General features: G+C 41.8%; 5 protein-coding genes across 17 annotated transcripts; 4 read left to right on the forward strand and 1 right to left on the reverse strand.

Annotated features, from left to right (window-relative positions):
- The first annotated feature begins 1,946 nt into the window (after positions 1-1,946).
- On the forward strand, positions 1,947-52,117 carry pde9a (phosphodiesterase 9A). 5 transcript variants are annotated; one of them, XR_005641062.1, is made up of 19 exons: positions 1,948-2,236; positions 16,249-16,319; positions 18,576-18,653; positions 26,007-26,050; positions 27,723-27,777; positions 29,281-29,351; positions 36,774-36,858; positions 39,146-39,206; positions 39,988-40,062; positions 42,204-42,290; positions 42,631-42,735; positions 44,375-44,457; positions 45,614-45,770; positions 46,575-46,688; positions 49,498-49,602; positions 50,218-50,346; positions 51,417-51,512; positions 51,583-51,662; positions 51,764-52,117. XR_005641062.1 is itself a non-coding variant. In XM_039818764.1 (19 exons), the coding sequence occupies exons 1-18, from the start codon at positions 2,174-2,176 to the stop codon at positions 51,646-51,648; spliced, it is 1,530 nt and encodes a 509-aa protein (XP_039674698.1). In that variant the 5' UTR covers positions 1,949-2,173; the 3' UTR covers positions 51,649-51,662; positions 51,764-52,117. The 5 variants fall into 5 exon arrangements, 4 of the variants coding, with proteins under 4 accessions (XP_039674699.1, XP_039674698.1, XP_039674696.1 ...); XM_039818764.1 differs by lacking the exon at positions 39,988-40,062 and adding an exon at positions 39,769-39,843 and having other exon boundaries at positions 1,949-2,236; positions 51,598-51,662; XM_039818762.1 differs by having other exon boundaries at positions 1,950-2,236; positions 51,598-51,662.
- A 2,707-nt stretch (positions 52,118-54,824) lies between these two features.
- Positions 54,825-74,410, reverse strand: wdr4 (WD repeat domain 4). Its single transcript, XM_039817733.1, has 11 exons — positions 74,265-74,410; positions 72,940-73,005; positions 72,433-72,579; positions 72,060-72,216; positions 69,870-69,982; positions 69,355-69,415; positions 66,222-66,317; positions 61,973-62,037; positions 59,214-59,400; positions 58,285-58,354; positions 54,825-55,208 (listed from the first exon to the last, which is right to left on the reverse strand). Exons 1-11 carry the CDS (start codon positions 74,345-74,347, stop codon positions 55,018-55,020), a joined length of 1,236 nt encoding a protein of 411 aa, XP_039673667.1. The 5' UTR covers positions 74,348-74,410; the 3' UTR covers positions 54,825-55,017.
- A 563-nt stretch (positions 74,411-74,973) lies between these two features.
- si:ch211-140m22.7 (uncharacterized protein LOC570370 homolog) lies at positions 74,974-91,041 on the forward strand. 2 transcript variants are annotated; one of them, XM_039817735.1, is made up of 8 exons: positions 74,974-75,106; positions 75,341-75,402; positions 81,310-81,415; positions 82,839-83,089; positions 83,144-84,023; positions 85,356-85,419; positions 88,512-88,636; positions 90,734-91,041. In XM_039817735.1, the coding sequence occupies exons 2-8, from the start codon at positions 75,355-75,357 to the stop codon at positions 90,763-90,765; spliced, it is 1,506 nt and encodes a 501-aa protein (XP_039673669.1). In that variant the 5' UTR covers positions 74,974-75,106; positions 75,341-75,354; the 3' UTR covers positions 90,766-91,041. The 2 variants fall into 2 exon arrangements, with proteins under 2 accessions (XP_039673669.1, XP_039673668.1); XM_039817734.1 differs by having other exon boundaries at positions 82,839-84,023.
- Positions 91,042-95,596: 4,555 nt separating this feature from the next.
- ndufv3 (NADH:ubiquinone oxidoreductase subunit V3) lies at positions 95,597-104,638 on the forward strand. Of its 3 annotated transcripts, none has more exons than XM_039817736.1 (5): positions 95,597-95,761; positions 95,936-96,014; positions 98,148-98,259; positions 100,983-102,449; positions 104,328-104,638. In XM_039817736.1, exons 2-5 carry the CDS (start codon positions 95,970-95,972, stop codon positions 104,483-104,485), a joined length of 1,782 nt encoding a protein of 593 aa, XP_039673670.1. In that variant the 5' UTR covers positions 95,597-95,761; positions 95,936-95,969; the 3' UTR covers positions 104,486-104,638. The 3 variants fall into 3 exon arrangements, with proteins under 3 accessions (XP_039673670.1, XP_039673671.1, XP_039673672.1); XM_039817737.1 differs by having other exon boundaries at positions 95,597-95,751; XM_039817738.1 differs by having other exon boundaries at positions 95,598-95,761; positions 100,986-102,449.
- A 486-nt stretch (positions 104,639-105,124) lies between these two features.
- Positions 105,125-115,433, forward strand: pknox1.1 (pbx/knotted 1 homeobox 1.1). 6 transcript variants are annotated; one of them, XM_039818156.1, is made up of 11 exons: positions 105,125-105,192; positions 106,833-106,945; positions 108,321-108,457; positions 108,990-109,161; positions 110,310-110,519; positions 111,341-111,458; positions 111,679-111,776; positions 111,974-112,102; positions 112,579-112,655; positions 113,069-113,235; positions 114,670-115,433. In XM_039818156.1, the coding sequence occupies exons 2-11, from the start codon at positions 106,895-106,897 to the stop codon at positions 114,849-114,851; spliced, it is 1,341 nt and encodes a 446-aa protein (XP_039674090.1). In that variant the 5' UTR covers positions 105,125-105,192; positions 106,833-106,894; the 3' UTR covers positions 114,852-115,433. The 6 variants fall into 6 exon arrangements, with proteins under 6 accessions (XP_039674090.1, XP_039674091.1, XP_039674092.1 ...); XM_039818157.1 differs by having other exon boundaries at positions 110,310-110,510; XM_039818158.1 differs by having other exon boundaries at positions 111,341-111,491; positions 114,670-115,432.
- The last annotated feature ends 1,205 nt before the right edge of the window (positions 115,434-116,638 follow it).

Consider the following 116,638-nt stretch of genomic DNA (forward strand, 5'->3'; position numbering starts at 1 on the left):
AGCTCAACAAAGGTCAGTTTAAAAGATTTTCGTCAGATTTTGAGAGACTCTAGTCACCTCATTCCGCTCCCCATTTCCGGGTGAGTCCCGACTGCCCTGCCTCCGACTGAACATGTCAGGTCGGCCAAAATGAACGCCGACAGACCCTCAGACTGACGACGGCACGGGACACACCAAACAGATTCGCGTCACTGACCTCGCCAGACTGTCAGACGGCCGATAATCGGCTAAGTGTGTCAGCACCTTTAGCCTCAGAATCTCCCCATAGGAGGTACGCTTTCCGGATGCTCGCTTACCCCCTTGATAACGACAGGTCATTTTATTTCCCTAAATATATTGAGGCTGAACGGGCTATACTTGCAAATTGGGGGCCCCTAGTGGCTGTGGGGGCCCTATGCATCCGCATTAAAGCTACTCTCCACTCCGTCTGCGATGTCACCCGCTCTAGCTGTGAACATTCCATTCCAATCGGGCTTTCATACTACTCGCTACGGCGCAAATTGACACGCAATCACAAGGTAACGTAAGTCAATGGAGGCCAAACGGCGTTGATAAACACGCTAAAAAGCGATTATGCGTCTATCACACGCCAAAATGGCACACGAATTGGCGGGCCATACATACGCCACTTATCGAGATCAGTCTGTTTCTCATCCAGCCCAGCCAAATTGGAATGGAATTAGATGAATCCCTTTGTTTGTTTGTTTGAGTATAATGAGTGCAAACACACACACAACCTCAGTCTGGTCTTCTTATCTCAATAAGTGAACGTTTCAACTTCCTTTTGGCTCAGCTGCAGGATTTAATGTGGGTTTATTGCAGCAGTTGTCCTTTGGGTGTTGCAGTGACTATAAACATAGCACAACAGGTTTTGCGCCCCTTTTGGACTCTTCTCGTGGCCTTCATAGATGGATCATCCACTAATGCCTGTTAAATGCCTGCTTAATTCAACTAGGGACATCCCCACTTTTCCACACTAAAGCTTTTTTTTTCTCCGTTAACTGTTTTTCCACTGATTTACAGTATGTCAGTGAGGTATGAGAATGTGTTTTTTTGTTAGATGATTTTCACACTGTGCAGTATATTTCAAATAATTGTACTCATAGAAAGACCAGTATTTGTGGGTGCGTGAGTGTACAGTAGGCTATGTGTGTAGGGGGCTTGGCCCCAAGGACAGAACACATACAGTACAAAAGCAGAAACTTAAAAAAATTAGCTCCAAATCCAGGAATCCTTTAAGTATCCAAATAAACAAAAAGGGAAAAGAGAATGTAGCTGAGAGAAATGCAGACATGTGGATACCACTTTCTAAGGCATCCTTTTTAAAAGGGTTGTCAATTGTAACAAATGGATGTATTAATGATTAATAAATATTTTACAAATGATCAGTTATAAGCCATTAATAGGAACACATTTGGGATGTTAGGTTTTTCCTCAACCAATTCCTTTGGCTGGTGTATATTTTCCATTAGATCTGTTTCAAGCAACGAGAAAGAGGGACTTTTCATACCACTACACTGTCTTACACTGTACCATTACACATCAAAAACACACGTGTTTTTTTCCCCCTTTAAAATTAACATAAATCTGAGTGACTCAGTCATTGGTGTGAAACCAAGCCAAGCAATCCAGCATGAGGGGGCTGGGTGACATCACTCCAAGTTGCCTCTGATTGGTGGAAAATTACAACTGTTCTCCCCCAGGCATTGCACACAAAACAAACACAGTATCTGTGTAATCTACCTGTACAACTCTGTGTGTGTGAGTGTGTGAGTGTGTGTGTGTGAGTGTGTGAGTGTGTGTGTGTGAGTGTGTGAGAGAGAGGGAGAGAGGGAGTGAGAGAGAGAGAGAGAGAGAGCGCATGCCTGTAGATGAGCGCGCGCAGACCCAGGAGGTCTGTGGCGGGGACGCGCGTGGCCAGGCTTTATGAGATGATAGCGAAGTGACAGAGCGGAGAGAAGCCGGGGGAGAAAGAGTTAGAAAAGGAGAGGGAGTTTGTATCGGTGTTTATGACAGACAGACAGGCTGACAGGCTAGTGGGATGTCGTTGGACCGCTGACTCCACTTTCACCACCCTCGCTTTGTAACGGCGGTGCGAGTGGGACCGGTGACACGGAGCCCGGAGCAGAACCCGCACAGCGACGCACCGACGCCGGGGAGAGGTGAGGGGACCATGGGCTCCGCTTCGTCCTCCTACCGCGTCATTTACCTGGACGTGGACGGTAGGATTCAGAAGGTAGGATACATACAGGCTACTATATATGTATTATGTAGTATGTCAACACTGTTAGCAGAACCTTCATAGAAACCCCGCTTAATTAGTTATGGAACTCCAGAACGGCCACTATTAAATACATGTAATTTTAATTTTAAATTTTTTAATTAAATACATGTAATTTTATAAGAAGAAGCTGGGGCTATGGGATTACATAAACAAAACACAAACAGGAAAAGGCCTAATGAATGTTTCAAAACGTAACATTTTAAAATAACCGTAGCTCATTACTATAATGACAAAACAACTAGCCTATATTTAGTGGAAATTAATTGTTTGATTTATATTATTATTTTAATTTTTATTTCTAATTATCAATATCGCCATTGCTATTATTGGCATTGTAAGCCATTTATATATTTTCTTTAGTTATTCATTATATATGATATTCATTTTATAATGGATTATTACTTAATTAATTTAATATTGCCAATCATTGAGTTCAATAGTCTAGTGACAACAAGAGGTAAAAAAGCATGATAATGCCATTGTATATTAGCATAACTAGGCCTATACAGCAGTTGTTACAGCCTATAGGTCAAATAACTTTAAATATTGTGATGTGATCACTAAATATTTACAGTAATATCTGTAGGCTATAGAAAAAAAATCTAAAGTAGTTTAATGACATTTAAATTGTAATGAGTACCACAGAGTATAGAAATGTTACTGGGATGTATTGGGGGAATAAACAAATGTCCGGGATCCTCACAGGGAGCATCAGGTCTGCTTTAAGTGCTACGTGCTGTGTATGATTTACTGTAAATGAGGTCAATTGGTGGCAGGCCTACAGTCTAAATGTCATGTCTGTTTATCACAGAGAATGGAATGATACTGAACCCTCATTGGCTAAAAATAGTGTGCTTAAGTAGAGAGTCCATAGTTATGATGATGTGTATGAATCATCACTATCCACTGGCCTACTGTAACCGTCATCATCCTCTGTGTGTGTATGTATCTGGGGGCTTGTTAAACTATATTCGTGGGGTCCAAAAACCGGGAGTCCAGTATACTTGTGGGGTCCCGACCAAAATGCTGGACCCCACAAGTTTAAAGGGCTGTTTGAGGGTTAAGACTTGGTTGTAGGATTAGGGATATAATTAGGTTATGGTTAGGGTGAGGGTAAGGGTTAAGGTTAGGCATTTAGTTGTGATGGTTAAGGTTAGGGTAAGGGGCTAGGGAATGCATTATGTCAATGATGGGTCCCCACAAAGATAGTACCACAGACGTGTGTGTGTGTGTGTGTGTGTGTGTGTGTGTGTGTGTGTGTGTGTGTGTGTGTGTGTGTGTGTGTGTGTGTGTGTGTGTGTGTGTGTGTGCATGACTATTTACAGTCCATGCAGCAGGCGGAATAATCTCACAGGTTAGTTTGGATGTTAAATAAATCGGAGCGTGAGAGCTGCAGAGCTGTGAGGTTGAAGAGTAACCCAGGCTCTGCCCTCTGAATACACTCAGGCATGCAACTTATTCATCCAACAACAGGCACGAGATTCCCACACTGGAACTTTCACGTCAATCTCTTACCAACCTTACAGCTATTGTTTTCACAGCTTTGTGTTGGATGGTAATGGGTTTATAATAAATCTTGCAAATATTGAATGAAACACACAGAAATGTTGCTGTAATGAAACCAAATGTATGCAAACCACACCTGTGCCAGCTCCTGATGGCCTCTGTGTCACTGGCTGCAGTTTAGAGTCCTGCAGATTGGGCACGACTGGGAAACACTGATCAACTGACAGCATTATGTGACAATTAATCTGAACTAAACTTCATCAAGAGCGTGGGCGATTTTAGACCCTTTCTATAGGGGGGCTCAAGCCATCTCAGCCCCCCTAAAAAAAATCTTTTTTAATCAATTTTGGTGTTTCAAGTGAAGAGTTTGCGAACTTGTCTGTTAGTGACAGAGGACAAACAATTACAGGTTCAAAGAAACAGGTTTAATATCCTGTGTCGCTGTCGCCAATGCTATGCACCTGTAACCCAGTAGTAGAAGCAGTATGTTCCCTGTGTACAGCAGTAGTAGTAGTATGTTCCCTGTGTACAGCAGTAGTAACCCAGTCAAGGAAAGGGTTAACAGAAACATAGTGTTGGCCAATCAGAGGAGGTTGTGCCTTTGGCTGAGTCTCTCTATCTATCTCAGAGGGAGAGCAGGAGACGGTTGTGAAGTTGATCATTGGTAGTTCCCAGAGAAGAAGAAGTTCAGAACACATTAGAACCCAAATTAAAACGTAAGCAACTAAAATTGCTGAATGTTTTTGTCAAATTTTGTCAAACTGGTCTGATCCTAGAATCGCCCCCTGCTCAAGAGTTTGTCCCATGTTAGATTAGGACCAAAACAGAAAGGAAATCTAAACTAAAACATGCAAAATTGCATTTCTTTCCCTTTAATAATTCTCGCCATTGGAGACCTTTGATCTGACTTCATTCATCCTTTCATTTATCCATCCATCGATCCAGTCTGTTTATCCTGCTCAGGGTCACAGAGTTTACTCAGTTCAGATGAAAGGAAAACCTAAATCCCTCTCAGCATCAACCACAAGAACCAAAATCCCACCCCACCCATCAATCCAGATTGATTGCGATGTGAACCATTCCGATTCCGCTACAGTTGAATTAAAAACATGAATCGTTCCCCTAATAGGAGACACCGTTACTTCCTCAGTTTCAATGAGAAAAAGCAACAAGAAAAAAACAGTCAAAAATCCAATCCAATCCAGCGCTGTTGGGCAGTCATTATGACTCCTAGACAGTGAAGGGCAGTGTCAATTTCAGACGATTTGTCCCATTATTGTTAACGGAGAAGGCAGAGAGCTCAGCCACAGCTCTGTTTACATTGGCAAACCAATGGAGAAGGAACAGCAGCTCATAAAAGGCCATATAATGAGGTTTATGCCTCACCGGCACTTTGCATTTATTGTCTTCTTTATAGAGTTCACACAGAGTGTGTACAGTATATGTGTGTGTGTGTGTGTGCTGCACATAACCATGACATTTCCTCATGCAGACACTTGCATCATGCAACAGGGTGGGAGGAGTTGCTCTTGTTTAAAAGGGTTAATGCAGCTTAATGTGTTTCAAGCATCAGGCAGGGAAATGTTGAGTTTGTTGTGGAAAATAAAATGGAAAAGGAGAAAGATTAAATGACATTACATTACAATTTGATTACATTTCCTATTTAACATGTTTATTGACAGCAGTGTTCAGTGCTATCAGCTACAGATAAATAGAGACAACATCTCAATTTTCCCTCAGGGCTTCTTTGTTTTTTTGAATGGTGACATTTCGGAATGTTGTGGTCTGTGTGTGTGTGTGTGTGTGTGTGTGTGTGTGTGTGTGTGTGTGTGTGTGTGTGTGTGTGTGTGTGCGTACAGTATATATCCTGCAGCTTTGTTTGTATTTGATGGCTCACCACCAGCCAAATCTTCTGCATTGCCCGTCGAAGATATTGAGCTGTTTGTTCAGAGGATCGGTGGTCACCTGTTGCTAGGCTGGAAATGTCAGACGAGTCCCCGTACAAGCTGTGTAACACAGACACGACCACTTAGATTTGGATTTAGGTTTTAATATTAGATTAGTTTCAGCTGAAGTTCTCTGATTCCAGCTTGTTAAATGTGAATATTGTTCTAGTGTCTTCTCTCCTCTGTGACAGTAAACTGAATGTGTTTGAGTTGGGGACAAAACGAGACATTTGAGGACGTCATCTTGCTTTGGGAAAACCCTGATCGGCATTTTTCACCATTTTCTGACATTTTATAGACCAAATACTCGAGAAATTAATCGACAATGAAAATATCCGTTAGTTGAAGCCCTAAATTCAACTCATATTCTTCTCATATCCTTTTCTTCTATGTGTTTTAAATTACAAAAAAAACCTTGTTTTCTGTGTTCTGTGTCTCCTTTTGTTATCTCACGTCCTTATTCAGGCTAATCAGATTCTGGTTAGCGTGTCCTGTTTGCGTGATGATCTGGTTTGAGTATCTTTTTTTCGTTTTTTTTTTGCATAACAGTGGACGCGGCTGGCCTATGGTGTGGGATCATCATCCTGGGTGCATTCAGCAGCAGGGGACACATTATTATAACGTGGGGTTTGTTATTGAAATCAGTCGCAGCATCTTAAAACAAGAACATGAATTTGTTCAGCGGTAGGTCATACTAATGACAGAACAATTGAAATACATGATCTGCTCTTAGACATCCTAAGGAGTATTTGACTAATCACATGAATTAATGTAGTGCAAAAACACAGACTCAAAGTGCTGCTGTACGGCCAAGAAGAACACGTTCGGCTTTTTTCATTAGTAAAAGAGCATTAGAGTTGCTGTCATCTTATCCACAGGGTACTTTACTGCTGCACGCTCATTTACATTCAGCGGAGGCTTTGCTTGTCATTAGGTAAATTTACGTCTTTGGTTCCTTTTAAGCTCACGTTGTTTTTCTTTAAAAGAGAGGGCCAAATTAGCAGTTATTATCTCTCTCTTCCTTCTGTTCTTTATCAGTGAAGTTCAGCATTGTTTTTTTTCCCTGAAATGGACAGTAAATGATGACAATTCAAATGCATGCATACTTGATGCAGGAGGACAGCAAAGGGAAGCACCGTATTTACACCGCAGCATTAGGCAGGTTTGATAAGCAACTATGAGCACATGTTCAAATATAAATAAATGAAACAGTGGCAGTCAAATGAAATATGCATATACTGCATCTATCTAATAAAGCGGGACGCCTCTGTATGTCTGTGTTTATGTGTGTGTGTGTGTGTGTATGTGTGTCTGTCTTTTGGGGGAAGGTAACCTGCACGTCACAGGCAGATGCCACACGCAGAACGCTTTACAGCAGCGGGGGGAGGGGGGGGGGGCACGCAGAACGCTTTACAGCAGTAGGGGAAGGGGTGGGGGGGGATAGCATACAGGAACATCGCAACTGTTGTGTAAATTGCTTCTAAACTTTCACCACATAACTTATTACGCTAATACCGCCGTTTAAAAAAATCTAATCCTACGCCTATTACTAGAGCTGGGCAATATATCGATATTATAACGATATTGTGATATGAGACTAGATATAGTCTTAGATTTTGGATATCGTAATATGACATAAGTGTTGTTTTTTCCTGGTTTTAAAGGCTGCATTACAGTAAAGTGATGTCAATTTCTGAACTTACCAGGCTGTTGTAACTATTCTATTATTTGCCTTTATACACTTAGTCATTATATCCACATTACTGATGATTATTTATCAAAAATCTCATTGTGTAAATATTTTGTGAAAGCACCAATAGTCAACACTACAATATCGTTGCGGTATCGATATTGAGCTATTTGGTCAAAAATATCGTGATATTTGATTTTCTCCATATCGCCCAGCCCTACCCATTACTGTAACATTATGCCTATAATGTATATTTCCCTCACAAAAATCTGGCCAATATATTTATTACAGCCAATAGATTACTACAACAAAGTACTCGACGGGGGAACAAACCCCCTAGGTTGACTGCAGCAATTTCTTTTTTGTAAATGTTGACGACGCTCTGTACAGCATCGGAGGGAGGTTCAACGGCTTTGACTTTGACTGTTTTGCGTTAACATGATTACTGGATATAACGTTAACAACCAAACTTTCCTTCGCTTTCCCGGAGCCACTGTGGATTGCTTACATGGACGTCACCCGAGAGACGAGACAACGTCACTAAACTGTGGTGATATCATGCAATATCGTTAACAAAAAAGACAACACTACAATGTTCTCTCTCTCTCTCTCTCTCTCTCTCTCTCTCTCTCTCTCTCTCTCTCACACAATCTCAATCTCATATTGCTTTATTGGCATGACAAAAAATACATCTGTGTTGCCAAAGCATAGGAACAAACATACATACAATACATACAGGGTATATCATATAAACAACAACAAGGAGTAAATACATCTGATATAATAATACAAGTGAACAGGATAATTATGATATAATTGCAGATACTAAACAAATTATGTGCATGTCCCTCAAAGGGTATGTTGAAACAATAATATAAAAAATAAAACAATAAAAAAAGAATAGAAAAATAAAAATGATAATGGTAATATATACAATTTTATTTTTATTTTGCCTTGTAATGTGGCAGGAGAAGAAGACATGTTTTTATCTTCCCTAATAAAATGCCATGTTTCGAAATTTCTCTGAAAATTATTTTCCATAATTCTTAAGTTTTTAAATATTAGGTTCTTGGTCATATTTGGGACATGTACATAGGAAATGTAATTCTGTTTCGATATCCTGGTGGCAGTGTGTACAGACACGTTCCTCTCTTGGTCTCCACACTTTTAAATGTCGACCTCTTTCAATTTCCAGCTCATGGTCACTGACTCTGGATTTTGTTAAAATTTGTTTTTCTTTTGGATTTGTTGTTAGTTTCAGATCTTTTGATTGAAGACTGAGGATTGTGTCTGTGGCGGCTCTGAGGCTCCGTGTACCTGTCTCTCTCTACCTGTCTGTCTACTACTGACTGTGATGTTTAACTCCGTGTACCTGTCTCTCTCTCTACCTGTCTGTCTACTACTGACTGTGGTGTTTAGCTCCGTGTTCCTCCGAGCCAGCTGGTCCAGGGAGGTGGACATGTGAAAACTGCTGGTTGCTCAGGAGAGCTTTGCATGCAATGGAATTTTTATCTGCTTGATTTAAATGCTGCTAAAATGTAACTGACCTTTTTGGGATTTGAATTTTCAGAGGGAATATACCGAGTTCTATTCTGCATGCATTGTTTGGGGTGTTTGGGCGAACTTTTAGAATAATTTTACAGAATTCCAATTGTAATTTTTCAGTGGGAGTTTTATCCCAGTTTTAAAATTTTGGTTTCGGAATCGGGCCCCAGACTTCGCTTCCGTAAAGCATTATTGGTGTTATCAAATTATTTTTAGATTTTCAGACAAATTCATGCGTGGTTATTTGTTTTTCAAAATTTGTATTTGATTGCATACAAAGCTCCCGAGCTTTATTACATAGTGTTTTTATGGCCAGGTTGAAACTCTAAGTAATTTTATGAACCCTTTTTGTTCTAGTCTGGTGTTGCCCAAAGTGAAGTTGTAACTCTGTCTATTTCCCTGAGATCTGGCCCTCCTTTGAAATACCATAACACTGGTCTTTTTCAGATGGACTGTCAGTGCCCATTTCTGACAGTACTGCTCTAGGGCGGACAGGCTCTGTTGTAAACCCTCTTCTGTTGGGGACAACAGAACTAGATCATCGGCATAGAGCAGGAACTTGATGTTGGTATCATGAAGTGTGAGACCTGGGGCTACAGATTGTTCCAACATCGCTGCTAGTTCATTGATGTAAATGCTAAACAGTGTTGGATTCTAACTGCATCCCTGTCTCACTCCACGCCCTTGTTTAAAACTTTTTGTTCTTTTTGAGCCAATTTTTACTGCACATTTATTTTCCGTGTACAGTGATTTAATCGCATAAACTTTACCCCGTATACCCCTTTGAATAAGTTTATAAAAAAGCCCATCATGCCATATTGAGTCAAATGCTTTTTAAAAGTTTTTAAAGTAAATATTTTTAATTTTGGTGTAGTTTTTAATAAGGGTGTGCAGACTGTAAATGTGGTCTGACGTACGATATTTCGGTAAAAAGTCCGGTTCTGGTGGTTGATTAATGCAGATATGTGCTGATTAGCTCTCATAACGGGCCGGATGGGCACTGCCATGAGTCCATGAGGCTAATGTCTGATTACTCCACATTTTTTTGGGTATTTTGTGATTCAATTCTTAATCTGCCACGTTCTCTATCAGGTAAATGTAGTATGTCTTCCTCTGATGTAGAAGTAGCTTACACTGTAAGTCGGTAGTAGGCTATACAGTGGAGTTGCATATTACGTGGTTTGGGGTCCTTCTGTAAGTAATTTTGGTGTACAATTTGGTTTTGGAGAATTCTACAAGCAGCAATACAACAGGCCAAGCAATCAGCCCGTTCCAAACAGGCACATTTTCAACGGGCACTGCACTAGTTATCTTAAAATGAGAACTGGGGCCAGAAAAGTCCCCCAAAGACAAGGGTTTATGGGTAGCATAATAAAGGATGTTGATATCTGATGGGGACAGTATCTGTTCTGCATTCATACGCATAACGCTTAGTAGAGCTGCAAAGATTTATCAATTAGTCGATTAGTTGTCAACTATTATGATTATGATAATCGATGTCAGCTTGTTAAATGTGAATATTTTCTAGTTTCTTCTCTTCTTTGTGACAGTAAACTGAGTTGTGGACACAACAAGACATTTGAGGATGTCATCTTGGGGCTTTTGGGAAACAATGATGGACAAAGAAATTGACAGAATCATCGGCAATGAAAATAATCGTTAGTAATGCTTAGCAAAAGTTAGAGGAGACAGTGACAGATTTGTTGTGGCTTTTACAACCATGACAATTTCAAATCCTATATGAGGAAATATGAGTCCAGGACTGAATTACCTGTAATTGTGCAGTAATAAAAAAGTCTTTTCCATTGTGTTTCAGAGCAGGAATAAGAAGAAGCTGTAGATGTGCTGTTTCTGAAGTGCTGCTGTGTGTCCGCTGCCGTCCACCTGTCCCTGTCTCTTCCACCTGTGACAGGCTGCCACTGCCAGACTGCTCAAGTGCACTTTGACCTCTCTCCTACGGTGGCCGACAGGGGCAAACGAACTGCAACTTTATGAAACACATGCAAGTAGACAAAACACAAGCAAATTAAGAAAACATCTTCATTCATTTGACAACACATGGGCAGCATTTAGCAAACACGCTGCATATACACACAACACAACTAAATACACAAACGCGCTGCAAATACAGAAACGATGCAAAAAGAAAAGCACACAATCATCAAAATCAGATGCACCAGAAAAACCCTGCATCCAGTTTACACAACGGAAGTTCTCCAGGCCTCTAGGGGAGCGCTAAGTGGAACAGCGCTCCCGGGGGGGGAGAGCGGGAGAGAGCGCTCTGCCTTTTTATTACCACGAGTTTACAGACACATCTCTGCTGATTGAGTATCATCTGTGACCTGAGCCAATAAACTAGAGACACACCCACCAAACGAGAGAAAACATATCTCAAATGTAGACTTAATATTTACAGTCTATGATCATTAAGCAGTTGCACACCGTTACCCAACGGTGCACACTGTTCTGAGATTGAACCATAGACAGTATATATAAATGGACCAATAGATTCCGTGTCTCTGGATGGAGACCAGTGAAGGATATTAGAAGTGTCTTTTTCCGGTGCTGGCTGAGCGTTACTGCGCAGCCTCCAACTGAGCTTGAAGACGTAGATGTGACGTGAGCAACCTGTCTGAAAGTGTGAAGTCTTCTGGTAGCTGTGCCGAGAGAAATCTCAATCATTCCCAATCTTACAGAGACGGAGAGCGTAGGTATATGTAAGGAGATAACATAGGCACAGGCTAATTATTGATCACTAAAATGCAGAGGTGTATAGTCCAGGTGCCAGAAAGTAGAAATCCTGTCCAGCAGCTGTCCCAACCATCACTAAACCAGCTCCTCTACCAGGTAGATGAGCTCGTTAGTGAAAACACCTGTTCTAGATGTAGAGGCAGATCCAAAAACATGGCAGGATTTTTACTTTCTGGCACCTGGACTATACACCTCTGCTAAAATGCTAGTTAACATTAGTCATTAAACTTAAACAGCTAATGTAAGTCGAAACTGCCTGTGAGCTTCTCCTGTACTATACGGTAATTCCTCTACTGTGCGACAGTAAGTCGCGTGGTTATGACACAATCGTTAGCCTATTTTTATAAAAGCGTCTGCTACGGAGCCATAACGTGAGGTACAAGGTAATGGAGCCTTTTATACGTTGTCGTGTTTCTTTAGAAATAAACATTGGACAAATAAGAGTCTTTAAACGTTTCAGATGTAAAGTTATTCGCTGTCAAAGTGACGCCAAAATGAATGGCAGTCAATGGAATGCTAATGGCGGGTGAGTGCTTGTTAGCATCAAAATGGCGCCATAGGAGGTATGATCTGTGAAGGCAGCGATATTTTTTTCCCCACTATGGCCACGCCAAGAACCGCCCTTCCATAGCATTCACACACTATTACAGGTCCTATCCCCTGACCAATCCCCTAACCATAACCACTCGAGGTGAAATGCCTGATCCCAACCAATCGAGCTGCTTCGTAGGGCGGGTCTTGGCATGGCCATAGTGGGATTTGTAATTTTGCGTGAAGGCAGGTTACCCCCTTGGCTTGAACGTGCCCCGGCTCTCTCTCACACTCTCTCTCTCTCTCTCTCTGGGGTAAAAAATCAGGCTGTTCCACTTACGATCCCCTAGAGGCCTGGAGAACTTCCGTTGTATAAACTGGATGTAGCGTTTTTTTTGTTGCATTTGTTTTCGGGGTTTGTGTGCTTTTCTTTTTGCATCGTTTCTGTTTTCGGAGTTTGTGTGATTTTCTTTTAGCATCGTTTCTGTATTTGCAGCACGTTTGTGTATTTGGTTGTGTTGTGTGTATATGCAGCACATTTGCTAAATGCTGCCCATGTGTTGTCAAATGAATGAAGATGTTTTCATAATTTGCTTGTGTTTTGTCTATTTGCGTGTGTTTCATTAAGTTGCAGTGCGTTTGCCCCTGTCGGCCGCCGTACTCTCCTTCTCCCCAATCATCTCTCGGTTGGCCCCTCCTGACAGCACTCATTAAACCAGCCCTCCCACCCCCCACCCCTTGTCTCCCCTAACAGTGCCGGGCCTCCCCGTGTCATCTCTTGCTGTGATGTTTTTGTGTGAGTTTGTTGGTCTTCGATGCCACACATCACACGCAAACAAGCTCCTTCATGTATGTGGGTCATCCCTCTGTGTATGCTGCGGAGTGACACAAATCATTTGTCATGTTCAGTGACAGTGCTTGGCCACAGTATTAAGCTGTGGGAGCAGCTTAATAAACAAAAGGGATGAAAAAGTTGAAATATTTACTGCTGCTGTGCTGCAACATGCACGTTCTTTAATCAAAAGAAGAGCCTTGAGCTTGGGAAGCCTGCACGTTCAGACTCAAGAGATTTCCCCCAGTGGTTGATTGCTCCACATAACTGTAGTCAGAGGAAGAAGAAGAACCGTGATATCCTGCTGCAGGAGGACTGTTTAGAAATTAGAAAAACATGTAAACATCTACATAAGAAGAAGAAAGTAGCTGTTTCAAAATGTACTACAAATTAAATGTGTTGTGTTCAACAGAAGTATTCTGCCATGTGGAAATGGCCTACATCAGCACCCCCAACCTTTTTTGCGCCACGGACCGGTTTCATGTAAGACATAGGTCAAGGTGTGGCGGATAAACACGACACAATAAAATGATACGACCAGCATGAAAACAAATGTCTAATAATGTATATCATATGAAAACAAATGTAAAATGCATGAAAAACACAATTTACCTTAACGCTGTATCAGTGGGAGCCCTGCGCTTGTTTCTGTGCAACCAAACGGTCCCATCTGGGGGTAATGGGAGACAGTGACACCCCCGAAGTGTGTTCCTTATGTCCACTTTATTCCGTGATTTTGTTTTGATTGCTGTCACGGCAGAAGATCGGGGTGCTTGTTCTCCATATGCCAAATAAGTTTTGAAGGCTTCATTGCCTCATTTGCTAGCTTGTCGCCACATATTATGCAATAGCGATAAATCCGTATTTTAAGTAGGACTCCTGGTATTGTCTGTGAAATTTCTTTTTCTTTGAAGTTGGGTGCTCCTCTTCTGTCTCCTCAGGAGCCTTTTCCCCTGAGCAAAAAAGCTCTGCAAAGACGTTTGTTTACTTATTTTTTAGCAAGTTTGTGGGCTTCATGGAGCGGTATATATCACCTGACGTGTGTCAACAGGAAGAGACACGCGAGAGACGGGAGAGAATCCGGTCATTTTTCTAAATTAAACATCTTTCGGACTCTGATAATCAATAAAAGGATATGTTAGCCCAATATGGGCCCTTTTGCGAATCGTCGCGGCTGTCTGAACGTAGCATAGGTTACACGGGCGTGCTGTCAGCGCTGGCGTGTCCGTTTTTATTTTGGCTCCTATGGTAACAGGTTAGAGCGTGCACACTGCCTGCGTGACACCCACGTCTCAGGCGCAGCTCGAGCCGCGCCGAAAACGCGTGCCTGCTAGAAATAGAACCGACCCTTATTTTTCACGCGACACGCAAGCGTGTTGGAAGCGTTTCCAGACAAAATAGAATAGGAAAAGATGTTTATATGTCATTTTGACACAAATACATTTAATGAATGACATTTTCATGTTTGAAAGTCTCTAGGTTTTGACATAAATGCAGATATAAATGTAATTTAAAAAAATTATAATAAATAATTATCGATTTTCAAATATTGCACCTGTCAATAAAGAACAAAATATTCTGGAGCCTAGTTTGCCGTCAATACTGCCGACGTTGTCTTTGCTGTAATCAGATCAGTATATATTTATGGTTATGTTTATGGGAAACATACTGTACATGTGTCCAGACAAGGCTAGCAGCAGCAGCGCTGCGTCAGACACTTTTCTGGTGTGCAAAGACATAGAAAACGCCACGCAGCCGCCACGCAACAGAAACGCCACGCTCACGCCACGCAACCAGTGTGCAGGAGGCCTAAAGCAATTGTGCTGCAGAGCTCTGTGAGTGGATCCCATCTGGAGTCATTATTTCAGCGTCTTGTCTACTTTTTCTGCGAGCTGCAAGCAAATCTTGCAAGAAAACAAACAAATAATAAATAATCTATTAGAAATGTCATAGAAGACATATTAAATGATGTGATTCTGATAAATGATCAAACATGCATCCCCTGCTTCCTGCCCCTCTCACTGCTGTTCTCCTAGAGTTTCAAGTCCTCCGATTTTTACACCATGAAATATCAAAACCTGCCCATCCACTATATATATATTATTTTTTTTTTTAGAAATAGCCTCTCACTGCTTTGTGCTGTTTGTGGTTATTTTTTGTTGTTGTGTTTTTGTAATGTACCACACATTTGTCAGCTGTGTTTAAACAGAGAGCAAGAGGCGGGCATGCAGCTGGCATCAAGGTTATAATAGTTTGGAATTTTCAATTTCATTGTGAAGTGTCCCATGTGAAGCAAGTGCGGGACAGCGCCATCTCCTGGAATGTCAATGTCCAGTCCGTTTAGCTTCTGTAAAAACCTAAAACTGAAATGATTTGCTCTCATTTTTATTTTATTTTTTATTAGTTTCCTTTTAACTTGGCAGTGTACACGCACACACACACACACACACACACACACACACACACACACACACACACACACACACTAGAGATTAGCTCTATGTGTAATTAGAAAAGAAAACAGCAGAGAAGCAAAAACGCTTGATGATTGATTGATTGATTGATTAGTTGATTCATTGCTTGATTGATTGATTGATTGGTATTTCCAATGAAGGAGAATAAAATCCCTTACATGCTGCACCGACAAGTGCATGTTAAATTGTAGCAGCATGTAAAATCTGCTGTCCTCCATTCTAGAAATAATCATGGGGCTTAAGATGTATTCTGTCAGCTTCAGCTTTACTTTATCATCTTTATCTATACTTAGCCTCAGCTGGGCTTTGAACTGAATACTACATTATATATATATATATATATATATATATATATATATATATATATATATATATATATAATGTTTATAATACATTTGTTACCACTACCGGTAATAACATCCTAACGTTAAGTTTGCATTCTAACGTTGGCAGGTTAGCATGCAGTGTAATAATAAGACATAGATAGCTGATTTGAAGCTGGTTACTAAGTAATTATTTGTGCATGTATAGGACTTGTGCATGTGTGTGTATTGCAGGCCTGTGTGTAATGTGTGTTCTAACAACAGAGTGAACACATTGTAATTTCCCAGGTTCGTGTGGATTTCAATGTGGTCATGGATTATAAATCCTGCCCTTATCATGTGGGATTGTGTGTTGTTCTCCCCCAGGTGGTGTTCAGTAGATTCTGCACCCCACGGGACATTAAGGAGCTGTTCTGCACGGCCCTGGGTGTGCCAAGGTAACACACGCACATACACACACACACACACACACACACACACACACACACACACACACACACACACACACACACACACAGTACTGTTCCTGTTTGACTTGACATTTAATGCCCTCTGATACCAGCGATGCATATGATTAATACAGTGCTGCTATATATTTTATAATGTTTTCACACAGTAGCCATTACCTGAGTCATAACGTTAGTGCGGATTACAGCCAGATACTCCTCTGCTGTTTGTTTTAGAGTTCAGGTAGGCATGACTCCTGTTTAGTGATGATTTATATCGGTGTGTAATCTGGATAATCCTTCATTTACAAGCAGGGAGATAAAGTGGTATAGTTGCAAATGTTCAACTTTATTTAATTTATATAGCACTTTAAAAAGGAAAGACGACAAAAAAGTATATGTATACAAGCATAAAACACACATAAATATACATATATACATAAATGTGGTGAAAATATATAACAGGATTTAAAAAGAAACAAGTTGAAACAAATTAAATTCCATGAAATCAGATAAAAGAAATGATACACCTGAAAATCCAGAGAATTAAAGTGCATCTTAAGGTGCATCTTTAAAGGCATCCACAGTTACAAACCTTAACCCTAATGGCCTTAAATATAGAACAATTGAATCAAAAGTTAAAAATCTCTGTGTGTACAGTTATAACCAGCTACAATACCATTAGTTATAATGTTTGGTCCACCTAAGGAAGAAAAGACTTTCTTTTTTCTGTGAATTATGCAAGTATATTTCCTGTTTTATTGCTCATTACATAAAGAAAATGTTTGGCCATAAAAGTCCAAATTTGGTGCCCATATTCCAGCATACACACTGATCTTAATTATTACATATTTTAATGAGTTTGCCTCCCCGATTGTAGGCATGAAGGGAAATTAGAAGAATTAGGCTTATTGTGTGTTTTAGCCCACACAGTCTGTAAATAGCTATTCATATTTAATGCTATAGTGCACAACTATTTTATAATAATGAACATCCATTACATTTAAGCCATTGCCAAATGAGTTGACACAAAGGTAACTAAGCTCCACACAACTCTCTCTGTATTTCTCAGTATGGCTATGTTTACAAAATGGTGTAGTAATCGATTTGTTGTTGAGATGTACATGATTCCTAAAAAAAAAAAGCATCCCGAAAAACGTGTGATGTTTTGAATATGCAGAAAGTTTTTAACAATACAGGAGGAGTAATTCATAATTATAATAATAATGAAATAATAATAATTTCCTTTACATAAATAACGACATTTGCACCATAAATTGTTGCATCAAAATTCACCAGAATGCAGGAAATGAAGTGTTTGATGCTCAACGCCCAGCAGCACAGCTGCTCTCCGCACAGAGCCGACGCAGAGGATTTTCACCGCTGACCGCGTGTAGTATCTAGCATCCAGCATCAAAAGTCAACTGCAAGTAGAGCTGTTCTGAGTATTGATTTCATGAATTCATTTGAATTCACGGTTTACGGCGATGGTTAAAAATGAAAATCCATTTAGACTTGAACTGGAGTCTTTTGGTTCTCCTAAATTTCTTTACCACCCTTCTACTCATTAGCAGTGGCAGCATTATGTCCATCCTTTTTAGATTTTATGAGACAAACTGTATTTATAGTTAAGACTTTACTTAAGAGAAACGTAGAAAAAAAGATTGCTTACAATTAGAGCCCGACCAATAAAGGATTTTTAAGGCTGATATCTATACAAATATTTTGTGATTTAAAAATCCGATATATCGGCAGATATATATATATATATTTTTTTTATCCAGAAATGCGTAACAAAACATAAACAGATTAGTTATTTGTAGTTATTTATGAGTCCTCACTAAAATAATATGATAATACAGTTTAAAAATAATTTTTTATTGTCACAACATCAAACTACATTAAAGTTCTGATAAATAAAACGTATCAAAATACAAACTTAAGATATGGAACTTAAAGGGTTAAACCCTAGTGTTGCCAACCGGGGCGTTGTAGAGCGCCCTCTGGTGGACAGACTATGCAACGCCAACACTCAGAACATGGTCGAAGGGGGTTTCGTCTGTTTTTATTTTATTTTTTAAATATTAATTTATCACCCATTATAAATGCCGATACCGATATTTTGGAAAATGCCTAATATCGGCCTATAATATCGGCCCGCCGATGTATCGGTTGGGCTCTACTTCTAATCATGCAGCCTTACATGTGACTTGCAGTAAAATGTCCGTGTGTTTTGTCTTCATGCAGAAACACTAATCTGTCCCTGCTGGATTCATCTGGAGCCATGGTGTCCATTGACCCCACCATGCCACACAACACAGAGAGGTATTGGAAAACCTGCATCCCGCTGATGTCTTTATTGATAAATTGATTTTCGACAGAACATTTGTTGCTGGCTGTTTGATTGAAAGACTTTCGCTGATTGACTGTAAATCCCAGTGTCCCCTGCACCTTCCTTCTTGGCTGTTAGCATATTGCTACAATGAGCTGTCATGAAATGTGATTTGTAGGTTTGCATTAGCTTAGTTAACTGAGTTTACCCGAAGCCCTTTAATTCACAAGACATCAGAATAACAATAGAAGTGGTCCATTTTTCTGAATCATGGTGGCTGCAGGGGTTTACTCTGATTAAACTGTTGCTTCTTCAGAAAGCTTGTCAGTAAAGCACTAATGCTGCCAACACTTGATTGGCCCATCCCTTCCAGAAGTTATCCTGTGGTATAGAGTGGAGGATGGTTCGGACAGATATTTAGAAATGATGTTGGGGTTCTGGTCGGGCTCGGTCACATCAGCACGATAAGGGATAGAACATTTTAAATTTAAAACAGCTTATTATGTAGGTAGCCAATGGGCCTGTTTCACTTGATGCAAAGGTTCGTTTTTGTGATTAAAATAAATTTAAAATAATACCCTAACATTCTCTTCCTGTGTGCGGAAATTTGTTCATGTAGCTGCGACAACGAAACACGTGCATATTAGGCTACACGTACATGTGGCATTAGTATGAGAAAAAAATGAGATTTTAACTGCCTCGGGCTCGGTATATATCAATGCCTGTCGGGCTCGGGTCGGGTTCGGTTACTGAGAGAGCTCAACAGTGTGGTTCCAGAAGTTAAAGAAATCCCATTCTTTTTATCCATAAGGATTTTGATTATCAGTCATAATGTCTAAACCATCCAAGGTAGACTGACCACGAGCTAGGAGATTGTGTAACGGTGGCTTATGCTCCTGCATACAGAAGTCTATATGACATCAAATGTTAAGGGCAGATTCATCTCAAAGCTGGTTGGCTTGGTCCAAGGCTTAGAAGTCTTTATATAAGCATTTAATGAATTCTCAATAGAGTCAAATCACTTCCGGACCCAGAGCCGTTCAAAAAGTGGGCGCTCACTGTTGAGCTCTATTGTGCTTTTAGGAATGCTTCCTTCTTATTACTTACTTTAGAGGATGTGAACAGGACAGGACAGTTCATTCCAACATTTCATTGCTGCTCATGCAAAATGCAAATTCAGCGATCAACAAACTGTATTCTCAAAAAGATTAAGTTTCCCACAGAGAGAATTCCTGGCAATGTGCTCATATCTGATTTCCTGCTAGTGTTTTATGGATGAGTGTATTTAAATATTGTAGGGTGTCACCTGTGTCTGATACCACTGTCAGCAGTGTCACAAGCAAGATAGAGCAGAGAACCGGGAATAGAAACTTTGATTCTCCTGCATGTTTCTAACAGGAGATACAGAATGTGCCAGTCCCGGGGAAGATGACGTGCATGTCTACAAATACCATTTAACACTAAACATTTACCATGTGCTTTACTTTGAGAAGTGCAGCTTGTCACAGTTAGCCGATGTATTTGCAGAGCAGCAGAGGCACTAATGTAGACCCACACTGGACAGTAAGATAAACACATGTTTTAGTAGTAGGATTTTAAATTGAATAAACAATATGTGATAGCCTATATTAAATAAGTAATAGTTTTGCAATAAGTAACCCAAGATATAATGACTCTGTTAAGACAGAAAGTATTATTTTGAAATAAGAGCAGCTTATTTCTATAAAGAGAGGCCTGGTTCTCCTTCTAAAACAAATTAATGTACACTACACCCTCATAAAGGGCGCTACCCTCATCATCTTGCAACTAAGTGGTGTCATGAAAGAGCTTTGTATACACCTTGAGTTATCAGAACATTAATTGTGTCACTTAAAATGTGATATAAATTTCAAAAGTATAGTTCTGCTTGTCATGCCAATTAATTCTGATATCAGATTGAAAGGAAATTCGTAAGATTTAGACTAAAAAATATTGATTTAAAAACAATTTTATTGATTTAAAAATGATTTTATTGATTTAAAAACAATTGTATTGCTTACGCTAAAGAAAATAGCCTGTTTCGTCTCTACAGTTGGAACACTGCGTCCATAGCAACGCAAACTCTGTAGCATATTTAGTGTTATAATTCACATTAAACTGAACATTTCCATTGATGGTGAAGTGAAAAAACATGACTTCCTTGGGAATATTTATGTTAACGTTTCTGTACTCCATTCTTGCCCAGACGCGGCAGTTGACACATCTGGAAACAAAGGTTATGCTGTTATAACTCTAGTTCTATAAGCACAGGTGGAGCCCTCTACTGGACTCTATGGCTAATACTTTTTAGGAATACTCTCCAATCCCGAGCATGCGTTTGCCCACTGAACTTTGCATAAATGTAGTCGGCCAATCAGGATGGGCCTACCTAGAACCGTACAGCAGCACAGCATAAAAGGCGGCGTCCCTGCAGTCTCACATCCTACACCCTCTTTAGCGACGGCATAGGAGTCTCCATGGGTACAGTGGGTGGAGCCTGATGTATAAAACGCCCTGTGCCGACATAACACCGATGCAACTACACTGATCCTGGCCGACTAAAGGCTAGTCGCCGTAGCCCGCCTACTTCTGCCGCCAACACTGCCGCACTGCGTGTGAGGTGTGCACAGATCACAGTGGGAGAGTCTCTTCCAGCCTGACGGAGGCTGCAGAGATGCACTCGCAAAGCCATCGTGTGAGGCGCTTTTTGCACAGGGCCCTACTGACCACACCATCCCCCAAGCACACAAACAGCTGTTCAGTGTGTCTGATAGGGGCGTTCCGCATAACATGCCAACACATAAGCTGGGCAGAGCAGATGCAATTTTACCTCCCTGACCCCCATCATGGGGTGGAGGACTAAAGCATCCAACTGGATAACTCTCGACCTGAACGGAGGCTGCGCTGCGCTCACCGTTGAGCAACAGGGGCGCAGGTGACAGCTAAAAGGCTGTGACATCCTATCTAGGCACGCTCTGCTGCTAGACCCTCCATAAAAAGAAGACTGGTCCATTGGGGGGGGACACATGGAAAGGGCCGAGTTGGTGATGAGGTCCGTGACACATCATCGCCGGCTCTTTTTTCTTCTGAGAGGGAAACTACCTCCTGCTGGGAGGACAGATTCACCTCCTTGATGCCCACAAATGGAGGAGGAACACTGCAACGCTGTAGAGCAGTGGTTCTCAAACTTTTTTCAATAATGTAGCCCTTTTGAATTGTTTCTTTAAGCCAAGTACCCCCTGACCAGCGCTAATCATTTTTGGTTGAAAAAACACTATATAAAAAGGAACAGTACAGCGCTGTCAGCGATAGATTTACTAAACAACAGCCTTGGACCTGGAAAACATTTAAATGCTGATGAGAAAAAAAAGACAAAATCTTGGAAAAAGACGGTAGGAAGGAAGGAAGGAAGGAAGGAAGGAAGGAAGGAAGGAAGGAAGGAAGGCAAGAATGGGTTCCAAAGAAGGCAACACCAATGTCACATTTTTGTTGGGGAAAAAACATTCTACATGAAGAGGAACAATGTTCTGGACAACAGCCTTGTAACTATTAAACATTTTGTTAACTCACGTACCCCCCCTGCAGTCCTCCAAAGTACCCCTAGGGGTACACGTACCCCCATTTGAGAAACACTGCTGTAGAGAATAGCCCAGTCTCAGTGTCCTGTCCATCCATACTGTTAACACACAGTTGCGCCGCCACTCACCATAAAACGAGCTGGCAGCCGGAGGGCGTCAGCTAGAAAGCAGTGACATCCTATTTCGGCCCTCTCCGCCGCCTGACCCTCCACGAAAGGAGGAATGGCCCGTGGGAGGCCGCGATGGTAAGAGCGGACCTGGTGGTGAGGCCCGTGAACGCGTCATCGCCAGCTCGCTTGTGAGTTGTGGTGACGCGATATCAGCTGCTACATGTTCTTTTTTTCATTCTCAGCCACAGAGTCCTCAGGCTGAAAGACGTATACCAGCTGGAGAGAGAAACCCTCCGAGATACCTGAAAGACTGATATTGGATACTAGTTTAGCTGAATAGAATTCATAAAAAGTTGAGTTACAGTAATAATCAGCTGAACAGGAAAAACATTAGGAGGAAGTCTCTTCTGTTGAAAATGTTATATTGATTGTTTGCTTAAGTTGAAAGAAGGTAATAGTAAAATTACTTTTGAGATTTTATAGATAAGATTTGATAATTAAAAAAAAGGAATTGAGAGGAAATGTGAGAATGTAAAGTAAAACAAAAGATAGTTATTTGACTGTACAGTACACAGAAAGGGGGAACTAGTGTTATTAGAGTTGTGTTGTTAGTGCCCTTTATTTATGTGTTGTGTTACGTCACTGCCGCCTAGTGGACAGATATGGATAGTATTCTGTAATAGGGTTAAAGGATTAACATAACAATAGTAACATAATATAACATAACATACCATACAGTGACTTAATATAACATACGATAACATGACATAAGTAAGGGATAATGTAGAGCGAGCCCTTCATTATGCGAACCAGAACCCAGACAAGGTGATGCAGGTTTAATTCACAATAATGACCGGCTCACTCTACATTATTACCCGACTACTCAGTCCTTCCGGAAAAACGCAGAGTTTTTTTTTGATTGTTGCGGGCAAAAATCCTTGATTATGCGGCACGTTTTCTGAAAAAATGCGATAGAATATGCGGGATATTTATGCAATTTTATGCGATGAAATTGCGGGAACTTGCAAAAATTGCGAGAACTTGCAAAAATTGCAGGAACTTGCAAAAACTGCGGTTTGATGAAAAAGAGAAGAAAAAGTGATTCCCCCCAACACCCTGCTTTTTTTAAACTTAATTTCCAAAAATTGTTTACAGACATTCAGTCATTGCAATAAGTAAACAAATAAGATACAAAAATATATACAAATAATATAATATTAAAGTAAAAATGAAAGTAATAGTCTAAACAGAGGGAAATAAAAGATACAAAAGAGACAGACTTTCAAAAATCGTTAATAATATAGACAGCAGGAGCACTCAAACAAAGACATGTGAGTAGACCTCAGATATTAAGATAGCTTTCTTATTGGATACCAACTTAAGAGACTCAAATATTAGCTATCTGCCCCACTACAAAGTCCACGTCAAATTCAACCTCCAACACCTGCTTTTCGATGATGTTCACGTCGCGAAATTACGTCACTTCATAACGTTCCCATGGCAACAGGGGAAAATGGCTGCTCTTGTGTGAAGTAAACGCAACATTTTTTCAAATTTCTGCTAAGATATATGTGACTTTTTTGCAACGAAAATGCGGGGGATTATGAAATCATGCAAGCACCGCATATTTTTCGCGGAAATCGGCAATTTATGCGGCGAAAGTGCGGCATATTTCAAAAAATGCGGCCCCCGCATGAAAATGCGGACTTTGGCTGATTATGCATTGAATTATGCGATCGCATAATCGCGTTTTTCTGGAGGGACTGACTACTCATACAGAGGTTAAGAGGTAAGGGAGCTAACCATGGAGCTAACTAACTATAAATTGGGTATCGTTTTTACGAGTCCGATGCCGAACCGGTACTTTTAAAACGATTCCGATTCCTAAACCGATTCTTGAAAAACTGAAAAATGACATCAAAGAAAGGCTCTTTTATAGAGTTTTTTTTAAATGGAAAATGATTTAAATTTAACAATATATTAACGTTTTAAAGTACTTAAATATATAATAAGTATAGTATATTTTACAACCGTTTTGGTGAGCCCAGAGGGAAAATATGACATTTTAAAAGTAGCCTACATTTACAGTAGGTAGCTAACGGTAGAAAGGGTGATATTTTTACGTCCATTTCGGAGCGACAGAGGAAAAATATTTCAGTCGACACATTAAGTGGAACCGAAATGAGCAACTGGAATTTGCGTCCTAATCCGGTCCGATTCTTACCGGTTCCATAGTGGAACCGGGTTTCGGTACCCAACCCTATAACTAACACTGTTGCCATTAGCGCTGTTAGCGATCCCCGTTTCCTCGACTCTCTCCCCCTTTGTGATCCGCTGATCAGCGGTGTGAGCTTCATATGAGCACAAATATTGATTCAAAAATAGGCGGCCAGAGTCTATGATCAGACTCCTACCATGGCAACAGTCGGTTATACTTAGCAACTGTTTGTTGTACAGAAATAACAAACCGTGAAACACTGTGATTGACCAATCAGGATCAAGTATTCAAGCCATGTAATAAAATACAGTAACATAATATAACATACACTGACATGACTTAACATACAGTAACATCACATAAAGTAACATAATATGACATAAAATAACTAACAGTAACATAATATAACATAACTTGTTTTCATTGTAAGCCTTTAGCTGCTCAGCTAATCTGTTAGACTAAGAACAGTTGTTGCACCAAGTGGCTGACGCATGTTATGCTGATCAATTTCTCACGTTCAAAAACAACTTGCATGCCAGAATAAGATCCCAGAACTGGACAGGTTAAGGACAGACGTCTGTACGTCAAACATACCATAGCATTCATTTTCAAATATGAAGTGTTGCTAGTGAGGGCTACATTAATTTCTTTTAAAGAGCAATGTTTAGCACCTAGAGATCATGAATCATCTCTAGAAGCTACTTCAATAAACAGCACATGACATGATCATGTTTACCACAGGAGAGGACAACAACAGCACGTTTAGTCATTCATTGTAAAACAGGTGTGTTTTTGTCCATTGAAATCTTAAGTTTTAATGCAGTAACTGCACCTTTGATTCATGTATTGTATCCAAAGATGACACTGTCTTGTTTTTGGAATGGAATTTTCCAAAGCTGCTGTTTGGTTTGTCACAATGACCTGCAGAAACAGAGGCTACAGCAGTCCAGTGTTATCCCAATTTTTGACCAGAGCACAAAGGTGGACTGTCTAGCAATTCCTCCCAGTGTTACTCAAAACATGCAATCTGATGACCTGTCAATGGAATGTAACAGGATGGCCCTTTAACCTAAATGATGACAATTGCCCTGGTCCCGTTAGACAAAACACTTGATACGCTCCAGTCTCAAGGTTAAAGACACACGCACTTACACACATACACACAGGGACACACTGATAAGGGACGACACTTTAATAGGTCTCTGTGTGTGTGTGTGTGTGTGTGTGTGTGTGTGTGTGTGTGTGTGTGTGTGTGTGTGTGTGTACAGCTGTGTGCATGTTTGCTATCTTATCTCAGGGTAAAATCTGGAAAAAAATTGTATTTGACAAACACGTGGAGCGTGAACCTCCTTGTAAAGTTGATTTCAGCTTCACGCCCCCTCTGCTCTCAGACTAACCTGTGCGTGTCCTGTTGTGTTGCAGGTCACTGTACCGAGTGGTGCCTACGACTGGAGGTCAGCTTGCTGGTGAGTTTCAGGGACTACACGCCATGGATGTATTATAAGACCTGGATAGGGCATTCATGGCAGAGCCCCGTTCATTCCTAGAGTTGGTCAGTGGAGCATCCGCCAAAAAAGCTTCCGGGCTTACTTCCGTGAAATGTGGCCCACTGATTATGCGCAGTAGTGTTTCTCCCGCTGGCCACCCCCTTGTGAGTTCCCGCTTGGCCCATAGACTTTACATTGTGGTGATGCCACGGGTTTTTAAATCACTTTTCCTGGCTCGAGGGAAGTTTTTAAAATATTAAAATTCCATTGATTAAAAATTCAGAAATAGAAATATTCATAAATGACCTTGTTTACCTTGTTTTTTTTCGAGGTTGTCCTGGCAGCAGCTTTACAGGCGTCTCTTTTACAATAGTGGCCTATGGGGGAAATCTTTTATAGGTCGCAGAGGGATTTTTCCGCTGTAATACTGCGAGTGGCCACTGGAAGAAATTGGCGGAAAGGCTGAGTGCTGTTCCTGGGGGCTGCTACACAAACACACACACACACACACACACACACACACAGACTAATAGTCCTTCCTGCAGATCCAAGATGATTGTGATTGGTTTAAGAAATTGCAAACAATCCCGAGTGTTTATTTCTCCTATCCCAGAAAATATATGTAGTGAAGCGAGACCTTACTCCACGGTGCTGTGAAGATAGATCTGGCAATGCGAGACTTAGTCAGCGTCAACCTACTAGGCTCAAACCCACCTCAGATAATGTTAGAACATCCTAATTTTGAACCAGTACTCATTAAACGTGTTATTTTTGGGACAATTTCAAACAAGCTTGTTAACTGAAATAATTTAGCATGTTATATTTGTTGTTTGAGAGTGGCGATCCAGTCTGCTTAGTCACTCTAGCTGAACCGACTTAATTAATCACAGAGAGGAATTTTTGAACAGCCAGCATTGACCTGTGATCCTCGCGTGAAACGTGGAATGTGAGTGACACAATGTACAAACTTCTTGCTGTCAATATATATATATTTTTTTACAAGTTCTCATAGCTGTTAGTTTATTGGCCCGTGGTGTTGAACTTTGCCCACAACAGTACAGTTTTAAGCCAATGGCAGGGCTTTGTTTGTGTGCACAGTCTGTTATCACAAAGAGCGGGGATGTGAGATCCAATCACAAGTGTTCTGTCGAGACGCATTCTAATGGTAGGTGTGAACTGACGTACTTAGAGCTGTCCACTTGTGATCGAAGAACCCCCGACGCATGGGAATGCTAGGTGTGAACAGGGCCAGTGTGTAGGAAGATGAATCAGAAGTGGCTTGTTAACACATCAAGCTGTCAGCCGGTTCTGTTGGTCACTGATGGTGAGACCAGAGGGAAGGGGCATCTTTTCTCTTCTCACTCTTCTGGCTCTGCCATCTGTTGCTTTGGCAATCTGAAGCTCTCTGATTGACTTACATAATCTCTGTAGGAATTTGTGTGTGTGTGTGTGTGTGTGTGTTTAACAGGACTGTTGATGCACAATTCTTCTAGCTGTTGTTGTATTTATAATTAAATATTCTGCCTCAGTGGATTCAAGCTGTTAACCCTAGACTCTGTGTGTGCGTGCATGCGTGTGTGTGTGCGTGTGCGTGTGCTGGTGGGTGGGTGTGTGTATATGTAACACAGCTCTATGCTTGCTCTCTCCTCAGATAAAGAGGAACTCTTTCAGAATGTACTGACGCAAGTAGCAGAGCAGTTTTCAAGGTAAGCAGCTGGCTGAACATGTTCACACGGTAGCAGATTGTCTCTGTTAACTCGTTATACTGCAGCAACTATTGTGAAGATATTACATCTGCATATTTTCTCAGTTTTGTATATATATATATATATATATATATATATACAAATGCATATATTCATTACTGTAAATGTCTAGCTTCTAATACTCTTTTTTGGATGTATTGGTCTTTTAATCAGATTGCTAATTAATTATTATGAGTGAAAACCTTGCATCTCCAAAACCTAAGACAGACCTAAAACAACCATGTTTTGTAGCTTGATGATAATGTACCTTTTTCATTTATGCAACTCTTTTTTGGTGGTGCTGCTGTCCTTTCATTCTGATCTGCCTCTGGCTTTGTTGTTTCACTTCTCACTAATCTACTCCACTGACTCCAGTCTTCATTTCACTGCTCCTTCTCTGCTTCAGCTCTCCTGTCATGTTTGTTTTTCTCCAATCATGCATCGTGTACGGGGACTTTTACTGGGTGTATCTCAGAGTGAGACTGTGCATACTGTAGGGGCAGATGTGCACAGGACAGGACACAGGAGTCCACTGGTGCAAAGGGAACGATGCAGCGGGACATTAGACTGCTGTTGCTAATCGTGTGTCAAATACAGTGCAGCCACAGATTGTTATTATATAATATTCCCTAATTTCTATAAACTGTGCAAAACAACAGATGTGTCCTCTTATCAAAAGTAACACTGAGATTGTATTTTATCCTAAATAACAAAAAATTAAATACAGAATTAATAATAAAAGATTTTTAAGCAAATCCCACATTAATACATAGAAAAAAATCTCTTCAAATATATAAACTAAGAAGACGTATTGACATCTGAAGTCAAACAAGTGAAATCAAAGGTAGATTACGCCCTAGGCCGTTTAACAATTACATTTTTAATTCTTAAAAAAAAAAAAAATACATACATACTTCATACATTTATATAGATTTTTAACCGATTCACTATGCATCGTTACATCCCTATTAATGACTAATCAACTGATTCTTTCTTTTTCAATTTCGTATTGTATGTGAACAACAATAAAAACAACAACAGAATGAATTGAGTTTGAGATATAGATTGGAGATCCTGGAACCTACAAATACTTTAACTTCTATTTCATAAATGACCTAAAACGGTTAGTTGTTGACTTTCAGCTGATAGACTATAATGAATTCATCTGCTAACCACTGCAGTTCTGTTGTATATTACAGTATGTTTGGTTTGTAGGTTTTGCAGATATGTTGAATATACAGGTTAACATGCAAACGCTACCGTGCAGGGATGGATGGAAGTATTCTATAAAGCAGTTAATACTTTATTAAATGCAGTTGTAATTATCCACCTGCAGCAGAAAAGTGTAAATATACACAACGGTTTATTGTTGTCACAGAGACAAAGTCTCTGTTACAGACCCCTACTCTTTCTCAACTCATTTCTTCTTCTCTGTCTCTCCCATTTGCGCATGTGTGTCTGCAGGGCGTTCAAGATCAACGAGCTGAAGACCGAGGTCACCAACCGTCTTGCCATGTTGGAGAAGAGAGTAGAGTGTAAGTCTGTTCCCACCACCCCGCTGTCATATTCACACACCTCTGTCATCCACTGCTATGCTAACAAACAAGGGACACATTCTTGGCCTTGACCAACTGCCATGCTTCGCATGTTTGCAAGCCATGATCTCTCTCTCTCATGGGGGGGCCAAATTCTCTGGGTGGGCAAAGCAGAGAAAGGGTAGGTAACCTTGCTCCTTATGACCTCATAAGGAGAAGATTCCAGATCGACCCATCTGAGCTTTCATTTTCTCAAAGGCAGAGCAGGATACCCAGGGCTCGGTTTACACCTATCACCATTTCTAGCCACTGGGGGGGACCATAGGCAGGCTGGGGGAACGCATATTAATGTTAAAAAACCTCATAAAGTGAAATTGTCATGCCATGGGACCTTTAAATATCATTTTTTAAAGGGGCTTTTAAAGATTAATGGATGGGTTTGAATTATCACTTTCCGGTCCTGAGGAAGAAAATAAAATGTTAAACTTTTTCATTTTCAGTCAAGTCTTTCAAAAGTTCTCTGATATAATTGTTATGTCCAAGGTAGAACCTGTAAAATATTCCATTCCAGTATGCAAGCAGGCTGATCGTCCGTAGAGCTTCGTGAACAGGCTGCCCGGGCTTAGATCGTCTGCGAGACGTGCTGCCGCCCCAATAAGGGTCAAATATGTAGGCCTACAAACCATTGCTATGATACAAGACAGCTTTGCCCGATCAGTACCGGCAGCACAGAGCCTGCTGCACTCCCCGCCGAGAGAGTGGTGGACGCCAGGAGATGGCTAAACAGATTGTCCATCTCTGGGGCTGTCAACACTGTGTCATGGCAAAGAAGTGGAGGGCCAGCCCACTGCGATAATGTTCATGTTAGTTAGCTAGCTTGCTAATTCCACCCAGCATGCCTTTAGGCAGTAAATGCCTTATTCTGACCAGTTGTACGTTGGCAGAGCGCCACCTACTGTACCGGAGGTAGAGTTACTCCTGTCATTCTTCCCATTCTTCCCCACTCATTTATACGGGGAGAACTGGCATAACCCGGTTATTCACTTAACCGGGGTAAGACCATACATTAATGCTGTGCATGTAAACGCACTGAATGAAATAGTCTCAAACAAATGCGTGCACGAACCATAACATTACTTAACATTATACATAAGCGCTGTACACTCGTGTTTAGACTAATTTGATTAATGTACATTCGTATAGAGATAACTGCATGCCTTCAGTGCATGCTTTCTTGTGTTCCTCCACAGTTTATGAGGCTGTGATTAGATAAGTTGAAGCCACATACATGATGTGGTCTGCTAACCTACCTCCAAAGGCTGTTGATCTTGTGTTGATCTTGTGCTGTTATTGATATCCACTGAACATTGACCACATTTGAACCTGTTTAAAGCAGAAAGGAATGTGCCGTCTTATACTTTAACTTATAACATTGACCCTGGGGTCAGGCACCGATGTCCTTTCATCTTCAGCTGAACATAATCAGTTTCTAGGATTTTTGTGTTTCATTAACTAGGAGGAGGAAGTGTGTCCGCTGGCATCTTGGCACTGGGTTTAGATGTCTCAATTGTATCAACATAAAAGACAGCTATAAAATACAATCAATAAAGCTTTGGTGATAGCCAGGCTTGCAGCGCTGTCCTACCTTCATGTTTTTTATAATATAGGTCTCAGTACAGGCAAGCTGCTATAGCAATTACTCACAGGAACATTTGTTTTGCAATCATTACATCCTTCCTAGAAAGGCTGTGATTAAAGATGAAGGTCAAGTTGAAATGCTAGTTGTGCATCGAGTCAGTGTTTTTCACAAACAACAAAAATCAGCTGCCAGACATCGGACTTGCTCCATGTTTGCACCAATGCTGAACTGGAAAACTGCTTTGATGCTTTTGCTCTGCTGTTTTGTACCGCAGAGCAAAATAACTTTGTACACATCTGTACACACACTTTGGACTTATTACATGTTCACATTTTCACATCTATAAAATGCAGCACATTGCTTTGTGGGATTGATATCAGAAAGTAGTGCACATTCCATGGACACTACTTTTTTGTGTTCTGATATGGTGGATACATTTACACACTCAGACTTCTCAGACACTCAAATAATATGGCAATAAAAGTAGTACACTATATAGTACTGTAAGGTCACGTTCAGACCAGAAAATCCGGTCACTTAAGTGGCCCATTTGTGTGACTTGCTGTTGTGTTATTTAACCACCCAGTGTAGCACAAGTAGACTTTATATTTCCCAATTATTGTTTACTGTCAGATCATTTATAGATCTCGATATTTCTGACCGCACTTGAAGGCAGCTTCATTTCAGCTTCACATTTACATATAGGAGTGTATTGCATCAATATCCTCTATCACAGTATCAAAATATCAATATAAAATACTTTGTAATATGGTGTGTTTTGTGGATAACATAACCCAGACATCCTGCAGATTCCAAACTTCATCACAGCCAATACATCTAATAAAAATCCAATATTGTCAAAAATTAGAGCAGTCCTTTTAGTGTTTTGCAACACTGCCCACAATGGCTGTAAACACAAATATTAAAGGATAGCTTCAGAATTATGTCTATCACATGCCAAGTGATACATTATTTTGCAAGTGCACTAAAAAAAAAAAAATGGGGACAAATCCATAAAGTCCTTGTTCTGTGCAAAACAAATTCTCATGTTCAACTGAAGTAAATATGAGGCTTCAACAGTCAAAGGAAGTTGGCATCTTTGTCTTGGCTGTCTAGACATTACGTGCTGCTCGCTCAAATCCGAGATGTGGGAACTTCTGTCAGTAACGGCCGACGCTGAAATCATCAGACACATTCAAGGAGAGATTTGGTTGTTTATGACCAAATTATAAACGTCTCCATGACATCCTGTCTGCTGCACGCTCTACCCAGTGCCATCCTTTGTCTAAATCAGTTTTTCCAGGAAGTGAGAACACCTCTGACACAATCTCCTGTTGTGAGCTGCATGTGTGAAAGGGAAACACCTGTCAATGTCGGGACCTAATTCCTCGGGCAAAATCCGGAGTTTGTATGTTAAAACGGCTATAGTCTTGTCTCTCTTTAATTCGCAATAAACACAATGAATACCCACATGATAAACAACATCAGTCCGGATTAGTGATGTCACAATACCAGAAATTTAGTAGTCAATACCAATACCAGTGTAATTCCGCAATCCTCGATACCCAGCATGAATCCCATTAACCTTAACATACACTCCTTTATGTCACCTGGGGAGAACATCAGTCTTCTGGACCCACAGCCCACTATAACAAATACGGTAATGTCTTCCATGACTTAACCTGAAACTCCAAAATGTTAAGTGAGGTCTGTTTCTCTCTGTCCTTGTTTTTTTTTTTTTTGGTTGAACTGGGTTGAAGTTAACTTTTAACTTAATGCTATGTAGAGGTCTGCTGGAACCAACGCTAACGTTGTAATGTTAGGCTCTAAGTGAAAAATAACTGCAGAGAGAAACAGACTTACTTGTGGTTTGTAAGTTGCAGGTGAATTTGTGAAAGCAGTAGCTGTAGATGTAGGGTAAAGAAAGCTACCACGGTCAAAGATGCTCTATGCTGCGTCAAAACGTCAGCAGGCACCATGGTGTGTACGCAGATGAGGGACACCATTACTCCTATCTTTACAGAGCAAATATTTGTTTGCTGCTATATGAACGTGGTGGAACTCTGTTAACATAAAGCACATGGGAAACACGCTCAGTCAACATGACTCCTGTCCTTCTGTAGAACAGGCTGGGTCGGTGAAATGGGTGCCTGGGTACAAATGACCATCTGACCTCTTTCTATTAAAGAGATGTTGTGAGTAGACACTTGTTATCAAACTCATTGCCCACTGTCCTCCATTTATATACTACTAACGTCCACTGAGCAAATAGATCCTTTGGCCGCTCCAAAGTATTCTGTCTGTCTCATGATTAGAATGAACACATGTATGTCTTTTTCAGCATTTCAAATGCTTGTCATCAACCTAATAATTAAGTAAAACAGCCCCTTTTTCCTGTATTCTACCTAATACAAATTCAGTTCAAAGGTACAAATTGAACAGCATTTTAGTCAACTCAATTCTGTGCTAAGCCTACACTTGTTGATCAGTTCACCATTACTTTAGATTAAAGCTATATAGATTTGGGGAAATCACCATGGTGATCAAAGCAAACTCAGGTCATGTTGTCATGGTGACTGAAAGGGTCAGCGCCTAGGGGGCTATTATGAAATTGCGGTCACAGCACGTTGCGAAACACATGTAGTCAGTAACAGAAGGAGATGTCTGCAAACAAGGCTGCTAGCTATAGTTGGGCTGTAACACAATAACGTGTTTGTGAATGCTTGGGAAATAAGGGTCATGGGCGATGCATGATGCACTACAGTACACACAGCCACACACATGTAGAAACATCAACGCGCAAGTGTGTAGGTGCTTCTTGCACACCATACTACACACCTACACACAATGAGGTCACACAGGAAACACCAATGGTGTTATGTCTTGTTACATCTGATTCCGAACTAGTCAAAGTGTACTCACAAAAGTATCTGAATTGAAACACACTGCTAGTCTGCCGTTAAATGCTGAAGCTGATCGGCTACCAACACAGAAGAACAGTGAATAGAGACTCATCTCCGAACACACCATGGTGCACACTGAAGGCTTGACCTGCGGCCTCTTTGACCGCAGTAACGTTAGCTTTACCCTGCATCTACGGCAACTGCTTTTACGAGTTCACCTGGAAGTCCCAAACCTCAAATAAATCTGTTTCTCTCTGCAGTTGTTTTCACATAGAGCCCATTGTTAGCTACGATAGCTGACATTAGCTAACGTTAGTTTGTTCCAGCAGACCTCTGCATAACGTAAGTTAACTTTAACCAGCCAGGTTCTATGTGAAAAAATGAGGCCAGAGAGAAACAGACTTCACTTAACATTTGGGAGTTCCAGGGGAACTCATGGAAGACATTACCGTATGCTAGCTGTGTGGTAATGCCAGGCTTTGTTGTAATGGACTGTGGGTCCAGAAGACTGACATTTTCTCCAGATTACATGTAAATCATGCTCTCCTTCCCCCCCTGCCCTCAAATAAAATGTATTAATTGAAACCCCTCCACTCCACACCAAATCAATTTTGAAATTGAAAAAGAGTGTCCCTAACCCCCACTAAGTGTTATCCTTATCCTGAAATGCATTGTATAAAAGAGTATACATGGGATTTCTTGCTTTGTTTTTGACCGTGGTATTGAATTGGGTATCAAGAATTGTGGAATTACCCTGATATTGGTATTGGCTACTAAATATCTGGTATTGTGACACCCCTAATCCGGACTGATGTGGTTTATCATGTGGGTATTCACTGTGTTCATTGCAAATTAAAGAGACATAACACTATGGGGGGTACATGGGGATGACTGTGCATCGGAGGTAGAGTGGTCGCCTCTCACCCACAAGATTAGTGGTTCAATCCCAGGCTCCTCTGACCACATGTCAAAGTGTCCCTGAGCAAGACACTGAACCCCCCCAGGATGCTGTATGTACTGTATAGCAGTCCACTGCTCAAAATACTTAGGATGGGTTCAATGTTTAAAAGTTTCTTTTTTTAATAGCTGTTTTCACATTCAAACTCCCGACTCGTTCTAGAGGAACTAGGTCCCGACATTGTCCAGAGCTTTCCTTTTACACATGTAGCACACAACAGGAGATCGTCCTTGTCACAGGCATTTTCACTTCCTAGAAATACTGATTTAGTTAGATTTACACGGCGTCACGGAGCAGTTCATAATTTTGTCATAGACAACTGAGTCTCGTGCCGTTTCTTAAATTAGATAGATAGACGTAAATCTGAAGCTATCCTTTAATACAGCCATTGTGAGCAGTGTTGCAAAACACTAAAAGGACTGCTCTAATTTATGGCAACATTGGATTTATATTATATTATATTTAATCAACTTAGATGTGTAACGTCTGGTTATGTTATCACACAAGTCTGATTATAAAAAAGAATATTATTAGAATATATTATTAATAAAAGATATATTTCCAGCAAATTAAATTCACATCAAATTCTACTTCCTGGGGTTGTAGCCAATTTAATTCAATTCAAATTCCCACTTTTGGCTTAAACTTGGATCTTCCAAAATTCTGACTTGAGACCCCTTCCAGCATACATTGTCCGAGTTTTGTGAACCCACTTTCAGTGCCCACTCTCCCTGACTGGTTTTGTGTAGTAGTAGCTTCAGATCTGACGCACAGCCACTTCACACAAGCATGCCAATTGCCTGGATACCTGGTCGCTATGGAAACAGCATGGCGCCCACACAGATCTCCATCCTCTCATGACTTTGGTCGCCATGGTCACCTATGCCAATGGCAGCTGGAGTGTTGTCGTAGGCGCCCTTTTCTGATTCAGCAAAACAGAGGTGGATTATTGAAGGAGGCAGACAGAGGAGGACGCAGAGTCAGATAAAGATATGTGAGAGTCCAAAGAGTTGTGATATCAGCTGCAGTCTGCTGAGGTGAGATACAACCAGATGACAGACAGCTGTTAATATTAATGCTGGTGGACTTCATAGAGACTGCTGCAGGCTCAGTGAGTGGGCTTTGCTGCTTTCACAATGTACAGCTGCTGGATCTGTTTTCCCCTCTCTCAGGATCCACCTCCTACACCACCAACCCCCGTCTTTCTCTCTCCAACCTCATTCTGCTTTCACTCAGTCTGTCAACTCATTTAAATGAACTGCATGGGCCTATCAGTATGGTTTTAGCATAAACTTGCCATCATATATCTGCGGGGGCACTGATAGACTTAAACATCCGGCCTGCAGAACTAATGCTCCAGTCCCACCTACTGTAGATTTTGGGGTTACTGCAATTTTCAAGCCCTCAAAGTGCAGCAAAACAACATGTGACTGACAGCATACCTGTATGGCAAAATGTTTTTGTTAGATCTCTAATTAGCTAATCTTCTCTGCTCGGATAGATTGGGGGACAGTTTAGGCCTCACATAATCACAATCATCACCTGGGACTTGGGTTAGTTAAAACCTTTTTTAAATATTCTATGCAGAGGAGGGTATGCAGGAATGGGAGGAAAAGTGTGGTTCTGGTTTGGTTTTGTTGATTGCTTTATTTACCAACAAAACGAATGCACGAAACATTGAATGCCAAAAAAAGAAGCCACAGTAGAGACCTGACCATGTTGCTCCAAATCCCAAGTCACCAAAAGAGGCCAATTAAACAAATAAAATAATGTAATTGTTAATTTAGCTTTATGACCCAAATATGCTCTGGGTAATGGTATATGTTTGCAGCTACAAATGGTATCAAGAGGTTAAGGGTTTAAAAAATATGAACTTTAATAGGACTAGTGGGGTTTAAATAAACGACTCTGTCTGTCTACAGTGGAGGGGATGAAGGTGGTGGAGATTGAGAAATGTCGCAACGACATCAAGAAGCTCCGCCAAGAGATGGCATCCAGAAACAACAGGTGATGGCAACAACAGAAACAATTCTCTGCTCAATAATCACTGAATCTCCTTGGTCTTTTTAATCAACACAGAGGGGAGTGTCTAGCTAGAAACTGTCATGGGACAGCCCATCCTTCTGTTGAATAGCATAGTCCTGTCTGGAGATGTGCTTTACTATTAACCTTAGCTCACTGTAAATGCTGATATGCAGAGCAACTGGTATTGCTTTATGTCAGCATTAGTGCAGTAATAGGAAGAATAGTAGTTGTTATTGTTATTAGTGCTGAAAAGTGCAGAAAATGTATCAACCGCTATTTTGATATTCATAATCAAATTAAAATTAACTTAAATTCAATTTTATTTATAGTCTCAAATGATAACACTCATAATCTCCAGACACTTTACAGATAGAGTAGGTTTAGACCACACTCTATAATTTACAGAGACCCAACAGTTCCCCCAAGAGCAATTGCAGCAATTTAAATAAATTATAGCAAGAGTTCTTCTAAACTATGTACCCCCAAAATGTTCAATATTAAATAATAATCATAATAAAAAATTGTGTAAAATATATAAATGAACCAACAACTGAACTCATTATTGTGAAATATTACTCATTCATTTTCACAATAACTGAATTTTATTGGACGTAATTTTTATTTCAGTAGAGACATTTGTATTTGTTTTCCCTATGACACTTTTTTTGATAATGGGACCTTTCATAGTAACACATTTTATTTCATACTGTCACTGTTCACAGTAACACCCTCTCAACCTTTTGCCAATCACATTCCCCCTCGCTCTTAAGCTAGAGCTGGAAAGCTTAACAACTGCTACCACAGTTAGCCAGTTAGCTCCTGTTAGCTAGAGCAACAACAATGCCAAAGTAATTCTAGAGGCTGCTTCCTGAATAAATCCAGTACAAAGGCACAGTAACGAAACCGCTTTAGCTTTTAAGTTAACAAGGCAAGCCCGCACATGCTACCTTGCCAGCTAGATAGGCCAGTTTGTGAGCTTGGATTATTACTCAGCATCAAAATCAAGAGCCAGTGTTACAGTCATAGACAGTATATAGAAGGTTATAGTGCGTTCCATTTTTACTCTGAACTCGGATTTTCCAAGGTCAAAGTCGGAAACACGTCCCCTGACCTCAGATTTCCGAGCTCGGAACTCGGGCAACCGCGAGTACCCCGAGCTAAAAATCCAACATGGCTGCTCCGTGCGTCAACAGTTGTGAAAGCTGTTTGATCGTCTCGGATACAAGACGATCTGACCAGAGACAAGGGAAACACAAGGGCTAAATACACTGGGTAATGAGGTAACGAGGGGCAGGAGAAACACATTAGGAGAGACAGGGTAATCAACAAAGGTGGGAAAACACAGGAAGTAAAACTGGACATCTCAAGACAGAAAACCAGGACTATCAAAATAAAACAGGAACACAAATTCAAACAGAAATACACAATTCAAACAGGGAACAGAAATATACACAACAAAAAACACAGTCCACAGAATACACAAAACACGATAAATCTACAAGACAGGGAACAGACAAATACAGAATAAATATACAAAACAGAAAACAGCAACATAAATAGGCAACAAAAACATCCACAACCACAACAAGTTAGCTTTAATAAGCTAAATAAATCAAATGAGTTGTGAGTTGTGTACTGTTTATATACAGCAGCAGCAGCTTGTGGCTAAATTTGGTAGCAGTTGTTGCTTGAGAGAGGGAGGGGACATGTGATTGGCTGAAATGTAAATGGGCTGTGACAACACCACTGTCATCAAAATTGGCATGAAATAAAAGTGTCATTCCATTTAAAAGTCTGTTATTATGAAATTGAGTTGAGTTTATAATTTCTTAAATATTTCTGAAATAATTGTTTCATTTATGTATTTTACACTACTATTTTACATTCATCATTATTTATTTATATAAATATATGGTTTATTTATTTAATGTTGAACACTTTGGGGTTCCATACCAAACATTCTCTAGTTCCATCTTCTCAAGTGAGTGTTGGCAAATCGATTAATCAAAAAATAATGTATCAGTAGCATCAATTAATATCTACATTCATTTAAACCTAATAGAGACCTAGACTAGACCTAGTAGTAGTAGAAGTATAATTGAGAAAGTGATGCTGGTAAAGGTTCACTGATAAAACTACGTTGCATTGGAGACCAAGGTTGTTTTACTGACTGAGGATCTTCATATATTGTTTTAGAAGTAGTAGAATTAGTATTTATATTGTTATTTCTTTGTAGATTCAAGCGTTTAAAAAATAAATTTGTTTTCAGTAACTTCCTGGAAGACAATAAGAAGCTGACTCCTCGCAGAGACGTGCCCTCCTACCCAAAGGTAAGCTTTTCCTAGAAAGTCTCTACCCAACACTGTTCAGTCCACTGTGTCTTTCTGTTAGCCAGGTGAGTCTGCTGATGGCAGGTGTTCTAAGAATGCCTCTATTGTGGTTCCAGGAACAAGATAGAACATGTGGGTCCATGTGATACTTGTGAAAATGTTATTGGCCAGTTTTATCGATGTTTATCAGGTTTAGTCGATGTCTATTCCCGGAAAGTGCAGTACAATAGGTCACTGTGAGATAATCATCATCTCATCTCCACTCCGGACACCAGTGAATCCATAAAATGTTATGCCTATGTGCACATAGGCAGAAATTGTATTTTAGAAACAGTCACCTGTTGACAGCTAGTGCTTCCTTCAGTGTGGCTGCTAGTGCTATTTGTTGCACATTTAAAAGCTAAACAGTCCAGCAAGAATTTTGCAAATAAAGTCAAATAGTGGGGATGATATTAGGTTATATGACTGAACGTTACAGTAGGTGTGTATAGTGGTGTGTAAAGGTGTGACCCTGAGCCAGGCGAAGGCAGACAGGGTTAACTGCCAGCTCTGTTGCCTGCAGTACATGCTGTCACAACAGACCATAGATGCCCTCCAAAAACCTGCCTTCGACGTCTGGCTATGGGAGGACAACGAGGTAAGACTGACCAGCTTGCTGAACCCGTCTCACCTACAATTCCCCTCTCTCCTCTTCTCTCCATGTGTCCCGTCTCCCTTCCTGTCCCGCTGCCCTGTGTGTGTGTGTGTGTGTGTGTGTGTGTGTGTGTGTGTGTGTGTGTAGTACCATCTCTCTAAGGAGACAGTAGAAGCTCTTAGATTGCCTACATTCGATGCTTGGCAGTGGGAACCTAATGAGGTGAGACTCATCCCCTGATTAATCCACTGTTTATGTTTTTCAATCAAAGGCAGTTTAATAACTGTTACTGGTGAATCAACTGATGAGGAAGTTGTAAATTATCAATCAGTTAATATTCTGTTTATAATTTCCTAATTGTTCAATATTATAATGTCATTAAGGGCCAAAAGCTTTTGCTTAAAGTAAGATGTAAAAAACTCTTAAAGTGTTTTAAAGTGTTAGCTGCCTGACATTACCTTGCCTAAACTGACAGAACAAAAGTTGGAGATAGAGACCAACTTTTCTAATGGCTGACATTTTGACTTATGTAACACAGGTGCACCTCATAAAATAGTGCCCACAATGCAACACCGCCAACGACAGTTGGGTCGGAAATCCAGATGCATTATGCTAGTAGCGGCTAATGTAGCCTTGAACTGCTGGCCGAGGAGTGGACTAGAGAGGTCTGGTTAGCTCACTTGTTTGTCATAAGTGACATTGCTAGAGGACATTTATCTCACTCCACACAGCTCCTTCTGGAGCAACTCTTTTCACATATGCAGTAAAACGCCTCAAGACCTGTAAAATCAGCAGAGTTCCATCCATCCATCCATCCATCCATCCCTTTTCTGCTGCTTATGCGGAGCCGGATCCCGCTGGCAACAGTTTTAGCCTGCTAGGTAGTCAATACCTCCCTCTCCCCAGCAACGTCTTCTAGCTCCTCCATTCCCAAGCCAACCCTGGGATCTTCTACCAGTTGAATGTGGTTGGGAAACCACCAAAGGAAAGCACCCGGGGGGGCATCCTGTTTAGTCGCCTGAAGCACCCAATGTCTCCTTTGGGCGCAAAGCTGCTCTACTCCAAGCTCCCTCCGGATGTCTGTGCTCCTTACCATATCAAGACTCAACTGAACCAAAATGGAAATGCACCAGAGTTTAGGCTGTTAATCATGACCATTTGAAAAAGGTGGGTCTCGGCCTGCTTCTGACCAGACTCTGGTGCGGTTTGATTATAGTGTGAAAGCAATGATAGTCAATATGTGATTTTAGCATCAACTCAAAAGCTAAACTACTATCTCAACCATCTGCTGGTCATGGGAGCTGTCACCAAAGTGATCTCCTAAACTACCTGTATTAGGTTCAGTCTTGATAGTCGTTATAATCAGTTATTTATTGGTGATCTCTTTGGGACACCAGAGAATATCTGAAACACAACCGATTTAGTTAGGTGCTGCATGACCTGCTGTCAGTCACATGGTGATTGAATTAGATCAAGTGGACATCCGGATTTAGGATTATGGCCTTAATATTTTTGCTTTTCCTAAACCTAGTCTCGCATTGTCAGTCCTGTGGGGTAAGGTCTGTCCACACCACACATACATTATGGGATAGGAACCGCTCTGGGTTGTTTGCATTTCTTTAGACCAATCACAATTGTCTTGGGCGACGGTGGCTCTTTGGTGGAACATTTGCACCCCGCAAAAGAAAACGCCCATTAAATGAAGTTAACTGTTGATACAATACCGTAACGTGAGCTATTTAAATTAGCTGATACATGGTTAAACATCATTAGCTCTTACCAGTGTATCTCCGTGTGTACTTTGTCCACACAAACCCAAACCCAGTCAGTCCCAAAACCAACCAGTTAGAGAGGAAATGCCCTAAACATATTCTTTGTAAATCTTTACAATCATTCCCTGAAAGAACCAAGCAGGCCTGCCTTGTTGCACAATCTTAATTTTCTTCAAAACGTGCCATTTTCAGCATGTGGCTTGCTAGCTCGGAGGTTCTGGTTTTTGTTTCCCGTAGCGAAGGGAGTTTAAGAACGGCGACACACAGAGAGTTGAAGGTGAGGGACATCCGGCGGAACATCCGGTGGCACCGATTCGTTGATCCAGACTATCCCAAACCTAAATCCGACTTAGATCTATTATATAATCAACTAAAGAAACTAAACTACAGCATCAAACAGGGTTTGGCCCTTATGGTGTAAGGTTCAGAGTTTTTATTATAAATACTGTTTTCTATACTGCTATTTTTCATAAATAATGTTTTATTTAAATGTCAAAGGATTAAAGAAGACAAAACAACTTATCTCATCATATCTCCATTCCTCACTGTATACAGACATATCAATGATATTTTTATGATTTGTTCTTCCAGATGCTCAGCTGTCTGGAACATATGTACCATGACCTGGGCTTGGTCAAAGACTTCAGCATCAACCCTATCACACTCAAGAGATGGCTGGTGAGACTCGGACCCAGTACATGTGCACATTCACATAGACACCAACCAACACCATCCCCATTGAATGGGCCTTTTCCCTGAACAGAACAATATCTCAAAATACTTTCTGCTCTTTGCTGATCTCCCACATCGTCTTTTTTATTGTTGTAGTTGTTTGCTTTGTGTTATTGCTTTTACTGCTTCTGTTTTTTTTTATTACCATGTAAAGTGCCTTTGAGTACCTTTTTAAAAGGGCTATACAAATGAAATGTATTCTTATTCTTCTGTTTGATGCCCTTAAGCTCAAAGATCTCAACCCTCCTGTCTGTCTGTCTGTCTGTCTGTATCTCTCTCTATGTAGCTTTGTATTCATGACAACTACAAGAATAACCCCTTCCACAACTTCCGCCACTGTTTCTGTGTCACCCAGATGATGTACAGCATGATCTGCCTCTGCAACCTTCAGGTAATCTGCTTCTTAGAGACTTGACTGCTGTGAGACTCGAGGCTTGCGTCAATAAGGACTTGACTTGGGCGCCCAGGTAGCTCAGTTGGTAGAGTGGGCGTCCATATATGGAGGTTTGCTCCTCGACGCCGGGGGCCCAGGTTCAACTCTGACCTGTGGCCCTTTGCTGTATGTCGTTCTCCCTCTATCTCCCCTTTCATGTCTTCAGTTGACCTGTCAAAATAAAGGCCGAAAATGCCCAAAAAATAATCTTTAATAAGGACTTGACTGGAGACTTGAAAGCGAAGTTTCATGTTTTGACCTGATAAAATCGGGGATTAATAGAAACTACTAATGAATACACCACATACCCTTTATATATATATATATATATATATATATATATATATATATATATATATATATATAAATACATATATGTGTGTATATATATATATATATATTATTTTTATTTTATTTTTTTAAATTTCGGGGGGCATTTTAGGCGTTGATTACATAGGACAGCTAAGGGGGATAGAGAAGGGGAGTGACATGCAGCAAAGGGTCACAGGTTGGAATTGAACTTGCGGCTGCTGCTGCAAGGACTGAACCTCTGTACATGGGACGCACGCTCTCCCAAGTGAGCTACCCTGCGCCCCTATGTGTTGGTCCCAGTTAGTAAAATGCACTGTAACACAGCATTGATAGATCCAGATGTTGTATTTAATGTTATGAATTTAATAGTCAGCATCTGGACTTTGTACATTGCTCATAAAGACCTGGGACTTAAAGGGGCATTCACCACCAAGTTTCTATGGCAAAGTTGAACTTGCTCATCACGAGGAGTCCCACCCAGCCGGTGAAAACAGTTGTATAAAGTGTGTAATGTCCTCTAACGTCACGGAAATGTAATACTAAACCATCGGAGTAGCCCTGGAAAGGAATAACTTGTTTAAAAGGCTTGTTTTATGTTTTATTGCTTCACCTGCTTTTATGGTATTACTGTAAAGTGTCTTGTACTTTAAAAAGCGCTGTATAAATAAAATGTATTATTATTATTATTATTATTTAGAACTATATTATCTTAGTACTTAAAGATATTCCATAAGCAGCTTCAGTGCCATGACTGCCTGCAGAATGGTTGTTTTATGAGATGCGCCGCTGTATTGCTTTGTTGCATCATCGTTTTTTTATTATCATCTGAAGCTCCTTATTTGTTTAGGTGGAATTTTCCCTTAAAGAGTTCAAGTCAAGTCATTGTTTGAATGCATGTATTTGAAGGCGATACATGCAGTCATGCTGTAGTTGTGATGGGACAGGGGGAGGGGAAACAAGCTGAGCTGTGGAGAGAAGACATCAGGGGATTGGGAAAGCTCATGGGAGAAAGAATGAGAGGATGAGGAGGAGGCCGGGGATGTAGTGAAGGGGAGACGTCTGTCTGAAAAAAAAAGAAAGAGGAGAAAAAAGGCAAAGGGGAGCTTGTTCTTCTCAGAGTCTCCCTCTGTTGTTAGGGATGACAGACACACACACACACACACACACACACACACACACACACACACACACACAGATTCTATGTGGCATTTTGAGGGGGGAAGATATTATCGCACATGTGGATGATAAATATACAGATGTCTGGATTTCTGTGTTCATTTTTTAGGAGAAGTTCACTCAGGTCGACATTTTGATTCTCATGACAGCTGCTGTGTGTCACGATCTTGATCACCCCGGATTCAACAACACGTAAGACACAAACGCACGCACACACACACACACACACACACACACACACACACACACACACACACACACACACACACACACACACACACTCACGCACACATGCATGCACACACACACTCACACACGCATTCACACACACACACACTCACACGCGACACACTCAGCATGCACGCACGCACACACACACACATACACATGCACACACACACTCACGCATGCACACATGCACACAAGCACACACACACTCACGCACGCACGCACACACACACTCACGCACGCACGCATACACACACGCATGCACACACGCACACTCACACATGCACGCGCGCACACACACACACACACACACTGTTGTCGTGAAGATTTACAAGGCCTGGTGAGTATGCGATAAAAAAAACTTTCAAAATATGAAACTATATATTTGTATAGGTGTTTTTAAAGCTGTATGTCTTCAGCATAGTAACCAATGAGCCAGAGACATAAGGTAGAAAGTATTGAGAGAAGGACTAACACACTGTTGGTTCTGGTCTTTTAATGGGATTAGCAGGAAATAGGAAAAATATGGATTAACACCACACTTAATGGTGGTCCACACCAAGATCAATAACTATAACCATAACTATAACTACTGTATAACCATAGTATAACCATAACTATAACTACTGTATAACCATAACTATAACGATGTGAGCATCCACACCGCTTAACAATAACGCATCAAGCACGCTCTACACGCTCCAGCTGATAATGATACATAATACAGTAATACTGCAGACAATGCAACGTAAGATTACAGGAATGTCTGTAGTGAGATCCTACATAATCGTGAATTCAGATACATTTAATGAACCAAAAAGGTTATTACCGGTGGTCCCTGGCGACACAGACACTGCTGCCTTTTCCAGGCAACAGCGGCGCACAGAGCTGCAGAGAGCCGGGGATAAGAGCACCGGAACTAAAACACCAACGCATCACAGATTGTATGATAATAACATCCAAACAAGATTCACACTCAGTGGTTTCTGTGCCATGAGAAATACATCTTACAGTTTGCATCTTTTTCGATCTTCCCATTCTCTCTCTCTTTCTCTCTTTCTCTCTTTCTCTCTCTCTCTCTCTCTCTCTCTCTCTCTCTCTCTCTCTATCTCTCTCCCAGGTACCAGATCAATGCCAGAACAGAGCTGTCAGTTCGCTACAACGACATCTCCCCTCTGGAGAACCACCACTGTGCTGTGGCCTTCCAGATCTTATCTCAGCCCGACTGCAACATCTTCTCCAACTTTGACCCTGAGGCCTTCAAACAGATACGACAGGTAGGGGATCTGTTTTAAACGTTGTTTGTTTGGGCGCCTGGTTATCTCACCTGGTAGAGCGCGCGCCCGTATACAGGGGCTTAGTCCTCGACGCAGCTGTCGCGGGTTCAACTTCGACCTGCGGCCCTTTGCTGCATGTCATTCCCCCTCTCTCTCTCCCCTTTCATGTCTAAAGCTGTCCTATCTAATAAAGGCCTAAAAGTGGCACTAAAAAATCTTTAAAACATTGTTTCTATCATAAAAAATATATAATATCAGCAATATTGATTATTGTTATCAGTATTCCTAAACTCCCAAATATCAATATCAGTATTGGCCTCAAAAGTCCAGTATTGATTGGGCTATACTGATTAATGTTATATCAAGTGTAATAAGGGTGTAAGGACACAGCGTGTTGTGGAATGGTGGAATTGTGCAGCCATGAAAAAAGACCTTAAAGACTTTAAATATAAATACATGAATACATACTTTCAGACAGTGTAAACTAAGATGATTTAAACAAGTGTAAAGCTGATTTAGGGAAAAACGAAAGTGGGAAGGGGAATCTGAAAGGACAAGTAAAGAGTGCCATCCATAGTAATAAAATGGGTGCCACCGGTTACACTTTACTTGAAGGTATCTACATAAACGTGACATGACACTGAACATTACAAACAAGTCATAAAGTTTATGACATAACGCTTCTGTCAGTAAGTGTCATTCGGTTTTTGTCATAACAAGTTATGGTTAGGATTAGGGTTAGGGTGTGCGCGTGTGCACGTGTGTGTGTGCGTACTGATGAGATTCTCTTTTGCTGTGTTTTAGGGAACCATCACACTGATCCTGGCTACAGACATGGCACGACACGGTGAGATCCTGGACTCCTTCAAGCAGAAAGTCGACAGCTTTGACTACGCAGACGAGGAGCATGCCACCTGTGTAAGAACACTTTGATTTATAAACAAGTCTTAGGAAGCCTCTCACACAGGGGCTGTACTCCAGAGGGCGGCTTTAGTGAAAGCTAGGGATGCACCGAATCCAGGATTCGGCTTCGGACTCGGCCGAATATTGGGTTTCTCCTGAACCTTAGAATTTTTTCCCACCGAACCGAACCCTACGCCTGCACTACGCGCGCTACGCTGGTCGACGTAATGGCGGCATTGATTTCGGTAAGGTGTTTACGTAGGTGGAGCGTTCAATGCAGCAGACTGTGAGAAAGTGAAAATGGAACTGGTGAGCAGAAAGTGTTGTTTGGCAGAACTTTCAGTCAAAAGGAGATTCAAGTCCAGCTACATGTTCAATTTACAATGCCGATTTGTCTCGTGGTGGCGAGGACCCTAAACTATACACAAAATGGCCGCTGTTAAAACATCTGGTCTGAAACATCTGAAAGAATACGAGTTGTGCATGAAGGAATCTCCAGACAGCAGCCAAAACACAGCAACTTCAGGTACGGCAAAGGAAGGACAGTCCCAGCTAAGAACTGGTGTTAACCAGACGGTGCCTCTCCCGGGCTGTCAGCCGTTCTCTCGGCGAATGAGTCTCCCTACAGTGGGAGCGGAGCGACCGAACGGCCGGCTGCTGCTCCTCGTTAGCTAACGTTAGCTTTCTAATTTCACCCACCCAACTTGCCTTCGTCATACACTATTTAGCGAAAATTTTAATCTGGCGATAGCGATGTGCTTTCCTACGATGTGAAAAGAGCGTGTGAATTCAACATTAAATTGTTACATTTAACTATTTTAGAGGCTGTGGACGTTGTTTACTTCATTAATGTGTTGACTGTGTTACTGCACTGAGGATGGGAGGAGGATTCGGTATTCTGTTTTGGATTCGGCAGAATCTTAACCAGTGGATTCGGTAGTCGGCCGTGCATTCCTAGTGAAAACTCTGAGTTTGTTAACTGCGAAGAGGGAAACTCTGGGTTTCCAGTTCCAGAAGGAGAGGTAACTTAAACTCAGGGTCAGTTACTCTGGAAGACCTAACCTGCTCGCTTCAATAAACCTTGAGTTGCTCTCTGTCGGAGCCAGACGCTGTTTTATTTCCTAATTGGTTCAGTCCCTATCAAAGTGCATTAATAAGTGGAGGTTTACTGTGTGTCACAATCAAAATCCTAATTGGATATTAGTTTGTTACTCAGGACTTCCTAAAGTTATGCTTTCATGTGTTGCCAGTCAGTTTCTTTGAACAGCAGTTTTTGCCCTCACATCCAAATATGACACAGCATCCAGTCACCCTGAGCTCAGAATTCCACCTCTGCATGTCCTTTTTCTATACCACTGGGACTCTGTGCTCAGACAGCTGTCAGTTGCTTAGAGCAGTTCCGTTGCACACAATCAGTTTAAACAGTAAAAATCGGTACAAAGCTTTAGACACGTAGGATCAATAAATAATTAACTGTATCACTCATTATGTGATTGGTGGCACTGATGGAACACAACCCCTATAATATTGGAGATTCTATGTTTATATTTCTGAGCACGCAGGATCGTGGTGCAGCTGCAGAATGTAGTTTTTAAAAAGGCTGCGTAGAGTTTGTGGAAAGCACCAAACTTCCAGTTAATATCACTAACAAAATGACTCCATTTGAGTCAATGCTGTTTTTCACTTCCTGCCCTCCATCTGAATCACGTGCCATCGACGCAGTTTTAAACATTGTGAATCCAACAAAGCTGGTTGGTTAGGTTTAGGCATAGATATATACAGGTTTAGGTAAAGATTGTGGTTAAAATAAGTATGTTTGTTAAGTAAACTAAGTTACGAATGGAAGTGAAGTCAACATAAAAAAAGTCACAAAAGTTGACTTTCATGCAAAGGTCACATACACGGGTCTCCTGGATGAAAGTCATATGTTTGCATGACCCAACCATCCACCCCAACCTACCACACGCACATACACAGCTGTCCAGCTTGTATTTACCTTCACAAAAGTGCTCGTTGTGCCACTGACAGACTCCGATTAATAAAGTGTCTGACAACATTATGGAAAGGACTTCTAAGGAGGTCGACCTTTCTGTTAAAGAGTAAGATCCTCCCTGTCAATGGACCTTTCCCAGACCCACTCTCAGTTACAACTGAGAAGGGTCTGGTGTCAACCAGGCTAATGAAAAGCCATTTTGGGTCGTCTTTCCACTTTTCCAACCATCCCACCTCTAGTTTTGATTGAAATAAACACATAGTTAACTGATTTACATGTGATAATATGTTGGCTCTATACACGCTAAAAGTATTGTTTTTTTAAATGGAGTCTGGTGGGTTTAGTTCTAGCGACTTCAGAGCTGTTTCTGGTTAAACAGAAAGGTCTCAAAGAGGTTTTAAAGGTCTATCTCTGAAGGGATCCTTTCCATAATGTTGTCAGACACTTAGAATAATAATCTGAGCCTTTTGTGATGGTAAATACAAGCTGGACAATTGTCCTATTAACTTACATTGTAGCTTGTTTCACTTCTGCCGACTGCAGCAATCTGCAATGTCAAAGATTGTTGTTCCCATCACTCACTTAGACACAAAGACAGGAAAATAGGGTCCAGGTTGGGAAGAAACGGTAGTTACCCTTTCAGTTAAACATGCAAAGACACATAACAAATAAAACATTAGGCTACTTATCACTACTAAAGAAATAATGTGTTCATAGAAATATTGCTTCTTTTCCTTTATAATATCATGACTCCAAGATGAATGTATTGAAAACATTGAAATGTTCCTTTGCATGGTAATATAATAACCTCTGACCCTGTGCTCTGTGCAGCTGAAGATGGTGCTCATCAAGTGCTGCGACATCTCCAACGAGGTGCGGCCCATGGAGGTGGCTGAGCCCTGGGTCGACTGCCTGCTGGAGGAGTACTTCATGCAGGTGGGGCAATCAATGTGGAGAATCCTGAGCCACGACACAAACACTGTGAAGACCAAAACTCCCAACAGAATCAAATCATTTTTGTGTTTGCGGTAGGGCCGCACAATAGGAGGAGAATATGCGATTTGCGAAAACGTTGCTGAATATCGCGATAATTACATGATATTACACGCGATAAATAAACGGATATTAAAGTGTACTCAGTTCTATTGAACAAAAAGTTTTTTTTTTTTTTTTTTTTTTTTTTTTTAAAAAAAAAAATGGGGTTTTTTTTGTGGATTTTTGTATTTTTTGGAATGTTGGTTTTGTTGGAAGTTAATAAAAAAAAAGCGAAAAAAAAAAATAAGATATTGTGCAGCCCTAGTTTGTAGTTTTTTTTCTTTTAGGCAGGGTCATTATTTTCTATTTTTCTATGGTTATGGTCAGACTCCATCATGTAGCCATAATGAGACTATCTGCTGTAATCTGCTACAGGCTATATAGAGCTGTATTAATCACGTGTAGCGTCATGAATGGGCAAAGGGAGTCAGCTAAAGCCATTTGTCCCTCCTGTTGTTAAAAATGGTCTTCTTGTCTGTGTGTGTGTGTGTGTGTGTGTGTGTGTGTGCTGCTCAGAGCGACAGGGAGAAGGCTGAAGGGCTTCCTGTGGCTCCGTTCATGGACAGAGAAAAGGTCACCAAGCCGACGGCTCAGATTGGCTTCATCAAGTTTGTCCTCATCCCCATGTTTGAGACTGTGATGAAGGTGAGGGTGCAGCACAGTGATAATGAAAGGGCAAAGTAACAGAGTTGCAAAGAGGGGGGTGCCACTGGTTCTGGAGGTATTTATCCCCGACGTGATGTAGCATTTGAATGCGTTCTTTTGATGATATCTTCAGCGTTAATCAGTTCTGCAGCATGTGAGTGTTCCGGAACAATTTAACACTCTCGTGATCTGGTTTGGCAATCGGTAATTCATTATTTCATCTTTGTTGCTGAGAATCTTTTTTTCTGTCAGTTAAGTATATTTACTGTCCACCATTTATTGGAGTCTCTGAGTTCTGAGTTTGAGATGTATAAACTGCCCTCAAAAAATGTCCATGATGGAAGGGAAAAAAAGTGTAAAAGTGCATTTTACATGTAAAATGGTAATGTGTTCGATTCTACAGCTGCAAGTGATGCTGCCAAATGATGAAGATACATACATGTCATAATATCAACTTACTGCTCACTGTTGATCATTTTAGACAGGAACCCATCACACAGAACCAGTCTTCATGTTAACTTTGAAGCTATTGTGCACGACTATTTTACATGAATGAACGTCCGTTACATTTAAGCCATTGCCAAATGAGCTAACTAACTAGCTAACTAACTAGCTAACTAAGCTCCACAAAACTCCCTCTGTATTCCTCAGTATGGCTGTGTTTACAAAACGGCGTAGCGCAGCGAATTTTGCGCGCAGAAGCGCCAGCGATGCGTTTTTACATCAGCGCTGAGAAAGGACAACGGCAGCGTTCAGCTTCGGAGACGAAGAGGACATCAAAATCACAAGATAATGACCTCTTCTGAAGAGTCCGTCATGTTTTTGTTTTTTTTTGCGATCACTGAAGGCTTGCGTCATGTGGGCGCTGCGACAGTGTTGTTGTCATGACTTAGAATTTCTCATGGGGGAGACAGAATCTACGCACTATAGCTTTAAACAAACACGCCGCCGCTTAGAGACAGTTACAGTTATATAAACACAAAGTCATGAGGTGCTTGCTGTGATGATACTCACACTTAGTGTATGTGTGTGTGTGTGTGTGTGTGTGTGTGTGTGTGTGTGTGTACTAGCTGTTCCCACAGATTGAGGAGGCGATGGTGCAGCCACTCAGAGAGTCAAGAGACCGATACGAAGAGCTCAAACAGATTGACGACGCCATGAACGAGGTTGGAGGATTTCTAGAAGCGTGCGGATGCAGGTGCTTTGTCCTTGGTGCAGATTGTGACCAATAACTAGTAATGTTCCCTCCAGGTGCAGAAAAACAAAAGTGAGAGCTTGACCATGGGAGGGAAGAAGAAGTGAGAGGTTTTATGAAGGTAGGAAAGAACAGAACTTTTTTGAAAAGTTTGTGTAAGTGTATGGCCGGGTTTCCCAACGCGGACAGTTTTTATCTTTATAAATCTAATGTCTGTTTCAGCACCAGTGAGCGGTGAGAGTGGAGCAGTGTGACGTAAAGTAAACCTGAGTTGTCGCGACACGTCCTCGCAGAGGACCGGTGGGATGTGTGATCTGGGAGGAAATAAGGTGGATTACCAGTCTGTCACAGAAATGTGATGGAGTGGCTATGAGAAGCAGCTCTGAGACAGCGTTACAAACTACTGATGGACAATCCAAAGCGTTTCAGGAAATGTCAACATTTGTACAGCACAGATTAGATACATATCTGCATTGTTTTTTATTTGAAATGTGTTGTTTTTTACAGATTGTACAGATTTTTAGTGACCCGTGTTCTTTCCTACAAAAAAAATAAAAGGATTACTTTAAGTACAAAGTCCTGTGTGAACTGATGTCTCTGCTTATTATTCATTTTTGAACATATAACATTCTGATTCTTAGTTTGTGGTAATTTGATTTATTGCAGATTTGTTCAGGGAGGGACCTTTTTCACAGCAGACATGTTGACTTGTCATAGTAGGAAAAGCACAGCTGAAATTGATAACCTTAATGATGGCTCAATTCCATCAAGTGTCCCAGTAAGATATTTCAGTGAGTCAGCATGAACAATACCAGGACCTCTCCTAAGTGGAATGCAGCCATCAGTAATGGTTTAATACCAGGGTCTCTCCTAAGTGGAATGCAGCCATCAGTAATGGTTTAATACCAGGGTCTCCTAAGTGGAATGCATTTTTTATCCTCTCCTAAGTGGAATGCAGCCATCAGTAATGGTTTAATACCAGGACCTCTCCTAAGTGGAATGCAGCCATCATTAATGGTTTAATACCAAGACCTCTCCTAAGTGGAATGCAACCATCAGTAATGGTTTAATACCAGGACCTCTCCTAAGTGGAATGCAGCCATCAGTAATGGTTTAATACCAGGGTCTCTCCTAAGTGGAATGCAGCCATCAGTAATGGTTTAATACCAGGACCTCTCCTAAGTGGAATGCAGCAATCATTAATGGTTTAATACCAGGACCTCTCCTAAGTGGAATGCAACCATCAGCAATGGGTTTGAATACACCTGGGCTTTTCCTACTATGACATGTCAACATGTCTGCCGTGAAAAAGGTCTATAAGCACAATATTCACTGGAATTAAAGGGCTTCATAGCTGCACTCATACTTTTATGTTAACAATGGTGCAGTGCGCCATGGATCAGTCATAGGGATGAACTTATAGAGCTCATTGTTTTGGTTTTACGACACGCAAGTTTAATGTTTTGGTTCTTAGCACTCTCAATCTCATTTCCGACAGGCAGCTGTTTTTGAGAAAAATCTCTGTACAACCCATTGTACTCTACCTGCTGCAGACAGACACAGTGAGAGACTCGGTGGTGAACATAGTGGAGCATTCAGCAGCTAAAGAGACGAGATATTTCCCTCGGGAGCTGGTGGAGACCAAAACAGAGCTAAAAAAAGAGAGAGAATATTGGACTAATGTTCATCAGGTGGCCACAAACAACTCCAAATGAATGATAATTATGCTTGGTGTCTGCTGGATGTGAAAATAGGAAACTCTTCGCTAACACTGTGTGGGTATATACCAGTACATACATATGGGTGTTACATGTAGGTGTAATCTTCAGGTGTCCACATACTGGGTTTGCGAAGGTATCCTTGGTAATCTAGATTCTTCAGTATGAAAGGGTTGATTTGAAGGCTAGTGTGAATTTTATCCAGCACTTCTCGTCCAGATTGTGAACATGGACAAGAAGCAAACTCCATCTGCCAATGAAAATCATGTCATATGGTTGAAAGCTCCAGAACAGCTACTAAATTGACCTTGAGTTGGAAATGTTTTGTCAACAACATAAAAGATATTGGTACACACACATATATTAGTCAGATTTTTAACTCACTAACTACATGAGTTGGAAATGTTCCAATGAAACGTGCATAACTATCACTTCACTGCTGTGTGTTGTTATTCCTGCGTATCTGTGTTTCTGTATGTGTGGTAGAAGCTACGGTGTGGCTACCTGAACAAACAACATACTAAGGTGTGTAGTTGGAGTAGGATTTGGGACATGGCTCGGGTCAAACACAGGTGCAACAAATATTTATAATGTTTGCATTCCATTTAGTTGATCCAGTTCCAGAGCACTTGCACTGTGCAGGTTGACATACTGGCAAGGATTAATGACCCTTCGATGTGGTGACACCATCGGTGATGTCGTTAGCTCCACCTGTGCTTCCTGCTGTGAAAACACATGGTTTCCACTCTACTCTTTGCCTGCCTTTTCCAACGCGGCTACTTCACCATGTGCTGCCTCTCACAAACAGGTCGCTGCTCACGCGTTCTGTGGCTCTCATGCAAATCAAAAACATTCTTCAAATCCAGGCATGCTGCATCAATTCTATACCCTAGAAATCCAGAGTTCTCGCGAGAGCACAATTTGAATTTGCTCAGTGAGTCTCTCTGGCATTCAGTAATGATACTCATTAATTATGCCCTTGTAGCCGAGCTGCACCAATCACATCGGTGTATCTGATATAGGTGGGCCAGAGGCCAGCTAAACAGATGACGACAGTTTTAATCTACCAGTTAGCTCTGCTGGTAGCTAAGCGTATGGGGCTCTGGATACGTCACCGCTTGTATTGTTGTGATTGGTCGTAGTGTTATCCAATTGCGTGCAGTAAGATTTTCAAATGCATGCTTGGTGCCGCCCCTCGAGTTGGGCCATTTTCATTACTCATTGCCAGAACCTTAATCTTTCAGATTTGGGTCTGGATTTCCAGGCTATCAATTCTGTGCATGAGACATAAATAGGTTAGTCTATATCCACGACGTTCCACTTCCAGGATTGCTCCGGCACCGTTGGAAATTCCGCCGGATGTCAGTTACCTTCCGCTTTCTTTGTGTTTGGATTTTAAACTCTCAGGTCTGGCAACGCGAGACAGAAATAGGTTAAAAAAGGTGGGGCAATGCATGGGGAGTAACAAGTACAGAATGAAAAGCAGAGGGCAACATGAGGAGAGGCGTGTGGTTAAACAAAAGGAATGTTTCAGGCAGCGATGGCGGCGGAAACAGAAGGCACAGTTCAATGTTAGCTGCAACGTTTATTTTGAAAAATCAGCCAGAAATTTGAGCCAAACATAAAAATCCATCCAAACCGGTCATGCAGTAAAGCACACCCCTTTCACTGGCTTCATCAAATAAACACATTCAAGTCCGATGCATTATTCAAAGCAAACATTAAGGAAATAATAGCTCTCTTTTCAAAGTGTCCATTTCAGGTAGATGAGCGAGTGACGGCTCCCGACGTCTCCTTCTTGGCCTTCTTGTTGCCGTTTGCTTTCTGTGCCATTCCTCTCTTCAGCTGCTGCTCCTCCACTCTCTGCTGCTTCTTCTGCAGGTACGCCGTCACGTTGTCAAAGCTCACCTTGTACAGATGCTCGAAGCGGCTGTCGGTCCTTGTGGAGGCTGTAGTGTAGGAAAACAGCAGGAGGAAAAGGTTGGTGACGGGCACCACAGCTAAACTCTTTAAACTGTCTGTGAGAGAGAATCCCATGCTAGGGCTGTTCTCGATTGAAGAAATTCTTAGTCGACTAACACTAATTCAAATGTATCGACTAATCGATTAGTTGATTTAATCAACAGATCTGTAAATCTGAGTTTCTCCGCAAAGAGTCATGCAAAAGCACCACTTTAATTCTTGTGTACCAGAGATGTGCTCGTACGGTTCTTGGAAAATAAGTCATTCAGCATGAAAAAAGCATCAAACATGACTAATGGACTAAAGAAATCTAAGTTGACTAAGACCAAAACGACCGATTAGTCGACTAATCGGCCAAGAGGGAGCAGCCCTATCCCATGCATATGAGAAATAGGAGAGGTGGGGACATAATCAAAATCTCTTTGATTCCTCCTGCTCATATGTTGACCTCATCTGAATCAACTTTGGAAGATGGAAGCAGGAAACACTGTATTATCCTGCTGTGCACCCAAAGACTGTAAAATAATGGATGAAGCTCATGGGTCTGAAAAGTGAAGCCAATGCAGAAGCCCCTTAAAGCTGCACTCTCTTATTTCCAGCAGGGGGCGACTCCACTGGTTGCAAAAAGAAGTCTGTTCCTATAGAAGTGATGGGGAAATGACCTCTCTACTTCTGCCTTGATTTATTACCTCAATAAACATTTTCATAATGAGTTCATGGCCTCAATCGTCGATTTCCTGTCCATGCGGATGGATGGCGGCAGTAAACGAAGGTCCGTGTTTACCTGCGGTAAATCTCCACTGGATGACTCGCCTCTTTAGCGTTTAGCTTAGTGCAGCGCCATTTCTACCATAAACACTGGCTCCTCCCCAGCTCCACCCGGTCGTCAAAAATCGTCACATCTGGTTTTATCATCTGGAGGCTTTAAAACAGCAGTCCACAGACCGATGGGTGACGTCATGGATGCTACGTCCACGGTTTTTACAGTCTATGTGTGCACCATGACAATTGTTACACATACCCAGAGAGGGTGTGGGGGTAGTGATGAGTTAAATGGGACTTTTGGCAGTAGTTTGAACGCAGCATACTTTTTACTCCTCCTACTAGTGCATGGGAGTGCCTGGTGCACCTGTTTTAGACGCTGAGGGCCGTGACAAAGGTATTTGATGAGTTAGGGAACGTTTGTGAGAGTCGTGTGGAGGCAATCCCAGACCACTTTTTTTCAGTATGGACTGTAGACTACAGCCCCTTTAACTAACTGTGCAGCTGCAGTAACAACATGCTATGACATGTAGAGTCCAGATCAGGTGACAGAGCCGTGACCGAACCCGGCCCGAGCCCGACAGGCATTAAGATATTAATTTCACCATTTTAGGGGCAATGACACTTGGATTTGGTGTTGTCAATTTCCTAAAGGTCACAAAGGCCAAATGCCAGGGTAGCAAATAAAACGGTAAAGGATTTTAAGTCTACAGAAATAATGAATTTAACTTTAAGTGCCCCTCAGACCTCGACCATAGTCACTTGTATCCTTGCAGTTTGTCACGAGTGTTTTTACGTCCTTCTGCTGAAGAGGGAGATGTCTATGCCGTTCACTTAAATCGGAGATTCAAACGTGTAACAGGCAAGCTTGATTAGGCACGTCACTAATCTGTAAACCAATTGCTGTCTGATTTGCAAAGAAACCTGAAACCTCCAGCACAGAGAGCAAAAACACACTCTCCTCATATCTGTCAGCCACTGACCGTTACAATCTAACGAAGCACACCGATTGCACAGCATTGGAAGCCGTTTGGGGTTCAGTGTCTTGCCCATGGACACCTGGACATGTGACTGCAGGCCAGGTATCGAACCACCGACCTTCCGATTGGTAGACGACTGCTCTACCACCTGAGCCACAGCCGCCGCAATACATAAGCTATTCGCCGATTTTGGTGCACAACTGAGTGTGGATCTGACTGAGCCCTGGTCTAGACAGGGCACTGGAACTATAGTTGCAGATCGCAAGCTCACCGAGCGGCCTGCTCGTGAAGCTTAGCGAACAGGCTGCCAGGGGCTCCGCGAGACAGCGGTCTGCCAGTGAGGCTCCGCAAGATGGCTGCCCCGCTGCCTCCTGTATGAACCCTGGCGAGTGGCACAAACATGTAGGCCTATGGCTGAATCTCGCCCATGTTTCTATCCATCTTGATGCGCTGCTCTTTTACTGGTCAACTAGCACTGTGGAGGCAAAGCGAGACTACTGGTCAACCTTAGGTAGATGCTTAAATGTAGTCACTGAACAAGCCTCAACCTATAAATTGAGAGACGGTTCACTTTTTTGTTTTTTTAAGGTTGTTTGTCAATTTCACTGACTGTGTTATTTTTGCAGGCTGCACAGCATTGTGTAAAATGTCAAAGGCGATTTATGTTGATATTTATTTTATCATTGGAGCATCATCCCCCTTTTCAAAATAAATGACTAATGTATCCACAGTGTCAGAGGTCATCCTCATGAAATAAGATAGTCCTGAATAAAAGCCCTGCAGAATGTAGCTGAGTCTCCGGCCACACGTCAAAGTAGGGCTGGGCAATATATCGATATTATATCGATATCTGAGGCTAAATATCGTCTTAAATTTTGGATATCGTAATATCCTGGTATGAAAGTGGTATCTTTTCCCGGTTTTAAAGGCTGCATTACAGTAAAGCAATGTCCTTTTCTGAACTTACCAGACTGTTCTAGCTTAGTAATTATATCCACATAACTGATTATTATTTATCAAAAATCTCATTGTGTGCATATTTTGTGAAAGCTCCAATTGTCAACACTACAATATCGCCACAATGTCGATATCAAGGCATTTGGTCAAAAATATTGGTATATTTGATTTTCTCCATATCGCCCAGCCCTATGTCAAAGTGCAACGAGACCCCAAGTTGGTCCCTGGATGCTGTATGTGTCCACTGCTCCTAATGCTTAGGATAGGTTAAATGCAGAGATTGAATTGAACTACATTGTACTGCAGAGGTGTGTGTGTGTGTGTGTGTGTGTGTGTGTGTGTGTGTGTGTGTGTGTTGACTCACCCTCAAGTGTCTCCCAGTGGGGCTTGAAGGCTTCAGTCACTCGGCTCAGTTCCGGGCTCTCAGCATCACACTAGATGGAGCAGGAGAGTGGACAGTTACATAAAAAAACGTAGCAGCTAGCGGATACCATGGCAACCACAAATGTATGGTGTCCTGCTGTAAACTGCGTGTCATCTAACTTCCTCTGGGTTTATACACGTGCACTGGTGTCTGCGTAGTTCTGGTGCATCTCTTATTTAGAGAACAGCTAAAGTGCAGTAGCCCAAACAGCCAGTGACGAGTTACAGGGTCCTGAGCGCTGCATGCTACTCTAGTTCAAAATGGTGTGACCGCCGACACCTGTCGGGCTCTGCTGTTATGCTAACGCTGAACAGCAATACCCTTTATTGGCCAGATGTGCCGAACAGGTGGGGGAGTTGTGTGAGGTCAGAGGTCCTGAGACGACCAATCAGAGCACAGGTGCTGCTCTGCTCCGATTCAAGGATTTTTTTTTGGCCTTTAACTTAAGAGTTTTGTTATGCATCATTCATGCACAGATGTAATTAATTCAATGTAATGCAATAATCATTTTAACAAGTGTATAAAAATCCATTTTATTTCTATGGTTATAATGCAACGTAATGTGCAGTCTGACACAAAACTGCATGAAGGAGTGAACATGGAAGTGGTCAAAGTGAAAATGGCATGCTCAGGCCTTAATGTTTGTCAAAGAGGTGTAAGAAAACTGTTTAAAAAATAAAGTCTTCTTCTTCACTACCCAGTAGTCTCGTTATACTGTTTTGGGCATGAAAGATAAATCCACGATTTCAGCGCAAATGTAGCTAATATGTAGATTCTAATCCCTTTTCAACAAATCTTCTCGGGTGTATGCGTTTGTGTATGAAAACCTATAAGCTAAGATCAGTATCTAAATGTGTATCACACTGTACCTCCCAGGAGTCTCGTTTGTGTGTGTAAATTTGGAGTGGTGCATCGCTGGAGTCCATCAGCACCCAGAGGCGGCCTTCCAGGTCAAAGGTCATGTCGAGGGGACAGTGGGGGAGGGAGAGCCTGCTGTGTGGCACAAGCTTGTCTTCACCTTCCTGGTCCAGAGTAAAGAACTGAACTGTGGACACTCTGAGGACACACAGGAACCACCAAAGTGTTGAATCAGTCAGCTGATTGCTGGCTTGATCTGTTACTTTTAAGAGACCAATTCTGAATGTGGAACATTAAAAAGGGATGGCTTCACTGGGTGCTCCCCTTTTCCTCTGACCTACTTTAGGTGTCACCTACATGAACAGTATACACTATACAGCTCCACAGTGACCTTGTGCCTCCATAGGTCCAAAAATACATTTAAAGATCAGAAGCAAAAATAGCTTTAGCCAGCCAGCCAGTCACTGTCATGTCAAAGTCCTGGTGAAGCAGCAAGAAATATTAGGGGCCAGGGCCGATAATAGGGCCAGGGCCGATAATAGGGCCGTTTTTGTTTTTTTGACAGTTGGCAAATTATCTGCATTTTATTTTCCTGATAACTGATAAAGTTAATTAATTATAAAGTGCACTACTTTGGCTCGGCTACAGCTCTGTGTCTGTCACTCTGCTTCGGTTTCACTCCCCACTGAGTCTGACTTAATGTCCCCCACAACACTATCTGACTGACTATCTTTTACTGGGTATTATGTTGAAAGTTTCTAATTTATTATAGAATTGCTTAAAGCATCTAAACAAAGTTTTGTGTTGGGAGTTTATAACATTCCAAAATTCCAAAGAATGTAAAATTCCAAATATTGGTTATCGGTTTCACAAACTACTAATAATCGGTAGGGTTGGGTATCGTTTGGATTTTTACGATTGCGATGCCAAACCGGTACTTGAAAAACTGAAAAATGACATCCAAGAAAGGTGCAGTGAATGGTTAATATGCTTTAACATCTGTTTTGGTGAGCCCAGAGGGAAAATATGACATTTTAAAAGTAGCCTACATTTATGGTAGCTAGCTAACGGTAGACTACAGAGAAAGGGGGATATTTTTACGTCCGTTTCGGAGCGACAGAGGGAAAATATTTCAGTCGACACATTAAAGCTGCTGTAGGTAAGATTGTGAAGATCCAGGACTTTGCCAACAAATTTGAACATCGACAACTTCTTAGTCCCTCCCCCCTTTCTGCTGCAGCCCAAACCGTCTCCTAAGCCCCTCCCACACAAGGGAGTTTGACAGAAGTGTCGGCATGTCAGACAGACAACATGTTCAATAACTAAACACTAACACAACGTTAACTTTACTCACCAACAGTAAAACGATGCTAACTAGCAGGCTACCGTTAGCCATTTCAGCATCATATCAGACCGACCACTGTTACCATCATCCTCACCAACCTAGCTTTGTGGACTTTTGACTACTAATAACCAAGTGAAAGATAAATCATTCATGGTAATTATGTTACCTGTTGAGAGGAAATGTGGCTACGTCTGCATCGTTCTTCAGATCTTTAAAATCCCAGAGCTCACGCCACCTCTGAAAAGCCACTCCAATATTCACGGAGTTTTGGGAAACCTTTCGTGCGCGGGATGGGGGGGAGGGAGAACGCTATATATGCGTGTACGTGCCTGAGCAGTGATTGACAGGCAGACAGACACCCCTGTGGCCCTGATTGGAGAAAATCAACCGGGAGCGGTGGAATTTTGCCAATTTTTTTTTTTTTTTTTTTACATAATTCATGTAGTTTTACTGGAACATAGGGTCAGTTTCAGCAAATATGACAGAAAGTTAGTTTTATAAGACTTACCTACTGCATCTTTAAGTGGAACCGAAATTTGCGTTCTAATCTGGTCCGATTCCTACCGGTTCCACAGTGGAACCGGGAGGAATTAGGGTTTTGGTACCCAACCCTAATAATCGGTATTGGTCTTGGCCTTGAAAATCCAGTATCGGTCGATCCCTAATAAATATGTGTTCCGAGCCTGTCACACCACAGGAAAATGTGTCATTAACCACCTGCCCACATCTGAATGATTAGAAAAATGAAAAGTTGGTTTTTAAAATCGTGAAAAAATAAACAAAAAAGTAGAAGAGTGCCGTATCACGGCGACAGAGAGCCCAAAGCCCACACCACAGCAGGGAGTAGTAACTGCCAGCGGGCCGGGGAGCCGATTCAGGCTGAAAGACTGAAAGGAAGGTTAGTGACGGCTATTGTGCTTGTGTTTATATGAGTGTGGCATTTCAGAGTTGTTTATTCATGTATTTATTAGACTGAAAGAGCTCAGAGAGCTTGTGGAAGCCTTCACCCCCTGTGTGCTGCTCACACAGAGGGTGAAGGAAGCAACAGTGATGCTCTGCGCTCTAACGTTAGTGGTAACAAAAAAAAACATCTTTAGTTGCATTCCTAATTCAGTCACAATTCTTAAATATAACTCATTTAAGGGATCCATATAAAATCTCCATTTATTGGACACAAAATAATATTGGCTTATAGACAGTAGATTGGCTTTGGAGGAATGTTTTGATGAGGAATGATTTGATTGCACTTGGATCAGGTCACACATTCCCAATATAACACCCAGCCACCAGTTTCATGCTGTCCCATGTCATTCAACTCTCCTGTGCACTTCATACAAAGCTAATCATGTCAACAGGAAACACTGTGACTTGTGTGCCGTCTGTTCCCTCTACCTGCAGAGTCACATGACTGACTCACACGCTCACCTCTCACACTGTACGGCTACATGGCGAGCATCAGGAGAGCTGGCGATGCGGCACACAGTTGGCTTCTGGGAAAATAAAACAAAGACAGACAGAGTGGTGGAGTCATGACAGGTTTCTCAGTGATCTTTTTAACAAAATAGGAGACCTGTCCTTGTACTGGTAATTAGTAAGTAAAAGCACCGAGTGTCCTGCCTACGGAGTTGAAAGAACCAAGGGCTTGAAAGAGGACAGGCACTTTAAAGCTGCATTAATAAATATTTATATATTCACAATGGATCAAATAATGTGTAATGTTTTGGGAATTTTAGGCCTTCATCTATACAGGACAACATGAAAGGGGAGAGAGAGGGGGAATGACATGCAGAAAAGGGCCGCAGGTCGGAGTCGAACCTGCCGCATCGAGGAGTAAACCTCTATATATGGGCGCCTGCTCTACCAGGTGAGCTACCCGGGCGCCCTCAAATAGCTATGTTTAATGTGAAATGTATCGCTCATAGTAACAAACCCACAGAGAATTATCACCAACTCTGCAGTTCCCCTCAGCATCAAACCTCTGATACACCTACTGGACCCAACACTAAAATAACAGGAGGAATGATCCTTTTAAGGACAAAAAGCAATAAAAAAAATTTTTGGTAAGTATGGGGATATTTTTTTTTTTTTTATATTATATTTGAGAGGGAAAAAAAAATTTTTTGGTTTTTTTTTTTTTCATTAACCCGGTAGGAATCGGACCGGATTAGAACGCAAATTTCGGTTCCACTTAATGTGTCAACTGAAATATTTTCCCTCTGTAGCTCCGAAACAGACGTAAAAATATCCCCCTTTCTCTGTAGTCTACCGTTAGCTAGCTACCGTAAATGTAGGCTACTTTTACAATGCCATATTTTCCCTCTGGGCTCACCAAAACGGACGTTAAAGCATATTAAAGATAATTTTTTTGGGCATTTTAGGCCTTTATTTCCTCAGGACAGATGAAGATGAAAGGAGGAATGACATGCAGCAAAAGGTTGGAGTGGAACCCACTGCGTCGAGGAGTAAACCTCTATATATGAGCGCCTGCTCTACCAACTGAGCTAACCCTGCCACCGTAACAGCATGTTAACCATTCACTGCACATGATCGCTAGTAAACATATTACACTTACAAGAATCGGTTTAGGAATCGGAATAGTTTTAAAAGTACCGGTTCGGCATCAAAATCGTAAAAATCCAAACAATACCCAACCCTAGTCCCAAGTTGACAAAACAAAGCAATGAGAAAAGACCAAACCTTTGGGGTCTGAAGGCTTGAATGGACTTCTAACAAAACAAACACCTGTTCATCTCTTGCACTTTCATAGTTTTCCTTATTTTAGTTATTTCCTTCTCACAAAAGCCTCCATGTTGGCCCTGGATCATAGACTGTAAATATAGTGGAGCACCGTAGCAGCGGTGAAGTCACCCATTGGTTTGTGGACTGCCGTTTTGAAGGGTTAGGGTCAACAGCCAAGCCATAGGGGACCAGCATATGATGAGAAGCCATTTAATAGCAACGTTGCCTGGCTCAACTCATGATGCTTTTATCTTCAACACAAGCTAGCATTTTTGTAAACTTCCCAACTAAAGAAGACAACTCATTAACTACAGTACAACCTTATCACCTTCATTGCAGGGCTTCCAGTAGACCTTATCTCAATAAATATATAATTCTTCACAGCATAAGCCTGACTATTTACTAGTGTTGGTTGCTATTTTCCGCCAGGCTGGGGTGGGTGTGGCTTACCTGCGTCAGAGTTTACAAAGCGGAAGTGAAGCAGACTGAGAGGGACTCAGGGCCTGTTCTGACTTGGTATTAAAATCCCATCTGAGCGATTCGATCGCAAGTGGACAGCTCTGGGTTTGTCTGTTTTCACAGGTCCAGTATTAAGCGAGATTGCTGCAGTCGGCAGTCAGCGAAACAAGCTGCAGTGGAAGTTAAAGGGCAATTGCGCACCTTCAATTTACATCCACAAACGTGCTTGTTTTGACATTGACAGGCTGAGATTATATATAAATATAAGGAGGTCGACCTTTCTGTTAAAAGGTCCCATGACATGGTGCTCTTTGGATGCTTTTATATAGACCTTAGTGGTCCCCTAATACTGTATCTGAAGTCTCTTTTATATAGACCTTAGTGGTCCCCTAATACTGTATCTGAAGTCTCTTTTATATAGACCTTAGTGGTCCTCTAATACTGTATCTAAAGTCTCTTTTATATAGACCTAGTGGTCCCCTAATACTGTATCTGAAGTCTCTTTTATATAGGCCTTAGTGGTCCTCTAATACTGTATCTAAAGTCTCTTTTATATAGGCCTTAGTGGTCCCCTAATACTGTATCTGAAGTCTCTTTTATATAGACCTTAGTGGTCCCCTAATACTGTATCTGAAGTCTCTTTTATATAGACCTTAGTGGTCCCCTAATACTGTATCTGAAGTCTCTTTTATATAGACCTTAGTGGTCCCCTAATACTGTATCTGAAGTCTCTTTCCCGAAATTCAGCATTGGTGCAGAATTACAGCCACTAGAGCCAGTCCCACAATGAGCTTTCCTTAGGATGTGCCATTTTGTGTCTCTAGGTATTGAGGAGGAGAGAGGGGGGGAAAGGTGAAGGGTGGGGCTGTGGCCTTGACCAACTGCCACTTTGCTCGTTTGAAAGCCATGATGTCTCTCTCTCTCTCTCATGGGTGTGCCAAATTCTCTGGGCGGGCAAAGCAGAGAAAGGGGAGGTAACCTTGCTCCTTATGAGCTCATAAGGAGAAGATTCCAGATCGGCTCATCTGAGCTTTCATTTTCTCAAAGGCAGAGCAGGGCTCGGTTTACACCTATCACCATTTTAAGCCAATTGGGGACCATAGGCAGGCTGGGGGAACTCATATTAATATTAAAAAACCTCATAAAGTGAAATGTTCATGCCATGGGACCTTTAAAGAGCCTTTTTTTTTAAAACATAAAAACATCTGCGAAATTGTTATCCCTAAACCCACCAGACTCCATGTAATTAAACAATCATTTTATTATCGTGAAATGTACTCAAAAATGAAGAAATTCATTCAAAATTGACAGACACAAAATAAAACTATGAAAAGCCATTTTTGGTCATCTTTCCACTTTTCCAACAATCACAACTCAGCTTGGTTTTGGTTGAAATAAACACAGTTTACTGATTTACATGTGAAAGTAGGTTGGCTCTATAAACGCAAAAAGTATGTTTGTTTTTTTTATTTATTTATTTTTTAAATGGAGTCTGGTGAATTAAGTGATAGCTATTTTGGATCTGTTTTTGGTTAAATAAAGAAAAATGTTACTCTTTAACTAAAAGGTCTATCTCTGTAGGGATCCTTTCCAAAATGTTGTCAGACACTTAGAATAATAATCTGAGTCTGTCAGCGGCAAAAACAGAACTTTCACTGGACAAAATTAACGATGCAGATTTGTCCTATAGGATTACATTGCAGCCCTGTGTGCGGCTGCTGGTGACAGCGTTCTTGCTTAATACTGGACCAATTTCAAAGATCAGTCACTTACGCACAAAAGCATAGGAAATAGGGTTCTCTTTCACAAAATCTATTCATTTTAAAAGTCTATTTTCGAAAGAAATTAAGGCTTGTCTTTTATAAAGATTATAATGTAGAGTGGTGGGCAAAAACTGGAAAAATACATTGTTGAAGGTCACCAGAGGTCAGATATAAATTGCCTCCATGTCTGAAATAAAACCTTGGAGTCTGTAGATTATGTGCTAAATAAGTCCTGCTTTAGTTATAAAGAGCACAATACCTTCCATATACAGCTATGAGCTCATCTAACGGCAACGGCTCAGCAAGGAAACACTGTCCATAATAACACAAAGAGGAGTTTGATACTAACAACAGAGAGTCTACAGCCATGTTAGCAGCTGTGTCAGATTAGGCACAGTGCCTGCATCTTAACGCATCTTAGTTTAACATGTTAGCATGCTAACCTTTGCTAATTAGCATGAAACACAAAATACAGCTTTGGTCCTAAACCCAAGTGTCAGAGGATCACCACATGTATAGAGAGTTTATCCTGAAGGGAACATCCATTTGTGGATCACATTTTATGGCAATCCAACAATAACCGTCGAGACATTTCACTCAAATGTCAACCTCACTGTGGAACTAGATGGAAAGTCAAGGGGTCACCAAAGTCATCAGGGCATGCTACAGCCTTATTGTTGTAGGATAAAACATGCCGTGGTTGCTGTGGTTACCTTCTGTTTGTCACCATCAGAGCTCGGTGTCTCTTCAAGGTCCCAGCTCTGCAGCTTACGGCCGGACTCATACTCCCACAGCTTCATGGTCCCGTCCTGACAAACACGACACACACATTACACTCAAACTCAACTGCACATTGGTTTGACTTCATTTTCCCTGATGGAGCCTCTGGGTCAGCTTCGACATTATGCTGTCAAAAGTTTCATTGTACAGTAGATCTTTGCTGTATTAAAATGCATCTAAAGTAGGCAGGGGTGTAGCATAAAATTCTGGGCCATAGAAAGGTATTCTCTATGGGCCCCTCCCCACATCCACAGCTATTCATTCTAGCATCTTTTTGGGCCCTCCTTACATGGGTTCGGTCTTAATTTCTATCATTTTACACGGGCTCATTTATCGCACTCCGGGTTGTGCGGTAAATGAGCGGTCAGGTGATGCGTTTAAATTAGCGCGAAAACGGATGCTGAGGAGGTGAAACGGAGGCTGGCCTCTGGCGATTACATTTTGGTTGCACTGGCAAAGAAAGCAAAGTCTGAGGTGTGGAAAACTTTTGACCAAGTGCATAATGAGAAATGACTCATTCTTGACAAAAGGCAAAAGAGCTGTGTGTCGGGCTCGGGCTTTGTCGGGCCGAACTTTTAAGGAATGATTACAGCTCTACTCAGTCCCCTTTGCACCCCCACTCTGACGCCCCTGAAAGTAGTTTGGAACAATGATAGACAATTAACAAAAGGGTTAAGTTTGACTTTCACTGCGCTTGGCACGCTCCTGCTCCCTCTCCTCTTCAGAAAGAGAAATACTGAATGGTATGTATATTCCAACAGCACTCCGAATTAACGAATGGTCCAGTTTTTGCACGAGTGCGCTTTGCTGCTCGAAGTGACTGTTTACGAACAAATCCAATGTATTTGTGAGAGAGAGAGAGACAGAGCAAGAGAGAGGGGCGTGCAGCTCCAAAAATGGATAATCAATATGTGGCAGCAAATGTTGATATTGTGGTGGGTCAGAAGAAACACTGGATTGCCTATGAAGAGCTTCCTAAAAATGATGGCTAAATATACAGTGGCACCATGAAAAAAAACATAACATTGCTTACCAATTCTGTATCTTGTTCTGTCACGCAACATTAAACTAGTAGAGAAACATTTTCCTTATTATTCTCACTTATTTAAACCTATACAGTGTACAGAGTTGATTCTTAGCAAAAAAACATTTGTTCTTTCACAAATATGTGCTCATTCATGTGTAATTACTTCCTCCAACTAATCAAAGTATTCTCGTAAGCGTAGAATCTGAATCATTCAGAATAGATAGCAACTTGCTCCTATGTATTCTACCATATTGTGCCTCCATCTTTAAAATCCATTAGCCAAAGAGGGACATACCTCGGAGTTTCGCGCTTTTACACTCAGTGGCACCGTGACGAATGCCAGGGAGGGAGGGGGAGAAGATTACTCAGCGACTGCCGGCAGATTTGAAAGCCTGTTGAAGATGGAGGATCACGCCTATTCTCGAGGACACGTAACGGAGTCGCCAAGAAAGTTAAAAAGAGAATTAAAACGACAACGCGACAGGCAAAGACCAAAGTTAATATTGGAGTGGCTTTTCCAAGATGGAAAGAGCTCATGAGGAGCAAGGATTTTAAAAAGGGACGCCGAAGTTGTCTTTCTTCTCGACAGGTAATTCTGCTATTTGTGTAAATTCGAAGTTTTATAGCTTGTGTGCACAACACTAGAACAACGTCTAGGATACTTTTCCTTGTGTCAGTGATGAAAAAGGATTGTCTACGTTGTAACATAAATGTAAACATATGTGTTGTGATTTCCCTGGCAGAAAACTCACGTCATGGAGTTGTAACACAGACTAGCTCCAGCTAGAACAGCTGCGTGGAAACGATGGAGATACTAAGAGCTCATTTTGGTTTCATTGACATCGTTCATACTGCTCAGAGAAATATGTTAAAAACACAATCCTCCGCTGCTTCTCTCCTACGCTGTAAACATTGCCTTACACTATTAATCTCGTACAATATACAGAATAACGATAGCGCTTTACTAACATTAGCTTGCATATTTTTTGGGAACCTGATAGCTGATGTTAGCAATGAAATGGTACCAAATTAACTAACTATATAAAACTATATAAAAACTGGAAGGAACTCTCACAGACGAAGTCGTACTTCTTGATATAATACGGCCACCGTAGGAGTTACAACACACTCAGAATGGGGGGGGGGGGTGTTAGAAAGTAATATTCAGTTGGTTGTCATATACAATTTCGTCGCTAGATGGGAGAAGTTCTTACACAATGGAGCTTTAATTGATATTTTGTTATTTTTATCTCATCACTGCCAATTTGAGTTGATTCGAGAGTTTGCCTGGATGGTGTAGTTTGGTATATAAATTATGTAGACAGATATTCTGCAAGATTTATTTTCAAGTTTAAATATACCAAACATGTTAAGATCAAGACATAACCCTCTCAATAAAAACAAATAAAAAAATTGATATATTGTCTCCGTATGATCTCTTGTTAAAAATTGTTTCAGCAGAAATCCAAGAATGCCGTAAAGATGGCCACCAAATGGACAATGAGACAATATTTTGAGTTGGGAACTTCAAAATGTGTTCAATAGACACACCTTGCAGGATAATGAAAAAGCCAATTAGAACAATGGGTTGCATGGGGGTTGCATGGGGACTCTATCTTCCTAACTCACGAACCCAGCTATACTCCAAAATGTAACTGTTTGAAGATGTACATGACCACATGCTAGTAGTATAGCTTTTAAGGCTCTTGAGAAGAAAAACATGCATTCAGAGGCACAAACAGCGCTAAGCACAAAAGTTTGCCAACAATGAATAACATGCAGATCTTTTCCAAAGTCTGTTGATTCTTTGTTGCATTTTTTTGGATTAGATTTAGTGACTAGGTGTTGGACTTAAGAACCACAACAGTTGTAGCTCAAAATCATCTAGCAGGTGGAAATCCAAGCGACATCTCCACCTGAATGTTAATGGACTATAGACTAAAATGGAGAATATGAAGCACATAATAGTGATAAATGGCCTGTGTGCATGATGTGCATGCATGTGTGTGTTACAGTAACTTTGTGAAATGCACACATACCCCTGATCCAGACAGCAGCCAGTTTGGATGACCCGATGGGACCAGCAGAGCACTAACAAACCTGAGAGAAAGCAGGACAAAACAGAATAACAGAAACAGTTTTGATCAAATCACACTTTACTAAATCTCAATGAGGAAACACAAAAATAAGGCGATACTTTGCTGTGTGGATGTTCCCGCTGCTGTAGTATTGGTTTGAAATAATGAGGATTAAACCAGAAATGCTGCACTTTAAACTTCTTATGCATGTCATGTATGCAACAGACGTGGGTTTCTTTTTTTGTCCGTAAAAGTGACAAAACGATCTCCTCTGGCTCTTTTGTCCTTACTCCTTTCCGACCCTTCCAGTTTCAAGTAGACTGATGGACAACTTTGTCCACAAAGCAGTTTAAAAGGCGACTGAATGTGATTTAGAGCCTAATGTTCAATCAGAATTACAACACAGCTATCAGTGTGAGGAATATTGAAGTTTAACATAACACAGGGATTTGTCCCCTTTGGGTTGAGTTACTCACTGTTGATGTCCCAGGCAGAAGGACTGGATGTTGTACGGAGACCTGAGGTGGCTTACTCTAATCTTCTCATCACGGTCGGCTGTGATGATGTACTTGTCGTCCGGCGACATGCTCTGAAAGACAGCAGTAGGGGGCAATCATTCAGTCAAACATCTCACTCTGAGACAACGGTACATCAATAAGGCTACGTTCAGACTGCAGGCAAAAGTGGCCCAAATCAGATTTTTCAAGATCAGACTTCTTCAGAAGTAGTGTGAACACTCAAATCTTGCCCAGATCTATTTTTTTCTAATCAGATTTAGACCACTTCCATATGTGGTCCTGAATCAGACCCAGGTCAGACTTTTTTCAATGCGGCCGCAGTGTGAACAACCAAGGAGTATTTGATGCGACTTTTACCTCAATCTACATCGACATTTGTCACAATGATGCGCCGGCGGGAGTTAGCCCTGGACACAGACAGTAACATTAAAAACTTGACTAGGCCTACAAAATGGAGAACAGTGATGGAGCAAGTCAATGGAGGGAGAGGGAGGTGTTAGACCTGATTAGTGTATGCTCATTGATGTTAGGGCTGCCATTACACAAACATTTTGAAATAAAAGCGACAATGCTTACTTCCTCCATAACCTCCCTAACTTTAGTGCAGCAGCGTGCTGCGTCTGATGTCATTGTAATTGGTCTTTTGAGCATCTGGGTCAGTTCGAAACCGCAAACACACTGTTCACACTGGAATCTGATATAGGCCGAATTTTAAAAAAAGGTCATGTGAACAGCCAAACAAAAAATTGGATCTGAGCAAAAAAAATCTGAATTAAGCATTAAGACGTAGCCTAAGTGGTCAGGATAAGACGGTACAGTTGCTACATTAACAAACACTAAATCGCCAAATACAACTCTTTAACAGCACATTCGCAGAGTAATGTTTAATGATATTAGGTTGGATTGGACTCCATATTGGCCTGGTAATTTTACCATTTAACCCTTTGTGTTGTTTTTGGTATTTGACTTCACATATAGAAGATTTTTAGACGGAAGATACCGTTAGCAGGTCATTCTGAACCAAAACGGGCAAACGTGTTGGCCTCATGTCTGAATAAGCACCGGAGTCAATTTTACAGAAAAGCCACAACGTCAATCTTACTAGAAGGGTTACTTTTCTGTATCCCCTTCAACACAGCAGAAGCCTGAACTGAAAGACGTCAAGACTAGAGCACCATGAGGTTTGACATGCACAAGACAGAGAAAAAGGTGTCTTGTTCCGCCTTCTCAAACCACTTTATTGTAACTTATGCACACAAAGAAAACCATTACAACTGCATGGATAAATAAATGAATATCCCTCAAAATGCTTTACACAAAGCATGTGAGAAAATAGGAATTAAACGAGAGTTTGTCTTCGGTCCTAACTGACCAATTGGACCGCATCAAGTCCTAACTTAACATCCTGTCATTCAATTCCTGTGCACTGTTGTAAGTTTTAATCCATCACTGTACACACAGAAACACACATCTTCATCCTTATCATAACATGTTTTACTCACAGCCTTATCCCTCTCTCTCCGCTCTCTTTTTCTCACCAGGTGCCAGGTATTGCGTATGCGTGCAGTCATATATCTGAATAACAAAAAGCCATTATTTTAACAGCTGCATGAAGGCAGCAATGCTACGTGTTCCATGTCTGCAAGAGGTCTATGACGGCAGGCTATTTTTTAAGATTATTTTTTGGGGCTTTTCCGCCCTTAAATCGACAGGACGGCTAGGTGAGAAAGGGGAGAGAGAGGGGGAAGACATGCAGGAAACCGCCACAGGTCGGACCCGAAGCCTGGACCCCTGCGCCGAGGCACAAGCCCCTCAGCACATGGGAGCCTGCTCTACCCACTGAGCCAACCCGGCAGGCTTTTTACCCTGCCTTCGTGTGGCCGATCAGAACAGCTATACTCACTCTGGACTTCAGACGTGGTCGGACAACACGTCGCGCAGACGTCTGTTTTTAACATACTGACACCTTCCCTTTATCCACTGAAGAGGGATACGAGCTGTGGCTGACAACTTCAGAAACACCACATACTGTAAGTGGATCCTGTGATGGAACTATATATATATATATATATATATATAAAAAAAATATATATATATATATATATATATATATATATATATATATAATGTGAATCTATTAACACTTACTAAAGCTAGCAACATGGACAGGTGGCCCATCTTCAGCTCTCCGTCCCTCTGCGGCTCCACCACTGAGAAGGAGTACACGTCTCCTGATTTGTCAGTCGCCAGCAGCTTGTCCTCCGCCTGGCTGAACATCAGGGAGGTGCACCTCCTAACTACCCACCTGGGACACAAACACACACGACATATCACATTCAGTTGTCTTGGTGACAGCTGTAGTTCTCGTCGATCGCGATGTTAGTGGAAAATTCACGGTTTACCTGTTCATACAAAACCACACACACACACACACACACACACACACACACACACACACACACACACACACACACACACACACACACACACACACACACACACACACACGACAGAGTTGTACCTGACACTGATACACTGCCATGAGGGCTCACAGCGAAACAGGACCAGTCTCTTGCTGTCATCAGTCAGCGCCACCAACTTTCCAGATGGCGACACGGCGAAGGCAAGGACTTTGTCACTTCCCGTTTCCTCTGAGGCACCGCCATCACTAAGGACAGAGGAGACAAAGCTTAAATTACAAAATTACAAGTAAACTTTATTAAGCTTTCCAATTTTTAAGTGTGTTCTTTTTATCTTATTTCATTTTTTTTTTTACTTTTGCAGGTCATCTTTCCCTTTTCATATGCATTTTACTTTCGCGTGTCTTTCTTTTTGTTTATTTATGTGCAACAGTGAGGCATGTTTTTAGATGCGTAAATGCTACAAAAATGAATGTTAAAATTAAGACTTCATTCATCAGAGATAACCTCACATAGCTCCTCACCAACAATCCATTAGGTCGCCTCCTTTGCTAAACACTCGGCTTTACCACTTACTTGACAACCATGAGTCACGTGCTTGTTCTTACCTGTTGTTATCCTCCTTCGCATTCTTTGGCTTCTTCTCAGCAGTGCCACAGTCAAACACAAACGATCTGCAACAAAGTACACAAGAGCTAATGTTTTCAGTTTGGATTAGTTCCCCGCACAATGCCAGTTCCATAATGTCATCTAGTTTGATATGAGCTCTGTACAGTTTACCTGTATCTTTTAATGACATGAAAATTAAATCACTTAATTCCAATTGAGGTCCCTGTTGCAGCAGCGGCGGCAGCAAAAACTGTCCTGTCCTGTTAGTAGTGTCTGTGAGGAGTGTCCCGGGACAGTCAGACACTGTCCTGCACACTGTCCTGTGACTCGCAGACACTGTCCGAGTCACAGGACAGTGTCTGGGAGTCACAGGACAGTGTACAAGACAGTGTCTGACTGTCCCGGGACAGTCATGGGAGTCACAGGACAGGGAACAGGACAGTGTCTGACTGTCCCGGGACAGTCTGAAACTGTCCCGTCAGTCAGACACTGGGACACTCCTCAGGACACTACTAACAGGCTGCCACTGCTTCTCCCCTGTTGGTGTAGATTTAGTTCCTGGTTTGTATAACTTGAAAGAGATCATTCTATTTTCATTTAGTAGATTATTAAGGAAAAACTTAAGAGAATGTTTTGGTGAAAAAGGACTTAAATGCCTAATCAGTTATCAAAATAGTTAAGGTTTACTTTCCTGCCATCAACAAATCAATCAATAGCACTAATTCAGATCCATGATTTCAATCCTAACTTTGCCATTTTGAAGCTGTATTTTATTTAGTCACAGCTACTTGTGTTTAGACAACATTTCACATTTAAGAACTGGCTTATTTTGTAAATTAAAAGAAGGGTTTGTAAAACCTAATGTTTATATTTCTCTAGGTAAGGTATTGACTGAAGTATTGTGCTGAAAAGTATACAGCCCTTCATACTAGCTGCCAATACAATTAATCTTTATCAACTTATACTGACATCTAAAGACCGTACTTTTGCAGGAGGATGATATTAGAAATACCCTACTCTTTCTACCCTGTGCAACTTACAATGATAATATTACTGTATGAAAACACGGCATCAAGCATGAGATGATAATGATGATAAGTGCCAAACCTTCACACACGTTTCCAAACGTATGTGCAATTTCATAACTTATAAAATCTGGAAATGAACCTAGACATTCCTCATGCTTTCCCAGTCTTTCCAAACGTGTATTTAGGATGACCAACGACTGCCAGCTAGCTAACATGTGCTAGCCAGCAAAGATAACCTGACGCACAGGCAAATCATATGAATTAATTATGAAGAAAACGCGGAAAGTCATTCAAACCTGGCCTGTTTGGTGTGAATTGCCACGAGTTTCTTGTCGCAGGTGAAAATAAACCACTCTACACAGAAACCGACAGCAGTCATGGCTGCTGTGTGTACATGCGACGGTGGCCCACGCGGAGGCGATTTCCTTGGATTGCAAAGGCATATCCGATCCCGACCCACTCTGCCTTTGATTGGCTATTCCTGCAATTCTTACCTAACCCTAACCAATCACTCCTCATTGCTAAACCTAACCAACCAACCATATACGTATATCCATCCCACGAAGGCAACGAGTACTAGCCAATCAGCGGAAGGGCAGGGCGGGCAATTGGTATTTTGTCGCGTGCGAATTACGACACCAGCCAACTACACAACACACGCCCCCTCGGAAAAAGTACAGAATGTACACAAGAGAGCTGCTGATATGCCTGTTGGTGGAGAAAGGGTTTCCTATAGAAAATACATACATATAGATTTCCATATAATATATAAAACGAAAGTAGCATATTACTATAGCTGCCATTCATGACGCTAAATCACTTGGAAATATCAAATTTAGGATGAAAAGTATACAAGTGAGCAGCAGTGCAACAGCGTCCACACACAGATGTATCAAAACAAAATGGGCAATGGCAGAAATGTAACCACATAAAAGATAATCACAGACTGTAAAAAAATAAACAGACAAATTCACAACGGTCAACACATGCAGGGCTTTTGTCAGGAAGGGGGCGTCTCTCGCATTCATGCGTTACATAAAAGGTGAAAGACTGGTCCATGTCCATGCTGCTGCTGTGAGCTACTTCTGGAGAACAGACCACCAGAAAAGAAGCATAAAATAGACATTTTTATCAAAAGGTAACAACCAATACCTTTATTTGATAGCAGTTAACGTTAATTGCACCCCAGGCTGTTTTTAGTTTTTTTTTATCTCACTGAGAGAAGGTTGAAGAGTCCTTCGAGGCTGGTTTTTCATTGTGGTTCTGTTTTCTTGCACGATGCTAATGCAAACAACTCCGGTTACACGATGAAGATGTGTTGACGTCTTTATTAATGCCTTGTTTAATAGTGTGTTTACTATGGTCATCACAGGCAGGCTGTACGGAATGATGGCGGCTTCTTTGCTGAGGATAGGGCGACTGGGCTGTGTCAAGGTAACATCATTTCTAGCATTAACAACATGAATGTTTTATTTAATTTTCGGTGAAAGTCGGTCAGTAGACTTTGATGTTTTGGTATGCCCCATGCTGCTTTAAATGTGTGGTTTTCAAAATAAAAGTATGCATTTAATTTAATTTAAACCTGTGATTTATGAAACCTTTTGAAGCTCAAACTTTAACCAGTAATTGCAGACTGTTTAGTTAGCTGACTGCACGCCTCAATGGAGCAGGCTTAAACCAGACACACAGGCCTGGCAGCTGAAGCTCTACTCAACTCTGACGGTGACACTTGGCATGGGGTTTGTGATTAATTGTCATTCGAAGATTGGTTGTATGAGCATAGACATCTTTGTGTAAGGTTATAGTGAGCATTCACTAGTATAGGGTCAGGGATTCCACTGGAAAGTGACCTTGCATAAAAATGGAAGGCTACTGGACATACCTTTTTTACACCCCACTGACATACCAATGACACAACTCAGGGCTGTTCAGTCAGCCCGTTTAATCCCACAGAACTTTATTTAAAATTGTAAACAACAACCCAAAGTTTCAACAGATACTTCAAAAGAATAAATAATAAACAATACCTGTCATTGGCTGGAATGGTGCAGCTATATCCTTGATTATTTGCTAAATGTAAATATCATATACTGTCTAGTTCATTAAAGAGCCCTTATACTCAAAAAGGGAAAAATCCAATAAAGCAAAATAGGGGCATTTTAAGAGCTTATGATTCCGTCCACACTGACAGTGTGGAATAAGCCCCTTCTTAAAACTAAACTAAACTGTCAGTGACATCCAGATCACAGCCCCAAAAAAGGGAGAAGTGTGTTCTAGTGTAACCTCGTAGTTAATATTAAGAGTAAGACATGTAGCTAGAATAGAAGTGTAATGCTTTTATGGATCTATCTGTAACTATTGTAGCTACATGAACCGAGCCTGGCTTGCTTTCTCAGCATGTAGCCTACTCCATTATTCCTGATGTATGTAGGTAGGGCTGTGTATTGGCAAGAATCTGGCGATACGATATGTGTCACAATTCAATATATTGCAATATATTTTGATACTGTGCGTAAGGCGATATATTGGGATTTTTTTAAAGGGGTGATAGAATGCAAAACCGCTTTTACCCTGTCATAGTTGAATAACGACAATTCGGTGGGTAAATAGGACATACATAGAAGCTCAAAGTCCCACTGACACCCCTTTACTATGAAAATCTCATATTTTGAAACTGCCGCTGAAAACGTGGTAATCTCAACAAAGCTAGTTGCTTACGTAAGCATCTCAAAACATGTACCTTTGTCACGCCCATGGGTGTATTAAGAGAACAGTCACGCCCCAACATTTATATAGGCTACACAACTGACCTGAGATCAGGTAGTCTTCTGAATCTAGGTCACGCAGATCTCTGCTATTCCATTACAAAATTCACTTCTGAAACTTTTTTATGCGAGAAATCAACTATGTAAAGCTCAAATATGGGCCGTTTTACGAAAATGGATGGCTAATTGCAAATTTGGTAAAACTGTGTGTCGGAGTTCAGCTGCCTGTGTTAGGCCTCGCCGCCTGGCCTGCCTTCCTCCACAGACCCCGGCTTGCTGTGAGCTCGATTGAGCTCGAACGGCTGCTGCAGCCCACAGCACCTCATACCCGCGCAAAGTCACCGTTTGGGCTGGTGGACTACTACCAAACGCGCTGCGCCACAAAGCGCCAGGAACGCGCGCATCTCCTCTTCCTGCTAGCTAAATGGCCCGTGTGAGAGCGGTCAGCGGAACCTTGTTACACCAGCAATCTCTTACCAAATGTTACACACATGTCACGCCACTTAGCTATACAACATCTAACTATATGTTTTATAAAGCTAACAACGGTGTCCGGATTTCAAGTTAATGAATATTTGTGAGCTGTACGGGTTTCGTTAGCTGCGACTGTCCCTGCAATCCTATGTGTACAGATTGCGGCTAGTTAGCTTCATTTTGGGTCGTAATTTGAGTATATTTACAGTTTGAATTTCGCCCACGCCACTTATACAACATCTAACTATATGTTTTATAAAGCTAACGACTGTGTCCGATTTCAAGTTAATGAATATTTGTGAGCTGTAAGGGTTTTGTTAGCTGCGACTGTCCCTTCAATCCTATGTGTACAGATTGGCGGCTAGTTAGCTTCATTTTTGGTCGTAATTCGAGTATATTTACAGTTTGAATTTCGTACGCCACTTATACAACATCTAACTATATGTTTTATAAAGCTAACAACTGTGTCCGGATTTCAAGTTAATGAATATTTGTGAGCTGTAAGGGTTTCGAGTAGCTCAGACTGTCCCTTCAATCCTATGTGTACAGATTCGGCTAGTTAGCTTCATTTTTGGTCGTAATTCGGTATATTTACAGTTTGAATTCGTCACGCCACTTATACAACATCTAACTATATTTTTATAAAGCTAACAACGGTGTCCGATTTCAAGTTAATGAATATTTGTGAATTGCAGAGGAATTCTAAGAGGAGGCTAGCTAGCTCTCATTGATAGAGCTCCATCCAGCCGCAGGCTCTATCAATGAGACTCATGGACAAGCGGCGTTTATTTTCCCAATCGTTTGTTTAAATAACTCAACACATTATAATTACACACATTATAAGATTAACTAGAATCTGTGGTAAGAGAATGCTGGCGTAACAAGCTCGCTGGCCCGCTTTCACTCACATACACGGGGCATTTAGCTAGCTAGCAGGAAGAGGGGAGTTGCAGGCCCTGGAGCTCTGTCAGAGCAGCGGCGTTTGGTAGTAGTCCACCAGCCCAAACGGTGACTTTCGCTGGTATGAGGTGCTGTGGGCTGCAGACGTGCCGGAGCTCAATCGGGCTTCACAGCAAGCCGGTGTTACACCGGGGTCTGTGGAGGAAGGCGGGCGGCGGGCGAGGCAGCAACACAGGCAGCCCTCTGAAGTCCGACACAGTCGGACAAAATTTGCAATTAGACATCAATTTTCGTAAAACGGCCCATATTTGACCTCTAAGTAGTTGATTTCTCGCATAAAAAATTCTCAGAAGTGAATTTAATGGTAAAATAGCATATGAACAATGTATACATTTTCTGAGATCTCGCGACCTAGATTCAGAAGACTAACTGATCTCAGGTCAGTTGTGTAGCCTATGTAAATGGTTAGCGTGACCGCTCTCTTAATACACCCATGGGCTGACAAAGGTTCCGGTTTTGGGAGGTTGACGTCAACTTCCAGCTTTGTTGGGATTCGCCCGTTTTCAGCGGCAGTTTCAAAATATGAAATTTTCATAGTAAAAGGGTGTCAATGGGATTTTGAGCTTCTATGTATGTCCTATTTACCCAACGGAACTGTCGTTATTCAACTACGACAGGGTAAAATCGGTTTTGCATTCTATCACCTCTTTAAACAAACAATTGGGGAAATAGACGCCTCTTGTCCGCGAGTCTCATTGATAGAGCCCGCGGTGAGCTGGAGTCCATCAATGAGAGCTAGCTAGCCTCCTCCTAACTGACATTCACAAAAATGCATTCAATTGAAATCCGAAATCGGACAAGTGTTAGCTAAGCTTTGTAAGATCTTGGGGAACCTGTAATATACATGCCGGCAGGGCTCCAGACTGCGACCAAAATTTTAGAGTGTGCGACTAAATTTTACATTCAGTCGCACATGTGCGACCAGTAAATTTGCCCCCTTAACACTTAAACGTGGAAATTTCGGTACCTGAGAGCGTGTAAGCACAAAGCTTATCTGTCCTCTCTGCATAGCGACAGAGCGGAGCTCCGGCGCGCGCACACACACGCGCAGAGGTGTGGACGGAGCAGACTCGTCGGCTCTGCAGTTTTGTTGAAGTTACAGTTAGTCACGGAAATGCCAATAAAGTGGTTGCAAGTGTGGTTAAATTTTTTCAAAACTTCACACAGACAGCGTTTGCTGCGATATGATATTAACATCGAGGCGAAAGCGGTCGCTGGCGTTTTCCTGTGAGTCAAGCAGGCACAACGTTGGTTTATCTGCCCTGGGACTGACTGACAGTGTGAAGGCAGCTTGATTTCTACAGCACCTTTCAGCAACAAGGCAATTCAAAGTGCTTTACATGAAACAGTAAAGAGCAGTTAAAAACGGTCATGATGAGAATAATATAAATACAAGAATAAAAGTTACAGTGAGTAACAAATTAATAATTATTCAATTCAAGGTTGTAGGGCAGGTTTGGGAGGAGAGAGGGAGGGGTTTATTTTTAGTTTAGTTTAGTAGCCTAAACAATGCATGTTTAAGTTTAAGTTAAATTCATTGTAATTGTAGACTGGAGACTAGAGCTGGTATATTTTTTTAATATTTGTACTGTCATGACAGCAGTGGTGCTGTCGGTTTACCTTCTATGTTGCATCTTCAAAAGTGCACAATAAAATGTGAAACTAAATTTGAAAAATCACCTTGTAATTTCTGCATCTATTATCAAAGTGTTTATTAGTAATACAGTGGAAATTAGTATAAATGTGAATATTTGGTTAGCATGTTTTACGGTGTGTGCCCCTAAATTTTTAAGTTGGGGGCCACTGTGCTCCTAGTGAAAAAAGTTAGTCTGGAGCCCTGTGCCGTGACGAAATTCAAACTGTAAATATACTATAATTATGCCGAAAGTGTAGCTAGCTAGCTGCGATATTTCCCCGTTGTATTCAATGGGACATATAGCTAGTTAGCTGCTCCTCGTAACAAGACCCCGAGTTCATAAAAATGCCTTAAATTCAAATCGGATACAACGTTAGCTTTGTAAAACCTTGGGGTAGCTGTGATATCAGTGCCGTGACGAAATTCAAACTGTAAATATATTATAGTTATGCCGGCAGCTGGCCGCGGAGCCCCGTAGTGCAATAATTCACAAAGGGTGACTTTGCCCTGGGTATGGAGCCCAGCAGGCTGCCGCTTTCTCGTCAGACTGTGTGGAGCTCCTAAAGTCAGACACTTTTTACCAAATTTGCAATTAGCCATTGATTTTTGTAAAACGGCCCATATTTGAGCTTTATATAGTTGATTTCTCCCTTAAAAAAGTCTCAGAAGTGAATTTGGTAACGAAACATTGCAGTGTCTGGAATATGAGATTCTGTCGCGTCTCTAATGTGTGTGTATGGCAATTCACTCAACCAATCAGCGTGCAGCTCATCTAAATATTCATGAATATACCATATTTGGAAGAAAAGCTCTTGTTACAAATAGGGCCAAAACACAGGGATGCATAAGGGCCAATAAAATATCAACCAGGCCATTTTCAGCCCAACCAATGTTACATACCCCATTAGGAGACTATAAGGAACAGTGTGAAATACCCTATATAATCATTCTATCACCTCTTTTAAAGTATAATTTTAGAAAAACTAATATTTAAAAAAAAAGACTTGATGTTCATAAAAGTCAAAGAAAATTACTTTAGGTAAACAATTCAGTACACAGAAAATCAAATAGTTTGGGATTGTGGTTCACAGGTTCTTAGTGAGTTATGTTGATATGTTAAAGTAGGCCAAAGTTCAGCCATAGCTACATTGTTAGCTTCTAGCTAAAAGTCAGGCACTGTTAGGCAAGGACACTAGCGGTGTGTCTCAGCATAGCCATCTAGCGGTAGGGGGTTTAAACACAACATAAACGTGAACCACTGTCTTACATGAATATTTTTGAATGTTAAAACGTAATAAAAAAAATCGATATTGCCTTTTTGAAAATCGATACAGTATTGCAAAATAAAAGTGTGTGTGTGTGTGTGTGTGTGTGTGTGTGTGTGTGTGTGTGTGTGTGTGTGTGTGTGTGTGTGTGTGTGTGTGTGTGTGTGTGTGTGTGTGTGTGTGTGTGTGTGTGTGTGTGTGTGTGTGTGTGTGTGTGTGTGTGTGTGTGTGTGTGTGTGTGTGTTTGCAGGCTGAGAGCTGGAATACTCTGAGTAGAGCACCTGCAGCTGTAACCTTTAGCTCAAAATCTGGTGGTTCCAAGAAGTCGTCAAAAAAGAACAACTCAGGTAGGTTTCAGAGAGTAACTGCTTACTGTCACATGTGGCGCAGCCTTTATCAGCTCTTGAATAAAGCTCGCTCCGTTCAATTTCAATGTAGGTAAAACCTGTAGTTTACTGCAAAGTTATTTACTACAACAGTACAAAAACCTTAGCCTTGGGCGACTGCACATTACTGCCCATTGCTAATGCTTTCACCCCATTTTGTGTTATTTTGAAAGAGCTGATTGCCAAAGGCATAAAACTTTGATAATATTAATCTAGTTCCATCAATGTTTTTATGGTATCTTTTTGCCTATTGGGTTGTTATCTGCCTCCTACTGGCAATTAATAGGCATTGTCTTGTCTGCAGATGACACTGTAGTAGGATCATTCCCGAATACAAAAACTGCTACAGCCCTATATCTGACTGTATGATTTCATTATGCAATAGTTTTCAAGGTTAGACCCTGAAATATATCCTACTATTACATTATTCAGTATTTCTAAGTAAGTGGTAGTTGTGAATACGATGCAGAAACCATGTAACAAATCAGAACATTGTTCAGTATAAAGGTGGTTTTCACCTTTTGTGTCTTTGACATTATGTAGGTTGGCGCACTGCTGGGGCACAGGAAAGGTCAGAAGGGAGATTCCAGCCCACATGGCTCATGTCATGGTAAAAACATGCAGCAGCTGCTTAGCCATGGCTGCAGCGTAAGCGAGTAGTTGTGTAAATAAAGGTCTATTTAACTTGCAGCTACCGGCTGCTTTTGCAAACTTTTGAATATAATAATGGCAGATTTGTGAGGATGGGTTTGCTTGTTGTATGCTCTGGTGGTGGAAACCATTGGTATTAGATAACTGAAACAAATTGTCCTTTCCGTTCAGGTTCTATATTGATGAATAATTTTACACTAGACGGCCTCTGTTGTCTTAAATAATGTATTTAATTAGTACTGCCAGGCCGTGATGATACACATGCGAAATACAGAATATTGTCCATTTAACAAACCAATCAAACACGGTCAAAAAGGGCATGGGTCTTCTATGCTATCTAGACTAAACTACAGAATCCTATGTCCACTTCTGGATTTCCTTCCACAGGTTTAGAAGATCATCACTTATTTATGTGTGTAGAACATTTTGAATTATCTCAATATAAAGCTGTTGTGGTCAAGGTTACAATTGTTCTTTTCTGTTGAGAGTTTTCTTGAAACGTTTTGCTGTATCCCTTTGGCTAACTCGCAGGCTTGTGATATTTTTCTGTTTTCTTAGTTTTCCTGTAAACTGGTACATATAAAACATTCCAGTAGATCTCTGTACAAAAAAAGGATAACATGTTGGCATTTTGTTAAATGTGGGTTTATAGTGAAATTTTGATCTTTAACCATATACGTATGTTTAAAGAAAATAATGCATCTTATCTGCTTCCCCTCCACCTTTGTCCTAGACAAAGACCAGGCCAAAACATATTTCGATATAGAGAAACTTGTCCAGCACAAGTCCTATGAGTTTCCCAAGAAAGGCATGTCTCCGGCAGCAGCCGCTGCAGCAGCAGAAGCTGCAGCTAAACCAGCCGCAGAGCCTGCGCCCTCTGCTGCTGCACCCGAGGCTGTTGCAACCAGCCCCGTGGTAGAAGCTGCCGCTCCCGCGGTCGAAGCGGTCTCTGAATCTGCCTCAGCAGTTGAAGCCACACCTGTGGTGGAGGCTGTGCCTGAAGCTGTGGTTGAAGCTGTCGCAGAAGCCACACCTGTGGTGGAGGCTGTGCCTGAAGCTGTGGTTGAAGCTGTCGCAGAAGCCGCACCTGTGGTCGAGGCTGTGGTTGAAGCTGTCGCAGAAGCTGCCCCCGTTGTGGAGGCTGTTGCTGAAGCAGTCGCAGAAGCTGCACCTGTGGTCGAGGCTGTGCCTGAAGCTGTGGTTGAAGCTGTCGCAGAAGCTGCCCCCGTTGTTGAGGCTGTTGCTGAAGCAGTCCCAGAATCTGCACCTGTGGTTGAGGCTGTCGCAGAAGCTGCACCTGTGGTTGAGGCTGTTGCTGAAGCTGTCGTTGAGGCTGTTGCTGAAGCTGTACCTGAAGCTGCACCTGTGGTTGAGGCGGTCGCTGAAGCTATCCCTGAAGCCGCACCTGTTGTTGAGGCTGTTGCAGAAGCAGTTGCCGAAGCTGCAGCATCTATAGCTGAAGCAACTGCTCCTGCGGAAGCTCCCGCTGAAGCCGCTGCCCCAGCAGCTGAAGCTGCCGCCGCAGTCGCTGAAGCTCCTGTTGAAGCTGCAGCTGAAGCCCCGGCTGTTGAAGCAGCAGCAACCCCTGAAGCTGCTCCAGCAGAACCTGCTGCCGAAGTTCCTGTCGAAGCTGCTCAAGAAGCCACTGCTGCTGAAGCTGCACCAGTTTTGGAAGCTGCCCCTGAAGTTGCCCCTGCTGAAGCCCCAGAGCCTGCAGCTGCTGAAGCTGCCCCTGTAGAAGCTGCTACAGAGCCTGCTGAAGCTGCCCCCAGTGAAGTGGCTGCCGATGCTGCAGCTGAAGTTTCGGCCCCCGCGGAGAGCACCGAGGAGCTGGTGGACCCTGCTCCACTCGTAGCTGAAGCTGCGGGAGAGGAGCTGCAGGCGGACATCCCAGCTGAACCAGTTGAACCAATTGAGGGTACACACCACAACCTCCTCCCCCACAATCCTTCTCTTTTCCTCTGTGGACCCTGCAGTCTACCAGCAGTCATTTTCATCACCATTTTTTTTTCTTTGAATTTACAGTAGTTGTTTGTGATGAGCGTAAGGATAAAGTGTAAAGATACCTGACATCACAAAGACACTACTTTTTGTTCTAGCCTTGCGCAGGTTGTTCCTGATAGTCCCTAAATGATCCATTTTAGCCCATAACCCTACAACAATAGTTTCCCTTCTTCATGTCCTATTACACCCTGCCCCATGTGGCCAGAGTCATCTTTCACGAAGCTACAGTTCAACTCACTGCTAATGTGTTTGCTTCTTCTTGCATCCATCTTGCATATGATGCATGTCCTTAACTGCACATCATTTCGGCATAGTTTATTTCTTTCCACCTTTCCAAGTTTTTGTCTTTCACTTACTAATGTCTGCCTGCTCACTGCACTCATTTCTTTAGTTTTTCTAGAATTTCTTTCCACCTTTCTTCATGAGTCACTGTGATATGTTCTTGACACCTTTTCTTTTTTTTTACTGATTTTTCTTTTTATTCCTGTCCAAATAACCGATGCTTTCTTTGGTTTTGAGATCCCACTCTTCTTTCCTAACATGTTCCAACCTGATAGAAAGTCTTACTTCTATCATGTGTTTAATGTTGTGGTTTTATGGAGCTGTTTTGCTTTATTTTTTTTTTATTTTTTTTTTTATCGGTGTTGGATAAAAATAAAAAAATAAAGATAATGTTAAAGGTACTGTTTCCACTGGTGAAGGAGAAGATTGCATCCGTCACCTTTTTTTATTTTTTTACCTCAACCTTCTCTGCTCCTTTTCTTGCGTTCCTTACACTTTTCCCACTTATTTGGGAGTCTCATGGTAAAAGTAAAATGTAATCCATCTCTTCATGTGGGATCCTATTGTTAGGTGTATTTTCTTAATGGATAATGTGTAAATGGAAACTTTCTTTCACGGTAAAAGCACTTGATGAGGTCGCACAGAATTTCTGTTTGACTACTAGACTGTTGGCAACCCGTACCTTCCAGCAGTGCTATACATGTGTTGCCTAGCATGACCTGTCACAGCAACCTTTTTAACCTGTCAACTGACCTGACCACTCACACGTTCTTTCCTGTCTGTCTACCGTCCCAGGTGCTGTTCTGTGCATGAGGGTTACGGTTAAAATTGGGATTGGTTGTTCTTTACTTGTTCTAACCAAATGGGCAGATGCTATCCAAATGCACCGTCCTGGTTTATGAGTTTGTGTCTTTTTAAAGAGAAATTTATTTGAATTTTATTTTTTCCCCCCTGTGACTCTCAGCTCAAATGGACCCAATTCAGAAGCTCTTCTTGGACTCCATACGCGAGTACTCCACAAAAAGCCAGTAAGTCTCACTACCTCCACCAAGCACGTTTAGAATTCCATCCCAGTTTTTGTGTTGCTGTTACTCTGTCATTGGCTTAGCTGTGTCAAAGAATTTCTAATAAGGGAAGAGGTTCCACTCTCTCGATACTTCTGGCTTCTGAACTGGTTGCAGTTCCACTCTTTCCATTAGAGGGCGCTCACGGGCGAGTGCAGAATGAAAGGGACTCTATGGAGCTGTACCCCTCAAAACGTTTTGTATAGTAATTTGAATGTTGCATTCGAAAGGGGAGGCAAAGAAAATACACACTGCTGGGTGTTTTTTTTTTTAAAGTCTCTTCTTTTTCTAAAAGGCCTTAAAAATGTTAATGAGGTCATACACATCGTACGGCCGGAGATACTGCTTTACGGCAAGCTCTGAGTCACTCCTTTTGTTTTCTCGAGGCATCGACAACACAGCTGACAGGTTCGGCTCTCCCTGTTAATACATGTGCTAGAAAGAGGTTTGCTGATGTTTTAAAGACCACGCCGAAATATTTACTCTGACATTCACGCTCTGCTTCGGAAGCCGTCAAGCGGGATCTCCGATCGTAATCAGACCTTCACTGACCAATCAGCATTCATTAGCAGAATGCTAGCGTGTTATGGGCAACAACGACTCAACCTGTAAGAAATCAAAAGGACATAAGTACTTGTTCATTCAACTTTCGACCTATAATCCATGTTGAATTTACAAAAACTACAATCAAATCTGAGGTTTCTCTACGACAATCGGGCGAAAGAGACAAATGTAGCCGTCTAGCTCCATAGAGTCCCATTCATTCTGCACTGGACCGCGATCACCCCCAGAGGAACTCTGGTGGAACTGCAACCAAATTTGGTTCAATGGGGCTGAATAGGGAGTGAACATTTGGCTGTGTGTTCAAACAAGCACAGGATTAGCTGGCCAGTAGCTAAAGTGTGCAGTGGAAGTTACCTTAAGGCCGGTGTTCTGTCGATGTAGCATACTTTGTCAGAATAGCATACCGGAAGTTTAGTTTTATAGCGGGTCTTTTTTGTCAAAACCATACAGTTTTGTGAAGGGTATGTGTTTTGATAACCCCTGTTTAATAAAAGAAATACAGTTTTAAGGGGTATGCTGTTTTGTAACCCTGTTTAATAAAAGAAATACAGTTTATAAGGGTATGCTGTTTTGATACCATTTTAATAAAAATACAGTTTTATGGGTATGCTGTTTTGATAACCCCTGGTTTAATAAAAAATACAGTTTATAAAAGAGGTATGCTGTTTTGATAGCCCATTGTTTAATGCGATATACAGCGGTTCATGAAGTTGTGTAATTGTGATTTTTGAATCTTATATATCGAGACGTTTTTGTCGGTTTTACGTGGACAAGACGAAAATGTAAAGTAATGTATTTCACCAGCGGGCGCTCGCGCCCCCGCTTATGGAGCCTTTCGCCTCCGCGCCTTACCCCCGAAAATAACGTTACATTTACAAGTCCTAAAATAACGTTACATTTACATGTAAAAATAACGTTACATTTACACGTAAAAACGAAAAACGTCTCCGTGAACACGTATCAATAGATTAAGAATAATGTGGCCATTTACACGAACTGCCGTGAGACCGGTTGGATATAATACACCAACACTTACCGCTTGTAATCTTAGGTATGCTGAATGTGGTTTAAATTTAACGCATGCAATCCCAAAAATGTCACTGCTGCGCATGCGCATTAACCAAAGGTATCCCATTCTGTGGGTATGGTGTTCGTAGAACACCGGCTACACACTGGATGCGTCGCGTGAGCGTGTCAGCTGCGTGGCGTGTCCGATTATATTTGGGCTCCCATGTTAACAATTTAGAGCTTACACCCTGCCTGCGTGACACGTCTCAGGCGCGGCTTGAAAACGCGTGCATTCTAGAAATAAAACCGACGCCTATTTTTCACGCGACACACAAGCGTGTTGGAAGCGTTTCCAGGCAAAATAGAATAGGAAAAGATGTTTTTATGTAGTTTAGACACAAATACATATTAATGACATTTTGATGTTTGAAAGTCTCTAGGTTTTGATATAAATGTAATTAATTAATTAATTGTCACTACAGAAGGAAATATTCTGGAGCCTATTTTGCCGTCAATACTGCCGACGTTGTCTTTGCTGTAATCAGATCAGTATATATTTATGTTTAACATGGTATTTCATTTTATCAATGGGAAACATCCATGAGTCCAGACAAGGCTAGCAGCAGCAGCAGCAGCGCTGCGTCAGACACCTTTCTGGGGTGTAAAGACATTGAAAAATCCACGCAGCTGACACGCAACAGAAACGCCACGCGCACGCCAAGCAGCCAGTGTGTAACCGGCCTAAGGTTCACCCCACACAGCTGCGAACATTAAAATTGTTACGTCGCACTTGACAGACTTTTGGTCGCAATCTGGAGGCCCGCTTATGTGTCCTGGCCGGGCCACATTAAGGAACGCCTACTCGACTGTAAGCGGAACTAATGAGAGTAATCACTGAAAGGGAATCGCGGGTGTCGCATAACTCAGGAATAAGATATATCTTTAGATGCACACCTTCCAAAGCCCAAATAATATAAATGGAGTCTTGAAAGGTTAAGATTTAAGCTCCTGAGCTCAGTTTATTTACAACAGGATTGTTGCGGTGACTTTTGCCACTAAACGTCGCCAAGGGATTGCTAGACTAGACAATATTTACCACGCTCTTTTGCTTGCGATTTACCATTTATTTTTCCAAACAAGCAACGTGTCTACACGACCCGGTTCCAGAACGGTATGCTCATCCAGTCTCGATCACCTCCACCTGTGCTGGAAAGCTCACCTACTGTGTGGCAACTCCACCCAGTGTACAAGAGAAATGACGGATGCAAGTTTCCCCTTTTCTGAGACTTCCAACTATTTTACTAAACTAAAATAAATGAAACATGATTCTATTTTGATACGTTTGCCTTGTGGGGGTTCCATTTAAAAAAAATAAAGAAAAAAGTCTGAATGTGCTGATTTGCACGGATGATTTGACTGAGAATGTCATATCAGCAAATGAAATGGAGCTTGGCTGATAAGGGCTTGTTGTCCTCCTCCTGCAGGTCTTCGGGGGGGCTAGTGGATGCAGGTTCAGAGTACGAAAAGGCCTTGGCAGAGGAGGTAGCAAAGCTTCAGAGACTCTATGGTGGTGGCGACCTCGCATCTTTTCCAGAGTTCAAATTCACAGGTGAGTTAAGTTAATCAACTACTGGTCAACCATTACAACTAGGCCGTGAAGAGCAGTTCTCTGACTGATGTATGAAGTATAGTTCCTGCTGTTAACAGCTCTTCTTTTTTATTTTTTTTATACTAAAGGATTGTGAATCAAACGGCAACAACAAAATATATTTTCTTGATCAATGTTTACCTACAGTAATCTGCTAGATCTATGTTTGCCATGTCTCAGCACTATGGCCACAGCTTTATTCTTTTGCTTCATTTCTAAAACGGCGCAGATGGATATTGGATATTGAAGTGATGCTGTGCTTTTTCTCTCATATCCTTTTTTCTATTGACAGTGTAGTGCTGAGATTCCCTTCACTTCCATTGAACAATCTGCTTGCCTCAAATGTCTGTCTGAGGCTACATTGACACTACTGCATTTTGGTTTAAAAACAGATATGTTTTGCTATGTTTACGCCTCGCGTCCACACTACTGCAGAGTTTCCGAGCCCCTAAAACAGAGACATTTGGAAACACTGCTGCCCCCGATTTTGCTTATAAAACTCCGGGGTTGCTTTGTAGTCTGGACGGGCACAAATGGAGACATTTGGAAACGACAACGCACGTCACTCAGTCTTATCTGTTAGGTAGCTTACATACCTTCACTTGCAGCTCCACCTCGTCCTCGCTCCAAGCTAATAAATCCCTGTTCTTACTTCCCGCTATTGTTGTTATTCTTTCTCCAAAGTATTTTCTGTATTATCAGCTTCTACATCCATGAATTTGAACCGTGGAGTAAATCGGACCGTCTGCTTCCTGTTTACACCGGCACGCACATGTCCAGTGTGTGTGTGAATGGTCATGTGATATGTGTTGTCAGACGTGTTAACATGAACGGAGATTAGCTCTGCTACTGGAGTTAAAACTCTGTGTGTGGATGTAGCTCACAGCTACTGCAATTTATAGAATTCATGGCCCCCAGAGGTCAATTCTTAGTGTCTTGTAACACCACCATCACCACCATCTGGTACACAAGAGATATTAAAGTGCTCATATTCTGCTCATTTTCAGGTTCATAATTGTATTTAGAGGTTATACCAGAATAGGTTTACATGGTTTAATTTTCAGAAAACACCATATTTTTGTCGTACTGCACATTGCTGCAGCTCCTCTTTTCACCCTGCGTGTTGAGCTCTCTGTTTTAGCTACAGAGTGAGACATCTCACTTCTGTTCCATCTTTGTTGGGAGTCACACGTGCAGTACCTAGGTAAGGACTACTAGCCAGTCAGAAGCAGAGTATGAAGGCATGCCCTGACAGTACCTAGGTAGGGACTACTAGCCAGTCAGGAGCAGAGTATTAGGGCGTGCCCTGACAGTACCTAGGTAAGGACTACTAGCCAGTCAGGAGCAGAGTATTAGGGCGTGCCCTGACAGTACCTAGGTAGGGACTACTAGCCAGTCAGAAGCAGAGTATGAGGGCGCGCCTGACAGTACCTAGGTAAGGACTACTAGCCAGTCAGAAGCAGAGTATGAGGGCGGGCCCTGACCGTACCTAGGTAAGGACTACTAGCCAGCCAGGTCAGAGTATGAGGGTGTGTCCTGACAGTACCTAGGTAAGGATTACTAGCCAGTCAGAAGCAGAGTATGAGGGCGCGCCCTGACAGAAGGACTACTAGCCAGTCAGAAGCAGAGTATGAGGGCTGCCCTGACAGTAAGGACTACTAGCCAGTCAGGAGCAGAGTATGAGGGCGGCCCTGACAGTCCCTAGGTAGGGACTACTAGCCAGTCAGAAGCAGAGTATGAGGGCTGCCACGCTAGCAGCTAGGCGTAGCATTATAACGTGTGTTCCAAAGTGACCACGTCTGTCTCTGAAGTAAAGGCTGGACTACAGTAGAGCTGTTTGGAGCAGTTGGTGAACAGTGTTTTCTGTTGGAGATGGTAAGTCCCTTTGGGGGGACTTTGGGCTTTTTCACTTTGTAAACCTATAATGTGCACAAAAAGATATATATATATATATATATATATATATATATATATATATTATATATATATATATATATATATATATATATATATATATCAAACATGCACTGAGTTAATAACCCTACTTTGTGTTTTCAGAGCCCAAGTTGGATGAAGTTTCCCAGAAGTGAACCTCAGCACTTTGCAGTTAACCTTTTTTCTAACGTCGCCTTTTCCCCGTACATCTGTGTCTGCTTAATGTCAAAGTTACAACAAACCGTTGTCTCTAGCTTTTGTATGTGAGAGTAGAGCTGTTTCAGTAGCTGGATATTTTAAGGGAATGGAAGCTAACGCATTAGATGTACATTTTGGTGGACAAAGTGAACTTAGAGCTGTGAAATAAGCTTTGTGCAGATTGATCCATGGCTGAGCTGAATTTGAATAAAAACAATAAATTCCAGTGTGTATGTCGTATGCATGCCTCTTTCTGTCGCGGTCAGGTAAAGTATAGTCCCGCATTGCCAGACATATCTCCACAGCGCTGCGGAGGAAGGTCTGGCTAGTCCACACAGCATTCTGGGATAGGAGGAAAACGTGCCGGATGCACGTACTCTGTAAAATAGTCTCAGGATTTTTTTTTTTTTTTGTGTGGAACGTGTACGTAGAGAGATGAGCTCTGGAATTAAAATTGCTATTGAGTGTGTGATGAGAATTTTTTACTTGAAAAAATAAAAATAAATATAAATTGGTTGTCAGTTCTAGCTCGGATGATGTTTTCCGAATCGACCGGAGTTTAGAATGCCAACGTGAAGAAAGCGGAAGGTGAGGGACATCTGGACGAACCGGAACAATCCTGTAAATTAAACTCCTCAATAAAGACTAGGGAAAGTGGGACATCAACATTAAAATAGAAAATTTGTATTTATATATAAATTATTATAAATGTATAATATCACTCCATCAGCAGTTGGCATTTTATTTCCACAAACGGATACACTTAAAACTATATTTCACCTAAAATTGAATAAAATAAAAAGTAGGCCAAATAAATCACACTTTAAAGTGAGTTTAGGGCTTCATTTATCAGGCTTTCAGAGGCTATATATGGTTCCAGGACTTGAGCATTAGATATAGGCCTACTTATGGGAGTATATACGGGGTGAGGACTGGGGGGAAAAAATTAAATAAAAAGCAGCGGACAGCGCCCGTGGTTCGAACTCCTGACCCAGGGGCCGGTAGAGTTTGATATCTCCATTCGATAGAAGTAACCACTGAGCTACACCGCTACCGTCACTTCAGGAAGCATGTCGACCTAATAAAGCTGAGAATGAGGAAGTACAGTCAGAGGCTTTTAGAGAATCTTGGTACAGTTAAACCGGTACAAAGTGTAGGCTACAACAATCCAAATAGAACTCGCAAGTTGATATTTTAATAGGCTACTTGCAATAAAGGAAGCAAATGTTTTATTTTAAGATGGTATATGTCGGGTAATGCTGCGTTCATTGTGGGTGATCCAAGTGAATTTAGTACGCCATCTAGCGAATTTAACGATTTGTAGCATACAACAGGGAGTACAAGTTTAATTTCGGGGACTCCTGAGCACGGTATGGTCTCCTCTAAACCTATTTATATTAGAATATAATGTGCAATAACACCCTTCTTTATGAAAAGGTGAATACGTTGGCAAAATAAGTTGGGCAGTACTTTAAACAAAATTTTGCCAAAAATGAAGGAAGCTCATTACAAAACAATTAACGATAATTATCCATGTTGTAATTAGCCTACATATGTGTTTTGCAAGTGTTGCTTTTAAAAATGACTTCATTTTTATTTATTTATTTTTCAGTTTTTAAAAGAGGTGGAAAAAATCAAAATGCCTGACACCACCGCTTTTATTTGAATGCGTTCATGGCTAGTTTGGGAAAACCTGGGTTGACCTTAATAATCCAAACCACTTGACATCTGGACGTAAATGAGTGACCTCCAGCAGAACCTCCGACGGCACCAATCCCGTAAATGAAGTCGTTGATAGAGACTACGGAAAGTGGGACATCAACATTACAATGGAACATTTTATGTTGAATATCACTCCATCAGCAGTTGGCATTTTATTTCCACAAACTGATACACTACTTCATTAAACCTATATTACACTTACATTAAATAAAAAAGAAAATAGGCCAAATAAATCACACTTTAAAGTGAGTCATTTATAAGGCTTTCAAAGGCCATGACAAACGGTTCCAGGACCCAGGACGTGAGCATAAGATATAGCCTACCTTTGAGGGGTATACGGGGTGAAGAGAAATAAAACAGCGGACAGCGCCCGTGGTTCGAACTCCTGACCCGGAGGCCGTGGAACTAGATTTCATTGTTATGAGTAGAAGTAACCACTGAGCTAAACCACTGCCGTGTGCTCAGGGAACATGTAGACCTAATAAAGCTGAGAATGAGGAAGTACAGTCAGAGGCTGTTTTAGAGAATATTGGTAGGCTACAGTTAAACCGGTACAAAGTGTAGGCTGCAACAATCCAAATAAAACTCGCGAGTTGATATATATTTAGGATGTTGCCTATAAAATGTTTCCACTATGCTAAATACTGTCTTCTAATTAATTCCTGTTTGCAGGCCTGCTTATAACTGCATTACTTTCAATATAATAGGCTATACAACAGGGAGTAGCCTTGGCCACAAGTGTAGGCTAATGTCAGGGGACTCCTGAGCACAGTAGGTCTCCTCTAAACCTATATTGTATATTATAATGTAATGTGCAATACATCCTTCTTTATGAAAAGGTGGATACGTTGGCAAAAATAAGTTGTTAAAATGAGAGAAATTGAGATAAACATAAACCTAAATCTAAATCTGAAGGGAAAAGTTATGTTAGGGAGCAGGAAACAAAGGGAGACACCTTTATTCTTTACAAACCTTGGTGGGCAGTACTTTAAACGAGAGAGGAAATAGGAGGGAACAGGTTGCCAAAAAGGAAGTTCATTACAAAACAATTAACGAGAATTATCCATGTAATTAGCCTACATATGTGTTTTGCAAGTGTTGCTTTTAAAAATGACTTCAATTTTTTTTTCAGTTTTTAAAAGAGGTGGAAAAAACAAGTGCCTGACACCGTCGCTTTTATTTGAATGCGTTTATGGCTAGTTTGGGAAAACCTGGGTTGACTTTAATAATCCAAACCACTTGACATTTCAGGGACGAAAATGAGTGACCTCCAGCGGAACCTCCGGCGGCACCAATCCCGTAAATGAAGTCGTTGATAAAGACTATGGAAAATGGGACATCACAACATTAGGCCTACAATGGAACATTTTTATGTTGAATATCACTCCATCAGCAGTTGGCATTTTATTTCCACAAACTGATACACTACTTCATTAAACCTATACATTAAATAAAAAGTAAAAAGTAGGACAAATAAATCACACTTTAAAGTGAGTTTACAGCGGCATTTATCAGGCTTTCAAAGGCCATGACATACGGTTCCAGGACGTGAGCATAAGGTATAGGCCTACCTATGGGGGAGGGTGAAGAGGAAAAAAAACAGCGGACAGCGCCCGTGGTTCGAACTCCTGACCCGGAGGCCGGTAGAGTTAGGTTCAACATTTGAGGAGAAGAAGTAACCACTGAGCTAAACCGCTGCCGTTGAGATATATAACATGTAGACCTAATCAAGCTGAGAATGAGAAAGTACAGTCAGAGACTGTTTTAGAGAATCTTGGTACAGTTAAACCGGTACAAAGTGTAGGCTACAATAACAATCCAAATAAAACCCGCGAGTTGATATAGGCCTATTTTAAGATGCAGCATATAAGTTATAAAGTATTTATCTATGTTATACTGTCTTCTAATAATCAATTCCTGTTTGCAGGCCTATATAACTGGATTACTTTCAATAGATAGGCTAATTGCAATAAAAGTAGCAAATGTTTTATTTTAAGATTATTTTATAATGCTGCGTTCATTGTGGGTGATCCAAGTGAATTAAGCGCGCCATCTAGCGAACTTAACGATTTGTAGCATACAACAGAGTACAAGTGTAATGTCAGGGGACTCCTGAGCACGGTAGATCTCCTCCAAACCTATATTATATTAGAATGTAGCCTAATGTGCAATACACCCTTCTTTATGAAAAGGTGGATACGTTGGCAAAAATAATGTTAAAATGAGAGACATTGAGATATAGGCCTACATAAACCTAAATCTGAAGGGAAAAGTGATGTTAGGCTACAATGGAACATTTTTATGTTGAATATCACTCCATCAGCAGTTGGCATTTTATTTCCACAAACTGATACACTACTTCATTAAACCTATATTACACTTACATTAAATAAAAAAGAAAGTAGGCCAAATAAATCACACTTTAAAGTGAGTTTACTGCGGCATTTATCAGGCTTTCAAAGGCCATGACAAAGGCTACGGTTCCAGGACGTGAGCATACAGGGTGAAGAGAAAAAAAAACAGCGGGCGGCGCCCGTGGTTCGAACTCCTGACCCGGAGGCCGGTAGAGTTAGGTTCTAGGCTAGGCCTACTTATAGCTAATACAAATAAAAATTGAAATATGATATTCACAATTGTCGTTTTTTAAGGCTACTCTCAAATGCGTTACATTTAAAAATTATTTCAAATATGTTTTCAGTCTTTAAAAAAGGTGGAAAAAAGAAGCGAGACTTGTCTTGCTTGATTAGCTATATAAGCCAGGGGTATTCAATGTTGTTTAAACCAAGGACCCCTTTACTGTGAGAGACGGATCAGGTACCCCCTTTGTATAAAATTAAGTTGCATATTAAACCTGGCCTGCAATAACGTAAAAGGTGACCTAAAGCCTTTATACATAGCTATTTTGGCCATAGAATACTAAGCTATTTAAATAATAATCGTTGACATGATTTTATAAATCCCAGACCCCCTGTTAAAGATCTCTATTTTCTCTCTTCTATTTCTATTAAAGCCCCACCCCTTCCGTTAAAAAGATTTCTACAGGTCAACATGTCAGCTGTTAACGCTTAAATTAGACACCTAAAAACTCGGAATCAGACCAATGGACATATGGGCTATAATAAATCAATGATTGAAAAGTGAAAAAAAAGTCGAAGTAAAGTCCACTGAGCTAAATCTCCGCAGTTGGCTTGAGCGCCGAAAGAACTACAAGAAGTTCCAAAGTACATTGTTGTGTGTTTGTTTATCTAATCTTTGAAATATGATTTCTCTTCAGTGTTGACATTGTCAGATTATAAATATAAGGGACGCCTATATTATCACAGTACAGTCCTTAAAACTGACAGAAACCTTTGGTTTTGTTCATACCAGTATTTATACTTTGTGGAACCGTTGTGTTTACCTCAGTTTCCAGCCGGAGCATAACACTGGGAGCACGAAAATGGCGACCTCCTTGCTGCGGTTAGGGCGACTGGGTTCCCTCAAGGTAATAATAATTGAATTGCCTTCCAAACGTTAAACATATACTCTCTTTGTATACCCCACCGTAATAGGGACCAGGGACAGTTTTATCCGAGACAGTGGCGGTGAAATACTTGGCTCTATGCGGCTGTCTCCTTCGTACTGACCCCGAGACGTCATCTATGGATCCCAGCACCGATAAAGGGGCAATAGATGGGAGTTCTTTACCTTTACCTTAGGCACACCTGTCGTAACATTACCTCTGGGCTACTACATTTAACCAGAACTATTTCACAACCATTTCAGCATAACGCATTATCAATTTAATGCGCAAACCAAAACCTAACGGTTGGAAAAGGCTAATCTCTGAGCTTCACACGACCATGGTGGAATCTGCGAAAAACGGAGTTCACGTTAGCTGCTTTTCTGTGTACAGCACTAAGTGGCTAACCAGCTTAACACCGCATGACGAAAACAAATGTCAAGACAACGAACACTACAATTAGCATATACGTGTTCTCTTTTCTTTTAATTTAGTTTTGTCATTGTATTTGTAACTTGAAGTTGTTTTGCTATTTTATAGTGTGCGATACTTCTGTCTGGTGATAAATACATCGTGACTTAGTAAATGTCCTTATGGTTCAAATAACCAGTCAGGGATGTCTGTTTTTGGCTAATCTTGCTAATGAAATACCTAACAAATACGGTTACTTAATGACATTTCAAAGACCTTTTTTTTTCCCACAGCAGACGTGTTGACATGTCATAGTAGGAAAAGCACAGGTGTATTCAAACCCATTACTGATGGCTGCATTCCACTTAGGAGAGGTCCTGGTATTAAACCATTACTGATGGCTGCATTCCACTTAGGAGAGACCCTGGTATTAAACCATTACTGATGGCTGCATTCCACTTAGGAGAGGTCCTGGTATTAACTACTGATGGCTGCATTCCACTTAGGAGAGCCCTGATATTAAACCATTACTGATGGCTGCATTCCACTTAGGAGAGACCCTGGTATTAAACCATTACTGATGGCTGCATTCCACTTAGGAGAGGTCCTGATATTAAACCATTACTGATGGCTGCATTCCACTTGAGAGAGGTCCTGGTATTAAACCATTACTGATGGCTGCATTCCACTTAGGAGAGGCCCTGGTATTAAACCATTACTGATGGCTGCATTCCACTTAGGAGAGACCTGGTATTAAACCATTACTGATGGCTGCATTCCACTTAGGAGAGACCCTGGTATTAAACCATTATTGATGGCTGCATTCCACTTAGGAGAGGTCCTGGTATTAAACCATTACTGATGGCTGCATTCCACTTAGGAGAGGTCCTGGTATTAAACCATTACTGATGGCTGCATTCCACTTAGGAGAGGTCCTGGTATTGTGCATGCTGACTCACTGAAATATCTTACTGGGACACTTGATGGAACTGAGCCATCGTTAAGGTTATCAACTTCAGCTGTGCTTTTCCTACTATGACAAGTCAACATGTCTGCTGTGAAAAAAGGGCCATTCAAAATCATTTAAAACACAATAGAGCCACAAGCAGCGCTGCTCATTTATTTGCAACGTTGCCCTCACTGATCAATACAATCAATTCAATTCATATAGCCGGATATTCTTACCCTGACACATAATAACTTAATAAGTACATTCATACTCCTTTTGGAACAATAGCTTGTTGTCATCCAATAAAGGAAGATATATTAACATGATAGCACCCTGGATATAAAGAAGTAAACATGTAATGTTGACAAATGTCCATATACAATAGGCTATCATTGAAACTTTGGTGCCGCAAAAGAATTCAATATTACCTTAAATGTAACTGGAATTGTACAACAAAATACAAAAGAAGAGCCCCAGTAAATTGCAGTAAAATACTGTGACTGTTGGTGAAACCAACATAGCTACCACCTGGATCCAGCACATTACATGACTCCTACACCTATTAAATAAAAAAAACCTCTGTATGATAATGTAGGATGCTCTCAGGGCAACATTATATGAGTTGACTTCAACGGTAGTGAAAGGGGGCAACATCCGCAGTCCTTGTTCTGTTTTTGCGGCATTTTTCCATGTTGAATGCGGTTGCCTATGTATGTTTGGCACTCCTACCGAAAGTTGTCTGTGCTCTTCTGCAGTGTCTCCAGTTGGAGAGCTGGGGCGTCCTGAGGAGTAGCTCGGCTGCTTCCTTCTGCACTCAGGCTAAAGAGCCCGCAAAGCCAGCGAAGAAGACAAAGGCTGCTGGCAAGAGTAAGGCCATTTGATTCTTTTTCACTTTATAAAGTTTGAAATTTAGGGTTTAAAGTTTTGCTGTATGGTTGCTATTGTGTTTATGTATATATTTTACCCATTTTTTTTCTTGTACATACTATAGGTGTATGTATGGTTTAGGATTTAGTTATGCTGATTTCAATTGTAACTAATGTTTTCTTACAGTACATCAAATGTGCCTTAATATAAGTTCTAATATACGTTCTAAAATGTGTCATCCATTCCATCCAATGTTAAAATTAAGTTTGGAATTGCTTGTGTTACGGATTGTGTTTATTGTGAATATAAATAGTGTACAGTATAAATAATTATAAACCATAGTTCAGGGTTTCCCCCAGAAAAGTTGTTTAGCCCGGTGGCCAGTGTCTTTTTGTTCGACGAGGGCCCAGCTGGGGCCAGTCCCAGACTGATGGCAGCAGTAATGTAGAGCCCAATACTGTAGTTTCTGTGATAATGGACCAAATTGCGAAATTGAGAATTTAAAACGCTATTTGACAGATTCCACAGGGCCCTACATTTAAGTGCTCATATTGTGCTTTTTGGCTTTTTCCCTTTCCTTTATTGTGTTATATATCTTTTTTTGTGCACGTTATAGGTTTACAAAGTGAAAAGCGCAAAGTCTCCCCCCCAAAGAGACTCACCATCTCCAACAGAAAACACTGTTCACCAACTGCTCCAAACAGCTCTATTGTAGTCCAGCCTTTACTTCAGAGACCAACATGGTCACTTTGGAACACACGTTATAATGCTCGCCTAGCTGCTAGCGTGGCACGCCCTCATACTCTGCTTCTGACTGGCTAGTAGTCCTTACCTAGGTACTGTCAGGGCACGCCCTCATACTCTGCTTCTGACTGGCTAGTAGTCCTTACCTAGGTACTGTCAGGGCACGCCCTCATACTCTGCTTCTGACTGGCTAGTAGTCCTTACCTAGCTACTGTCAGGGCACGCCCTCATACTCTGCTTCTGACTGGCTAGTAGTCCTTACCTAGGTACTGTCAGGGCACACCCTCATACTCTGCTTCTGACTGGCTAGTAGTCCTTACCTAGGTACTGTCAGGGCACACCCTCATACTCTGCTTCTGACTGGCTAGTAGTCCTTATCTAGGTACTGTCAGGGCACACCCTCATACTCTGCTTCTGACTGGCTAGTAGTCCTTACCTAGGTACTGTCAGGGCACACCCTCATACTCTGCTTCTGACTGGCTAGTAGTCCTTACCTAGGTACTGTCAGGGCACGCCCTCATACTCTGCTTCTGACTGGCTAGTAGTCCTTACCTAGGTACTGTCAGGGCACGCCCTCATACTCTGCTTCTGACTGGCTAGTAGTCCTTACCTAGGTACTGTCAGGGCACGCCCTCATACTCTGCTTCTGACTGGCTAGTAGTCCTTATCTAGGTACTGTCAGGGCACGCCCTCATACTGTTTCTGACTGGCTAGTAGTCCTTACCTAGCTACTGTCAGGGCACACCCTCATACTGTTTCTGACTGGCTAGTAGTCCTTACCTAGCTACTGAGCATGTGCGACTCCCAACAAAGATGGAACAGAAGTGTGATGTCTCACTCTGTAGCTAAAGCGGAGAGCTCAACACACAGGGTGAAAAGAGGAGCTGCAGCAATGTGCAGTACAAGAAAAATATGGTGTTTTCTGAAAATTAAACCATGTAAACCTCTTCTGGGACAACCTCTAAATACAATTATGAACCTGAAAATGAGCATAATATGAGCACTTTAAGTCAGTGCTAAAAGCTAACTGGAGATTTTAAAATATATGATATATAAGTTTCCAACCAAGCCACCCCACTGTAACTGCAGTTTAAAAAACGACTTAAAAATACCTAAAAAAAAGAAATTCCCACTGGCTTAGGCCTGGTGGGGGGTAACTTGTGCCCAGTGGGCCACCAGGCTTAAAATACACTGGGGAAACCCTGTAGTTTATGTATTTTGATAAATGAATATTTTGTTGCTGTAAACTTAATTTTTCTGATTGGAAAATTACAGGAAATCATCTTTTATTTTTTTTCATAATAGCCTTTTTTCTCCAATAACAGTTACCCACGAGAAAGAGAAGCAGGGAAGCGGGTTTCATCCTCACACTCACTACACCCGATCTTTCCGGGTGTACTATAGGACATTCATTCATTTAACCATTGTGAAGGATGATTTCCAGTTTTGTAGAATACACTTTTCCCAGCTGTGTCCGCAAGTAATATAAGTATCCCGTTTGGACTACTGCAATGGAGTCTTGTCTGGGGTCCCCAGCAAAACCCTAGACACGCTCCAGTATGTCCAAAACTCTGCCTCCAGGGTCCTGGCAGCACAATGTTCTATTAGTTATTAAAAGTTATAATCTAGGTTTAGTTGAGATTAATACAGTCTAAGACATTTCAACATCATTGTAATTTCACAGGTTTTAGGGAACTTGGAAGTCATGCCACTTTTCTGTAAGTGTTTGTTATTATTATTATTTTTAAATTATTTTTGCGGCATTTCCACCTCTTAATGGACAGGACAGCTAGGTGAGAAAGAGGAGAGAGATGGGGGAAGACATGCAGGAAATCGTCACAGGTCGGACTCGAACCCTTGACCTGTGCGTCGAGGCATACACCTCTAAGTATATGTGCGCCTGCTCTACCCACTGAGGCAACCCGGCCACGTGTTTGTTATTATTTAACTACTCTTGTCCCATTTACCATTTTCCTCAGCAGCAGAGGCTCCAGATGACAGAGCAACCTTGCTGGCCTACAAGACAGCAGTTGCCTTCCCAGTTAAACTTTCCGAGTCTGGGCCTTTCCCAACACAGTCTCTAGGTGTAACTGAACCAGTGGCCAGCCCCGCTGCCACCGCAGAAACGATTGTAGCCGCAGCATCTGTCACTGCTGCCAGTGAACCAGCTGTTGCTGACCCAGATGTTGCTCAGGTTATGCCTGACACCGCTCCGCCTGTAGTTGACGCAGCCCCCCTAGCTGCTGAGGCCCTGGTCGATGCAAGCGGTAAAACCTCCGCACCAGACGGCACTCCAGTCGCAGCCTCCGCCACAGAGGACGCAGTCCCGGCCGCCGCAGCCTCCTCTGAGCCTGGTGATCCAGCAGCTGACGGGTCGTCCTCCTCATCGTCCAGCGATTCGGACTCAGACTCAGACTCTGACTCTGAGGACGAGAAGTCACAAGTGAAGACTGAAACCAAGACCTCGCCACCAGAGGTGTCAGAATCCACTGTGAAAGAAGTCCAAGAGGTTGCATCAGAAGTGAAACAAGACGCCAATGAAGCGAAGAAGGAAGTTCCACCGGAACCTGAAGTTACTCCCACTTGTGCTGCTGAGGCTGCAGAGGAGGCCTCTCCAGCAGCAGCAGCAGCAGCAGCAGCAGCAGCAGCAGCACCCACAGAAGCAATTCAAGCCATAGTCGAGGCTCCCAGCGTTAGCTCCGAAGAGTTAGTAGACCCCGCTCCTGAGATCGCCACTGCCACCAAAGACACCGTGACCAGCCCTGAAGTTCTGGCGGAAGCTGCGGTGGAACCTGCTCCAGAAGTAATAGAAGACGTTGCGTCTCCTGCCATCCCCGTTGCGCAAGTAGAAACTCCAGCTGAAGTTGTGATCGAGGCTGCAACTCAAGAAAAATCCCCAGCTGATGCTCCCGTAGAAACCACAGAGCCTGCCTCTGCCCAAGCCCTTGGAGAAGCTGCCGAAGCCCCCTCAGAAACTACTGAAGCTGCCCCTGTAGAAGCTGCTGCAGAGCCTGTAGAAGCTGAAGCTGCCCCCACTGACGTGGCTGCCGAGGCTGCAGCTGAAGTTTTGGCCCCCGTGGAGAGCACCGAGGAGCTGGTGGACCCTGCTCCAGTCATAGCTGAAGCTGCCCCCACTGAAGCGGCTGCCAGGGCTGCAGCTGAAGTTTTGGCCCCCGTGGAGAGCACAGAGGAGCTGGTGGACCCTGCTCCAGTCATAGCTGAAGCTGCCCCCACTGAAGTGGCTGCTGAGGCTGAAGCTGCCCCTGTAGAAGCTGCTGCAGAGCCTGTAGAAGCTGAACCTGCCCCCAGTGAAGTGGCTGCCGAGGCTGCAGCTGAAGTTTCGGCCCCCGCGGAGAGCACCGAGGAGCTGGTGGACCCTGCTCCAGTCGTAGCTGAAGCTGCGGGAGAGGAGCTGCAGGCGGAGTCCCCTGTTGAACCATCTGAGGGTACACACTTCACCACAATATTCCTCAAATCTCTACCTCTCCCTTTCCTATTTATGGAGCTTTGAGCCCATACAGATGACCATACTTTTCTCTCTATCTTTTTCACAACACAGTCTGTGTACTGTTAGTTAACCAGGTGTCAACTCCCTCACATACAGTAGTTGCTGTTGCTTTCACAGCTTTTTAATATCATCCCTGGATTATTTTAAATATCCTTACGTTTAGCTTCTGTTCCATCACTATGACATCTAACATCCCATTGCCCTGATTTTGAGTTTGTTTTGCATGAGGTAGATGTAGTGTGCACGTACTTTAACCAGGGCTTTGTGACGTATTTCATTTCCCTAAGCATTTTCTGCATTCTTCTATTTCTTGAACATTTGCTTTTTCTATTGCTTGCATTCTACTAATTGAAGTTTTTCTTTGACCCTGCCTTACAACTATGCTGTTGCTGTCAACGTATAATCAAGGAGGTGTTGCTTGTGCCACTAATTCTGCTCATGTTTCTGCCTTCTTCCCCACTTTTAGTGACTCAGGAATCTACCACCTGTCTTTATTTTAACCCCCCTATATTTCTCTCATAGTTGACTCTTTTTGATATTTTGCAAACTTTGACTCATTGTTGTCGTTCATAATGTCTCTTTTTGTATGAAATATGGTTACAGGTTTTAATGTTAAGGTGATAAATAATGCCATTGTTCGGATTCATTGTGCCAGGTAATGTTATTGCTAACGGTAATGTTAGAGTGCACATGGTCGTACTGGGTTAGGGTTACAGTGAAGATGTGTTAAAAGGCCTCCTGTCCCTGACAGAAGCTGGGAGTGGTTGGAGTCAGAGGAGGTATTTCAGGAAGCAGGATTACACAGTTACCGAGATGTTTAGAAAACAAATCCTTCGATCATAGTCATAATATGAGTATTCTATGTCCAACTGATTAGCAGCTCCCAACCAGTGCTAACCAATGATTAAGATCCTAATTACAAATGCATTCCTGCAACTACAGCCCTTTGTTACACTTTTTTTGCCCCAACACTTCTCTGACCAACTGGGTAATTATGCTTCCTGGTCAACACCCTCCTCACACTGGTCAATAATTTTACCATTTGTTAAATTCCTCTTCTTTTTTTTTTAAAAACTTTGTGCATCTGTTCTTTACCTGGAAGCCTGTGGGATAAGCATGGTTTTGATTAATGAAAATATGTCTTCAATTTATGTATCTGTGATTGTGAATGTTTTTTTTTCACTGCCTCACATGTTTATAACCTTATTGTCACAGCATGCTCAGGAGGTTTTTCCAGACCAATTTAGATGTCAAAGTAAATTAAAGAACATTATGCACCTGTTTAATCAAAAGCATCAAAGCCTAGTTTCCAACCCACACTTTGATTTTGACTTTGTGCCCTTTTTTAAAATCCATTTCATGTGTGCCTCTGCCAGTATCTTTATTGTTTCTAGTAGGAGCTGTCTCTATTGTCTGCAAGCATGTTAACCTTCACATACTTTTCCCTCACAAACACGATCCTTGAGGCTTTTCACACCAGTGTGTCTCCACACTGTTGGGGGTAATGAGGCCTACCGCCATAGGAAATGCCCCACAATAAACCACCTTTGTCAGCAGGTGTGAATATGTAAATAGGCTGTTGCTTAAAAATCTTTGAAGATATTTACAAAGTAAGCCACATTTTTATTCTCATTTTATGGCTTATTAGAAATGCCTAGACCAAGTGGTAACTACAGCTTGTGTTGCCTGAAAATCATTAACCGTGACAAGGACAGAGGATAACCTTGTGCTATGTTTGTTGTAATGCACGAACTGCTGGAAGAGTTTTACCCAGCTTGCTTACATGCCTTTTTTGTTTCTTTCCCTCCTTGTGCAGAGGCTCCAGCGGCGGCACCTCCAGAGCCCGATGAGCCTTTTGACAACAGCACTTATAAAAACTACCAGCACCACAACTACACCCCCTTCACATTTGCAGACCTGGATGTAGAGATGGCCAAGTTCCGTCTCCCGCAGCCCTCCTCCATCAGACACTAGAAGAGTTGGCCTGGCTGCAAACTGTTAATGTTGCTGAGAGATAATGGTGATGGTGTTGTACCTTTTTATGATGATTATCCCCTCGACTGTCAGATCAGCATGACATTCTGCTGTTAAATGTTATATTATTAAAGAACACAAATGAGAAATGAAGTCTGTTTTTGTCTGGCATGATTGTGTTTTGTCTTATATAAAGGAATAATCATAAGGGAAAGGCACAGATCAAAAGCTTCTTTTATGCTGTTTTTCTGCCTTAGGCGGGTCATTTGAATAGAGCTGAGTGTGCAAGTGGTTTATCGGTGTTTCTATTTTAATTATACAATTTTCCCCACTCCCTTAGCCTGCCTGCTTGCACATAATGTCCTAATTATCATAGCTATATGCATTCTTTAAGGGGTAAACAGTCTGCATATATTGTTCTGTTTGTGTATTAATGTGTATTTAATAAGAATATGCATAAAGGAGTGTAAAGGTGGAGATATACAGTACATAGAAAATGTGTTATGTAAACGGGGGCAGTGAATAGCGTTTGCCAAGCAAAAACCCAGGAGGGCGAGGGACAGGCAGCAGGACGTCATGTCTCCGCCCACCTTGTAAATATGCATGAGCCGAGCGCTCCTGCGTGCCCTTACGCGATGACGCAACGCGACAACTGCGGGTCCCGATTGCTGCAGCCGCTTGTCAGTGTGACGAAGATTGGCACTCAGGTAAGCTGTCACTCAAAATCCCTCTTTTTCCGTTCCCTATCAATCAAACAATCTGGGCCGCACGCAAAAATGCCCCGGGGCGAGGAGCGCGGACCTAGTCAGAGCAGCGGAGGGTGTTTTTTGAAGGGAAGCAGAAGCGGCAGAGCTCCGGGAATAAAAAAAAAATCTGTATACACGGGAGGGGGGGGGTAAAAAATATGTCGGCGTTTTTGGGGCAGAGGAGGATTGTGGAAAAGCAAAAGGCGAGAGCTAGAAACGAGGCCCGACAGTTGTAATGTTAGCGCTGAGGGGAGGGGAAGGAGAGGGCAGCTGTCCCCGCTTGATTGATTGACTGATGTGGGAAGGATTTGAGGATCAACCGGGGCTTGCCTGGTGTGAAGCCACTACTTCTTAATATCATTGCAGACGAATTACTATATAATGCTGGCAAGAAATGCATATTCATTTAAAATGTTAATTCAAAAATGCTAACGCTCCTGGAGCTGTTTTGTTATATGGGCAAAGGACTCGCTTCGTATTAATCCGCAGCGGAGTCTTTTTTTGTACCTGGCTAGCTAGGTTAGCTTGTTTTTTTGGCAGTGACCCCCCCCCCCCCTTGCTAAATATGGCGCTACACATTTGGCCTCATCGTACCAGCATGAGAAACATTTTTAAGTTAACAGTTAGCTAACGTTACCATACTAACGTTAGCAGTAGCTCGGCCAGACGGTTGCTCTTTTGAGTTAACCTTAGATTGGGTTCGCGAGCTAACTCCAATGTAGCTTTAACGTTACAGGCTAGCTAATAAATATTGTGGGGAAGAAAACAATGCTTACTCCCACCGAGCTGCTTTGTCTGAGAATAACACTAACGTTATGTTAGTTCAAGGATAGTTAGCTTATGTTAGTCCAAAGGATTTTGTAAACTTTTATCTCCCCTTGCCGCCACGAACGGTGGGCAGCTAACACAGGGCTAAAAGCTAACGTTAAGTTTATCGTGGTGGGTGTGTTAGCAGTTGCAGGGTAACATAATAGGGTCATAAGCTCACTATTAGGCTATAACAACGCACCTCGGGGTCGGTATATCCATCTCCTCTTTGTTCTTTAAGACCGGTATGAACAGAAGTGTTTATGGACGTTGAGGAGATATAACGTTAACGTTGTTGAAATCAATTACACCACGCAGTCCCTTCATATAACGTTAACGTTACTCAGTGTATTTTTTTCCTGCGGATGGCCCCACTTTTTCTTGTTTTGCCCAGACGTGTGTGCATATCAGCGCAGAACATTAAACATTTGAGTTTTACATGATATTTTTGTTCTCATTACTTCCGATTATTTTTTTTCCTACATGTCCTTCAAAGGCTGCATTTTATTATCATGTTTGACTTATTTTAGAGGAAATATTTGATCATAAGTCAGTGTGTAATGCTTACCCAACGTAAGGTTACATTAATAAGCCTTTATGTTCAAATAACAATTATTTGTAGTATAAAAGTAAGCTTGTATGTTCTTGTCACACCCACCTGTTTACAAAGCTTACGATAATCTTTCATTCTGACAGTATGCCGGTTTGGCTACATTATTATATTAAAAGTTTTCCTGCCTACACTTCAGGCATCTCTTACAGGTAGTCTAACTGGAACTTTGTGTATTGTGTAGGTTGGCCACCTGTCCCTGCTCTCTATAATGCCCCAGTGTTTGCAGCAACTGCAGTGAACGTGATGGCAGCCCAGTCGGTTTCCATAGACAAGTACCCAAAGGGAGAGCAGCAGGTGGGTGAGATGGTGAAATTCGGTCTGGACTTGGATGCCTACATAACTTGCTGGCTGAATAACTGGCTGAACTGCACTTTTTTGCTTCCCCCCCACCCCCCCAAAAAATAATTAACCACAACAGTCAAAAGGACAGTGTTCATAATAACACCTAAATCTTTCAGGCTACAACCTTCAGTATTCTGCCCATGGATCATCCAGTTATTTTTAGTGGTGATAAGTCAGCCTGGATCCCCAAACAAAGGGAAACACTTTATGCCTGTAATACTAGAACACAAGCAATGTTAATGCTATTACATCAGTTTTAGTAATCTGTTGGCGGCATGCTTAATACACCACTGTATTAGAGACACTGATGCAGTATAGAGCTCCTTTTCTGTCAAGTATTTCTATGCCTGAGTTTATGTAAATTGCTTACAAAACATCATTATTCAAGTGCCAAATTTGGGGGTGTCGAGAGCTGAGAACCATCTATGACTAATGAGAAATTTTCCACCCCAAGCAAGTGATTATTTTTAGCTACTTTTGTGCTCAATCTCATTCATTGTTGGTCTCAGTCACATGGTTAGGGATGGGATTTATGCTCCTGGAAGGGATCCTGGGTAGGCAGGCACGGTGTGAAAATGTGTGAAAGTAAAGAAAAGAGAACTTGGCTCCTAATCAACGAATGTGCCTCGAGTGGAGTGTTGCAGAGGCTACAGTCACATTTGAATCTGTTCTTGCATTTATATTAGGCTATGTGTGCAAACACACAGGTTCCGGATTATATTCCTAGTTGCAGTCGTTTCACCTGATATGTTTTTGTTTAGGTCTGCATTGCAATTTGAACACAACACTGACTGGATGTAGTCTAGCAATAGTGTGCTCACAGAGCAATGTCAAAGAGACTTGAGGGCATGAACGAATGCAGACACTGTAATTGCATCTGTCCACAGGAGATGCATAAGTCAATCTTTGGTCAAAAGTACTCAAGTGCATCAAAATAAACTCTAATCAAAGAGTGCAGGTGATTGGCAGTGGCTGATACTGGACTAAAAACTCATGACACGACCAATACCTCTTTCTTTCTTGGTGTTGGTCACAGTAAAAGAAGTCTTCATTCTTACAGAAATTAAAAATAAAAACAATAGTCTTGTAGTAAAAATGCACAGTTTTTTTTAGACCATGTCCTCATGACTTTGTAAAGGGTTAATATTGAAGCAAGGCTCTGTGTTAAGCTTTGCCCTCCAGCTCCTCTTGGTCTTCACATGATGTCTTTATGTCTCTCATTCTCCGCCTTTCTCTTTACCTCTTCTGTCAGTTTCTGTCCCCTTTTCAGCTTCTGTCACTCTGTTGCTTTCTTCTTGTCACGTCTTTGTTTTCTCTTTTCCCGCAGATGCAAGGTGTGAATGTGATAAAGGTAGGCGACGATTCCGAGCAGAAGTTTTTAGAGGGGACGTTGGCAGAGGCGCCCAGCCCGGCACCCACAGAGCCACAGACACCCATGGACGCGGACAAAGCATCCATATATCGGTAGAGCTAATTCTGCGTGTGTTTGTTAATGTGGAAAACCCAGAACACCCCTCTATTCCTAAATCTGTGTTCTTCTCTTTCCCTTCCTTAACTTAGTACTAAACTATCACTAGAAAGGTCCGATGGTTTTTATGACAAGTCCTCCCCTTTGTTCATGTGACTGAAATATTGCTCTCTGGCATTTGAAATGTGAAAGTTGTTTACATTTTATTTTCTGATGCATTTTTGTTCATGTTCACACTGCCCACTTACAGTCTAATCAAACATGTCACATGGTCTCACAAAAAGTGACTATTATTAAGTGTTAGTAATCTAACAATCGGTTAATACAGCAGTTTATCTTCACTTCATTTTGACATGCTAGGGTACCTGTCAGCACCTGTTACACTTAATGTACACTTAATGTCTCTGTTTTTGCATGTTGGAAGCCATGTTCTCTTACTGGGAAGAAAGAATAATATGTTCTTTGAAATGGAATTTAGCAACTTTTCCTGTTCTTTTGTGTACTTGTGTGTTTGCACGCCTTCCACAGGCATCCCCTGTTCCCCCTCCTGGCCCTGCTGTTTGAGAAGTGTGAACAGTCCACGCTGAGCTCTGATTGCATCACCTCGGCGAGCTTCGACGTGGACATTGAAAACTTTGTCCGCTGTCAGGAGAAGGAGGGCAAACCTTTCTTCAGCGAGGACCCTGAACTCGACAACTTGGTGAGATACCTCTGCATGTCAACTATTTCAACGGAGAACTCCATAGATAGATACTCTGCATGTTGGGGGTAGAAATATTTAGATTTCTGGTTGCTGATTTTCATTTTGGTGAAGGAGGGTTTTTTTTTCACCATTTTTACACACTACTCTGGCCCGTAATTCGCCCTAAGTATTTCAACTATTTCAATGGAGAACTCCATACTTAGAGTGCATTTGCATGTAGTTGGCAGCATAAATGGTTCAAAAAAAGAAACCGAATAAAACGGCTTGTTAAAACGTGTGTGGAATGCAGGAGAAGTCCCAATACTATAAAATTATAAAAAAAAGAGCATGCACAGTTTTGGCCTGACACAGACAACATTAAATAATCAGGTTTGACTGTTGGTAATTTCCCACTGTAGGTTCAGGACCTGTTGGACCCTCAGCTCCCATTTACATCAAGTGAAGGTTTCTAGTTTAGACTAATAACATGAGCACGTGACTGAAAAACAGTTTTAGGTCTTTAGGTATTTGTCACAACCAAAACAGAGGGACATGAGGTATTTCACAAAGAAATACAAAATGCAACCCCTAACTCACTCCGTCACTATTCAGAGACTTTTAACCTCAGCAGCACAGTGAGATGCGGTCCCGTCCACTGCTGTCGCCGCTTACCTAATAATTCAGTTCAGCACTTGAGTGATGCTTACTGCCGCATCACGTCGTGCAAATACTAATATTGCTTAAATGTGAGTATTATAATAAAATATTTTAAAATTCAGATAACGTTACTTGGTAAATTCTTTTCTCAGGCTTCAAATCCACAGTTTTTGCATTACATGACTGTGAAGATGGCGTTACATTTTATCCTATGTGGTATTAAAATGTCTTAAATGTACCCTGGTGAACCCTGCAACACAGGTATGAAAACGTAAAATACGGGGATAAAATGGAAAACCCATGCAAGCAACAGTACATCAAAGAGGAATGAAAAGTATAAAATGAAGTAAGACAGAAGTAGGCAAAAACTAAAGTAAGACTGATTTTCTAGGTTAAGTATCCTCAACATCAGACCTTTTTAGAGGACACACAAATGGACAAACATTCAGCTTGAGAAGACTGTAGACTGCAACAAACTTCTTTTTTTATTATTTCCTTCTGACCTCTAGATGGTGAAAGCCATCCAGGTGCTGCGGATCCACCTGCTGGAGCTGGAGAAGGTGAGTGACCTGTGTAAGGACTTCTGCAGCCGCTACATCGCCTGCCTCAAGACTAAGATGAACAGCGAGACTCTGCTGAGTGGAGACCCCGGGAGCCCGTACTCCCCCGTACAAGGACAGGTCCAGGGCTTTTCACCTACCAAGACTCCGGTATGGACTGTAGGTGGACAATACACATCACCACTAGGGATGCACCGAATCCAGGATTTGGCTTCGGGTTCGGCCGAACATTGGGCTTTTTTACGGGGTTCAGTTTCTGCTGAACCTAAGAATTTTTTTCCACCGAACCCTACGCTTGTACTACGCACGCTACGCTGTTCGACGTAATGATGGCGCCGTTGATTACGGGAAGGTGTTTACGTAGGTGGAGTGTTCAATGCAGCAGGCTGTGAGAAAGTGGTGGCGAGGACCCTAAACAATACACAACATGGCCGCTGTTACAACATTTGGTATGAAACATCTGAAAGAATACGAGTTGTGCATGAAGGAATCTCCAGACAGCAGCCAGAATGCAGCAACTTCAGGTACGGCAAAGGAAGGACAGTCCCAGCTAAAAACTGGTGTTAACCAGACGACCATTACCAGCTTTGAAAAATACACTGCTGTGGAAGTTGTTGACTTCATGAATGTGTTTACTGTGTTAATGGACTGAGGATGGGAGGAGGAGTCGGTATTCCGTTTCGGATTCGGCAGAATCGGTAGTCGGCCGAACCCCACAAATCTGGATTCGGTGCATCCCTAATCACCACTAAACACATTTGGGTCCAAGAATCAACTATCACAAATAGTTGGATTTGTTATTGTCTTCAGTGACAATGTTGATTTGATTCTTTGCATTTATGTTTTCAGCCTATTTTATTGCTCTAACCTGTTACACAGTATTAGCAAGTTCAAAATCAATGTGCTCTAAAATTAGAGCCATCAACATGGAAAACATATGACTTTGGTCCACTCTGTGTTGCATGCTCTATGTTCTGCAGACCCCCAGCTCTATCTCAGGGACCATCAGTCCCCAGGGTCAAATTGTGGTGCCAGCCTCAGCCCTGCAGCAAGGGAACGTTACGGTAACAGCAGTCAACCCCAGCCAGATGGTTGCAGGTATGTCACCATGGCATACAACCCCTCCCTCAGGTACTATACTGGATGACTGCAGCTGACATGTTGTCATGTACCAGTGGGGCACTTTGATCAGAGCGTGCGTGTGTGCGTGTGTGTGTGTGTGTGTGTGCGTGTGTGTGTGTGTGTGTGTGTGTGTGTGTGTGTGTGTGTGTGTGTGTGTGTGTGTGTGTGTGTGTGTGTGTGTGTGTGTTAATTCCAGGTGGCACAGTGTACCAGCCTGTTACAGTCGTCACTCCTCAGGGCCAGGTGGTAACACAGGCTCTTTCTCCCGGGACAATACGCGTCCAAAACAATCAGGTTGTACATCTCTCTTTGACTCTGATTCTGGTGTTTATTCGAAATCAGTGGTTTCTAAAGTTGAAAGTTGTTGGCAATTCATTCATCGTTTTTAATATTGAAATTGTGTGGAAAAGCGTTCAAATGTGAGCAGAACAGTGTGTTACTGGGGACATAAACAAACAGAAAGGTGGCTAAATGAACGTCTGTCTGCTCAGCTCCAGCTGCAGTTTCACCAGGACTTAAACCTCTTTAATCACGACGACAACTCAACCAAGAACAAACGTGGCGTTCTACCCAAACACGCCACCAATGTCATGCGCTCGTGGCTCTTCCAACACATCGGGGTAAGTCTGTGTGAATTACCTGTCATTTAGCGGACTCTTTTATCCAGAGCGACTTCCAATTAAGTGCTTTCAACTTTGAAGGTGCAAACAGACAGCAAGTAGTAAGAGCAAGTACATTAGCTTTAAATAAGCAAAGCTACAAAGAGTCCTGATGTCAATAGGGAGCTCATTCCGCCATTTAGGAGCCAGGATATCAAACAGTCGGGATTTTGTTGAGTGTTGTCCCTGGTTGGCTGATGCAGAGCGGAGTGGGTGGGTTGGGGTGTAGGGTTTGACTATGTCCTGGATGTATGCTGGGGCTGATCCGTTGGTGGCCCTGTAGTCAAGTACTAGTGTCTTGAAGCGGATGTGGGCAGCAACTGGTAATCAGTGAAGAGAGCGGAGGAGCGGTGTAGCGTGAATCAAATCTTTTCCTGTGTAACTCTTCAATTCTTAACAAAACACTAATGCATTTCTTCCCCCGTTCTCTTGTGTAGCACCCGTATCCAACAGAGGATGAAAAGAAACAGATTGCCACTCAGACAAACCTGACACTTCTGCAGGTCAACAACTGGTGAGTGTGGCCCACAAAGGCACAATCCAGTACCATTAAAATGCGCCATCCCAACGTAATGTCCGGCCAAGGACGTCGTCCTGTCATTCCCTTTTCTACCCACTGTGGAAAACTTTAACTGGTCGGTCGGCTGATTGTCTGCCCACACTCCTGAAGAGATGGAAGTTTACCTGCTGTCTTTTAAAGGCTGTGATGAACCGTTTCTGCTTCTACTTGCTACATTTGATTCTGAAAAAAATTTTTTGGATAACAGATTGGCGTCCGACATCCCGTCCAATCCTAATGGTAGATTATGATTTCATCACAGCCTGTCAGGACTAGAGGTGTAAAAGGTCTGCTACACCTGTAAGAAACTACAAACGCACACCTTTCATCCAGTGGCGTCACAGATCTGAGCTGTCTTGTGTCTCCAGGTTTATAAACGCACGGAGGCGGATCCTGCAGCCCATGTTGGACGCCAGCTCCTCTGAGACACCCAAATCCAAGAAGAAGACGCCTCAGAACCGGCCACTGCAGCGCTTCTGGCCTGACTCCATCGCCACAGGGGGAGGCAGCCAGCAGCAAGTTACCATGCCAGACGGTACGCAGCAGTGATTTCTATGTACAGTTTGTATACAAGTTCAATAGAAACTAAAATTAAATAATAATGAAAGTCTTTATCCTGTGTGTCTTCTACACCAAAACACAATGCCAGTAAGAGGTATAACAAGACGTGTATTTCACTTAGTGTGTTTGTGTATTTGAGATTAATTTAGAGATGCCAACAAGTTGTCTGCCTCAAACTACAGCTGTAAAACACAGTATGCGGTTTGTTAGACATTGTCAAATTGACAGTCTTACGTATATAGTCTTACGTATATAGTCCTGGTGAAATGTGTGTAAAAATACATATGAATATCCTTCCTCTTTGTCATTTCAATAAGTCCCGTAGAATATGGGACTTATTGAAATGACAAAGAGGAAGGATATTCCTTCTCGGAAGATCTTCCTAGACTCGGGTCTACGCAAAGGTTGACAGGTACCAACAAGAACTATACTAATTATTGAACCTGTCAGTCACACAGGGGAAAACCCAGGAGGAGTGTTACAGCAGGAAATAAGATGATGCAAATGAAAGTAACAGAAGGGTGGCACTGAACTGTGTTGATGACAATTTTGGTAGAGTTGAAGATAAGATCCTCACTATTAAAGTAGTGGGGAACTGGAATTCAATACCTACAAACATTAGGGACTTAAGAACGGTCAGTGTTTAAAACCAGTCTCAAGCTTCAGCTAAAGTAAGCACAAAAGTGTCACCTTCAGTGATTTGACCTATATTTATTGTGTTTGTTATACTGATCCTGTCTCTCGCACTAATGGATTTTTATGTATTTGCTGTTTTTTCTGATACCTGCCAAAGAACATCAGATGCAAGTTAGCTGCAGGATAACTCTGGTGCAATGACTTTTACATTACATGTCATTTAACGTCATTTTTTTTTTTAATCTAAAGCGACTTCCAATTGCTATAAATGGCGGTTGTCATACGTCAGGGTTAAGTGTCTTGCTCAGGGGTACGTTGGTTGATGTATCGCAGTGGGAATCAAACCCGGGTCTCCCGCACCAAAGCCATGTGTCGTATCCACTGCGCCATCACCACCCTTATTAGTGATATTGGAAGATTGATCTTCTTATGGCTTTAAAGTGCAACTGAAATGGAATAGTATATCTGCTCTGTAAAGCAGATGAGCACACTGAGCCAGACAGCAGCCACAACAACTCCCAACTCACTATGCTAACCTAATAATAACTTGTTCTGCACCTTAGCTTGTTGAGCAAGCCACCAAACAAAACATTCCACCGGGGGCCAGTTTGCAGGCTAGATAAGTTTATGAGCTGCTCGGCTTTCGCTCTCAACAAAATGAATATTTTTGTAGAGGTATTACCTTGTTTTTTTTGTTTTTTATTTTTGAAATCGCTTCAACGTGCACTAGTTATAGGCTTTTCAATCCGTAATTCTTTCCTCTCGTTCCCAGGTACAATGGTGACGATGAACATGGAGGGTCTGCAGAGCCTGACGTCGGACGGCGCCACACTGGCGGTACAGCAGGTGATGATGGGAGGCCACAGTGAAGACGAGTCGGGGGACAGCGGCGATGAGGATGACGATGCAGACATGGCCGGGCTGGGCCTGGACAACAGCGACTCATTGCAGTAGAGGACACACTCCCTCACACTCTGATCTACACATACACGGCCTTGCAAAAGTATTCATCTCCCGTTTTTCTGACATTTTTCCCCCTATTTTGTTTCCATTACAACCTGTAATTTAAACATTTTTATTTGGATTACATGTAATGGCCCTACAGAAAGTAGTACAAATTGGTAAAATGAAAAGAAGAAGAAAAAAAACTCACCAAAAGGCCTGTTGGACACAAAGGCCCCCTCCAGACAAAAGTACAAAAAGTTTAAAGTATGTAAGAACAATCTGCCATGATTAATATTTTCTTTAACATGGTTTTCACATAAAAAGTCAGGGCTGGAATCATCTCTTATCAGAATGTAGGTGCATCTCACTTCTTAAAGGTTTTCTAAGCCATGTTGGGTGATGGCACTTCTTGTTGACGTTCAAAGTATCGTCAAACAAAACGGAGGCAAGCTCGCCCCTCCCTCCTCCTCATACCGTCCCCTCCTTTCCGCACACTAACCCCCCAACCCCCACCACCCACATCCTTCTTGTTGGTTATTGGCTGGAACACTGTTTATGTTTGGTGGTGCTGTTTGGCCAGTTTGTTTTTGTTGGCGTTTGTGGACCCTGGGCTGTCTACAGAGACCGCGCTATTTTACAGGGGACAGGCAGCTAGTGGATAGCGAGATGTTTTCTGTATGTGACAAAAAAATGTTCTAGCCTAAAAAACGCGTGACATCGCTTAGAGCACCTTTAAATTGGAACCCCGGCTCCTCCACTTGCCTCCCTTCCTCGCGTCTCAGTCCGTCCCACTGAGGAAGCACAGGAGAGACACAAGGAAATCACGGGAGGAGAGAGGAAACAAGTTTTTAGAGGGATGAGACGTCCTTTCCTCTGAAGTGTCACGTGAATTTGTCAGCTGAATGGGTGGAGTTAGCAACTCCTTCAGCTGCACGGCTTCTGGGAAGGATGCTCTCGTATATCTGTGCTTATAGGTCCTCAGAGATCCATCCTCTGTCCTCGCTCCTCGGGGCAGGAATAAGAGCTTTGAGACGGCCTTCACCGAGGAGGGACAGAACAACTTCCGGTTCAGCCGAGGACCTATCAAATAAGGGAAGTTAGATGCACCTTGTGTTCACTTTTATTCTGGATCTGGCCTTGGCCTCGCTTCCTTTCGACCCCCACGTTGTTCAGACAGGACGCTCTGCGGCCGGGGAGCAATAGTTTCGGCGTTGAATGAAGAGTCTGTTGTGCACTAAAATCGGTGACTAGAAGATGTGTCCGAATGGTAAAGTGTAGTTAGCATCTTTTGTTTGTTTCTGTTTAACTTGTACCGGTCAGCGGCAGACAGCTACGATGACAGTGTGTTTTTGCTCTCTGTACTGACTGTCTTTTGCGTATTAGATAGAGATTGGTTTACGGATTAGTGACGTACCTAATCTAGTTTGCACGGGGTAGGTTTGAGCCTCAGATTTCAGGGAATTGCACAACTATCTCCCCATTCACGAGAGGAATGTGACACCTCTCTGGTGACAAAGTTTGCACAGATCCAAGCAGGCCTCCTGGAAGAGCGCTCTGCCTTGGAGCCAGTTTTGTCCAGTGGCCACTAGCGGTATCGCAACGACTTATACCGCTAATTCGTGGAGTTTCTATATTTGAAAACCTCCCTAGATTTTTTTATTTTTTTTTAAACTGTGATGTCAGAGGGAGAAACACTACTGCGCATATTTAGTGGGAGCAGCTTCATTAAACTGAATAGGTGCCATTTGGGGATCAGGTATCCAGTTAATATAATACGTAAATAATATATAAATATA

Source organism: Perca fluviatilis, chromosome 12 (assembly GCF_010015445.1).
Source record: "Perca fluviatilis chromosome 12, GENO_Pfluv_1.0, whole genome shotgun sequence".
NCBI lineage: Eukaryota > Metazoa > Chordata > Actinopteri > Perciformes > Percidae > Perca > Perca fluviatilis.

Bases quoted from the DNA above. Each gene is read 5' to 3' on its own strand.
- pde9a (XM_039818764.1), top strand. From the start codon at position 2,174: ATGGGCTCCGCTTCGTCCTCCTACCGCGTCATTTACCTGGACGTGGAC. The intron at 2,237-16,248 runs GTAGGATACATA...GTTCTCCCCCAG, and splicing joins TGGACGGTAGGATTCAGAAG to GTGGTGTTCAGTAGATTCTG. The intron at 49,603-50,217 runs GTGGGGCAATCA...TGTGCTGCTCAG, and splicing joins TGGAGGAGTACTTCATGCAG to AGCGACAGGGAGAAGGCTGA.
- wdr4 (XM_039817733.1), bottom strand. From the start codon at position 74,347: ATGACTGCTGTCGGTTTCTGTGTAGAGTGGTTTATTTTCACCTGCGAC. The intron at 73,006-74,264 runs GTTTGAATGACT...ACTTTGTTGCAG, and splicing joins ATTCACACCAAACAGGCCAG to ATCGTTTGTGTTTGACTGTG. The intron at 69,416-69,869 runs GTGAGTAACTCA...GCTTTCTCTCAG, and splicing joins TTCTGCCTGGGACATCAACA to GTTTGTTAGTGCTCTGCTGG.
- si:ch211-140m22.7 (XM_039817734.1), top strand. From the start codon at position 75,355: ATGATGGCGGCTTCTTTGCTGAGGATAGGGCGACTGGGCTGTGTCAAG. The intron at 85,420-88,511 runs GTAAGTCTCACT...CTCCTCCTGCAG, and splicing joins GAGTACTCCACAAAAAGCCA to GTCTTCGGGGGGGCTAGTGG. The intron at 88,637-90,733 runs GTGAGTTAAGTT...TTGTGTTTTCAG, and splicing joins TCCAGAGTTCAAATTCACAG to AGCCCAAGTTGGATGAAGTT.
- ndufv3 (XM_039817736.1), top strand. From the start codon at position 95,970: ATGGCGACCTCCTTGCTGCGGTTAGGGCGACTGGGTTCCCTCAAG. The intron at 96,015-98,147 runs GTAATAATAATT...GCTCTTCTGCAG, and splicing joins GGCGACTGGGTTCCCTCAAG to TGTCTCCAGTTGGAGAGCTG. The intron at 102,450-104,327 runs GTACACACTTCA...CTCCTTGTGCAG, and splicing joins CCCTGTTGAACCATCTGAGG to AGGCTCCAGCGGCGGCACCT.
- pknox1.1 (XM_039818158.1), top strand. From the start codon at position 106,895: ATGGCAGCCCAGTCGGTTTCCATAGACAAGTACCCAAAGGGAGAGCAG. The intron at 108,458-108,989 runs GTAGAGCTAATT...CGCCTTCCACAG, and splicing joins GACAAAGCATCCATATATCG to GCATCCCCTGTTCCCCCTCC. The intron at 111,777-111,973 runs GTTGTACATCTC...CTGTCTGCTCAG, and splicing joins TACGCGTCCAAAACAATCAG to CTCCAGCTGCAGTTTCACCA.